Source organism: Pristis pectinata, chromosome 9 (assembly GCF_009764475.1).
Source record: "Pristis pectinata isolate sPriPec2 chromosome 9, sPriPec2.1.pri, whole genome shotgun sequence".
Classification (NCBI taxonomy): Eukaryota; Metazoa; Chordata; class Chondrichthyes; order Rhinopristiformes; family Pristidae; genus Pristis; species Pristis pectinata.
In genome coordinates this window covers 86,503,332-86,625,227 of record NC_067413.1, presented here as the reverse complement: position 1 = coordinate 86,625,227, position 121,896 = coordinate 86,503,332, and the positions used below count along the sequence as shown (strand labels likewise).

Sequence of the window (121,896 nt, the reverse complement as noted above, 5' to 3'; positions counted from 1 at the left end):
CCAGTTCTGTCTACAGAATTGGGAAGTGACACATAACTTCAGCAGACTCTTGGATCAACTCAGGTACAATAGACGAAGACATAGAAGATGAAGACATCCTGCAACTTATCAATTAACCAAATAGCGTGCTGTTTCTCCCAGGAGTAAGTCAAATATGTGGGAACAATGACAAAAGCTTATGATCCAAAACTGGTAAATTCATGATAAATAACAATGACTATGCATTACACTATCAATTCAAATGCAATAAAATAGCATAAATTTGAATATATTCTGTTGCTTGTGTAGTTGTTGTGTAGTAATGACAAAATCTAATTTATGCTTACATTGCTCCACTAAGAAATTCACTGAGCACATTATGAAGTTGCCCTCAGTCATGAGATGCTTTCCATATGTAAATTAGGACCCTAACATTTTGAAACAGACTCCTTTGACAGGTGGTGATGACTAATTAGATTTGACCTACTTCATCCAGGATTATTGAGCAACACCAGAAACCACAAACCAAGGATAAGTTATCATATTTTTTTTTGAAGCATCAACTTTCTGTGTGGGAAGGATAAGCAGGAATGTCCCCACAATTCTACCAGGGATTCCCCTCCCCTCCCCTTCCCCCCCTGGAATTGAGTTATACAGCACAGAAACAGGCCCTTTGGCCCAAATTGTCCATGTGGACTGTGTTGCCCAGCAAGCTAGGATTTGGCCCATAGCCCTCTAAACCACTCCTATCCATGTACTCATCTATGGCTTTTAAAGGTTGCTAATGTGCCCACCTCAACCACTGTTTCTGGCAGCTCATTCCAAATATGCAATGCCCTTTGCGTGAAGAAGCTGCCCCTGATGTCCCCTTTAAATCTCATGCCTCTGATCTTAAATCCATGCCCTCCTGTTTTTAGCACCCCCGCCCTGGGAAAAAGACTATGTGCTTTCACCTTGTCTCTGCCCCTCATGATCTTCTATACCGCTATCAGGTCACCCCTCAATCTCTTACGTTCCAGGGAATAAAGTCCTAGTCTATGCAACCTCTCTTAACTCAGGTGCCCAAGTTCAGGCAACATCCTGGTAAATCTTTTCTGCACACTTTCTAGTTTAATAATATCTTTCCTATGACAGGGTGACCAAAACTGTATATAATACTCCAAATGCAGCCTCACCAACGTCTTATATATCATAACTTCCCAACTCCTATACTCAAATGCCCTGACTAATGAAGGCCAGCGTGCCAAATGCCTTCTTCACTACCTTATCTACCTGTGATGTGATGCCGCTTTTAGCAAACTATGCACTTGCACTCCTAGGTCCTTTTGTTCCATAACACTCCCCAGGGACCTACCATTCACTGTATAAGTCCTGCCCTGGTTTGATCTCCCAAAATGCGATACCTCACATTTATCTGGATTGAAAGCCACTTGCCAATCCTCAATCCACATACCTAGCTGATCCCCCTGTAATTTTTCATAACCTCTACACTATCTACAGCATCACCTGTTTTAGTATCATCCGCAAACTTACTAACCATGCCTTGTACATTCACATCCAAACTGTTTATATAAATTACAAACAACAAAGGCCCCAGCACCGACCCCTGTGGCACACCACTAGATACTAGTGCAGCAGACACTAGCACCACTAGAATATGGCAACTTTATCTCATCCCACCAGTCCTCACCAGCAACATATTCTTTCTATACCTAGCTTCTGTTTAAATGCAATCAAGTTATCCAACCCAACCACTTCATATGATAGTGAGTTCCACATTATTATAATGCTTTGTTGGTATTTCTTACCAGTTCTACTATTAAAATTGACAGCTAAGCAATGACGTCCCCAATATTTACTGATGCCTACTGTGGCGTGACCAAGTATTTATGGTAGGAAAGCATCATGGAATAGAGTTAAAAAAGTGCTCTAATTTATCTCACATATGCTTGCATCAATTGATATTATCATTTGCTTTGTACTTGAAGATGATAACTGACTCTTTCTTTGCAGGCATTATGTAGTGGAAGATATATTGTCAAGCTATACAGTACAGGAAGGCCTGGTTTGTTCCCTGGTACTTTAAAAAATAGTTGGTGGTAATGCTGCAAATGGCCTACAATAGCTTACCCTATTATGCTAAGAAGGGTAAAAATTGACCATAGTTCCTACTTCTATTTGCTATCATTCAACTTTGCACATATATGTGTAAATGTTGGGTGAAAACAGAATTGGTCTTGGCTGTGGCTAACTAGTGCATTGTCAATCTTGTTCTGTACTCAAGCATTGTCATTTGACCCCCATAAATCACATCATGATGTTGGTCAACATCACCTATTGGGTAGGTGCCAATGAAGATTGAAAAAAATATTTAAAATGAAAATTTTGTTTGGGGACTTCATTGCTTTTAAAAGGTATGTTATTTTATTAGAAGTTGCATTAAATTGATTCCATTGTCCAAGGTTATAGATGAGCACTTATATTTGCTCATAGCTGCTCATAAAATGCAAGAGTACAGATGGTTGGAATTGACTTTTAAATAATGTCACATGACATGGCAAAACAAGTTGTTACTATGCTTAAATGCCAGATTCAAGCTCACTTTCTGCTATAATATGATCTTAATAATGTTACGAACCAGCAACAAAAGAAACACATTGAGTCATGATTCAGTGTTAAAAACTACTTTATTAAGATAGATAAGATCTCTTTATTAGTCACATGTACATCAAAACACACAGTGAAATTCATCTTTTTGCGTAGAGTGTTCTGGGGGCAGCCCGCAAGTGTCACCACATTTCCGGCGCCAACATAGCATGCCCACAACTTCCTAACCTGTACGTCTTTGGAATGTGGAAGGAAACCAGAGCACCCGGAGGAAACCCACGCGGACACGGGGAGAACGTACAAACTCCTTACAGACAGCGGCCGGATTTGAATGCGGGTCGCTGGCACTGTAAAGCGTTACGCTAACCGCTACACTATTGTGCCTGGTACTTAATAGCTACTTATGATAATAAGAAAAATAAAAGTAAAAATGTTAGGATGTTAGAAGTATAAATGTTAAACCTTAGACATTAACCCCAAAACTAAACTCGTAGTGTGTGTGTGTGTGTGTGTGTGTGTGTGTGTGGCAAATTCCCAAACTCCAAGTCCAGGAATGGTTCTTAAAGTTCCAGTCAGCAAGCCATAAGGTGAAACATGAGCAAAGACTTCTTCAACAACCACCATTGACTGAAGATAAGATGTAGATGTAGAGAGAAAATAGAGAGTAATTACGAAATCCAACTGTTCCACGATGGAACCTAAACGACACCTCAGTGTTTACTCGGCAGTGACTTCCTTACCCCGAAAAGCATCCGAATCATGGCCGTCCACACAAATACCTGTTTCCTTCTACAGGTTAACGACAAAGTGGACTCCACCCGATTACTTCAAGTAATCCATACGTGGATCGTAGTGACAGACACAGTTATTGTTTCTCATCCATCGATAGAGAAACTAGCAGGCTGGTGTCTGTTTCTCTCTCTTCTCCCTCTCTCTCCTCTAACTGATTCCGACTGACTTCTTCAACAACGTCCTTTATCTTCTGTTGACGTAAGCACGCCACACACACACACACACACACACACACACACACTATGCCCTATCTTAAAGGGACATTCACCAATAGTAACCTAGTCCGTAACAATAAAAGATTTTATTTAAATTACAGTAATGACAGATATTGAAATTAACTTCATCTAGATTCCAGCATCTGCAGTCCTTTGTTTCTCTTGAAACTAACAATTGTAGAGCCAGGAGGCCCCTTGTTATATCATCATTGCAGAATAATTATATACTGGGATTTTAATTTACCTTATTTATGTATGGAAATAGTTTTCTTATGGATACTTTGTACCCTGACCAATATCATTAAATTTAACTTTATAATTGCCTTTCACTATTTCTAATCAGTTCTATCTCGACATCTGACTTTATTAATCTATCCACTGGTTCTTATTTTATCCTCTACTTATAGCATATCTCTGAAATGAAATTTGAATGTAATTGTCACTAACATTTCCAATATTTTAGAAGACTAATGCTCAGAAATTCTCAATGCAATTAGTGCTACTGCCAGTTTGGGTCACAGAAAAAATTGTGAAATTAGCTGAAAGGATTTTGAAACAATGTTGGAAAGATATGTGAAAATGGCACCTCTGCATGTTCCAGGGGAGCTGTGAAGAATCATCGCAATTGCCACATCTTGTGTTGTGTGTCAGCCATCAAAGGATCTGCATCCATGGTAGCCGCAGGCCAGTTGCATAAAATGCTGTAGTGGAGGTGAAGGAAAACGTTAGGGAGGGTGTGCTGGGGGGATGGGATGTATGGAAAGGAACAATGTGATGATCAGCCTGTGCCCTATCCACTTCCCATGCAAGCCATGGCCCTGCTGGAGTTCTGTGCCATGAGTTGCTTGCTTCTCCTGCAGTGTGTGAGATAGTGAGGCAGAGGCTGCAGCATGCAATGCTGCACCTAGGTGCATGCAATAAAAATGGTGCAAAGTCAAAGTCAAGTTTATTGTCAAATGCACAAGAACATGTATGCACAGCTACAATGAAAAACTTGCAGCAGCGTCACAGGCACATAGCTTCATATAAGCAGCATTCACAAGAAAAACATAAATTAAAAAAACAATTTTTACAAGAAAAAACACAATTAGAACAAAACAGTCCATTTTAGTGCAAAGCAATCAAAGTGGTCATAGTGTTGCAAAACTGTAGTGATCTTATGCTGGTTGATATGCAAATGATAAGAGTAAGGAAAAATGATTGTAAAAATATTTTTGATAATTAGAATATAAGTCTATCAGATATTGCGATCAAAATATCAAACATAATGGAGACACTTTGTGTCTGACTGGGAATTTCAGCACATTGTGTTCCTTTGTTTTCTTTGTGATTGTCATGACCCCAGAATTTCAGTCAGAAGGGGCTCAAAGTTGACGTGCTAACAATATGACATCTTTTCGTACATATTTGATGCTGCGTCAGGCATTGGCATTGACCATATTTTGTAAGTTCACCAGAAAATTATCGTTAACATGATCTATACCAGGTAAAATTGATATTTACATGATTTGTGCCTAAAACATGGCTGCTGGTTGATCCAATTTCTAGGCTTATCTTTCTCGTTTGGATGTATTGCATAAATAGTCTGTGAATCAAATCATGACCTCATTGACTGAAACATACAGGCTTCACAGTAACTGGGGATGAAACCAATTTGTATTTTTTCAGAGAGATTATATCTTGTGCAGATTACATCAAGAATAATGAATGCCTAGTGAGTCACAAGGCAGTAACCGAATCAAAAGTTTTTCATGCAGTATGTAGATTATGAAAAGGCCTTTATGTTTTTTAATAGAACATGTCCAGGGAATATTTAGCTCTGAAAAACATAATCTTGGAAGTATATCCTGCATGAAGTACGTTATTATTGTACATATTCTTACAGTTGAAAAACTCTTACTACAGCAATTTACTTGTTTGATAGAATGAGATGTTTAACATTTTTGATGCATGATCTGTAACATTACAGAATTATTTTAGATGAAAATTCAGATCCTATATATGATCTTACAGCAACTTCGCATTTCTTTATATTCCGCAATTCAAAAGACAGAAACACATCCTCATTACAAACAATACAACTTGCATTTATATAATGACTATTGAATCTGGACATTTCAATGTGGTTCACAGCCAATTCACATAATGTAAGGAATCAGACCTACAAGAGTTTTTGACAATAATGAATATTTCCCTCAAAGCTGCAAGAGAAGCCAGCCACAAACAACAGCCTCCTTAAATGCTGTGTAGTTACCTCAAAGATGCAAGGCTTTCCTCTTCAAACTGTTAACGTCATGTTAAAAAAAAGATCAAGTGGACTGATTTCCTTCCATTGTAGTAAATCAGTTACAAATAAGTATGAGCTACTGCTATTTCATCAGGATGTAATAATAGGAGGCAGGCAAGGTAGTGTAGCGGTTAGCGTAACACTATTATAGCACCAGCGACCCGGGTTCAATTCCAGCCACTCTCTGTAAGGAGTTTGTACGTTCTCCCCGTGTCTGTGTGGGTTTCCTCCGGGTGCTCCGGTTTCCTCCCATATTCCAACGATGTACAGGTTAGGAAGTTGTGGGCATGCTATGTTGGCGCCAGAAGCGTGGCAACACTTGCAGGCTGCCCCCAGAAAAAGATGCGTTTCACTGTGTGTTTCGATATACATGTTGTTACAAACCAGCAACAAAAGAAACACTCCGAGTCATGTATGAGTGTTTAAAACTTTATTAATAACTACTTATGATATTAAGAAAAATAAAAGTAAAAATGTTAGAATGTTAGAAGTAAAAATGTTAAATCTTAAACATTAACCCCAAAAACTAAACTCGTAGTGTGTGTGTGGCAAACTCCCAAACTCCAAGTCCAGGAATGGTTCTTAAAGTTCAGTTCAGCAAGCCGTAAGGTGAAAAGTGATCAAAGGCTTCTTCAACAACCACCGTTGACTGAAGACAAAATGTAGATGTAGAGAGAAAATAGAGAGTAATTACAAAATCCAAATGTTCCACTCTGGAACCCACACGACACCTCAGTGTCTACTCAAATTGTGGCCGTCCACATAAATACCTGTTTCCTTCTACAGGTCAACAACAAAGTGAACTCCACCGCTTTGTTCCGAAGCATCTGCCACCCCGAAAGGCGTCCGAGATGTGACTGTCCACACAAATACCTGTTTCCCTCTACAGGTTAACGACAAAGTGGACTCCACCAGATTACTCCAAAAATCCATACGTGGATTGTAGTGACAGACACAGTTATTGTTTTTCATCCATCGATAGAGACTAGTAGGCTGGTCTCTCTCTCTTCGCATCTGACTGACTCCGACTGACTGCTTCAAAAACGTCATTACGTCCTTTATCTTCTGTTGTCGTAACCATGCCAACACACACACACACACACACACACACACCATGCTCTATCTTAAAGGGACATTCACCAATTGTAACACACCTCCCACCTAAAAAGAATTTTTTTCAAAAAAAAATTTAACCGCTCATACAGTTAGTAATATGTTAATAGTAGAGGTCATTCTACAAAATTACAGAATGTCAGATTAGTAAAGATACATGTTTCTCATTCAACATCGGGAAAGTCATGGCTGATTGCCTTCATGTGACTATGTGACATATCACATGTTCGTACTTCCATTTTATCCATTTTCAAACAAAATTAATTCTCTCACATGTTGACCTTGTTGCAACTGGAACTGGTTCAATTTTGTTTCAAGGTTTCTCAATTCAGTTTTGTTTACGAGTTTCACTAATACAATGTTTAGACTGCCATAAGCTTTAACCTTCGAATTTTCAGACAATTTAATGTCAACAGAATTGGCCATACCTGTTTTTTTCACAAAACAATATGTTCCAATTTGACAGGCTTTCTGCAGGTTTTTAAATTTCTGAACAGAGTCCAGCAAATTAACCCATTGTTCTCCGGGCAATTTTAAAGTTACATTTTCTCGATGTCCAGACACAAATTCAAAATCTAAGGTTTCCTGCACCAACTGTCTCACTGCAAACAAAAGCAAATGATCTTCATCCCAAACCTCTGGCAATGGGCGAACACAATCCACAACCACCTTTGGAAAGGGTTCACCAAAAACACGAATAGGTTTCAAAGGAACCACAAGGGAACTTTGATTCGGTTTCTCTACGATCTCATCACTTGAGAGAGCCTTTTCTCTCAATTCAATACTCTCAGGGTCTTTAGTCTGTTCCACCATAAATCCTTTTCCGGACAGAGACAAATCCTTAAATTCAGGCTCAATACAAGGATTTTGATCCTCCAGTGAAGACAGAAAAGTCTCAGACAAGTCATCATGATTTTCCTCCTGTTTAGGGCTGTCACAGGGAACAACATCAGGCTGCACAGGACTATCGGCCTTGACTAATTCTTTAGCTCTAGCTTGAACAAAACTCCTTCATTTCATTGCTAACTTATCCTCTATCTGCTTCATTTCTAACTCCATCCTTTTCATTTCCATCTGGGCATTTAACTTCATCCGAGTTTGTTCCCACTCAGCCTCTCACTCTAGTTTCCTTTGTTCTAATTTTATCTTTGCTAATTGGCACCTGGGCCTCTGAAAACTCTGGTATCCTCCCAGGAAACTGTTCTAACTCTTCCTCCTCCAACTCCACTGGTTGAGAAGTCACTGGTTTAATCTCAGGAAACTCGGCTACCTCACTCATCTCAAACACTTCCTTCTCCAAATAATAGTCAACTATCATTCTATGAATAACTGCTTTTTTCATAGACTGCTTTACTGCTTTAAGGTTTAGCTTTGTGGCAATCTTTACCAAATCATCCTTTCTCACCACCTTCAGTCCCTCTAGGGTTGGTGACTCCCAGAATGCATCAATATCCATTGCTGCTGGTTTGCACGCACACAAACCAATCAAAACAATTTTATCAGACCGACCACAATCAGTCGTCAACTAAGACCCCAATTTGTTCAAACTCAGACCTCTAGTACTAGTCTTGAGTTCGACTTCAGACACCCTCATCAATCTTGGGATCGATCTCAGACGACACTCGTCAATCTGGGGTTGGATCCCGGACGAGCCCCCAATTTTGTTACGAACCAGCAACAAAAGAAACACTCCGAGTCATGTATAAGTGTTTAAAACTACTTTATTAATAACTACTTATGATAATAAGAAAAATAAAAGTAAAAATGTTAGAATGTTAGATGTAAAAATGTTAAATCTTAAACATTAACCCCAAAAACTAAACTTGTAGTGTGTGTGTGGCAAACTCCCAAACTCCAAGTCCAGGAATGGTTCTTAAAGTTCAGTTCAGCAAGCCGTAAGGTGAAAAGTGATCAAAGGCTTCTTCAACAACCACCGTTGACTGAAGACAAAATGTAGATGTAGAGAGAAAATAGTGACTAATAAAGATATCAAAGAAACAGAAGTAGGCTATTTGAACCTCATCCCTGTTCCAGCGTTCAATAAAATTATGGCTTCATGCCACTTTTCTGCACTTACCCCATATCCCTTGACTCCTTTAATATCCAAAAATCTATTGATCACTGTTTTGAACATTCTCAATGACTGAGTTCTACAGCCATCTTAGGTAGAAAATTCCAAAGATTCACTACATTCTGGGTGAAGAAAATTCTTCTTAGTCCTGAATGGCTGATATCTTATTTTGAGATGATAACCCTGTCAAGTCCCATAAGATGTTTCAAAGAGATATTACCACTCACGTTTCACGAACCACTTATTTGCACAAAGACACACAGTCAGATGAAGATTTGGTAGGAGGGCAGGAGTACACTTGTGGTGGGAGAGAAACACAACTTATAAACAAATTTTAAAAGAAATTTGGACATGGAGACTATCACAAAATTGCAAAAATTCTTAATGAGAACCTTTGAAAAGAATATCTTAGCCCATTAGCTTCAGTGGTTAAAATTAAAAATGGGCGAGATAGATAGTGTATTTTTACTTAAAATTAAAAAAAAACATTGTAGTGCATTACAGAAAAAAAGTTACTCGCTGGCTCTAATTATGCTCAAAACAAAAAAAAAATTGGCAAAAGAAGAAACATAAAACAAATATAAATTGACATTTTTGAATATTCTTGAGGTTGTTGATCCAACTTCCATGAAATTGGAAGGTACAGCATTATTGGTACCTCCGCCGTGCTGCATAAAAATAGGATGCCTATCACCGGCTTCTCATTCAGAACTCCCATTGTGTCTTCAGAGGCCTCTTGTACAAAGGGATTGATCCATTAATAATGGTTTGTGAACACCTACCCAAAGAGTCAAGTCTTTTCCTTCTGTAGGAACACTCTCCACATTCATTCCCAGTTACACGGTGTGGATACTGAAACTCTTCACCTAACTTAATATTACTGGTCTCCATCTCAATATCATTTTTACCACACCGTAGTCTTGTATAAGGCAGAAAATTTCAGCAACAGGAAAGACCAAGTATCACAAATGATGCTATTGACTCACGATGCAATTTTGGGCTTGCATTTGGTGGCCTGCTTGTTTTATTTTATGGAATGCTTTACAAATTTACATCTTCCTTGTGCAAGGGTCATGCTAATCTTGTATCATTCCATTTAAAATATGCTCTGCTTGTGTGGCACTGTTTGTTGAATTGACTAATCTTTTGTCCCTAACAGGATGCTTCTCCCCATAGTCACAAAAATCATTTGGCCCACTGCTGGTCCCTATAACTGTTATTGCCCCCAAATGCCCAGTACCACACTCCCAAAATAGACACTGTATTCCAACCTCTGTCATGGGAGGAGATTATCAGGTAAAGAAAAAGGTATAAAGATGTGTTCAAAGCTTGCTTCAGTAAGTGCAACATCCCTACTTACTCCTGGAACCTCTGTCCCATGTGGAGGAGTATTTGTGATTCTACTGAGAACCTTGAGGCTACGCATAGGGAGCCCAAATGAGTGGCAGACAGAATATGCCACCTCACAACCCATCCACACACATATCCTGTCAGGTACCTCCTGCCCCATTTGTGGAAGAGTCTGCAGATTCCACATTCGCCTCATAGGCCGTCTTGGAACCGGAATGGAAGCAAGGGACTGCTGAAGAAGTAACATCCCCCAGCCCAACATGTCCTAACTGCTTAATTCTGCACAGGAGCCACATCATTTCCCACTATGCACGGTAGTGTAGTGGTTAGCGTAACGCTTTACAGCGCCAGCGACCAGGGTTGAATTCCAGCCACTGTCTGGAAGGAGTTTGTACGTTCTCCCTGTGTCTGCGTGGGTTTCCTTTGGGTGCTCCGGTTTCCTCCCACATTCCAAAGACGTACGGGTTAGGAGGTTGTGGGCATGCTATGTTGGCGCTGGAAGCGTGGTGACACTTGCAGGCTACCCCCAGAACACTCTACGCAAAAGATGTATTTCACTGTGTGTTTCCATGTACATGTGACTAATAAAGAAATCTTATCCTATTCCACATAACAAGTTCAGAAAAAGTGTGAGCGGCTTGACGGTTGATTGAATGCACCGGCCAACCACTGAAATGGTTAAATGTGTTGACCTGATCGCTACACTCATCACCTGGCCGTCATCACCAGTGAAAATTTGTATCCTCGTGTGAACAAACCGCAATGATTATCATCCTGCAATCTTTAACCAGACGTACAAGTGAATTTTTGCACCACAGAGACATCATATTTCGCCATCTCCCGTGGCAACGTCGCTGGGCGGTCTGGTTTGATGATCAGCTGAAGCTTAATGACTGCTTACAACAAGCAAATCCAAGTGAAGGCTCCCCGTGACCCACTGATGACAGATTTATCTTTTTTAAAAACAGTTCTCCGACTGCGCTTCTTTACCTCCAGCAGAGGGCCTGACTGGAGCCATTCGTGTAGAAGATCTCGACCAGCCACAGCGCAAGGAAAGGCGCCACTTTCCGGTGAGCGGGGCCCGTCTCCAGGAAGTCGGCGGTGGTTGCTGTGGTAACCCGGCGTGGTGTTGACAGTGCCAACCCTGCACGGTGCAGAGGGAGGGAGTTGAGGGAAATGTCTGGTGAGCATCATTCAGAAGAGTTGTTGGTAACCAGAAATACTTCGGGAAAAGTTGGACGAATTGTTAGAGGCAGTTTTAAAACCAGTGAAGTGTTTACAGGGCTTTGCTTCAGAAGAAGACGATTTTTATTTTATTGAGTGAATCTGACGAGGTGTGTTGTGTGACTGTCGGACGCCATTGCCTAAAACAGATTGTTGTAACGTTAATTTATGTTTCCTTTCTAGAAAAATTGAGAAATTCCCGTGGGAAATTGTCGAAGAAAAGTAATTTGCCGCTTAACTTAAGGTACAAGAATTAGTTCAAGTTTTGTGGTTATGTTAACAATATGTGAGACTATTTTTACCCTCCTCTGAATGCCATAAATCTTGTTTTCCTGGCCAGCCTCTCACTTCGAACCTTATACAGACTTGAACTAAAAGTGAAGTTATTGGCAGCATTTTTGTGTTAAGTATGTCACTTATTAATGATTTGAATATAGATCTTTCAATGGGAAGGAATTGGAAAGCAATCTGATTTTTTTTTTCCCTTCAGGTAACCCAAAGATTAAAAAGGAATTTTAGATTTTTTTCATGAGGCATGAACTATAAATACCCAGAGGTAATGATGGCCTGAGTAAGACCTTAAGAGACATAATTTGCAGTACTTTTTTGTAATATTGCACTCCACACTATAGGAAGAAAAATGAAGATTTACTGGGGGCAAAACTGATTTATGAGGCTGCTGATTGCTATAAGTAGATGCACGTAATTGTGTTGTGCAGAGTTGAATACTTGATGTTTACAATAGCTGAATGGTCTAGAATGAGGGGCTATAGGAACAAGGTTGAATATTTAAGGTTTAATATGGGAAGCAATAGAAAGCTGCAATTCAATTTCTATGTTAGTGACAGGAGTTAACTAAGGTGACATTCAAGAATAGATTAGGTAGATGGATGAACATAAAGATGATAAAAGGATATGGAAATAGAATGGTTAAGTATGTGAGGAAAATGTCAATATTTATAGCTGTGGTCAGAGAATTTCTGCATTGGAGCTTCCATGCGTTTCTATGGAAAGACCAACTAAAGTAACTCGCTTACCACATGGGGTCATCCAAATCAGCACACACTGAAAACTGAGCATAAGATTTCTTTATTAGTCACATGTACATCGAAACACACAGTGAAATACATCTTTTGCGTAGTGTTCTTGGGGCAGCCCGCAAGTGTTGCACACCTTTAGGTGTGGTGGGGTGCAACAATGGGGCAGTGCCGCTACTTGTAAGTTAAGTAGAGAAAATTGACTATTGCAGTTTATTAGCTTTATACGTACAAACAAAAGTCAATTCAAAATGATGGAATTATTTTTCATTAAATGTAACCTCTGCAAAATAATTTTGCAAATCTTGCTAAAACTGCATCAGTTCAGGAATACTAACTGCCAGATTTGTGCTTTTTAAATTGCAAAAGTGATCATTACAAAAGCATTTGTTTGCAATTATCTAATCAGTTAAGAAGGATGTTGTGTCAACAACCTCCTTTGCATTCTTGACAGTTAATGTATAAGGTACACTAGTAGCAGAATCTTGAATAAGGGGACATAGTTACAAGATAAGGGGACGATAATTTAAAATTGAGTTGTATTGGAATTTCTTCTTGCAGATGATGAATCTCTGGTATTCTGTGCCCCAGAGGGCTGTGGAGGCTAGATCACTATGAGTATTTAAAGTAATGGGTCTGTATTTTTGAAAGATTAGGAAATTCAGGGCTATGTGTAACTGCGGATCAGGCATGATCACATTGAATAGTGGGACAGACCTGAGGGGCCAGGTGGCCCACTCCTGGTTCTTTTTTTTTTCTTGCGTTCTTGTATATGGTACCCTCTACTCTTTGGGGGTGTTTATTCTGATGCTTCAAGTTGTGTGACACAGAGCATTCTCTTAATTAAACCCTTACTCCCACCTGTTATGATATTATGAGGGAATGAAACATTGTAATTTGGAACTGTGAATTTTCCCACTACTGCTCCCCCCCCACCCCCCCCCCCCCCAAAAAAAACAATAATGCAAGAAGGAAGATAGCCTACTTCTGCTCCTATCAGGTCCCTCAAACCTACCCTGCCATTTAATATGATCATGGCTGATCTATGCTGGCCTTAACCCCTCTTCTATGCTATTTCCCAATACCCCTCTATTCCTCGATCTATCAAATACTTATCCACGTCCACTTTAAATACTTATAACCAAGTTTCCACCACCTGCGGGGGCAGAGAATTCCAGATTCACCATGCTCTGAGAAGAAATTTCTACATACCCGACTTTTAAGTGATAGGCCCTCTATCTTGTAGTTGTCTCTCCCTGTTCAAGACTCTCCCACTTGTGAAAACATCCCAACATCCACCCTGTCGAAGCCCCCTTAGGATCTTATCTGTTTGAATGAGGACACCCCTCATTCTTTAATTTAAAAAGAAAACAAGGAATACATGTCCAAACTATTCATTCTCTCTTGGTAGGACAACCATGACAACAATAAGTTCACTAAATAAAACCAAGAAAGCTACAAAGCTTTGTGTGTGTGTGTGTGTATTACCATTTTTCAGAATTTGATAAAGTATGGAATAGTTCCTGTAGAATGGAGAGTGGCAAATGCAACTGCACTATTTGAAAAAAAAGATGGAGAGGGAAACTATAGGTTGTTTAACCTAATATCAGTAATGGGAAACTGCTTGAGATTATTATAACAGATAAGGCCACAGGATACTTCGAAAATAGTGAGGTGACTAGACAAAATCAACATGGATTTCTGAAAGGGAAATTGGGATTTAACAAACCATCTGGAGATTTTTAAGGACGTAATTGATAGAAAAGATAAGGGAGTACCAATGGATATGCTGTATTTAGATTTTCAAAGCTTTTGATAAAAGGTTAGTGTGTTAAAGCACATTGGAGTTAGGAGTAGTGTATTAGCATGGATTGAAAATCAGTTGACAAGCAGGAAATGGTAGGAATAAATGGGTCTCTTTTGGGTGGCAGGCAGTAACCCATGGAGCACTGCTAGGATAGCCTATTAGTGATTTGGATGAGGGAGCAAATGTATTATTTCAAAGTTTGGCAGTGACACTAAACTGGCTAGAACTTTGAATTGTGAGAATGAAGCAACTTGTACAGATTGAACGAGTGGGAAAAACTTGGCAGATGCAGTATGTTGTGGATAAATGTGGCTATCCATTTTGATCGAAAAAAAAATGTGAATTATTTAAATGATGTTGGATTGAGAAGTGTTGAAGAGACTTGGAGATCTTTGTACACCAGTCACTCAAAGTAATTGGTACCTTGGCCTCTAAAGCAGGAGGATTTGAGTATAGGACCAAGGACTCTATGCCTTGTGACATTTGTGCTTGGCGAGACCACACCTGGAGTAGTCTGTGCAAATTTGGTGATCTTACCCAAAATAGGATATACAGCTTCTCTAGTCTAGCATTCTGTGGTCCGGCAACTCCCATGGTCCAGCATGATTTGAATCTGTAGTGCATAACTATTTCTAACTAAAATCTGAAATTGACTAAGATCTGTACTAATCTGTAGCTAGTTAACCTACCAGTGCAAATTTTGTTATCTCAGCTGACAGCATTTCCAACTTAGAAACTTTGGGTTACGGATAGTTCTTGGAATCCTTGCATGACTCGGGGAGTGTCTATACTTAAAAAAGAACAGTTCTCAAAGGAAGATGATCGTGGGCAATTTCTGTGATCTGGATTTTCTGTGGTTCTGATACCAGTCGGGTCCCTTGGGTGCCAGACTAAAGTTTCAACCTGCACTTGCAGAGGAGGTTCACCAGACTAATTCGTGGGATGGTGGTTCTGCCTTACGAAGGGAGATTAAGTTGACAGGGTCTGTACTGAATAGAGATCAGAAGAATGGGAGGGTATCCAATTGAAACTTACAAAATTCTGACAGCATTAGACAGCCCTTTGTTACTTCCACCTTCACCTCCCAACTTCTCCTCCCCCACCCCACCCCAGCTTATCATTGCCCTCACCTGGATCCACCTGCCAGTTCTTGCTCCACCCCTTCCCTCCACACCGCCCCTGCCCCCACCCCGGCTACCTTTTTATACTAACTATCTCCCCTCTTTCCAGTCCTGATGAAGGGTCCAAAATGTCGATTCTCCATTTTCCTCCATAGATGCTGCCTGACCCACTGAGTTCCTCCAGCGCTTTGTTATATTGCTCCAGATTTCCAGCATCTGCAGTGTCTTGTGTCTCCAGATATGGGGAAGCTGTTTCAACAAGTTGGGGTATCTGCAAAGAGGGCCCTCAGTCTCAGAATACAGAGCAAGAGATTTAGGACTGAGATAAGGAAAAATTTCTTCACTCGGGTAATGAACCTGTGGAATACACTATCACGGAGGGCTGTATGGACCAAGTTGCTGAATATTTTTGAGGAGAGAGATAAATTTTTAGATGCAAAAGGCATCATGGGGGATTGGGAGTGAATGAGAACATGGTATTGGGATAGATGGTCAGCCATGATCACATTGAATTTCAGAGAATGCTTGAAAGGCTGAATGGCCTACTTCTGCTCCTATTTTCTGTGTTTCTACAAACGGTGACTATGAACAGCTGTACCTTGCCACTATCTCTCTTGATTCCTCCATGACATTGTCAGACTGCTTGTCAATTGTTAAAATTAGATAAGTAGAAACTTTTTCTCTTGCTAAATATTGGGAAGTCCATAGCAGTTGTCTTTAGGCTCCGTCTTCAATTATGTTCCTATCTTTAATTCTATCCCTTTTGCTGGCAATTGTCTGAAACTGAACAAGACTTTTTGCCACCTTGATGTTACACCTGACCCTAAGATTACCTTGGCACCACATATCCCCTCTGGCATTGAGACAAATTGTTTCTATTTCTGTACCATTTTGCTGACTTCCTTTCCACTTCACCTCTGCTGCTGACATTTTTGATCATGTCTTTACTTTCTTTGCACTACTCCCACACACTCATAGCTGGCCTTGTTTATCCTTTGTAATGTTTTCCAATATTTATTTCCTAATTCACATCAAGCTCATTCATTTCTTTTCCCTGTACTTATTAGACGATATTGACTTCCAGTTAAACACACATTACTTTTAATTTTTTACCCTTGCTTTCGTATGTCATCACTCTTCCTGTCTATGTAATCTCCTCTGGCCCAATAACCCTATAAGATATCTGCATTTGTCTAATTTTGCCTCTTCATCTGAGTTTAATTGCTTCTGTATCAACAGACATTAATTTCAGCTGGCATGACCGTAAGCTCTGTAATTCCCTTCCTAAACACCAGCGTCTGCTTTTTTTTGACTATTTAAGACACTTCTTAAAATGTAACTCATTGAGCAAGATTTTGCCTCCTGATCATGTGGTTCAATGTTGAATTTTGCCTATTGACATTCCTGTGAAGTGGCTTGGAATGGTTTTATTATGCTAAGGGCACCAAATAAGTGCAAATGGTTGTTGATTGTAGTAATTTACATAATGCAACTGTGTATTTTTAACAATATTTTACTTGTAAGAATGTAATAAAAGGGGTGAATGCCAAATATTTGGATGTCAAGAATACCATGTTTTCCAAGTGAAATTCTGAGTATACAAGACATGACTCGCTTTATCTACAGTTGTTCTTGTATCTTTAATGCAGTCTTTATTTTGAAGGTTCTATCTTTTCCCAAATCTTTGGTCTTGATACTTCAGACGCTCATTCAAATCAAAATTTTGCAAAATTCCGAAGTTGAGCCCAAATAACAGAATATGTTAACTTTACTAGTTAATTGTTATCAGTGCTAGAAATGGGTAGATATTGACTTGCTTTTTGTATTAGAAAGTATCTACAAAAGCAAGTCCTACAAAAACAAGTCCTAGGCTTGGTGTCCTATGTATGTGACTTGCCTCCTGACTCCCAAAGCCTTTCCACCATCCACAAGGTACATCAGGAATGTAATGGAATACACAACACCTGCCTAAATGAGCAATTTTCCAACAATGTTCAAGATGTTGACACCTTAGGACAGAGCAGCCTGATGAATTTGGCACCCTGTTGCCTACCCTAAATCTTCTCCCCACCACAGGCACATCATGGCTGCACAGTGTGCTGCAATAACCTGCTTCTTTGTTAGCACCTCCCAATGGGAACCCTTGACCACTTGGGTGCATGGGAACATCAGTAGCTGCAAGTTCCCTTCCAAGCTGTACACTATACAGACTTGGATATATACTGTTTCACTGTTCCTTCTTTGTTGCTGTTTCCAAATTCTGGAACTCTGTATTCACTGTGTAAGTACCTTCACACATGGCCTACAGCAGTTCAAGAAGGCGAGTCAATTATCTCAGTGACAATAAATGCCACGGATGCCTGCATCATGTAAATGATTACAAAATGACGAAGTAATACACATGCTTGGTTCCCTCTTGCTCTACTGCATTTCTATTTTAGAAAATGGACAGCAAAGCCACTGGCTTCAATTGAAACTGAGTACATAAAGAATCTTCAGCAGCAAATTTGTCTGTTGGAATTAGAAACCAGTTTCCTATATCCTTTAGGATTTCCAGAAAAATAAAAATTTAGTTCATTTCTTGTATGTAGTACAATAATAAAACCATACATAAATTATTTAGTTTTTTATCGTTTGGTAATAACCATCACAGATAGTAAACTCTAATGTTCTGTCAATAATGCTTATAAAATTTAAGAAATTTGCTCCTTGACTACAAGTATTAACACGAGAACAGGCTAAGAAAGCTGCAAGTATTCCACCACGAATTGCACAGGAGGCAGAGAAGATGCTGAAGGAAATGAAGGTATTTACAACTGCATCCTAGCAGATTTTTTTAAAAATTTGAATTGCATATTAATATGAAAACACTTTAATATGTTCAATGTCCTCCATGCCTAGTGATGTTGGTTTTTAATTTTCATGTCTGTATTGCTCCTTTATTCCATAAGACCATTTCAAATTGTCTTCCCTTTTTGCTTGAAGATGGTGAACTTGTATTGCTGTACAGGTTCTCAGGTTCTAGCAGCACTCAATGATTGTTTGTTCCAGATAGTTGTCTAATGAATTTGCCTTCAGATAGTTGGAATTTGCCTTCAGATAGTTGGAATTTGCATTCTGCTTTGTCCTACTCGCACAACTTCTGAGTTTACTATTCTGAGCTATTTACTACTTAATATTTTAGTTCTAAGTGACTCTGTGATCTCCTTTCACAGATAAATGGATCACGTTTTTCTAATCTTAAATAACCTATTCCTTTTAATACACCTATTACTCTTTCCTAAACTAATCTGAGGACTGAAATTTGTTTTAGTGACTAAATATTCCAGAATTTCTGAACAAATTATTCCAGATGTTAACATTACAGATTTTGCAATATTAGGGAAGTATGGAATCGGAAGGTTGGAGGAGCCTCACCCATGCACTTGACCAAGGTATGAGGCGACCTATGTAGATGAAGGCAAGAACTGCAAGGAGGAAGAGGAGACTGACCACTGTACTGTGGCCAGTTAACTATTTAACTATATGGAATAAGAAGCAAAGGAATAGAGATAGGGGCAGTATACTCAAATAGATGTTCTCACCAGCCAAGAGAGTGAGTACTGATTGTTCTGTTGCCTGTTTGGTTCTATGGTTAAGGACCTCTTGGTGCTGAAGTGGAAGGATCCAGTTGATGTGGTCCACATAGGAACCAATGACATAGACAGAATTAAGAAAGAGGTTTGACTGAGGAAATTGAAGATCTATAATCTGAGTTAGTTTTATTAAAAAAAACAATAAAGATAAAAATCTCTGGATCATTATCTGAGCCATGTGCAAATAGGCATTTGGTCAAACAGATCAAAGGTGAATATCTGCCTCTGTGGTATTGAAGAAAGAGCACTGGTACCAGGACATAAGAAAGAAGGAGCTGTTCTATTAGATTGAGCTTCACTTAAACTGTGTTGGTACCAGTATCATGGAGAAATGAATAAGCAGAGCTTTAAACTAAATAGTAGAAGGGAGGATTGTTCTGACATTCAATAGAAAAGACAAGGTGACAGTGAAGTGTGATGATATGGCAGGAAGAAAGTACAGAATGGTAACAGTACAACAGCAAATAGGGTCAAAGTTGGGAAAAAATGGAGAAAGGTCAAAATTTGTTTTCGTAACAAGATGTATTAGGCACAAATAGAAATAAATGGGCAACTTAATTACTGTTAGAGACACGTGGTTGCAAGGTGACCAAGGCTGGGAACTTGATAGTCTAGGGTCCTTAAAATTTTGGAAGGGCAAGACTGGTACAATTAGAAAGTAGGTGTGATAGCATCGAGAGCCATGAGATAAAGGATCAGTCATAGTCATATTGTAAGGCTGAGTAGGCTTGAAGGGTTGAATGCCATACTCCCTCCCCTAACTTTCAATGTTTCTTTGATAGAGAATAAAAGGATAAAAGTAAGAATGACCTTGGCTTAGAAAATCAGAAGTAGATTCAGATTTGTTGGAGGAAAGAACTCATTGGCGGGAGCAGGTTATTGGTCCTGTAACATGGCTCTGCTGTTGAACGATCAAAAAATAAGGGGGCCTTGTAACAAAGTAATGCAATAGTCTGACACATCTTAATTTTGATATTGATTGGTCAAATCAAATTGGCAAATGTATTCATGTTTGTGCAAAATATTTGAGGCTAGGATCTTAGGGCACAAAATTAAATTGGTTTACTATTGTCACATGTACTGAGGAACAGTGAAAAATTTGGCTGGCTTAGCATCCATACAGATCATTTCATTACAACAGTGCATTGAGGTAGTACAAGGTGAAACAATAACAGAATGCAGAATAAAGTGTAACAGTTACAGAGAAAGTGTAGTGCAGGTAGACAATGTACAAGGCCATAACGAGGTAGATTGTGAAGTCGAGTCCATTTTATCATACTAGGAGACCATTGAATAGTCTTATAACAGCAGGATAGAAGCTGTCCTTGAGCCTGGTGGTATGTGCTTTGAGGCTTTTGTATCTTCTGCCCAGTGGGAGGGGTGAGAAGAAAGAATGTCTGGGGTGGGTGGGGTCTTTGATTATGTTTACTGAGGCAGTGAGAAATGTAGACAAGAGACCATGGAGGGGAGGCTGGTTTTCATGATGTGCTGAGCTGTGTCCTCAACTCTCTGCAGTTTCTTGTGGTCATGGGCAAAGCAATTGCCATTCAACTAGGTGTTGTTGATAATGAAGAAGCCTATCATAGATTACAGGGGGATCTTGATTAGTTAGGGAAGTGGGCCAAGGAGTGGCCAATGGATTGCAATGCAGATAAGTGTGAGGTGATGCATTTTTGGAAAGTCAAATCAGCATAGGACTTCTACTATGAATGGTAGGGCACTAGGGAGTGAAATGGAACAGAGGGACCTCGGGGTATGAATGCATAGTTCATTGAAAGTAGACAGGGTAGTGAAAAAGGTGTTTAGCGTGCTGGCCTTCATCAGTCAGGGCATTGAGTATCAGAGTTAGGACATTATGTTGCAGGGGTATAAGTCATTAGTGAGGCCAAACTTGAAGTACTGTGTACAGTTTTGGTCACCCTGTTATAGGAGAGATGTAGTTAAACTGGAAAGAGTGCAGAAAAGATTTACAAGGATGTTGCCAGAACTAGAGGGACTGAGTTGTAGGGGGAGATTTTCTAGGTTTAGGTCTTTTATTCCTTGGAGCGTAAGAGAATGAGGGGCAACCTTGTAGAAATGTTTAACAATTATGAGAGGCATAGTTAAGGTGAATGGTAACAGTCTTTTCCCCGCGGTAGATTTGGAGTGAGGGGGAAAGATTTAAAAGGGGTCTGAGAGACAACTTTTTCATGCAGGAGGTGGTGAGTATATGGAACGAGCTGCCAAATGAAGTGGTTGAGGCAGTTACAATAGTACCTTTTAAGAAGCACTTGGATAGGTACATGGAGGGGTGGGGCTTAGAGGGATATGGGCTGAACACAGGAAATTGAGACTAGCTGGGTGAGCACCATGGTTGGCATGGACTCATTGGGCTGAAGGGCCTGTATCCATACTGTATTGCTCTATGATTCTATGATAGTCATGCTGGCTCAGCTGTCCCAGCCAAGTAAGTTGTGGACTTGCTGGAAGTCCAGGATGCCTTGAGTGATGGATGGGATCTATCACTGCACTCTATTATCTACACTCCATTTGGAGTCTATTGGCAGAGCTTGGATGTGCTGGGATATCTGCTTCCATGATTTTATGCTAGTCAGACCTGGTGTAGAATTGGATTCTTTATTCATTTGAGATTAGGAAGGAAAAGATAAATTATTAATGCTTATTGTATTTTAATGCTTAATAATTTTGTTTGGTGTTTAAATGTTTTAATTTGTGTTTTTAGTTTTAAATTTTACTTTTTAAATTTGTTTTTCCCAATCAATAGTTCTCAAATGTCTCTGATATTCAGCTACACTTGCAACTAAACTAAACTATAAAGAATGTTTTCCAGTTTTAACAAGAGGTTAGGCTCTACCCCAGTCTTGCCTCATGTCAAAGGCTGTTGCACTGTTCTGGGATCTCAGCAATGTGCCATACCATGCCTGCTCATTGCTGAGGTCTTGCTCTATCTCACCTCCAGAGTGTTCAGTCGGGTTGTCTGGCCCTTCACGTTCATTTAAATTCAGGAGGGAATGGACATGGGTAGCAGGCCAAATCTAGTTTGATTCAATTTATTCAAGGCTAAGGTAAATAAACAGAAGTGAATCAAGTATTCAGGGGATCAGGCAGGAAGGTAGAGTTGAAGCCTTGTACTCAGATCAGCCTTGATCTTATTGAATGTTGGAGCTGGCCTAAGAAGTTGAATTGCTTGCTCCTATTCTTATTCCTTATAGTTTGGTATTTTTAAACATCATTTCTTCATACATGCATTCTCTTGTTTTGGTGGTATGGTTTAGTTTTCTTGACTTGTTGGTTGCTACTCTGTGATGATTAGATGAGGCTGAGTATATTATTGCCACTTATCTTCCAACATTTCCCCTTGGCTATCTTGAAACCTTTTGAAGGATGTGTATAATGCCTTTTTTTCTTTCAATTGAAATATTTTGCATTTGTGCATTAAATTCAATCTGCCACTGTCATATCTGGTTATATTAATCTATCATGGAGTCATTACGTACAGAAACAGGCCCTTCGGCCCACTGACTCCGTGATGACTAACAAACGCCCATTTTTTACTGATCCTATGTTAAATCTATTTTTAAATTCTCCACTCATTCTCATCAACTCCCCTTACATTCTTCCACAACTAGAAGTAACCTACTGACCTGCACTTCTTTGGGATGTGGTGGGAAACCCGAGCAGCCAGAGGAAACCCACGCAGTCACAAGGAGAACATGCAGACTCCACACAGACAGCACCTGAGGTCAGGATTGAACCCGGGTCCCTGGTGCTGTGAGGTAGCTGTACTAGCTGCATCATTCTGCTTTTGCAAGCTGCTGCAACTCAACTGTGTAAGTAGGGACCCACCCCATGCTCCTCCAAAGTAAATACTTTTTTTATATAACCCTTTGATGGATATCTTTTACAACTTTTTTCTTAATTTGTGCCCAGTGAGCAACTTCTTACAAATTGCTCAAGATGGTTGGGAGAGTTGAAATGAACAAAGACAAAAGCAGACTGTAGATTAATTAAAAAGTGTGAAACTTAACATTTTATTTCTTTGATTTTGAAGATGTATTTAAGTTCTCAGGATCTTTGTAAATTATTTGTGACTTTTATAGGAGCTGCAAGCTGAAATTGAATTCATCCAGCTAGAAATTAGAAAGAGAGATGCTCGAATTGCGACATCAAAGTCTGAGAAGGAACTTTTCTACAGAAATCTTTGTTCAGCACAAGGTGGCAACTGGTTAATTATATTTTTTAAATATTTTAAATATGTGCTATAAACAGAATACATTATTCCTGGGCATATAGTATAGTAAATAATGAGGGAGGCCAACCAGATCACAATACGAGTTCAGATGAGAATGGCCAAATTTCCCATTTCAGTTTTATCCATCTAGGAAGGCCTCCATAGGCCTCTTTTTTTTTGTCTCTTAAATGAGTTGGTGATGGTGAAAATACCTGTCCAGAATTTAGTTCTGAATATTAATCATTTTGTGTAACAAAAAAAAGGACTTCCATTTACCAGTTGTAAATTTGCCTTTAATCATTTTGAGCCTATGTCACCTTGTTCTAATTCTGTAATTTAGCTTTTTTAAATCAGAGGGAATGGCATTTTGGATGTATTACCCTATAGTGCACATAAGCACTGTTGGCAGGTGACCCTCTGGTGAGTAAGTACCTTCCTGATCTGGCCCATTTCATTACAAGATTTAAAATGTATGGCTGGAGTAATAATAGTGACAGCATAGAAACTGGATAATTGGGCCAGTGAATATTTCTGCTCCATATGAGTATCCTCCCGCCATCCCTCTTCTTGCCATATGAAGATATCCTTTTTATTCCTTTCTTATTCGTGAGTTTCTCAAGCTTTCTCCGTAAAAAGCATGGTGCTAATCATCTCAACTGCTCCATGTGGTACTGAATTTGAGAATGGCTAAAGCTATTTGTTGTCAATAAGCTCTACAACTACTGTTGATCTAGTTCATAGAGAAACCTGTGGGTGGGGTAGCCAAAGTGAGGAGGGGACAGCAGCTTTCATCACATCCAGTAGGAGGTGCTGGGAGAGACTGTAGGATTCAGACATCTGCCGATCCCCAGCAATAGCCCACAATCACTGAGCCAGCCAGAATGCATTCCTACGCTATATCTCAGCACTGAGCAGCTGTATCACTCACCCCAGGTCTGCCCAACACCAGCCCTCACAGCAGCCATTCCACATTGTATCGGTGGCTCATTCCATGCTGAGTCATGTGTTGATGAGATCACTTTAACCATTTCATTGTTATGGGAGCACAGCAGATGGCTGAGACCTCGGGTTCTCAACACAGCAGCACTGTTGTATATAATGTTATAAATGAACTTCCTAAACCACTGATTCTTTCTGCTCTCGTTCCTGAGAATGCACTCTAAGGACTAAGCAAGATACCTGTGTATTTCCAGTTTCTAGCCTTGCCTGCAATTGGAAATGCCGCCTTTGTCTCCCTATTAAACTTTACATTTTCATCAAGGCCTCTCAATTCAGCTCTTGATCTTCTGTCTTCTATAGAGAAGAGTCCCAGTCTTGCTCAATCCTTCCCCATAGTTATAACCTCTCAATTATGGTCTACTTTTTAAAATTTATTCAGTACCTCAAAATCCCATTTATAATATGAGGACGATGGCTGTTCATTGTACAACATTTACATAATTTCTCTGCCCTTGTTTTAAAAATGAACCCCAGTATTTTATTTATTGCTTTAAGGCTTGCATCACTACTGTTAATGGTTTTATGTATCAGCAGTCCAGATCCCTCTGCTTTTTTTAAAAACTATTCAAGCTATTACATTCCATAGGATATGTAGCTGCCATATTTCTTCTTTGTATATTGGTGGCACATATTCAAAGGATTGAGTGGTTGTTTTGTTGAAAAGATAAACAGGTGCTAAGTGGCTGCTATGCTAATGATACATGCCTGTTGAAGGATTTGAGTTTGGAACTAGACGATTATCATGATTTAAACTTGCCTGGAGGTACTAAAACAGACACCTGCAAGTTTAGCACACTGTTGCTGATTAGAAACACATTCTTTGCCACAGAACATGCAGCATCTACACAGCTACTTCCACAAAATAGTGTTTCTGGGCCCCACAGTGACTAAGGGGAAAAGAGTGCCAAGTTTTTTTTGGACAAAGCACTGAAGGTCCAGAGGAAGAGAGTGTACCAGCAAGTTGAGAGTGTGGGAGGGGGTAGTGGGGAATGAGACCATTGCTGTCCTGTCCTTTCCTGCAGTAACTGCTGCTTTTATGGTCATTCCATTCATGTCCAAATGAGGGACATGGGTAAGAAAAAGATGCTCATGATTAAACACCCCTGTTCTCTAGGTGACTGCTGCAGAGTACTTTAGCATAGCACTCACTCTCTTTAAAACCTCCGTTTCAAGAAAAGATATTGGCATTCTAATGAGATCTTGACAAAGTTTCTCTGAAGGTCTGTTATCGTGTCTCAAATGTCCTTTTCAAACTTGCTTCAGTAAGCGAACAGCGAAAACTTGGCATGGCTTTGTGTAGTGTTTTAAAATCCTCTGCAAGAACTTGACTTCAGCTGATCAATGTTAGGTCATTGATTGAAGAGCTAACAGTCAAAATCCTTGTGGCCTCTTTATTGTGCATGAGCATTATTTAATTGCCAATCAAACTTTCAACAGTCTTTTCTCTTGTTCTTAATGCACAAATCAACTCCTTTTGGTAAGGTGGTGTTTTGACCTGCATTTGGGTTAAACAAACATCACACCTTAATTGTGAAGAAAAAAAATGCAAGGCGGTAGAGGAAATAAAACAGGGAATGAGACCTCCAAAATGCTAGAAAAAGTTCAATGAGTCTGATGATCTTTCTTTGCTGTAATGACTTAATGAATTTGGTACAAAGTGAGGAGTCTGCTGAGAGAAATTTTGTGATGGTATGTCATTAGTTTAGTGCATGGGTCTACCAATGATTTCTGGCATAAACACTGTTACCTTGATGAGAATCAACAAAAAAATAACACTCAAGTTGCCAGATTCTTAAACAAGAAACTGTTAGGCAAAGTCCCCAAAAGGTGAGTTCTTCTGGGTTGCTGTTATTCAGTAATATGTCAAATGCGGGACCATATGTGACGAAGGCAGCAATGTTAAGTGTGGTCAATCACAGATGTGTGTTTTTTAGCAGAGCAGTTTTTTTTTAAAAGAATGCCTTGGGTGACTCAGTAAAGCGACAGATGTTCTTTCAGAGCTATTTAATTCTGTATTTGATCTCTGAAAACCAGTAAATTTGGCTTGCAATTCTAAATGTTTATTGGGATATTGCAGTGAATAGAATGTTGCTGTGAACAGCGGTAAATTGTTTAATGACAATTAAACAATTAATGACACTGCAAGTGCTTGAACTTCAAGTTTATATCCAAAACACAATTTTTAAGTCTTGTTTTTTTTATTAGTGTTATTAGATTATCAGAAATGCTGGTGCTTCTATCTGAACCTTTTTTTAAAAAAAATTAGACTGTTTGAAGTAGTGCTGTGTCAAAACCTTTGCTTAAAAAAAAATTGCCTACAACATTGACTCAGATACTGAAATTTTACTGTTGCCATCAATATTAAAGCACTGTGATTTACTTTAACACTTTAAGATTAATGCAGCTGTTAATAATACAATCTTCATACCATAGTTTGTAACATTTCAGTTAACTTTTTCAAATCAACGAGGAGTCGTTAAGGATCTTATTTTCTCCAAAATTAACCTTGTCCCTTGTCAGCTAGTTTCATCCTCTCTCAATCCACAAATTTTGTTGCTTTAACTTTGCCTTTCCATCTATAGAAAAGAGAAGCAACGGGCTGTCTTTCTGCAATGTGTGTTTTAAGCTGTTTTTGTGTTCAAGGTAAAACTCCTTTTGCTTAGAAACAATCAAATTGAGGAAAAGATTGACAATATTTTCACACCTAATGTCTTTCACCCATCATCCCAATCAAAGATTTTTAGTAATCTCTATTGCTATTGAAACACATTAAGACTAAAAATATAACTGATACAGAGTCTAGTTCCAGAGAGAAGAGATTGTTGATGGAGGAAATGGTCCAAATGAAGAAAGTAAAGGAAATTGCTAACCAGGACATAGCTTATAAAGAGTCTGAACTGGTGAAAATCAAACAGGAACTGGAAAGGACAACTGCTGCAGCAAAAGATGGAATACGTCAAGTCTGGTTGCTAGAAACACAGGTATGTTTGAGAGTTGTGGTATTTTTCTTTTGGTCAAGATCTTACATCTTTTAAATGACTGTGTTCGTATACTTTCATTTGGAAATTTTCCATAAAAGACTGCATTACTCTAAGGATAAAAACATTGGATAATAGATTATGTTATGTCACACCTGACAAATCCAACATTAGTATCCTACTTTAGGTAATCAGTCATTGAAATATGATGGCTGTGTAGCATAAATCATTTAAATGTGCACATTTACCTAATATTTCTTTATTACTATCTGATTTATTACAATCACTGGGCTCTAACTGTACAGAATTTCTGTGGTATACAAAAGAAGGGGAAAAAGAAACAATGTCCAATTTCATCATATTTTTGTGATAATTTTGGTAACAATTTCAAAATATGAGAAGGGGAATGACTTCCATTTACTCCACCTTTATGTCAGGAACATCTCTCTTGAGCATGTACAGTACTAATCAAATATGAGAATCAAGCACTGGTCTCGCTTTGGAGTCTAAAGCTCCAGTTATGTAACAGTTAAAGTAATGGTTTTTAAAAGTAGACTAAGCTTCCCATTAAAGTCTTGGTTAAATAATCTAAGTCTAGGTCCATTCCAGAGAGGCAATATGTTTCCATCAATCACCTTCATTGAGACGAAGAGAAGATGTATCTTGCCAAGTAATTAGTAGGAGACAGTAAACTTCTTACTGGCCAGCTGAGACCATGCCAATACTCTTGAATAACACTGCTGTCTATTTATTGTGAATCTATTTTGCCATAGTCTCTAAATAGAGTCAGAGTTGTACAGTATGGAAAAAAGCCCTTCAGCCCGTACTTGTCCATGCTGACGAAGAAGTATATTCAAGCTAATCCCATTTCCTAGCACTTGGCCCCTATCCCTCCAAACTCTTCTCATACCTGTCCACATACTAATACCTCAACCACTTCCTCTGGCAGCTGGTTCCATATATCTACCACACAGAGTGTTTTTTTTATATAAAAAAAATAGTTGCCCCTCAGGTTCTTATTAAACCTTTCACCTCTAACCTTAAAACTGTCCTCTAGTTTTTGATTTCCCCAACCCTGGAACAAAGGCCGCTCACCCTAACATGATTTTCTATACCTCTGAGATCACCCCTCAGTCTCCTACGCTCCAAGGATTAAAGACCCAGCCTGTTTAACCTCTCTTTATAACTCAGTCCCTTGAGTCCTGGCAACATCCTTGTAAATCTTTTTTGCACTCTTTCTAGTTTAATCAGATCTTTCCTATAACAGGGTGACCAAAACTAAACACAATACTCCCATGTGTGGCTTCACTAACGTGTTTTACAATCACAACATAACCTCTCAACTTCTATATTCAGTGCCCTGACTGATGAAGGCCAGCGTGCCAAAAGCCTTATTCACTGCCCTATCTACCAGTGACTCTACTTTAAGGGAACTATGCACCTGTACTCCAAGGTCCCTCTGTTCTACAACAGTACCCAGGGCCCTTCCATTTAATGTAAAAGTTCTACCTTGATTTGTCCTTTCAAAATGCCTGAATTAAATTCCATTTGCTGTTCCTCAGCCCACCTACCCAGCCAATCAAAATCCTGCTGCAATTCTTGATACCCTTCTTCATTGTCTGCGATACCACCTATTTTAGTGTCATCTGCAAACTTACTAACTATTCCTCGTATATTCTCATCCAAGTCATTAATATAGATGACAAATAACAATGGGCCCAGCATCGTCCCCGGGGGCACAACACAAGTCGCAGACCTCCAGTCTGAGAAATATCCTCCACCATCACCCTCTGTTTTCCACCATCCAGCCAATTTTGTATCTAGTTTGCTAGCTCTCCTTGGATGCCATGCTATTTAATCTTCCAGAGCAGCCTACCATGCGGAACTTATCAAAAGGTTTACTGAAATCCATATATAGTATATCTACCACCCTTCCCTCATCAACCTTCCTCATCACTTCATCAAAAAACTCAAATTCATAAGACAAGATCTCCTTGCACAAAGCCATGCTGGCTACCGCTATTCAAACCCTGGCTTTCCAAATGTAAGAACGTACATCTTATCCCTTGGAATGCTTTCCAGCATCTTGCCTGCCGTGGATGTTTGGCTAATGGGTCTATAATTACCAGGTCTATCCTTGCAGCCCTTCTTAAAGGCACAACATTTGCTATCCTCCAGTCTTCCAGAACCTTGATGAGGACAATGATGTTGCAAATATCTCAGCGAGGGCTCCTGCAATTTCTTCTCTAGCTTCCCATGGTGTTCCTGGATATACCTTGTCCAGACCAGGAGATCTGTCTACCTTAATACATCTTAACACATGCAACACCCCTTCTACTGTAATATGGACTGCTCCCAAAACACCTCCATTAACTTTGCCAGGTTCCAAATCTTCACATCTTTCTCCATGGTAAAAACAGAAGAGAAATGATCATTGAGAACTCTGTCCATCTCCAGTGGCACCACACATAGATTTCAGTCTTGGTCTTTTGTGGGGCCCTATTTTCTACCTTAATATACTTTTTAAAAAAAAAAATCTCTCAGGATTCTCCTTGATTTTTCTCTGCAAAGCCCCCTCTTTGCCCTCCTAATTTCCTTCCTGAGTATACTCCAGCATCCTCTATATCTCCAATGATTCACTTGATCCCTGCTGCCTGTATCTGACCTAAGCCCTCCTTAATCAAAAATGACATGTTAATTTTGATAACAAATTTGAAAAGCCTTCAATGCAAAAAAAAAAGTTAAGGAAATTGTCTTCAGTTGAATTGGCTTGTGCAAAGCCACACTAAGTCAATTGGAAGGATTAATGTCAGAATAATAATTAGAGCAAAGTAAATGCAATCATTTGTTTTCTTCTGGTGCTTGTACATGCATATAATCCATGCACAAACAACAAAGAATAGTGTTCAAAATTTGTTTTGCTACTATTTTAGTCAGATGCAGAAAATTGCATAAGATTAAATTGGGTATCCAGCACAGAATCAGACTTTTTAAGCTAACCTGTTCATTTTGACCTTTCTCCATAATAGCCACCTCCTGTTTTCCTCATCTAAATCTGTCGGCGTATGTTCCCTTCTCTTTCATGTGCTAGTCCAGCGTTCCCTTAAATGCATCTGCTTGAACCACTCCCTGTGGTAATGAGTTCTACATTCTCACCATTCTTTCAAGAAGAGTTTTTTCTGAATTCCCTGTTGCATTTCTTGTTGTCTAGCTTTATATTAATGGCCTCTAGTTATGTTCTTCCCTACGTGACAACATTCTTCTGTTATCCATTCTATCAAAACCTTTCATTATTTTAAAGACCTGTCTTTTAAAGCTGCCTTGTCTCAAGGGAAGAGAGCCAGTCTTTGTTGGTATGTGTACTCTTGCACTTTTGACATCATCCTTGTAAATCATCTTCAGGGCATCTGCATCCTTTGGTTAGTTCACAGATGAGTCTGTTTATAAAAAATGTCTGATACCTTCCTTTTCAATCCAATCCCTCCAAAAATAAACCCTGATTCCTGGTTTGTTTCTATGGCCTTACGAACTTGTACCCCAACTTTTAGTGATTGATGTATTTGCACTCTGATCCTGTTATTACTTTACCTCACTGGACAGACACCTTAAAAGTAAAGGGTGCCCTATTCTTCTTACCAAAATGTACTACTTCACGTTTATCTGTATCAAATCTTATCTGCCAAATACTTGCCATTTTGCAAATTTATTAATGTCCTCCTGTAACTTGTAGCAGTCTTCCTTGGTATGACTATTCCTCTGTTTTTTAACATTTGCATATTTTAAAAATTGCATTTTTGATTTCAAAGTCTAAATTTTAAATGGAAATTTTGAGCAATGATTCCAGTACTGATCTTTGTTGAAGTTACTCCCCACTTTTTTTCCTCATTATGAATAGAAACCCTTAATTCTCTTTCCCTGATTTGTCTTGCAGCTAGATATTCTGCTAGTTGTCCCATAATCCTGCATCCACTGACTTTGTTCATTTAACAGGTTGTCTAATGGAAGACCATTTGAAAATCTAGATAAAACATTGCCAATGTTTATTCTTTTGTTACTTCAGAAAATTTGGTATAGTTAAGAAAGGCCTCCCCTTTAAATCCATGCTGACTTCACTCGTACTCTTATTTCTGTATGTTTTTTGTTCTCTTCATTACTAAGGATTCTGTTATTTTTCCTACCACTGGTGCTAAGATGCTTGTCTAAAATTCCCTGGAGTGTTCTGTCCTCCTTAAATATATGCATAATATCATGGATGCTACCTGGCCTGCTGAGTTCCTTCAGCATCTTATTTTTTTCATAATATTGGCTATCCTCCTGGCATTATACCTTTATTCTAACAAATTATTAAATGTGTTGTGATTCTGATTCCTCAGCTGTCTCTTTCCAAGATTCTTAAAATATTTGGATCAGAGCTCTTGTCTTCTTCTGAATTTTTACTTAATGTATCCCCTCTTTAAATTCCTATGCACTCATCTCACCACTCAACATCATGCCTGTTTGCTTTTTCTCCCTGAGGCAAAAATTTCTGCCAATCCCATCATAGCCCTATGTCTCTCTTGTGTCTGTAAAATAGTTTATTGGCTTAGAGTCATGGAGTGATACTGCACAGAAACAGGTCCTTTGGCCTACTGAGATCCTGGCAATCATCAGGCACCATTTACATTTATCCTACACTAATCCCAGTTAAATCTCCCGGCCTTCCTATCAACTCCCTCCAGATTCTACCACTCACCTGTACATAAGGGGCAATTTGCAATGCCCAGTTAAGCTATGAACCCATACGTCTTTGGAATGTGGAAACTGGAGCACCCAGAAGAAACCCAGGCGGTCACAGGGATAACATGCGAACTCCACACAGACAGCACCAGAGGTCAGGATTGAACCTGGGTTGCTGGAGCTGTGAGGCAGCAGTGCCAAACCAACCCATTTATTTTATGTTCCTGGATAATTTAATTTCTTTGTTTTGTTTTTAAAACTTCTCTTCTAATCTCTTTGTATTCTTTCGTATCCCGAACTCCTCCTCCTCCTTCATTGTCTATGTATACTGATTATATGCTTTCCGTGGAGCTGCATAATTGTTTAGTTCATTATTTCTTTTAGCAAAACATATTTTGCACTTTGTTGAATACCCTTTCAAATGTTTCCCATTGATGTTCTGCATAATTGTTTATCAATATTGTTGCCAATTTAATCTTGGCAAGCTCTTTTTGTCCCTTTTTTAAATTTGGCTTTTCTCCAATCTATTAACCAGGTTCTCATCATCCTTATATCCACCTCTCTTACCATTTTAAAGTATGTTATTATTGTCTCTATTGCCTATATATTTAATTACTTCTCTTATCTGCTCTCTTATGTTCTTCATTACTAGTTTTAATCCTCCATTGTTAGGTTTTATCTTGCATAGTTGGGTAAGAAAGGAGACATGCACATGTTGTAAGATCTCCATTCCTTTATTCCTTTTACCTACCTCTTTTATTCAGTTAGGAAAGGGCTTGTTGAAATCTTAGATTTCTATTCAATGTTTTTATTTACTCATTTCCCTAATTTGCCTGCATATTTCTTCCTGCTCTTTTCTTGGGAATGTCATCCTTGACTACAGACTACATTCCCTTGTATTAGAAAGCTCCCTATTACCAAATTTCTGTTCTGCTTTTAAACACCATAGAGAGTTCATGGTGCCTTGGTCTGTAGTGTGGCTGTCCACCTTGCAGGCTTTCACCTTCCTAAGAGGTACATGACACTCACTACCTGTGAGGAAGGACAGTGTCTGTAGGATCACCTGCTCAGTTGGAAATTGATTGTGTGTGAAATATTGGCTACTGTTCTACAAGAGATCGTTGGGGAGAGAGGGGATATATTTTCAAAGTTTAAATACGAAGGAGTCAGACTAATTGCATTCTCTAAAGTACTCAATTTTGGAAAGGTATGGAAGTTAAGCTTTGAAGATTAAAATACACCCTACCATTTTCATTCAGTTGATCCTTTACATTGTACCGCCTTTCTTTATTGTTTAGTAAGTTCAGTCACCCAAATATATATTTTTACAAGCGTATATTTATTTCATTGGGTCAAGTATGATAAATTAAGATTTATTTCTTTTGTTAATTATTTACTGTGATTAATCATTTCTACAGCATTAACAGGGACAAGCAGTTATTTCAGAATGATTTTGAAAATTTGTCTTGTGCAATTGGTGAGTGGGATTGCCTAAGACCTTTGGGCAACTACTGGCTTTCTGGTGGTAGAGAACAACAGTAACAATAAAGAAATTTGATGCTTTGCTTCAACTGCTGTATCAGTTGCATATTGTTCCTTAAAACATTTTTTAAGCTCAATCAGCATGTTGAGAAGCACCAAGCTGCAGAAGTTCAGCTTGGAGAAAAAAAGCTGGAATTGTTAAAGGCCCAAGTTGCCCTTCATCAGTGTGAGGAGAAGTACTACACCAGTACTGTGTCCATGCAAGACCACGTCGCTACAGAACTGCGGTGAGGAAATCATGGATTTGAATGAATTATTTTTAATGAAAGCCTGTTAAACTCATGCCAATCCTTTTTTTTAAAAACATTTCTCATTAAAATATTTGACAGTAATGAAGGGATTTAACCTTGACTTTCTCAGTGTTCTTATTTCAGCTGGTAGACATGTAGGAATTCATGGAAACACCATATTCAAATTCCTATCTGTATAGGAATAAAAGGCTGATTTCAGCATGAAGACTCTTTTTGTAGCATCCTGAACCTTGTACATCTAAGAATTTGCAAAACTAAGATATTTATCCTGTAGATTGTGCACAGCTCTGATTCAGTATTTTGGTCTAAAATGGTTGTTTAAGGAAACTGATTAATTGATTTTCATGTCTGAAAAAAAAATTTCCAAATTCCCCTTTTCCTGCTGATATTCTGTCAGTTTACAACCCCCTGGCCAAGGTATTGGGGGAAAAAATTGGGAAAAAATCTCAGTAGCTTGATCATAACCATATTGGGGATTAGCTTTATTGAATCAATATTTGCTGGAGGACAGTATCTTGCAAATACAAGTCAGATTTTTTTTGCTTGGCTATCAGACAAAAAAAAATTACACCACAAGTTGGAACAAAATGTGTGTCATCTTAACCTGTGTGCTTGAGCATAGAGGAAGGAAGTGGAATAATGGTGGAGTAAAAGAAAGTCAAATTAAATAGAGAGATCAGTAAAGAAAGCCAACAAATAGGATTGAAGGAGAAAACAAAAATGCCTCTAGGAACATTTGAAACAACAGGAAAATATTATATTGCATATTAAGTATAAAGGAACAGAATATGAGTAACAGTCCACAGTGTGGCTCCTCAAGCCTTCTGTCATTCATTAGGATCATTACTGAATTGTTATACTTGCTGCATCTTACCCCCTGATCCTCTGGTTCTCACAACCCTAAATTTCTGCTATGAGCTTAATATTTTGGCAGCACCAAAACAGCAGTTCCATGAAACTTAGTGGGAGAGTTGCAACAAACTCAACATTTTTGATCCTTGTGGTGAACAGTGCAAATCGTCCAGCAGTTTGTGGCAATGTGTAACTTGTGGCTTAATGCTCCTTGCCACAGATTGTTGTATTTTTCTTGGTAAAGGCTTGAATTTAATTTTCAATGATATTCCCAGCAAATTCTGGGCCAGTAGTGAAATGTTAACATTCTACACATATTTCAAAATCAGACAGGATGTAAACAGAAAATACAAAACTTTGCATCCCTTTGCATTTTTAAAAAATATCACCGCTTCTCAGTCTTAAATGGCTGACTTCCTTACCTTGAGAACATGCCCTTTAGATCTAGATGCACTGGCAAAGAAAATAGCCTTCTACAACATTCCCTGGCAACCCCTCTCTGAAGCTTGTGTTTTGGTAAAATAACTGCTCATTCTTCTAAAATCCAGTAAATAGAAATCTCTCCCTCCCTCTCTCTCTCATCCCAAGGTAAATATACTTAGATAAGGAGATCAAAATGGCATATATACCTCCTGTCTCTCACTAAAGCCTATAGAGTTTCAGCAAGATTTGCTTTGTTTTGTACTCCAATCCACTTAAAATATCATTTACTTGCCTAATTGCTGCTGAACCTGTTTTTAGCTTCTACCTTTCGTGAAGCAGCACACCAGGATTCCTTCACGTTCCAATAATTACTGGTTTCTCTCACTTTAAAAATTGTTTTTATTTGTTCTACAAAAGTGCATATCTTTTCCACATGGTGTACTTCATTGTCACCTTCTTGCCTCACTCACTTAACCTGTCAGACTTCTTGAATTATTGGTAAATGATTCCTGCACATAAGTAACTATCACTTCTTTACTGGCTCAAGTCACATCATGTATATTCAAAGAAAAAAATGAAATGTACATGCACTTTATTGCTTTGGGATTAACTGGCTTAATGTATTTCCAGAAATGAAATCAGCAGTCTGCAGCAGAAGCTGAGGGAACAAGAGGTGTTGGCAGAGGAAGATAAGTTTCTCAGAAGTAAAGAGGCTGATGACTGTAGCCGCTTGACAAAAGAAAATGCTGTTTTGCACTCTCAGGTGGTGGAACTAACACAAGATTTGGAGAGAGTAGGTACATTTCAAGAAAATTAATTGTTTAAATGGGGATTAGTTATCCTTTATATTGGGTATAAATAATTCTGGTGTTACATCTGTCTAGTTATTTTACAAATATATAGACATAGTTAATGGCCACAGGGAGGGTCTAAAATGGGAGAACAGTTCAAATTTTGTTTGATTTGTATCCTGTAGATCATTTAAAAAATGAAATTATCAATTGAGTAGCACGTCAAAGGAGATTGCTACAGATCAGTTAGGTTAAATTTAAAAACTAATTGTGCATAATTTAAAAACATCTAAAAGGTATTGACACTAACTAAGTTATAATTTTGATGATGTGAACATGTTGTGCTTACTCCTGCTGTCTCATTACAAGATTTAGAACCATGAAGAAAACAGATCTTTCTGACTTGCCAGTCCTAATAAATCCAGTGGCAAAAATAAAACTACTGCACAAAAAAAAGCAATTGTTGCTGTGGGCTTTGGCCCAACCTGCAGTGTGCCTAGAGCATTGAGACTCCAGCAAACCAAAGAACCAACTGGAAAAACTGATTTCCATCTGGGTATTGTGATATTTCTGTAGCTCTGAGCTAGGTGAATCAAAGTACTTGTTTTCTTTTGGAGTTGGATGGATGAATAGATATATCATTGACACCATTCAAATAGTCCAATATACAGGGAAATTAAAGTCAAGAACCTTTCTATGAACTTAGAACATAACAGCACAGTACAGGCCCTTCAGCCCACAATGTTGTACCCACATTTTGTCCTGCTCTAAGATCTATCTAACCCTTCCCTCCCACATAGCCCCCCCCATTTCTCTACAGTCTAATTTTTTTTAAATCCTTGGCAAAAGATATCAATCAATTTTGTATGAAAACTTTGAAAAATATAAATATGTTAAACAAAATTATTAAGCTGTATCATCTGTCGAACCCCCCATGACAGCCTGCCAAGAATACCACTGGTTCTCATTATGTTTCTTGCACTTTCAAGTAGACTATGTATCAATAATCAGCATGCTCCAGCTGCTATTTAATCTCCCACATAACATAAAAATTCATCCTTTACACTCTTTAGCATTTAGCCAGGACTGCAAAGAATGAAGGGGATTTGTGGAGGGGTATTTTGTATCATTATACCAGAGGTACAATCTTCTCTACTCCATTCTGGCCTGCAGACTTAAGGGAGGAAAGTAGTAGTTAATTTTGGCATACACGAGCAGGAGTTTTTCTAGTTCAGCTTCTTTGTGGATCTCTAAGCTGTGAAACTGAAAAAATTTGAATGATTTGCTAAGTTTAAGTAAGTTTTTTTAAAAAAAATACATTTTTACAATCTAATAAAGGCACAGACTTCCACATCTCTACCTTTTACCACACTGTTTAATGTAATTACTGCCTTTAACTACTTCATGTTGTTAAAAAGCCAGCTGTTGTTTAGGGTTATTTGTTACTCTGTGCTGTCATCTCTGAATATTGTTAATTCGCTACCTCCAGATCCTGTTGTCCTGAGTTATTGGAATTTGTGGAATGGATGGTAATAATGACAGGAGGGTGAGAATAAAGACTTAATATTGGCTGGTTGTTATGAGCACTTCAGAGTAGCTTTGCTTCAAGGATAAAAAAAAACATGATTACCCTAAAGGGCAACAAGTGATATTGTTACAAGTCCTCATTATTTATGAGGGCTAGGGGCAGGTACTTCCTGTAGATAAGAAAGACAAAAATACTACCAAGGCCATTGTCAATGACACTAAGGCTGCAATGACGTACAGCGATCAACCCTTCCATAGATATAACAACAAAGTATTAGCTTGTATATAAACCATGTTCCTTGCTGCTGGTATTCCAATCCCTGTCCACTTCCAGCTCTGGCCACACCCCTTGCCCACAGTCCAGGCTCTGGCTCCAGCTCTGCATCTATCAAAGTTCCTGACCCTGATTTTGCAAGTACACTGATTGTAAGTCATTGGATAACAAGGACTTGGTGTTTGATTCTTTGATTCAATCATCTAGGTCATCACCTGAAAACCTCTTCACTGAATTATTTTCACATAGGCTGAATTGCTCTACGTGGTTGTTATTCCCTACTTAATTTGGATCAGCAGCATTGTCACATCATCGTCACATCATCCTCAGAAGTCTTGACACTTTTTTTCCCCATTTTTGTGCTCGATATTGTCTTTTTCAAGAAGCTGCTTATCTGCGGGTTACCTTAACTGTCGGTATTCTTTTAAATAGTGTTGCACATGTTGCACCCCATTTGCAAAATTTCTGGACTCCTCAGGCATATTTGGTTCCTTCCTACTGAGACTAAAGGAGTGAGTAGAATCCTGTTAATGTCATTTAAACTTAGTGCTTGGCAGAATTTCTGACATTCCTTCCAGTGATGTCCCAGAACGACGTCATAGATCCAAGAACATCCTGTCCTGTCTTTACTCAGACTAAATTTGTAAATTCATGGCTTTACTTAATTATTAAGCCATTTTTTAACAATCTGTACTGTTTAAAATACAATAAGTCATTTATTATGTGACAACATAACTGTAGGAATAAATAATGACTTCCAATGTATTATGCTAAAATAATGAAAGATGCTAGGTGCCAAGGTTAAATGAATTTGTATATTATCCAGTTCTTCTTTCATTCAGAAGAATACTTCTTGATAAGCACCATAGGAAAACCTACTTTTTCCTACTGCTATTAGCAATGACAAAAGTTGTATCAATATTTAATTGACTGAAATTAAAATGTCCTGACAGCTGGAATTGCTCATTTACCTTTAAGGCATTTGCAGGTGGATGCTCTTATTCTAGTGTTTGAGGTCGACTAATGGGGATGTGATTGTTTAGATCTTAAGGCTTATAACTTTGGAAAAACTCAGTTATAAGATGATTAAAAATCTATTGCAGGCTCAAGCAGCTATAGATGAGAAGAATTCTCAGCATTCGAACAGCATCACACAATTAACTTCTCTAAAGGAGAATGAGAGATGGCTTGAATTGGAATTAGCCTTTTTAAAAAGAGTTATTGAGGAAGAGGAGAAGAAGGTTGTCAATGCCATGGAGCAGGTAGTAGTTATTTCATGGGCTTTGTGTAATGGTTTTTGGGTTCCTGTTTTCATTGAGACAAATCAATAATTATCAATTTTTAAATATCTGTGCAGTAAGTCTGCACTGTAAATCACAAGTAAAAGGTAAGTAATTCAACAGCAATTTCAGATGTAAATAACACTATACACTCTCATTTGGCATGGTGCTTTCCATCTGGTTAATATTGTATACAGGGAAGACTATAACCTTAATCTACTATGAAGGACAATTAAGAAAATGTTTAACTTCAATCTGCTCTTTTGTGCATATGAATTCTGCAGTGAAGAGGTTGAAAGGTATTTGCAGAAAAGTTTATCACTACACACTAAGGACAAATAAATTTGTTCCCTTGCATTACTATATTTCCAGAGATAAGGTGGTAAAATAAAAATATTTGGCTTGGAAATTGAATGTCACCTCTAAAGGCAGGTCAGCACCTTAAGGTAGGAAAATTTTGAGGAACACCAGAATTTTATGCTTAAAAGAGAATAAAGGTGGGAAGGGCAAGACCTAAAGGAATTTTAAAGCAGAGCTATTGTTTGTAGGAGTTGGTAGTATAGTTCAAATTAATGGCATGGTCTCAAATTACATGGGTTATAATGGAGGCTGGTCATGAGTATAATGAATAATCAAGACTTGATATGACATATACCAAATGAGGTTTTCAACAGAAGTTGAGCTGATAGAAGTACTCCTCTCCCCTCCTGATCTAGCTTGGCAGGTATGGTGGGGAATTTATTAAAACAAGTGGAATTTTACATCAAAGCTGCTATAAAACATCAATGCATAACACTATTAAGAGGAGACACAAGAGACAGCAGATGCTAGAGGAACTCAGAAGGTCAGGCAGCATCTGTGGAGGGAAATGGACAGTCAGTGTTTCAGGTTGAGACCCTTCATCTGGACTGAAGGATAGAGGGAAGATTGCTGTATATATAAAAAAAAAGGGGGGGGGGGGGGGGAAGTACCAGCTGAACTTTCATTAAAATACATTACAGAATGTTAAGACTTGCTTAGTCATTTAAGTGTGAACTGCAATATTGTACATTTTGAAAATGAGTCAAGAACTACACAATCAAACAGCACATGAGGTAGCCATTCAGTCCACCATACCTCTACTGGTATTTGATAGAGCCATCCAATTCATCACACCCACTCCTCCTGTACTGGTCTACTGCTCAAGTTTTACTGGCATCCTTAATGGATGTACCTGCTGTGGAGGTGCCATAGCATAGTACATCTTAAAAAAGGGTTAAAGAGATATAGAAATATGGTAAGGAAGTGGAGTTGTTGTTATCAGCCATGATCTTTCAGAAGTAAACCCTCTTACCAGTGGAATGTTCCTCATTATTTACACAAGCTTTGATTAAATTTCTACTTACCATCTCTGGCTTAATTTGAACAGTCCAAGCTTCCCCAGTCTAAGTCCCACATTCTACAGAATCAAAGACCTTCCTATTCATTCAATAATGTTGTGTCCAGATTTGGACACAGCAGTCTGTGGATGTGATATACAAAGAAAGGCATTCCTGATTTGAGATTACATTTCAAAGGCTACCTTTGAAATTCTACCTCTGACTATATTTCCTTCAACTTGCACTAATGTTGCTATGTTTATATCATTGTGTAAGTTATGAATAATGTGTTAATTTGTGTAATCTGTGTTGTCATGTTTGTAATCTACTGTACTGCTGCAAAAAGACATTTATACCCTGGGTATGTATCCCTATGAAAATAAACTTAAACTTGAAAGGCTTTGTGTAGGCAATTTTAATGGTCATAACTTTTTTAAAAAGCCATTTGAAACATAAAAGTATTACAGTTACTGAAGATTGGTATTTTCTATTTTAATTTTCTATTTGAAACACTATTCTGGATTTAAATAATAAATGTTCATAATTCAGATCTTAATTCCTAGGGGAAGGTCAAATGTACAAACCAGTTTGCACATCTTCTAATGTGCTTAGTCTATTCAACTTCCAAAATTTAAGTGAACTTTGGAGCAACAGAATACAGAACTATTCAGAGCAACAAGGGTGATGTTGGAGAAGCTCAGTGGGTCAGGCACCAGCTATGGGGGGAAATAGACAGTTGACGCTTCAGGTCAAGACCCTTCAGCTGGACTGGTCAGATGAAGGGTCTTGACCCGAAACATTGACTGTCCATTTTATTCCACAGATGCTGCCTGACCCGCTGAGTTCCTTCAGCATCTTGTTTGTTGTTCTAGAGTCCAGCATCTATAGTCTCCTCTTTCCACCACTGTACAAATTTTAAACTCCTAAGTTTTTCCAAAAGACTACTTCTTCCCATAATGAACATCATCTGCCCACCAAGTTTCCTTAGTAGATTTGGATACCAGTCTTCAGTTCCTATACCCTGGAAATGAATGTAGATCATTAGCATTAGAAATGGTATAGATGACCAAAGGTATTCACGTTTAAAGGTATTTGTAACAATGTACAATTACTCAATTTAATTGCAAAGCATTGTCCCTTACTTATCATTACACCCATATTAATAAATAGGCCCCCTTGTGTTCTTCCAGTTTACCATTAGTAACACCCAATAATATTTTGAAAAAAATTAACTCTTGCATCTCATTTTGTCCTTCACATCAGTTCAGATATAATCCCTAGCAAAATGGGAACAAACATCAGTAAATTAACTCGGTGATAAAAGTTTAGAGTGGATGTTAAGTGGACAACAGAATACAGAGTGCAGTATGGTGGAAAAAGAAAGAAATACTGATGATGATGATGCTGCTAAAATAACTTTAAAGGATAATATCCAAGCTGCAAGCTTACACTTGTCAAGAAAGGATGAACAGATGGGTGCATTTTGCTTTGGAGAGGCAGTCACCAAAAGCAGTCTTAAAAATTATGTGATGGTTTGATAACAAAGGCACACAAAGAATATTTCCACTTATGAGGAAGATTAATATCAAAAAGCATTTATAGAATTTACCTGGGAAATGCTTGTGAGGAGAATGAAAAATTCCCCAAAGCAATTAAGATTAATGTACAGAGGAGATAGTTATGCTGGTAGAATAGATGAACGATGAGAGACTGTTTGTTTCCATGCTGTACATTCTGTGCAGATCCACCAGTAAAAAGCAGCAATCGTTCCAGATAATTTTTATAAGTCGTTTCAAGCTGGCATTTTGGTTATAAATTTAAACAGAGGACTTACTTCTAGAAATGAGTTTTGTAGTATTAAAACAAATACTCAAAATATTTCTAATATTTTTCATGATGTCTGATTTTCTGAAAAACTGGTTTGAAGTGCTTAAAGGAAACCAAGAAAATAACCAAGAGTGTGAACACATTGTGATTGTACTTTTTCAGTTCATGGAGAAGACTTTTAGGATGCTTCTCCATCAGTGTTTAATAAAATCTCATTTTACTTGAGTTGTGAAACTATTAAAATGATTGATGCCAAGACTGGCATTTGTGAAACATGCTGTTACTTGTTCTTTTTGTCCTATCTCTGTTTTTAGAACAGACGTAAGGGATGAATTTGTCTCCTCTGTATTCCTCAGATTATAAGCATTGAAAGCTGGTGGAGGTTTTACTTGTATAATTGATCCTAGCCAAAATATGTTTCAAAATGTAAAGCACAAAAAAACATAAGAAAATTGGTGTGTGTTAAGGAGTTGTCCAATCCACAATGAGGCAAAATGCTGTAAAATATGGAAATAAAATCCCTAACAGGAGTTAGTGATTAGAATCTGCATTGTTCTGCAAAATTAGTGTTTGAGAGATCAGTTCAATTGGCTAGGCATGAGTGCCTGCTTAATCAATGTTAGAGCCATGAACCAAGGGTTTAAGAGAACTTGAAAATACAAGATTAAAAATGTATAAAACTGGTGGGTAGCAAGAAACTGGGAAAGAGGATATGTACTTGATTCAATTTTTAAATGCCTTTTATAGCTTCAACATCTGGAACAAGGAAAGAGCTCTGTAGAGCTGAACAGGCAATCACTTCAGAACCAACTAGCTACATTGGAGAAACAACATTCCAGTATCAAGCTGGAAAACTCCCATCTCAAGAGAGAGAAAAACAATTTGGTTGAACACATCTCTGAATTACACAAACAGGTAATTTGATATAGAATGTGTATCGATTTGCCCATCATTTATATCTGCCAGCATTGCATAAAATCCACCCTGCTATCTGCAGCATAAGATGTGTCAGAAATATGACATATGACACAAGAAACCTCAGATTTTAATTCTGCTATTGTTGGATATATATGTTTAGAAACTTGCAAAATATTTTCCAGAACTAAGTATCACATTAAGCACTTAAAATTACACCCTATTACTTTGGCTAGTCCTCTCGAGTCAAATTTCTTTACTGAATAACAGAGGACTTGAAAAATTACTTCAGGTAATTAGCAGCAGCAATTCTGGTAGTTATTTATTCTTAATTAATCAAGTGATCAATTTTGATTGATTTTGTACTGTAAAAATTATCAAATGACAATGGCTACTGCAATTAGACTAACATGTGATAATTTAATATAAGAGGACAGTTTGTAGCTGCACATAACTGGAGTGTGGAGATGCCACTGTAATTTATAAACATTTATCAAATAGGATTCATTATGCTAGGTATAAATATTCATAGCCTAATTATAATGTTCATATAACGTTTGTTCCCTGATATTTCTTCTTTGCTGTCTCTTGCATTGCCAATATAGATCTCTGAAAAAGATGTTGAAATTCTTCGAATGAAAGGATACATTCATACACTAGCTCAGGACCTGGGCAGCCTGAAATCTCAACTCAAGATGGAAAGTTCTCTTCGCTCAGAAAGTTGCAAGGAAATTTCTAGCATTGCTGACACCATGAAACAAGTTGCAAATACTATGAACAGAAGGAACAATGAAAACACTACAGTTCTTTCCTAATTTTTCAAAATGATACATGCTATTTTAAGGTTTGAGCATCTACTCCAAAATGTTTAGGTTTTTAAATTGGAGTTGGACATCAGCGTTTTCAACCTTGCAATTAAACTTAAATGAAAAAAAAAACAAACAGGACAATATGATCATTTTTAATGTTTTAAATATTACATGTACAACTATACTCTTTTCACTGGCATAATTTTTGGTACTGGTTTACAAAGCCCCAGATAGCAAAAAAAAACGAGAGCAAGTGCAAACATTACTCACTCTCTCAGAATTTTATCACATTGGTTAACTTGCACCCCATGGCTTCTCCATCTCAAATATTTTGCTATTTTCACCTCCATAATATCAATCATCTCCCTCCCTGCTTCAATCCATCTGGCACTGAAGTAATCATCCATGCATTTTGCATCTCCAAACTCAACCAAACATTACAGTGTGGTTTTGACTACCCCCCATTATCCTCATTGCTTAACACTCATATTAAAATGGGATTGAAAAATTAAGACCAAAAGCTTTTGCTATCATAATACTGACTTGATAGTTTATGCAATTGGTTTGCATAGCTTCAGCACTGATTACTGTTTTTAATACCTTATGCCTTGTTTATCAGATGAGATGGAGACTGTATGCAATACAGCACTGTCCCACTTGCCCATCACCACTATCCTCACTGACATGCAGATGGCCAATTCCACAATACATTAAATGTAAACACCTCCAATTTTCTCCAGTCCTACAGTGGCCTGGAAACAGATTTCCTTGGATCTTCTGCACACCCCTTTACTTTTTGCCCTACTGCATGCAGCTCTCTTTAGTCACAAATTCAAAACATACCCCCATCATCATTTGCAAGAACACAGGAAAATAGGAGCAGAGGTCCTTCAAACCAGTCCTGCCATCCAATATGATCATGGCTGATCCATGCCGACCTCAACTCCTCTTCTGTGCTAGTTCCCCTTAACCAGCAATTGCTCAATCTTTCAAATATTTCTGTCTCCACCTAAACTATATCTAATGATCTGATCTCCACCATCCTCAGGGGCAGAGAATTCCACAGATTCACTTCAATATGAGAGAAAAAATTTCTATGCACCTCAGTTCTAAATGACTAGCCCTTTATTTTATAGCTCTGTCCCTTTGTTCATGACTCTCCCACTAGTGAAAATGTCTCAGTTAAGATCTTGTATGTTTGAATAAAGTCACCCCTCATTCTTTCATACTCCAAGTACAGACCCAAACTGTTTAACCTCTCTTAATTGGACAACCCTCATCCCAGGAATTAGCCTGGTGAATTTACTTCAGACGGCCTCCAATGCTATGATATCCTTTTATTGGTAAGGGGACCAAAAGTGTGCAGAGTATTCCAGGTGTGGCTTCGCCAACATCCCATACAACTGTACTGAAACCTCCCCATTCTTAAACTCTAACCCTTTGCAATAAAGGCAAACAATGCCATTTGCCTTAACTACTTGATGGACCTGTCTGCTAACAGATTCATGCACAAGAACACTTAGATCCCTCTTTTGCAGTCACTATTTAGATAATAAACCACCTTTTAATTTCTCTGACTGAAGTGCATAACATCACACTTTCCCACATAAAGCTCCAGTTGCCAGGGTTTTGCCCAGTCACTCAATCTACCCATATCCTGTTGCAGAATCAAAATGTCCTGATCACAATATACCCTTCCATTTATTTTTGTATCATCGGCAAACTTGGGAACCTTGCTGTTTCATTGCCTCTTCCAGGCCACTAAATAGTGTAAATAGTGAACAATTGAGGGCTAAGAACTGATCTCTGAGGTTCCATCCAGAAAAGGACCTATTAATTCCAACTCTGTTTTCTATGTAACAATATTTTTTCAGTCCATGCTGACACACTTCCTCCAATACCTTGGGCTCCAAATTTATGCCCCAGCCTCTTGTGACTCCTTGTCAAATGTCTTGAAAATCTAAATAACTGTAGATATAGTGTTCTATCAGCTCTCCCTATTACATCCTCAAAGTATTCAAGCAAATTTCTCAAATGTGATTTACTTTTCATGAAACCACCTTGACTAAATTTGTGTTTTGATAAATTTGATTAATTATGTATTTATCAATTTTCCTCAATGATTAGTTATTTCCTCTGATTATTGACCCTAACATCTTGCCAGTAATAGATGTTAAACTAACTTGTCTATTGTTCCTCACCTTCTGTCTTCCTGTTTGAACAAGGAAGTCACATTAGCTGTTCATCAATCTTCTGGTACCCTCCTGGAATTTAGCGAGTCTTGAAAAATTTCAACCTGTGGGTCCATTATCTCTGCAGCGACTTCCTTTAAAACCCTTGGATGCAGGCCATCGGGTCCTGGCGATTTGCTAGCCTTTAGCCCCCACAAATTTCTCTAATACTTTTTCCCTTGTAACTGGGATTTTTAACAAGTTCCTTTCAACAATTTGAAATTAGCCAATCTGTTATCTCGGGGATATTTTCAGTGCATTCAAAGGTGGGCACTGCTGCAAAAAATTGATTTGACATACTTACCATTTCTTTGTTTCCTGTTAGTCATTTGTCAGCCTCATTTTCTAGAGGTCCCAAAACTGCCGTACCCATCTATTTATACATCCATAGAAACTTTTATATGCAAGTTTTCCCTCAAAACCAATCTTCTTCCTTATCATCACTTTTTAGTCTTTTGCTGCGGAATCCCAAAGACTTCCCAGTCCTGTGGCCTACCACCAGCCATTGAAACTTTGTATGTCCTACTTGTCAATTTAACATTATCCTTGACCTTCAGTTAACTACAGATTGTGCTCTCTCTCACAGACTCCCTCTTTCAAATTGGGATAAATTCTTGATGAGTATTATTCAAATTAGCTGTTTGAATATCATCTACTGACCTGTCTCTTAGCTTATTTTCCAATCCATCTTAAACAACTTCACCTTCAGGCCATTATAATTGCTCTTATTTAAGTTGAATTTAGTAGTTTTGGTTTTAATTGCTGCTAGTAATTAAACACCTAACTAATCCCTTCTGCCTACACAATATCCATATCCCTCCATATTCTGCACATTCATGTGCCTATCCAAGAGCCTCTTAAACACTTCTAACATATTTGCCTCCACCACTGCCCCTGGCAACACATTCTAGGCACCACGACTTGGCACCCACCAAGCTTGCCCTGCATATCTCCTTTGAACTTACCCTCTCTTACCTTAGAGGCATGCCCTCCATTAGACATTTTAATCATGGTAAAAAGATACCAACTGTCTATCTCTGCCTCTCAATCTTATAAACTTCTACCAAGTCTCCCCTCAGCCTCCGCCGCTCCAGAGAAAACAAACTAACCTCTCCATATAGCACATGCCCTCTAATCTAGACAGCATCCTGGTAAACCTCTTCTGCACCCTCTCCAAGGCCTCCACATCCTTCCTATAATGGGGCAACCAGAAATGAATGCAATACTCCAGATGCAGCCTAACCAGAGTTTTATAAAGCTCCTGATTCTTGAACTCACTGCCTCGACTAATAAAGGCAAGCATGCCATAAGCCTTCTTTACCACCCTATCAACCTGTGTAGCCACTTTCAGGGAGCTATGGACTTGGATCCCAAGATCTCTCTGTACATCAAAACTGTTCAGGGTCTTGGCATTAACAGTGTACTGTCCCTTTACATTTGATCTCTCAAAGTGCAACACCTAACACTTGGTTGGATTAAACTCTATCTGACATTTCTCCACTTGTATCTGCAACTGATCTATATCCCACTGTATCCTTTGGCAACCTTCTACACTATCCACAATGCCACCAATCTTTGCATCTTCTGTGAACTTACTAACCCACCCATCCACATTTTCATCCAAGTCATTTTATTTGTCACGAACAGCAGAGGTCCTAGTACAGATCCCTGCTAGTCACAGACCTCCAGCCAGAATAAGTCCCATCGACCACTACCCTCCATCTTCTATGGGCAAGCCAATTCTGAATCCAAACGGCTAAGTCATGATGGATCCCATGTATCTCAATCTTCTGGATGAGCCTACCACGAGGGACCTTATTACACACCTTACTAAAATCCATGTTGACAACATCCACAGCTCCACCTTCATCAATCACCTTCGTCACCTCCTCGAAAAACTATCAAGTTAGTCAGTCGTGACTTGCCCTGCACAAAGCCACGCTGACTGCATCTGGAACTCTATCATATTGTGGTCACTACGTCCTAGGGGATGTTTAACCACAAGCTCGTTCTGATTAATCCTTCATTACTCATAACCGTATCTAAATAGCCTGTTCCCAGTTAGGCTCCAAAACATCATTCCAAAAAGCAATCCCTGACACACACTACAAATTCTATAATACCCTTGCCAGTTTGGTTCGTCCAATAATATGTAGATTAAAAATCTCCCATGACAATTGCAGTTCACTTCAAACATGCCCAGGATATTTCTCTATTTATGTTCCATCCTTTCGAGAGGTCACATTTTGGCAGCTGTAGTCTACTCCCATCTGTGTCTGCTTTCCCGTTATTCATGATTTCAACCAAACCAAATCTACATTACTAAGCACTGCCTCTGTATCATGACTCAACATCACTCTGATACCTTCCTTTATTAACAATGCTACCCTGCCTCTTTTCCCTTTTAGCTATTTCTTTTGGAACACTGTATAGCCTGGAATGTTGAGCACCCAGTCCTGGTCACCCTGCAACCACATCTCCATAATAGCTATTAGATCAAACTCACATGTTGCTCTCTGTGCTGTCACCTCATTTTTTATTGCAAATGCTACGTGCATTCAAATAAAGATCCTTCTGGATTTGCTCTGTGCTGCATACTTTTGTTTACATTTTCGGCCCCAGTTAAGATCCATTTAAAAAGCTGTTAACTCCACCCCCTCCCAAAACTTCAAGATTTCAATATCCATTTTTTATTTACAAAACCATGAGATAACTTGACTTCAACTGCATATTAAAGTCGCTATCTCATCTGATTAAAAAAACACAATGTCTTAAAAACAGTAATCAATACTGATGCCTTGCAAACCAGTTGCATCCACTATCAAATCAATGCAATGGTGGCAAAGGCTTTTGGACATAATTTTTCCAATCTCTTTTTAATATGAAAATCCACAGCATCCTTTGTTCAAGAAGGGGGAAGGGAAAGGATAAACCGAGGGACTGTAAGATAGTTATTCCATTGCTAAGTGTTGGAATACTCCTTTAATTCATAAGTGATTAAATAAAAGCAGGCATTTCAGAACCTATGTTTTTAACCATGGACAGCCAGCAAAGCTTTGTTATAGCACGCCGTGTTTGACGAACTTAATATGTTGGAAAAGGTAACCAATAGATGTGTACAAGAGCAAGAATAGCCTCCTGCAACCATGAGGGCTTTGGTGCCCCATCTGGATGCAGTTATAATCTTCATATCTGAGGGAAGATGTTCTTAGGGGGAGACTATCAGAAGTTTAATAGATTGATTCCCAGATAGCAGAACTAATGTATGATAGATTGGGTCAATTAGGCCTATATTCCCTGGAGTTTAGAGAAATAAGAGATCTCAGAAATCTGTAAAATTCCAACAGGTATAGACAAACTAGAGGTAGGATGGATATCTAGGAGTCCAGGACCAGGGATCACAGCCTCAGTATAGGGAATATTCCACTGAGAACCAAGATCAGGTGAAATTTCTTCACCTAGAGGGTGGTGAACCTGTGGAATTCTCTGCACAGTAAGCAGTGGATGTTAAGTCATTAAATATATTCAGGTATTTCTGAATGCTATAGAGGATATGTGGATCAGCAAGTGCAAAGGGCCAAATGGATTACTACTGCTCTGATTATGTTTTCTAGGTTTCTAGTTCAAAAGAATGATCTTACGAATATAGTAGACAAACTCAACCCTTTAGGACTACTTTATTAGATCAAATGAAGGCCAAGAAGCAATTTGAAATTTCCTAAGATGTGGAGGCTTTTAAAAAAACATTCTTGCATATGGTGACACTGACAAGGCAGTTTTGCCAGCCGTTGCTGTTCTTGCACTGTGGAATTAGATTTAAGTGTATGCTGTGTAAAACTGATATCTCACAGAGTGAACTGTTACTGAATGAGTGCGAATAGGAAAGAATTTTTGCCTGGGTAGAAAATTTGTGATCATCAATTTTAACATGAAAGTGAAGAAAGGAGGCAGAATCCACCCCACCCCCCGCCTCCCCAGTTGGTTTTTGAAGCATGGAAAGTTTTTTGCTATGACATTTTGTGAATACCTGTGTCCTGAGGTAGCTACCAGGGTGTTTTTTTTAAATAAAGAAAACTGGTCACTACTTAAAGCAGAAGTAGATACAAAACTATAGAACATGGCATTGGAATCAGACTTCCATTGCTCTGTTAAAGAAGTGTCAGAAATAATAGCCTGTGCTTAATAGTCTGCTTATATGCTGTAGTTTTCTTTCTTCTTTAAGCAATCCACCCAACCCACTTCACTTCACACTCTTTCCCTTTCCATTGAATTACCAAAAGATACCTGTTATAAGCCAGATAATTCAAGATTCGTATATAATTATTCACTCCCACATCCGTCATTGTGATTGTGACTTCACTGTGCTTGTCACTTCCAAATCAAAACATCCCATTTTGTCTTCAATCCATCAGTTCTACAACTTGAACAATGCAAAAGCATCGCAAATGATTTTATTTTACCCCTGTTTTAGTCTGAACAAGTTCTTCTTGCCTGGGGTAATGTCAGCTATCTGGACAAAAGGTACACTGGTTTTCTGAAGTAACATTACAATTCAAGTTTGTATTTGCATAATCACAAGCTGAAATTCTTCCAGGAACCAACACAGTAGAGCATTTTGGAATGCGATTGTTTATTTCTCCCTTGCATTTAAAAAAAAAATTATCTAGAGTGATAACCTGGTGATTTATTAATACAGCTAAAGAACCTTGTTACAAAAGAAGTAATTTTATTGTCTGTTTCAAAACTTGCAAATAGCCTGAGTATAAATAACCGAAGATGACTTAAAACTAGGGAGAACCATTTTCTAGCTCCAGTGGTGCAGTTAGTTTCTTAGTAAACTAAACCATTTTTGATATTTGAAGCTTTGAAAAGATGCCCGCTAGCGTATTGTGAAGAAAAAAAACTCCATTTGAATAGCCTGCTCAGAAAATGGGCTCAATTCTTGGAAACTTGTCCTGCCATTTAATTGGATCTGGGGATGTGGCCAGGGCCAGATCCAGAACAATATTTTTAAATTGACATGGTAAAACCAACTCAATACGGTATCCTCCACTCCATTAACTTAATAGTTCAATTTCTCATCACCAACATCAAGAACCAATACTATCTCAACCTGCTGTCTTTTTTCATTGATGGTGAGGAATGAGCATTTGAAGTTTTGGATAGGGATCTTTATCAAAATACTTTTGTTGGGCAAGTTGAGAAATGGTATCCAAAAGAAGAATGCTGGCATATTTTTGCCTTTCTGAAATAGCAGATTCACTGTACATTTTATACATCTATTATTGTTACATCAGTCATATTTTTAAGGTGATTTCAAAACTAACCTTATATGTTCATTGTACTATTCCCCCCCCCCCCCCCACTAATTCATACCTTAAAATTGCACTTTTTACCCTTCAACACAAATATGGCTTCCACTGCTCTTTGCTCATAATGTACACTTGCAGGTATCAAGCGCAATTTCTATTAGTATGCAGTAAGTGAAACAAAACAAACTAAACAGCTGCATATTGCAGAATATGAACAACTTCCATTTATATAGCACCTTTAAAACAGCAAATTATCCCAAGGCACTTGGTAGAACTGTTATCAAACTAAAACTGATGGTAAGGCACACAAGGACAATACAGTAGATGATCAAAGATGTACTCAAATGGGTAGGTTTTAAGGAGCATCTTAAAAAGCTGGAAGTTGGGTAAAGACTTGGAAATATTTAAGCAGGGACTTCTGAAATTTAAGGCCATGGCAGCTGAAGGTACAGTGACAATAGCCGAGTAATCATGAAGGAGGAAATAATAATTTTTCTAAAATTCACCTGAACATTAGTAACCAGCCCTCTTTACTAATATTGCTAAAAATTTAAGTTTAAAGATCAACTCTGTTCCCAGAACATGATTTAATACATTCTCAGAACTAGCCACTTCAATACATGAGACACACTAATTGTCTGCATTGATAGTGGAAATCACAAATTCAACACAGCTGTCTGATTAAAATCACGTTCTTATTCAATGGTGAAACATATGAAAGTGTGATTAAAGATCCAAGATATCAAAACAAATCATTCAACATTTGTGTTGAGTTTAGTACAAGTATAGCACCAGCTTAGACAAGCAAAAATAGTCACCAATAATAGTTAAGTCTTTACAAAAAGAATTTACAGTTTACTGCATACAATCTACAAACTGATCATTTATCAAATTTACATATTAAATCACATCAAATCTAAAAGAAAATTAGTAATAAGAAAAAAATGAATGTGCAACACAGAACCATTTTTCATTATTTAAAGTGAATCCTTTATCTTATATCCATAATTCATGTATTTGTGGTTACCCTGAGGCCTTTGGAGAAACATGGGAAAGTTTGGAGAAAAGGAAATAACTTATTTACTCAAAATAATCTTTTTAAAGAAAGTCCAGGCTTTAGTACAACTTATTTAATACACAGAACACTCCTGGCCTTAATTTTAACATTCCATTTCAAAAGTAAAAGCAGGTTTCAAACTAAATGTTTAATCTTATCTGAGGTCAGCCATTAATTATTCAGACATATTCTTCCATCATCTGGTGGCATAAGGCTCTGTGCTTCTGGCTACAAGGAAGTATAACTTCTGGTGGCCATAAGTTTAGATTTTGCATAAAGAAAATCAGATTAAGAAAAATGCTTCCCCCCCCCCCCCCCACCTCCCACAACACCATAAATTTCAAATGTCACAGTGCCTTGCATATAATGAATTACCAATAATGCACTAACTGTTAGGCAGCATTTGTTCATAACTGAATTTCACCAACAGCACTGAGATGACCAGTCTTTTATGTTACCAGGTGCAAAAGGAATGATCACAGAAGCTGATAGAACCCCGTGCTTTTATTTGACTAGTATCATGGAATCCTTAACATGATCTTAAATGGACAGTTTCTCCATTTACCAGTTTCCCCCATCTTTTATCTGTTTTTTTTAAACAACACTACTTTGGTCTACTTCCTGAGGTTTAACTTATTTTCAACAAAATCAAGAGAAAATGACTTTGGTTTAATCACGAGCAAAATGCAAAGTTAAGATACTGAAGTTGCATTAGTCTGTAACTGAAATAATATAGTGCAAGAACAATATTCAGCAGACCTCAGTGTATTGAATATAAGTGATTTAGAGCTTGGAGTTTCTTTAACAAGTTCCAAAATTAGAAACACAAATTGTTAATTTTCTAAAGGAAAAGTTTTCCCATAATTTTACATACAAGCATAGAGAAGCATAAAGAATCTGCCTTGGTAACGTGTCACATTCATAATAACAATGTTTTTCTTCTGTTCAGTGCTTCAAAACTACAGAGAGTTAGGTACAAAAAGCAACTAAGGAAAGAATATGTGTATATGGTGCCACATTATATATTTTGACACCCACAAGAAAAAGAAATGTTACATTGTTGATCTGGGTTTTGAAAATTAACATGCATAGTTTCTCAGTCAGTGTTTACAGAATAACAATCCTCAGGTACGATAGCAATACAGCAAGATTAAAACCTCCATCAGGCAATTACGTAGATGTTAATGCATATAATTCTTTTGAATTCAGGCTCTCTATGGTTTTATTTCCTGTTGATCTCTATAGAGAGTTGAAAAATTCATCTTCTGGATCACTGCTCTTAACCAGTGTGCAATGAAACCTATAGTGTTTGTTGCAAAGGTAGTGGTACAATGCTATTTTTATTTTATCTGAAGCACAGCTGGGTCTCCCAGTCACTTAATATCACAATTTTCCTTCTTGCTGGCTAAACGTTTGAATGATTTTACCCCTTTTCTCCTTAAACTTTTCATGCCATTTACTGTTGCCAGGAAGTGAGAATATAGTTAAATCAGTGGATTATTTTAGCTTCAACCCAACAAAAATCTGAACATTGACTATTGGGCTTTTGATCCCAAATTCATTTGTAAATCACTTTTGCAAAGAAAATCCTCTGCCCTTAACTATTAAGCAACTTCAAAACAAAACACAAATGTTTGAGGACCATTAATCTCTCAAGAATGAATGTTTTTCTTAAACTGAGCTGCAATCACACTAATAGGAAAATATATAGTTGCTGCAGTGTATATATATTATTTGTATAAAGTATTAAAAAAAATTTGAACTTGTGTTATGCTGCATCAGCTGAATGCGATGCACTATCCAGAAGCTCATCCTAATTTAACCTTACTGAAATGGCTCCCAAGTCAATTCTTATGTGACTTAATATCATTTACTATAACTTAATATCAATATAATCGGTGCCCTTACACAATTTTTCCCCTCCTCTTTTGGTACAAAAAGCTCCATTATTGCAGAACAGCACGTTTGGTCTGCACACTGAGTGAATCATGTAATAATCCCATCATCAATGTTCTGCTGAACAGATCAACCCACTTGTCATCTGAAAGTCATGACTCCTAAATTTGAGGTAAATTCCATGGCCAATTATGATTATCATAACTAAATTCATATAGATTTATAACAAGGACAATTGACTTTCTACAACTTGGATTCTGTCAAGCTTGCATGTGAAGATTCAATCACCTCATTTTTCTAGTCCTGAAATCCTCCCTTTCTTCTCCCTCCCCCATATAAATAAATCAGCTGCTTTATGCTGCCACTATTAACTACAGATATTTATTACACACAGCAGTCTATACAGTGGAAATAAATCCATTATACTAAATAAATAACTGATAGGAAACAAGAATGGGACTAAAATGTACTATGTTTAAAGGTCTGCAAAAATTACTTTCCAAAAGCACAGCTTATTAATCTTGTCTCATGGATAATTAACATAACTGCAGTGTTACAAATTGTCAGACTTGCTGATCACATATACAATATAAACTTTGTTTATGGATTAGACACACAACTGCCTTAAACAATAGAATGCTATGTTTCATAATAATCAGTGGCGGGCAAATCCTCACAGGGCACAATTCTTGGCTTTCTGACATTCCTAAACCTTGCTCAGCCCTAAATCCTTCAAGTTTGTCAAAAAACTGAAAAAGGTTTAATCTAATTAATTGGTTTGCTATATCCAATTTAAACAATTGTCAACGTCAAATGGAAAATTACAGCTAAAGACAGAATCCTTGATATAAATGCAATTAATATCTTAACTGTTATATTTAAATATTTACTCCATGTGGAATACTTCAAAACAATTCTTATTGCCCTTTAAAAGAATAAAATTGTTTTAATAAACTGAAATGATAAAACTAGAAGAAACTACAAGAAACCACTCAGAATTTTACAATTTGCATTTCTGTATAATTATCTCACATTCTCTTAAATAACCATAATATTGTATTTTGTCATATATCTTTGGTAATTATGGTTACTGAGATCTAAAGCTGAGGAAAATGGATCATGGTCCATCTTTTGGAACAGAAAATTATTATCTTACTAGCTGTGGCCTGAATTACAGTGGCACTAGTCTTTACAACTGTAAAATAATTTGCTTTACAAAATTATCCGTTTTTAGCGTAGACCATTCCAATATACACCAACACCTTCAAAAACTAAGATACTCTTTCCAGTATTGTACAATGATGTCTCATAATGAAACTATTATTTCAACAGGGAAGGGTCGAATAAAGAAAAAACAGATTATAAAGACTACTAATTCCCTTCTGTACCAACATTAGTGCATTATTGATTTCACAAAGTGATGCTTGCAACTCTAAAACTTTCTGGCTGGGGTGCAGGGGCTTAAATAACATGGAAGCACACCAAACCATGGTCTACTTACAGCATTAGTAGAGAACAAAGAGGAAGATAAATGGCTGAATGCCAGTTAGCAGATAGTAGGTGGAAACCTAAATGGGGGGAACATTAAAAAGTCTCAGAAATAAATAAAAGCAATTATTATTGGACTGCAAATAAAAATAGGGCTAGAATGATCTGAGAGTCAGCACTATATTCTCAAGGGAAAAAGGGCTGTAAAAGAAACTGCATAAATTAGTAGAGAGTGCAGAAACAACATTAAGTGGCCTCAAACTCTTACAAGGCAATATCTATAGTTTTATCGGAGCCAAGGCAAAAGTTTACTCTAACATGCACAATTGTCAATGCAGTGACATCACTGTGTCCTGTTTCCAAACATGGTAAAGTGCATTAATACCAACCTGTAATAGTATAAATAGTAAAGACTGTATAAAGGATTAACTTTATACAATTCCTAAATTATTTTGATCTTAACTTTCCATAAGACTGCTTCTAGTATTAAAAAGGTAACACATTCTTCAAAATTCTAAAATATTAAAAAGACATAAATATGAACTTATAACTGTCAAGTTACTTCTTATTTGGCTTGAGAATTTCTAGTTAGATAGATATGGTTAAATCGTGACATCAGTGACAAAACCAATATGGATTACCAATCAGAAACTGGCATGGAAGCAGAAAAAAAGCTTTTTGAAAAAGATAAGTATCTGAAAATAGGGTATGAGCAGAATAGTATTGAGCTAAACCTCTTTCAGAGAGCCATTAGAGACATAACGATGTAAAAGGTGTAATGAGCCATTCTGCACTGTTAATCAAAAAGTTCAGCAAGCCCATTTTAAATCAACTTCTTCATGTCTATATGCAGAACTTACAGAATAAGTTCATACACAAAATCACCTCTCAGTTTTAAAGCACAGTACAGTCCAATAGCTAAGTGAAGAAATATTGCATTTCATATGGCAATGCATTGTAGGTACACAGATCAAGGGCCTCTGGCTTAATTTGTGCTGAATTGGATGATCTCATTCAGGACAGAATCAGCCAACATTCCCGTTACTAATCAATTCCAGCAACACTAGCTTGAGGAAAAAGTCTGTAGAGGTCTTTGAGTAATGGCAGGATCACCTTTGATGCTCTTCACATAAACAAATTACACATATACTCAAGATGCCAGTTTTACGCTACTGCAGGATCGTCAGATTAGGACAGTTAAAGCCTAGAAAATTAAGCTGAAATGCTGAGGACACTGCATTGCATAACACAAAACACAGTGAAGGGAATTTTATGGAACACAATTTCCCCTTAGACTACCAGTCCTTATTTCATTTCCTCCAGTGCTGCACAATTAAATTGTTGTTGCTTTATTTGATAAAAGTTACTCATCCAATGCAGTTTGGAAATTTGAGGTGTGAAAAGTGAAACTGAACTTGATACAGTCATGTGCTGAAAAAATACAATCGTCTTTTAAACACGTCATTCTTGTTTGATGTGCTCATTTACAATAACATTAAATGTCAACTAACAATACCGTCTCTAATTGCTTCTGTTTCTAACAGTTCTCTTTTCACTAATAATTCTACTTGTATTTCAGTTTCAGTGTTCCAGTCCAATAAGGGTACATGATTTCTCAGTACAGAAAACCCAGGCTTCTGAAATCAATTCCTACTCCAAAACACAGAAGCACCTTCCCAAATTATCAAGAAGAAATCAAGAATATTCTCAACTACAAAACTGGGGAAAAAGTTTACTGATATAACTTAGCTTAATAGTTTTAAAGACTTAATAAAAGTAAATGTCTGAGCTCAACTGAATCATTGTCATTAGCTATGGGAGTATTCAAAAGCATTGTTGTAGATTTGGCTAGATTACTTGCACTGGGCAAAAATAAAGCAACTTGGCCTTTACAAAGGATTTAATGTTTTTAATTTCTATTCTGCCCATCCTTCAAAATGTCTGGATTGAAGTAACAGCCTCAAATTCTCTTAACTACACACAAATTCAGCAGTTCTCATGAAAGCTCAACTTGAAACAGTAACTCATGCTGTTCTCTCAAAAGATGCTGCCTGACCTACTGAACACTTACAGAATTTTGTTTTTTACTTAAGCAGGTCATGTTTTTGAAGCAGCTTCACTGTAACACTACATTGAATAATTTAGGTTTAATTCAAGAAATTGTCAGTTATTTCATAATGATGCCTTAATATTAATTTACTTGGAAGTGGATCATTTGCAAATTGCCCAGTTAGATCAAACAATCCTCCTATTCTCCATCCTAGCAATTTCTCTTTCCACAATGGATCAGCTTTAAACAAAATGGCCAACTGAAGAACGCTGCTAACAAAAATATTGGCAGCCTTACTCAATAATGTAAAACAAAGGCCATACTCAATAGCAGGTAAACTGACAGACCAAAGTTGAAGTGTTTTCCTTTGCAAAACTACTGGTGTGTAGTGGCAATTCATAATGTAGTGCATAAAGAAATTCAGGATCAAGAATGCTGGGGGAGGAGCATGTAACTTGTATACTAAATAGTTCATCAAGTAGCACGCAAGCTTTTGTATACGTCATACCCAAACATTACTTTTTCTCCTGTAAAAGGGAGAAAATACTATTCATTGCTTTTCAGTTAATCAGAATTCAGTTACACTGGTGACTAATTTATTCTGTAAGACACAGACTTAGTCTGTTTCAGAACAAGTAAGTTATCAGCTTAAATGCACACATCCAACTGTTTCCTCTCAGTTCACAGAAATAAGATTGTATAAAGCATGGTCTTCGTTAATGATGCTGTACAGTGAATTTCTTTTGTTTAAATGCCACAATCAGCACTTACTGAAGATGCCATTTCGTAGATTACTTCTTCATGGAATGCAGTAAGATTGCGTGCTGACTTTGTTCATTTTAAGTGACACACAAATACTTTGAAAGTTAAAAGCTACTAGCACCTACATAATATAATCATTAAGTGGGCTTTCTTGCCTGCAAGGTTGAGCCTTGAAAATGCAAAGAATAAACAGATACTCCAGATGTCAAATTCCAGACCCAATCCTTCAGAAATGTCAAACCCTATCTATTCCACTATTACAGTTTCAGCTGGGGATGGTCAGACTCCAATTGCAATATTGTCTAGTCTTGCTTGCCTTTCATGGAAAGAAAAATACTGCTTCCAAGAAAATTGAAAGGTGAACAAAGATCCTGAGTGCAGGGAGTTGAGTTATAAAGAAAGGCTAAAGAAATACAAATAATTTTCTTTGGATAAAAAAGCGAGTTTAAGACGGCCCAAGATGGCATTGTCAAGACTAAACCCAATCAACTAATTCAGGCAAACACTGAGGCGAAGGAATACAAGGGACAATTTAAGAATGAGAGGAATTAACAAAATAGTTTGCAGAACTGCTTCACCTAAAATGTAATGCTAATTGTGGATTAATCATCAGGAAGCTAGTGAAGTAAACAACAGGAAGCTAGTGAAGTAAACAACACATATGGTTTCAAGGAACAAGTGGATGTTTTGTTTTGAAAGAAGCAATACACTAAAAAGATAGGTAAACCCAGGGGTTCACCATTGCAGAAATGATAGCTTTGTTTGAGTCTGACAACTTTCTCCTATTACAAGAGATTCTGTGTTATTTTCTTTTGTATACCAATCAGTGAGACAGTCTCTGCATGATCTTGACACTTCAGGTCACACACAACTACATTTTTGCCTAATACTTTTTTGTTTAGATAGATTTGTGGGAAAAGAACATGGTAATATCAGTTTCAGTTGTTATAAGGAATTGCCCATCACTGACTCCAAGACGCTTCCATCATTACTGTGGTGAAACCACCAACTACAATCATTAAAATATCAATTATCCAATAGTTACAGCTACCAGCAAAATATGAAAAATTTAGTGTTTTTTGCCAATCCATAATCATTGCAATTCAAATAAAATTCATAGGGTTTGCCAATACAGTGAACAAACATAATTACACTTCCCAGTTTTATAACATAAGGGCTTAAGTACCAGCTAGTCATTGTCTAAAATGACATATGTCTCACTAGCCCCAGCATCTTCCCATTGCTCTCTATCGATATCCCCTGCTCCTTCTTCATCTGGTATGTCTTCACCAACCATTCTCTCATTTTCTTCCTGCTCCAATCCACCTGGCTCATCCTGTTCTTCTTGCTGCTCCTTAAAAAATTCTGGATCAACCATCAGGTCCATACCATCATGGTCACCTTTTGGCTGTCTATCACCTCCAGAACAATCCAAACATACGCCATATCTTCGAGATCCGTGCCTAATTCCAACACTGGCTGCTAGAGTGAAGAACTTTTTGCAAACCATACATTTGTACTTTTTATCCTTCTTATGTACCTGTGGAGAAAAAACAAGAAAATCAGTTGATCAAATACAAACATGCAATTCTTGTTGTCAATGTTTTCTAATAAAGTTAGTGACTGGGGAAATGAAAGATGGTACATTATAACTAATGCACAATTCTGCTGAATGCACAAGAACTATTACAAAGAGGAAATTGCTGAATTTATTAGATTGTGTAGGAAGGGATGTTCATATACTGTTAATGCCTCAGCTAAGAATTGTCCATATATACAAGCTTTTCTTCATGTCAGCCTTTTTCAGTCCAAGAACTTCCAGCTGAGGTTATGAAATTATAGATACCTTAAGCACTAGAGATTAGAATTCTCTTCCCTTTTGTTTTGCATTCTTAAAATCTGTTTTGATTATCTCATCAACCTGTAAGAACTAAGTTGAAGAATTTCAGTCAGCATAGTGTAAGGAGGGCCAGAGGAAAACAATGGAACAGCAAGAAAGCTAGTACATCAAACTTCACACAGAAAGCAAAATACACAACAACAAAAAAGCAAGGTAACTCACAGAGATACAATCAAGATAAATTGACACTGAACCAAGAGACACAGGGAGGGAAGAACCAAAAGTTTAGTTAGAGATAGACTTTAGAGAGGGCCTTAAGCAAAGAAAGGAAGATGGAAAGATGTTTTCAAAAGGAAAATCCAGATTGGCTAAAGACAAGCTTCTTAAAATAGAAGGCCGCAAGACCTCAGATGGATATTTGTATGGTCCAGGCAGATTAAGGATGGGAAGGAGTACTCATGACCATGAAATATTTAAACATTAGGTTAGGAATTGTAAATTGAAGGCACAGGTGGATCATGTAGCTAACAAATGTTACCACAAGATAAATAAGTGAGGAGGTACGATTTTGCAGCAGACATTTAGATGACCTGAAGTTTGAGGACAGAAAACCAAAATGGAAAGCTCTGAAACAAATGGAATGTGGTGGCGAGAATAAGGGTTTCAGCAGATAAAGGTTTCAGCAAATGAGCTGATGCACAGGTGAAAGTTATATGGGAGAGATTTACTAAAGATTAAATTCATCCACTATCTGATTCCACATCTGATTATAAAAATTGTGACAAAGATTAAAGAATAATGCTTTGGTATTCCTAATCTCTAAATGGAAGGAACTGTGGTTCATCCGAAGAGCAGAGGTGACAAGAAAGGTACGGCTGTATTTGGTAAGCAAACATGTTTTAGGATGTTACCAAAATACAGCAAGATCACAAAAAAGAGGCAGGGGTCAAAGAGAGCCAAGTAAGTACTTAAAAACAAGTCAGGTTCCAAGATCTTCAATCACAGATTCATAGTTCTTATAAACAGCACTTGTACTTACCAAGGAATGTCTCTTAACATGTTCTCTTCGGGTGAACAACTTTCCACAGATGTCACAAGCAAAGGACCGCACACCAGTATGTATTAGCTGATGCCTCTTCAATGTGCGTCGATACTTGGCAATGTAATTACAATGTGGACATTTGAATTTATTCTGGCTACCAATTGAAGCATCACCTAGCAGACATAAAATTCAGGCAGTTTATTTACATTCCTGTTAAAATTAGGCATTATTCATAATTTTAAATTACTACTATTGCAAAACAGAGCAAAAATACTTTCTCTATGTGATGCAGATAATTGGCAAGGTAAACAAGCTTTTAGATGTACCCACCTGCTAATTCTTTGAATTTAGATCTCTTTATATAACTGGAGGTCATTAAGAAAGTAACATAAAATTACTTTACAGATAAATAGCTCATTTAATTGCAACAGATTACAGTTATCCTTTGTAAGTAAATTTTAAACATGTTTAGAAGAAATTTTGTGATCAGTACATTTCTGTCTCAACAAGGAAGGCAACATTACTGAACATAGTTTTAGGAAATTAGCAGGACATGTGGAACAAGCATTAAGGAACAAATGGGAATCAACAATCACATCAGATGGTTTGATATAGTTAAGGAGAAGGATATCAACCACTTCAATGTTAAAACGTTCAACTAAAGAACGGCCAATTCCAATGAGATGATAAGGCATCTGGTCTGGAAAATCAGAAACAAAGCTTGAGATTCAAAACTAATTAAACAACAGCTGGTCTTTATGGCAGAGGTGTTTCTGGTAGTCCAAGTACATTCTCATGAAGGAGGAAGAGAAGGAATTAAAGCCAGAAGCCTCTGGATGACCAAAAAGGTACAGAGTAAAACTGAGCAGAAAAAGAGAGCATATGACAGATTCCAAGTGAGAACCAGGCCAATTACAGGAAGTTTGGAGGGCAAGTGAAAAAGGAAGTGAGAGAATTTGAGAAAAGGCTATCAGCAAACATAAAAGGAAAATCGGAAAACCTTCCTTTCGCTAAGTGAACTAGGGTTGAAAGAGTGACCAGAGACAAAAAATGAGTCTACTCATGGAGGCAGAGAACATGCTTGAGCTATTAAATGAGTACTTTATCAATGAAGACACTGCTGCTGGAGCTTCAACAAAAGGCGATATACCTGAGATTTTTGACGTTCTAAGAATTGATAAAAAGGAATTATTATAAAGACTGATTAGCTGGTGGGGGTGGAGAAGGGAGGAGAGAGAAGTTGTAGAGGTCACAATCTTCTGACATCTATAAATTCAGGGTAGTGGCCGAGGACTGGAAATTGCAAATGCTACACTCTTGTTTGAAAAAGGGTTCTGAGATACAAACATCAACTTCAGTTAGTTTGACCCAGTGGGGAAAATTTTAGAAACAGTAAGCAGGGCAAAACTTGCACTTTGACAAGTACGAATTAGAGAAAATCAGCATGCATTTGCTGAAGGCAAATTGCATCTAAATTAGATAGCTTTTTTGACAGTAACAGAGAAGGCTGGTGAAGGAAATTGAGCTGTGGTTGTGTATTTAAAATTCAAAAAGTACAATAGACTCATCATTAAGACTCATCATTGAATCCGTGAGATAAATATTAGATGTAGCAGCACAAATAAAAAAAAATGGTTAAGTAATAAGAAATAGTAATAAAAGATTGTTTTTCAGGCTTGAGGGAAGTGCACAGTGGAGTTTAAGGGGACAGTACTAGGTACACTGCTTTTCTTCTTTATACATACTGATAAATTGGACATCGGTATACAAGACAATTTCCAAATCTGCACAATGAAACAAAACCTGGTAGTGTAGTGGTTAGTGTAACTCTATTACAGCGCCAGTGACCTGGGTTCAATTCTGGCCGCTGTCTATAAGGAGTTTGTACATTCTCTCCGTGTCTGCGTGGGTTTCCTCTGGGTGCTTGATTTCCTCCCACATTCCAGAGACGTATGGGTTAGGAAGTTGTGGGCCTGCTATGTTGGTGCTGAAAGCGTGGCGACACTTGCGGGATGCCCCCAGAACACTCTACACAACAAGATGCATTTCACTGTGTGTTTTGATGTACATGTGAGCAATAAAGTTATCTTATCTTACAGTGAACTGTAAAGAGGATAGTAACAGACTTCAGGGAGATACAAGCAAGCTGCTGAAGTGGAGAGATGGTAAAACTGTGGAAAGTTGCATTACATCTCGATTAGAGTAAGAGGCAGCATTGACTCAATGGGTCAATTAGTCTCCTTGCATATTTCTCATGCAAAATATTTGCTTCAATTATTACTGGCTGACATTCACTATTTTAAAAATATGCCTGTTGAAACAAGAGAACAAAGTGCACGGATGTATCAAATGATCTGGAGTTTATCAATGACTGACTGATTAAAAACTTGAAAACCACACTAATGTGGTAATTGTCCTACAGATCAGATTAATGAATGCATACCCTTTATATGAAATGGCTTTTGGTGCAGTAAAAGCCAACAAAATGAACACTGGCTAGAGTTTGTAGCTACCTATTGATTACATTTAGGAACCTTGCTTGTATCTATATTTCTCAACACCTCTCTGCCTCCTCCTCATTGGCCGAGCAACTTGTCAGCAATATCTGGAAGCTACCAATAGGTATGCAATTGTACATTAGGAAACTTTAATGCTTGAATTGACTCAGAAGCCTAATTTTTACATGCACTAAAATAGCATTGATTGGCATGTTCATACTGTTTTACAAACTGCTGTAAAGATTGTGATCCTGTAATTCAAGGCTCACAAAACAGCACTGTCAGGTTCCTTTCTATAAAGAGGTAGTTCATTCTATTGTATATACATTATACAATAGAATAATATTATTCTATTGATCAACTGCAAGATCACATCTACTGCCAGTGTGTGGCCTTGCAGCTACTACCTTGGATTTTAGCCCTCAAAGGGACAAATGCATAATTTAAGGAGCTATCTTCCAATTGTATTGCATTCTTTCAAGAGAACTGCTTCAAGAATGGCTATTGCAATAAAGGGAGAAGGGACAGAGTATACTCCCAGTATATCAGAGAAGGACTTAGACAGATTGAAGGAAAATATGAGCAAGAGGAAAGTTTTGTGTGTTAGGGAATCCACGGAGGTCTCTGTAAGGAGCATACCACAGAGTGGATGTTATGAATGCCGACACTTGGGAAAACATGCAAAGAAAGCAAGTCACTATGTCTGCTCTACTGGAATGAAGGAAATGTTGTTGATCTATTCCCTACTTGAGTATGGATTTGGTGCCCTCCTTATGCAGCAGTGAGCAGAAAACTAAGGTATAGCATAGATCAGCAGCAGCAGTCTAGAATGATCGAGACTAGGAAACCAAAAGTGACCATGACCTTGACTCCAACTGTGAGGGCACTCCAGGCATGTGAGAGCGCTTGTATTAGAATTCACAAGAGGTTGCAGATCCCAAAGAGGCTTGTAGTGTGAAGGATAGCCTGCATTGAGTGTCCCTCAGTGAAGTTTAAGTCCCTGTAAACTGCAAGGTGGATAAGGGAATCAGTACTTCCAATCCCTTGCTACGTGATCCCTCAAGCTGCTATGATCCCTCTGATACCATTATTTCATTAAACAAGGTTAGGTGTAGTCAAAGTACGCAAAAGGAATAAACTTTGAGTGTAGAAAGGTCAATGAAAATGTAGGAAGGCTCAGTCTTGCATCAACAGTGTATAAAATTAAGCAAAGGCTACTTGTGCTTTTTGCCTTGCTGTCCAGTTCTTTTTGCTACTCCCTTTGTCTGCCATCATTTCCTCTTTGTGCAGCTATAAAGAGATACTACACACTGCTTGCATTGGACTCCATTCTCTAGTTTTTCTTCTGGACAGAAGACAGTAGGCACAAAATGTAAATAGCAAGTCAGGGTGGGAGTGTGGAACAAATCACCCGAATACTCATCTCAAGAATGATGATAGCTGGGAACCCAAGTGAAGGACTGGCAGTATCAAAGACAAAATATAGAAAATAGCCTAGGTAAAAAGAGCAGATTTCTCCTTAAACATCTATTGTTTCTGCTCTAATCCACAACCTGTTTATTATTAGTCTTCAGTACAAAAATTCAACCAACTGTTTTAAAAAAAAGTTTCACATATGAGATAAAATAGATCATGTCACTCATGTTTTGTAAGTATAGCACTATTCTACAGATTAAGAAACCTGTGTAAACATGTCTTTTTGTTAAAACTGACATTATTAGAATTTATTGGCATGTGCTTAACACATTTTCATAACTTAATTTTTTAAAAAAATCCAGGGCAAAATTACAATGTGTCATAAACTACGATGGTTATTGGCTTCAGATTACATACACAAACTGGCAATCAGGGAATACTGAGGACACTGTATTTGCTCAATATTCAGCAGAGATGTGGAGTCAGAGATTAGATCAAGACCATGACAATATAACAGGTTATGACTTATAGACCTAAAAGCTACATCAGGTTTGTAATCAGAACTGCCTCTTACTTGTTTCACTCATCAATATGCAACATAGTACCAATCTTGTCTAACTGATGTTTCAGAAATTCACTAATTCTTTTGAAAAGAAATCTTAAGTTTTAAAATATTCCAGTTTAGCTGTTTAAATGGTAATGGCAGATCTTGGAAACTGATATACTACACTCTGGATGACCCAATTAAGCTTCAGCTCTGGCATACCTTTGAACAGAAAACAATTAAACCCAGTATTTTAGGATGGCTGTTCCCCTCTCCTCCCCCCCCCCCCCCCAACTTAAACTTTTATTACAGGTATAAAAATAATTCATCGACTGTATTTAAAAAAAAATTAATAACAATTCTAGTTTGTTTTAAACACCGGAATTCTATTTATTAAAGTTTGTATTACATCTTGCAAAGTGAAATGGGAAAAAAATAGTGCAGATTTATGGAGAGGAAATATATTCCTATCACGTCATTTTATTGTACATTTTATGTACATGCTGCTTCTTTGCTTTGTGCTATACAATATTTCTCCAAATTTTACTTGAAGAAATACTTACCATTTAGCCATGTTTCTCTATTTTGCGCTTCTTGTAACAGTCCAAATCTGAATTGATCCGAGGTTCCAGCTGGAAGGGAATAAGTATATCAGTAATATTTTGTTTTATGGCTCCTTGTCCTAATGAAAGTATTGATTAATCCAAGGCATATTACTCCACAGGAACCCATCAGGATTTTACCCAAATGGCCATGATTCACAAGAACCTAATGAATGCATAAAGGCCATTGACAAAGAAACACATCACCACAGAGCCCAAATCTATCGTCTATCCACATATCCAAAGTTAGCCTGTGTTCAGAAACAGCATTCGGAATGTTATTCCATTCTCTATTCCAATTAATACCCACAGGTTCGGGTAACTTTGCACAAATCATAGGTAAATTTAAGTTGCATAACTGATTTGATCTAACCTTCTACAAAATGAAGGTGGCTGCCAAATGCACTGACGCAAGATTGCATGCTTATTTTTACAGTTCAGTTCTTTTAATATGAGCATTTCAAAGATGGGTCTGGCACTAATTGTACAAATTTAAACTAGGCAAAAAATAATGCCTTGTGACATTGTAAAGATTGGGAAAATAATAACTTTCTTAATAAATCTTATAGTGTTCCCTGATATGGTTGAATTCTCTGACATAAACTTTAAATTCAATGAAAATATTACTCTCTTCTAACTTTTAAGTTACTGTGCGATGCAATTTTAACAAGTCACCAATTAGAATTATTTTCAGAGTCACACTTTCCTATGTGACATTTTGGTGGCTTGATTGTAGAAATAATGCTTTGTTTTTTTTAAATGTTTTCCCATGACAATCACCCTAACCACTTCCAGCTTCCCAACCCAACTGTCTCATTTTAGCTACAAATGTCCAAATCCATCCTCCTCCTCCATCCTCCAGGTTGAAGGCCTTTCACATGGCACAAACCATCTTTCTCCTGGCTAACCTCCTGCGAATCACCTTCAGCTTAACTCACTTCCTCCATCACATCCATTTGGACAATGCCATCTTCACACCACCGCTTCCACTATATGCCCTGTTCCTCAAATGTGCCCATTCCATTTCACGTACTTCTGTTCTCCACCTCCAGAACTAAAATGGGGTTTCCCTTGTCATTGCTTTCAGCCTCATCAACCATCACATTCAAGGGATCATCCCTCCCCCTTTCCCACACCACCATGATGTCACTACCAGGGGCATTTCCCTTCTCCTACCCTTTTAACAATCCTCCAAGACAGTCTATTCATTCTTCATCTGCACCAACACTTACTTTTCTAAGCAAGCAAATAACCTGGATGGTGGGAACACAGTAGCCGAAAACAGTAGATGTTGCATCTTCTGCAGTTGCCCAAAAGGGTTTTTGTGCAGAAGAAGAATGAATAGACTGACCTGGAGAGATGTTGAAAAGGGGAGGAGAGAGAAATTGTTCCTGGCTGTGCTATCACAGTAGTGTGGGACATTGGGAAGGATGATCCACTGAATGTGATGCCAGTGAGGTAGAATACTGCTGCAAAGCCAATCTCAGCAAGACCTTCTGTTTTAGAGATCTCCGATGCCTGAACAGTGGTGGGTAGCTCTAGCTTTGGCACTAGTGACTATGGTTGATAGGCACAAGGCTTTGTGCTCCACTTTAAAGGGCCCTGCACTTTCTGCCACTGAAGAAGTGCCACCTGGGACCAAGGCTGGACCTGGGTGTGTTGGGGAGAAGAATAGGCTGGCAACTGGGGGTCAGTGTTGGAGCCATGTTGATAAACAAGTGGCTAGGGGAATGCGATCGGTGTGCTGCAACAAAGCTCAGCGCTAGGTGAAAATGTTGGTGCGAGAGGGAGTGGTCTGCTGGTGAGCAAGGTCATGGCTGGGTAGGAGGAGTAGAGATTAGAAGGGTGTGTAGGAACTGAGGAGGGCTGGGCTTCATGGCTTCAATTGGTTGGGAGTGAGGATTCTAGGCCCTGGTTTCCAATTCAGTGGATGAGGTGGTTTGGACAGTTGGGGCAAAGGTCAAGCTTGAACCAAGCTTGGGGGTCAGGGTGTAGTCCAAACATATGTATGAAACTTATCTCAAAGGCACCCCATTCCAACAACACTGCGAAGACCCGCTTGTCCCAGGAGTGCCCAATATTGCAGCGATCGAGATGATGAGGTCTAAGTTACCCTGCAATGCTCTGTATGAAGTGAATCTGGGGAATGATATTGTGCGTGTGGATGATGCAGAAATGGCATCAAGCGGGGCAAGAGAGCTCATGGCTGGAAGAGACCCAAACTTTCAGAGTGATTTGATTCGAACCAAAACAATAGTTACAGGTTCTTTTGCTTCCATCACATCTGTTTGGCCAATGCCATCTTCACACCAGCACTTCCAATATCTGCCCTTTTCCTCAAATGTCATTTCTGAACAGATATATAGCTTCAGAATAAAATCAGTACTACTTCTCTACATTTCTAGGACACTTTCTCCTGTGCTCCAACCGACTTGGAATAAAGACCAACATATCAGATGGATTCCAATTTGCTTGTGTGTAAACTTTTGTGTATCTCCTGGATCAGCACAGCAAGATAGTTCTCTCCCTTGACATTTACAGGTTAAGAGTGTTTAAAAGTGCTCTGTTTTCCCGTGCTTTTAAGGAAGGCACAGCTAGCCTCATAGTGCTAGAGACTTTGGGTACCATCTGTGTGTGGAGTTTGTATATTCTCCCTTTGGTTTTCCTACAGGTGCTCTGGTTTCTTCCCATATACCAAAGTTGTGCAGGTTGGTAGGTTAATTGGCTATCGTAAATTGCCCCAAGTGTGTAGGTGAGTTGTAGAATATGGGGGGAGTGATGGGGAGAAGAAAAAAATGGGATTAACGTAGGATTAGTGTGAATTGATGGTTGGCTGAAGAGACTGTTTCTGTGCTGTATCTCCCTCTGACTCTAACAGCACCTCATCTTCCAAATGGGTACATTACAGCCTTCCATTTTCAACATTAGAATACAACAATTTCAGATGAGCAGTTTCAGCATTTTTATTCCAAATTTCCAGCATTCATTCCAAACCTTTTTGGTAACCAAAAAACACTGTCCATTTTCATCTCCTCTAGGCTTTAATACCTCAGTTCCTGCACACATTACGCTGTCAAATATCAAAATAATATTTCAAACTGTTGACTACAGAAGGCACTAGTAACCAATTTTATCTAAAGTAACAGAAGAAATATACAAGTACCACATAATTTATACTGGTTTCTTTTAACATTATCCATAGGGTGTCTGATTACCTGACACAATTTACAAAATTTGCTAGAAAATGCTACACTGATGCTACAGGTCAAGACAAGTTGATTAACATACAATATTTTGAGCTTGGATAATTTCTAGGTTTCCTTATTCTAAACAGTTTTTCTCAAGAACTCATTGAAAGAAAGGGGACAGCAATCACACTGTAATTATAACAATTTGAATGATGCATCTGTATTGTTTGCAAAGAGAATATTTAGTCACCTTAATGGAATAAGCTTTTTAAACTCCAAGGAAGCTTAATCATGTGTAATTGAATATGCAAATCAGAGATGAGGAAAGACCCAGAGATTGCTTTTTATATATAAACAATTTCATCGCAGTGCAATGATCTTAACCAGCTAACATTAACTATAAAAATTTTTGTTAGAGTTTATCAAGGACGAAACTACATTGTTGAGCTCAACTAAGCAACAGGATGGAAAGAATTTTTTTTATATATGTGTGGATGATCTTTTTTAAAAAAATGCCATCGATATAATTATGCTTAGAGTAACCAATTTAACACTAACATTTATCACATTGAATCAAATTATTTTGAAACCTGCTGGAAGACTAAAATTGAAGCAAAATATTTTGATGCTCCAAGCTATTAAAGGCTATGGACTATGGCAGTTAGGTAAAATAAAAATGAGGATAGCTAAAAGTTGATTAGGTCATGAATGAGGCATTGGTCTGAGAAGTCGATGGTCTTAAATTTAGGGGATAATCCTATGAATTGTCAGTCATTCTGAAGTACAAGCCTCTCAGAGAGGCAATACAGCTGGCCTTGGTAAACCGTTTTCTTGAGAAGTGGAGGCACATGTAATCAATCCTACAAAACTTTCTGCTGAATGTAATGCTTCATGCAACCTGTCAAATGCGAATCTGAAATAATTAACCTGTCTGGATAATATCCATATTACACAAGAACCAACACATCTGAGCCAGTGTTAGTATAGAAAAATATATGCGCAAGAATTTTGTAAGCAGATCTCAATGAATGATACTCAGTACAGAGCTATATCCTCCAAATGGAAAATGGCTAATCATTATCTTGATCTATTCTTTAATTTGGGTAGAGGGAAGGGAAAGGAGCAAACAGATTGAAAGTTTGCTTAAATCAAAAAAGATTATCTTTTAAATAATGGTTCTCTGAAGATGCACAGCACATGGTATAGAAAACAGCATTTGGATCAAGAGGACCCCAAATTCTCAGGCTTATAATAAAATTCAAACACTACAATTGATTATAAATAATATTCCTTGATTAAATGGCAGACCATTTCTCTTTCCAGTGGTCCCTGTGGACTGAGGATCAATTTACTTAGCATGCTCCTTCTGTAAAGGATACCAACTTGGACAAGGTAATGAACCACCAAGAAAAATTGGTGTTGAGGTGGAAGCAAAATTCCAGCAAAGGATTGTAGAGCAAAGGAGTGCTTTTAAAAAAAAAATCTAAGAATTAAGATAATTATATTTCATCTTAAAACAAAAGGAAACTTTGAGCATTAGGAAGTCATGAAGGACAGAGATCAATCAAAACTGAGGAGAACCAAAGGAAGCTGCAAGAATAATAAACCAAAGCAGAATAAAATGTTTAAAAAGAGGACAGAACACAATAGGAAAGTAAATTCAAAGGATGGCAAAATGAATTTAAATTCATTTAATCTGCAGGAAATACAGTAACGAAAATAAATTCTAAGGATGGTAAAAACAATTATTGAGAGAGACTGGAGCACAAAGAAGATAATCAAAGAGAGGAGGATGAAGTGACAAACATGATGAATAAAACTAAGATTTTAGATCAGAGAGAACCATGGTTTGAAACGATATATTCTACAATTACGAAGGAAATCAGGATGCAACTGCAAAATCCCCGGAAATATTATTCAGAGCTACAGTGAGTGATGAATGCCAGAGAACTGGACAATGGACTAGAAGGGAGTTGGTTGAATGTAGAACAAAATTATAGTTTTTTTTAAAGAATAAAAATGAAAACAAAAAAGGTAGTGTGGATCTCCACATGGTAATTCTGCAAAATTATCCTCAATTTGCTGAGTTTACAGATGTGCCATGGAGTCAGAGTACTACAGCACAGAAACAGGCCCTTCGGCCAACTTAGTCCATGCCGACCTGATCTCCTGCCTAGTCCCATCTACCTGCACCTGGATCATATTCTTCCAAACTCCTCCCATCTATGTACCTATCCAAACTTCTCTTAAATGTTACAATAGAAATAGAAACTGCAGGAAATGATCAACTTGTCAGGCAGCATGCAAGGAGAGTGAAATGGAGCTTATATTTTAGATAGATGACCTTTCATCAGAAGGAAGTTAGAAATCAAACTTGTTTTCTTGTTGGGAAAAAGAAGGGGTAGAGAGAATAAAGGGAACGCAAGTGATAGGATGTGAATCAAGATAGACTGAATGATGCAAGTGGCAGTGGTGCCAGAGGTTAACAGCAGCTACTCTATAGGAGTAAATAGGACATAAGGAAAAAAAACTGAGAAGCAAAACACTGCAACTTCTAAAAATCAGAAATGCAATGGAATGCAAGAAACACTTGCCAGGTCAGGCATCTATGGAGAGAGGAAGAAGTGGAGTTCATGTTACATCAGAACTGGCTCGTTCTGATGCAAGCAGGAAAGGCTGGTTATCTGAAATTGCTAAATTCAGTGTTGAGTCTTAAGGAATATCATGGGTCAATAGAGGAGATGCTGTTCCCTGGGCAGGACTTAACTGGAACACAAAGTATAGAATGGGAGTGGGATAGAGAATTAAAAGACAACTGGAAGCTTATTTTCACCCTTGCAGACTTGTTCTACACAGCAATTAGCTAATCTGCTTTTGGTTTCTCCATTATAGAGAACACATTGTCAGCCTGCATGCCGTACACTAAATTAGAGGAAGAAGTGAATTGTTGCTTCTTTGGATAGAATATTTGGGTCCCTGGGCGATGAGAAGGAAAGAGGTAAAAGGGAAGAAGGCATCTCCTACGACTACTATCTCCAGAAGATCCACCATCCCCTCAACTTTCAGCATTCTGAAGGGACTTTTCCTCTGATTTCCTGGTTCATGCTCATCTCCATCAACATCCACTTCTCCTCAATGCCCTTTCCATGCAACACAGGAAATGCAACACTGCCCTTTTACCTCTTCCCTTCTCAATAATCAGTGACCCAAACACTTCTTATAGGTTCACTTTTACTTCTTCCAATTCGGGGCTCACCATTGTAGTCTCCTCCAAGCTGGTGAAACCATGCACAGGTTAGGGATTAGTTTGCAAAACACCTTCATTCAGTTCATAGGTGTTACTGTGAGCTGCTAGTTGTCTGACATCTTCATTCCAAACATAATCTTACACTGTTCCAAATAAAGGTACAATGTAAACTTGAGAAAAACCATTTCATCTTCTGACTAGGCACATTACAGATCTCAGAACTGAATGAATTCAACAATCTTAGACAATGACCTTTTCCAGGTTATATCAGAAATGGCTAATTCTGATGAAAGGTCATCAACCTGTATCGTTGATTTCATATTTCTCTCCACAGATGCTGCCTGACCATCTGAGTATTTCCCATATTGTCTTTCATTTTGGGTTTAAAGCAACTGTAGTGTTTTGTATCTCATGTTCCTGAGTGCTCCCCACATCTCCTTCATTCATCTTCTATTTACATTTCCACCAGACAGATCGGCTACAATTAACAAGATTTCAGCACCTTCCTTCAGCTGGCATTACTGCTAATTGTTATTCAGTCTCCAACCTACCACAAACTTAACTTATGTTCCTCACATTCTTTGCCCTTTCCTGCAACTTAAAACAAGTTTGATTTCTAACTTCTCCAAGTTTTGATCAAAGGTCATTGACGTGAAATGTGGTTTCTTTCACCATATGTGCTGCCCAACCCATTATTTCTAGCAGTTTCTATTTTTATTTCAAATTTCCAGCATCAGTGGTTAATAATGGCATGTGGACAAATGCAGTAATGTTGTGTAAATTGACTTTGAAGAGATTTTGCAAAGCTATCATACTGCAAATAATAGAAGATTGAATGGGACATAACAGAGAAACAAAATTATGTACCTGTTAGTCTAATATAATCAATGTAATGATTGAATACATTGAAAATTTTCAGCTGACCAAAGAAAATTGGGATTGGTAGAGTGGATAATGTCTGATGTACTTTTTCCTTGAACATTAATAGATAAAAGATGCATTTTGGTATTTATATGGATTTCCAGGAAGTAATCAATAATGTCCCCAACTTTAGACTAGTTAACTAGAGTTAAAGCACAAGAAACTGAAGGCAAATAGCAGAATACTTCCTGAATAATGAGGAGCACTTGTGGGCCAATTACATGGATTGTATTTTATACCTGTCCAAGAGATTCAAATAAAAAAAATACTAATGGAATGCTGGTCATTTTTGTAGAGGTCTAGAATACAGGAATATAAGTTATGCTGCCCATATACATAACCTCCTCCCACTACTTGATTACAGCACACTCAATACTGTGCAATTCTCCTTATTACAATTTGGGAAGGATATATTGGCCTTGGAAGCTGCTGCAGTGCGAATTTACATGAATTATGCCAGGATTCCAAAGGTTCAGTTATGAAGGGAGCTCACTGAAGGTTGTATTGCCTGGAATTTTGAAAAGGGAGGTTTGGTCAGGGCTTTAAGATTACCAAGTTTATCTTATTCCAATGTTGGAAAATATAGGGCTAGGAATTTTGCCTAAAAATTACAGCCAGTGCTTTCAGAAGCAAAATACTTTTATCTGCAAAGCTTGGAACTAACAAACTGTTATTAATGCTGGGTCAATTGTTAATTTTTAAGTCTGACATTCACAGATTTCTGAAACCAAGGTATCAAGGAAATGAAATTAAACTGGGAATATTGATAAATCACAGACAAGCAAAGATCTTACTGAATGAAGGAGGTATGATGCTTGAATGGCCTACTCCTGTTCTTAAATATGGGACCTCTAGTTTGAATAGACAGAAAAAAAAGTGTAGGAGTTAAGGGTGAATTTTTCCAAAAGTGTTACCTCAAAGAATTCAGTTAAAGAGCTACTTTTAGTCACTGTACCAATATCAATGATTTAGATACAGATCCTTGGTGTAGTGCTAATATTTGCATGCAATCCCCCCAAGACACAATTTTTTTTAAACAACTATAAAGAGCGTTTTTTTTATATACAAGTGGATAATGGCTCAAAATGTCACAGGAATTCATAAGATGATAATACATAGGAGCAAAAATAAGTCATTTGGCCCATTGAGTCTGCTCTGCCACTCAATCATGGCCAAATTTTTTCCAACCCCATTCTCCCACCTTTTCCCTGTACCCCTTAACCCCATTACCAATCAAGAACCTATCAATTTCTGCCTTAAATACACCCAATGACTCCACACCCCTTTGTGTCAACAAAGTCCACAGATTGACCACCTTCTGGCTGAACAAATTCCTCCTCCTCTCAGTTTTAAAGGGACATCCCTTTATTCTGAGGCTGTGCCCTTGGATCCTAGACTCTCCTACTAATGGAAACATCCTCTCTGCATCCACTCTATCCTGGCCTTTCAGCATCCGGTAGGTGATCTCCCTTCATCCTTCTGAACTCCCATCGAGTACTGGCCCAGAGACATCAAACACTCTTTATATGTTAAACCTTTAATTCCTGGGGTGATTCTTGTGAACCTCCTCTGGACCTTCTCCAAGGCCAGCACATCTTTCCTTAGATACGGGACCCAACATTGCTCACAATATTCTAAATGCGGTCTAACCAATGCCTTATAAAGCCTCAGCAGTACATCCTTGCTTTTATAGGACATAGAACAGTACAGCACAGGAACCGGCCCTTTAGCCTACGATATTGTGCCAAACTAATTAAACTAATAATTGCCTCACTAAACTAATCCCTTCTGCTACACAATGTCCATATCCCTCCATTCTCTGCATATTCATGTGCCTATCTAAGAGCCTCTTAAATGCCTCTATTGTATTTGCCTCCACTACCACCCCTGGCAACACATTCTAGGCACCCATCACTTTCTGTGTAAAAAAAATTGCCCCACACACTCGTTTGTACTTACGCCCCCCCACCTTAAATGCATGCCCTCCAGTATTAGACAGTTCGGCCATGGGGAAAAAAATCTACCAGCTGTCTACTCTATGTCCTTCATAATCTTATAAACTTCTATCAGGTCTCTCCTCAGGTTCTGCCACTCCAGAGAAAACAACCCAAGTCTGTCCACCCTCTGCTGAAAGTACATATCCTCTAATCCAGGCAGCCTCTCTAAAGCCTCCACATCCTCTCTCTAATGGGGCAACTAGAATTGAATGCAGCTTGACAAGAGTTCTATAAAGCTGCAACATAACTTCCTGACTCTTGAACTCAGTTCTTCAACTAATAACGGTCTTTACCACCCTACCGACCTGTGCAGCCACTTTCAGATAGCTATGAACTTGGACCCCAAGATCCCTCTGTACATCAAAACTGTTCAGGGTCTTGCCACCAACAGTGTACTTTACATTTGATCTCCCAAAGTGCAACACCTCACATTTAGCCAGATTAAACTCTATCTGCCAGTTCTCCACCCATATCTGCAATTTATCTATATCCCGCTGTATCCTTTGGCAATCTTCTACACTATCCACAATGCCACAAATCTTTGTATTGTCTGTGAACTTACTAACCCACCCATCCACATCATTTATATACATCACAAACAGCAGAGGTCCCAGTACGGATCCCTGCGGAACACCACTAGTCATGGATCTCCAGCTATAGTATGTCCCATCAACCACTACCCTGTCTTCTATCGACAAGCCAACTGTGAATCAAAACGGCCAAGTCACCGTGGATCCATGCATCTTAATCTTCTGGATGAGCCTACCATGAAGGACCTTGTCAAACGCCTTACTAAAATCCATGTAGACAATATCCACAGCTCTACCTTCATCAATCACCTTCATCACCTCCTCAAAAAACTTTTATCAAGTCATTGAGACACGACTTGCCCCACACAAAGCCATGCTGACTGTCCCTAATTAGGCCATGATTTTCCAAATGCTCATAAATCCTATCCCTAAGAACCTGCTACGAAAGCTACCACTGACGTGAGACTCACTGGTTTATAGTTTCCAGGGTTATCCCTATTTCCCATCTTGAACAAAAAAACATTAGCTACTTGCCAGTCCTCTGGGACCTCAGCTGTGGCTAGAGAGGACACAAAGATCTTGGTCAATGCCGTAAGCAATATCATCCCTTGTCTCTCTCAATAACCAGGGGTACATCCCAACAGGCCCTGGGAACATCTCCACCTAATGTTCTTTAAGGTACCCAAAACTACCTCTTTCATTATCTCAAAATGCTCTAGCACATTCCACACTGATCTCACTATTCTCCACGTCCTTCCCCTTGGTAAATACCAATGCCAGGTACAATACAACGCCCACATCCTCCGCCTCCAAGCACATGTACCCTTTTTTATCCTTGAGTGGTCCTAACCCTCTCCCTAGTTATCCTCTTGATCTATGGAATCCCTTGGAATTCTCTTTAAACCTACATGCCAAGGACTTTTTATGGCCCCACTTGGCTCTCCTATGTTCTAGTCTTCTCAAAATGAATGTTAACATTGCATTTGCCTTCCTCACTACTAACTCAACCTGCATGTTAACCTTAAGGCGACCCTGAACTAGGATTCCCAAGTCCTCTATACCTCCAATTTCTGAATTCTCTCCCTATTTAGAAAATAGTCTATTCTTCCTCTATTCCTGCAAACTTGGCCACAATGGCATCAGTTCCTTCATCCAGATCATTAATGTACAAAGTGAAAAGTTGCAGTTCTAACACAGACCCCTGCGGAACTTCACTAGTCACTGGCAGCCATCCTGGAAAGGACCCCTTCAGCCCCACTCTCTGACTTCTGCCAGTCAATCTTCTATCCATGCAAGTACCTTGCCTCTAACACCATGGGCTCTTATTTTGTTTAGCAGCCTCGTGTCTAAGGCACCTTATCAAAGACCTTCTGAAAATCCAAGTAAATTACATCCACCGACTCAAATAACATTAACATCCACTGTAACAAAACAATCTGAGGCAAGATGTTAGGGAGGCAGAAGTTCAGATTGACTGGCCTCTTAGAAAATGCAACAAACTTCATCCAGATGATGTAAGAATTTTGCATTAATGTAACACCAACAATTTCAGGAGGTACCAAAGCATGTTATATTCAATTACAGTTTTTTTTAAAAAAAGTATAATCACCATTGTAATGTAGAAAATGCTGCAGCACAACACAGCAATGTTACAATGATCAAATAATCAGTTTACTTTGATGCTGATAAATAATAAGGACACTGGGGATAAACACGAATCTTAAGTTAACACAACCTAGATGACTTCTCTGAGCATTGCATTCACTCAGTGCTGCACTGAAGTGCAAACTAGATATGTGCTCAAGCCTTGAGGTACAATCTTCTAACTTATAGAAGGAGACACAAAAGACTACAGATGCTAGAACCTGGAGCAAAAAACTTATAAATGCTTTGTTAACATCACTGTTATGTGCACACAAATGTATGATATTCACAAAACTGACATATAACAATAGTACCTGAGAAGGGGTCAACAGGAATTTCCTGTAATCCATCCTCGGAGAATGCCATGGGAGGTTGCATCATTAAGTTTTCTCCAGCTCCATCTTCAACTTTTGGTGCAACATTGTATACGATTCTCCTGGTAATGTGGTTTTTCCTTCGTCCACTTCGTGGTACTGCTTGTTGCAACATTAATTTTCCCAAACTTCCCCAAGAAAAAGCAGGACTTTGATCTTGAGGTAGCCCCATCTGCAGATCTTTTCCACTATAATCTGCAAAATTTTCTTGACTCCAGGTTGCATCATTAAGCTGGTAGCTGTCATCCTGGTGCATTACTGAACCCACATCTAAACCATAGCCCTCCATTTCATACTTTGGTCTTTCTTCATGCAGGCCTCCTGTGGCACAATTATTCACTGTACTTGTAGATTTGACCACCCAAGGACTGCTAGGCTCGTGTTTTAACATAGCTACTGTATTGTCTCGATGGGAGGGGTTGGATGTTTTTACTTTCTCATACTGCACTATTATTTTATCTGCTGCATTAGATTTTGTACTGATGTTTAGGGCTTCCTTAATAAAACCACGGCAAGCCTGAACAATGTCAGTCATTTGCAGATAGCTTGCTACAGACATAACTTCAATGACATTTTGGCTGGTTAAAACCAAATGACCAGAGTACATGAAATCAAGAATGACTGTGAAACCTTGTACAGCAACAACATCGAGGTGAGTTACTGTAACTTGGTCACAACTCTCATTCGGAGTATAGCAATAGAGTGTCTTAAAGTAACGGCTACCTGCAACTAATATGTTCTTATGGGCTTTGAAAACCTGACCCTTCACCACAATGTTGACATCACACAGAATTCCTTGCTGCCGCTGTTCATTCAATTCTTGAAGCAGTTGATAGCAATAGGAAATTTCATTTCGATCACTTTTGTATTCACTGTACAACCCATCTGTTGATCTAGATGTAATTGCAGACTCCTGGAAAAAAAACAAATCATACTGGATTTTAAACAATTCAAAGCAAATTGCATGCCCTATAAATCTTCTGAAGAATTCTTTCTTCTGACTCTAATAAAGGGAGAAAGATTGATAGAGAATAACATATGCTTGCATTTTTAACTAGATTGTTCACACTATTGGATGGAATAAATTGAATCAAAAATGTGCTGGAAATCAAACTAATTCGTATCACAAATGTGCAAATCAGTCTATTTACCAAACACAATATTAGACTACTAATGTAAAAATGATTTAGACCCAAGTCATTATCTATGAAAATAATTAAGATATCAGACTAACGAGGACCCTTTTGTTATAAGCCAGTTATTCACTACATTAATTTTGCCTCCATTCAGACTCAGCCCCCAGAAATGATAGCCACTGGAATAATCACTTACAACAATTTTCTGCTACCTTGCTTTGGTGTTGCAACACAATGGATAAGGGAAATGACTTAGGATTATCACACTTTATGAAAAAGTATAATGGGATAAAATTTATTATGTAGCAAATCAAAGACATGGAATAGGAAGAAGAAAGCAATGTGAATAAAAAATGCCCATTTGGATAATAATGCACTCTGTTTTTGAATACCTTAAAGTGATTATTCCTTTTCATTCCATTTGCTTTTTCAAGGTAATTGCACATCCTTAGTCTCTACCTCTCCTTACACAACCATAATTCCCTCAAAAGCATACTTGCATGTAACAGAAATGGACAAATCCAGTATGTGCAATAAATCCAATATGTAGACAGGGTGGTGAAAAGGGCATTTAGCATACTGGCCTTCATTGAGTATAGGAGTTGGGACAGTATGTTGCAGTTGTACAAGTCATTGGTAAGGCCGCACTTGGAGTACCATGTACAGTTTTGGTCATCCTATTATAGGAAAGATGTGGTTAAACTGGTAAGAGTGCAGAGAAGATTTATGAGGATGTTGCCAGGACTAGAGGGCCTGAGTTATAGGGAGAGGTTGGCCAGGGTAGGTCTTTATTCCTTAGAACATGAGAAAGAGTGGTGACCTTATAGAATTGTTTAAAATTAGAGAAAAAGCATGAATTTGGAAACGTACAGAAAATGCTAGAAATATTTGTCAGGCTGTATCTGTAGTAGCAAAAAAGAGTTAAAATGTTTTTAGTCAATGGCTTTTCATCAGAACTGCTTTTCGGTAGACACAAAATGGAAGGAATATGGGGAGGGGAGGGATGTTAAAAAGAAAAAGTGAAGGTGGTAGGAGAGATTCAATAATAAAAAGTTGATAGAATAAGCTGAAGGGGATAGCAGCAGACAAATCAAGAAATAAAGGTCAAGACAGTTAGAGGTATGGGTGTGAAGTGCTGAATCATTTCAAACTTCCATTTGAATGTAAAACCACTGCTCCCATTTTTCCCCAGATGGCAGTGGTTGATAATGATTGGGACATGCTTGTCCCATATTTCAAGACCTTGTTTCTTTACTTATCCCATTAGCATCCTCAATTACTTTGCACCATCTGTACCATTTAAACTCTTCTATCTTCCACATATTCGCTTTTGCATTTTCCTCCTTTACCCCACCTGTATACCAACTTAAAACCTATTAAATAGAACAGAACAGGCCCTTCGCCCCACAACGTTGTGCCGACATAGCTAATTCCTCCTATCTACAGAATGCCCATATCCCTCCATTTTCCTCTCATTCATGTGCGCATCCAAGTCCCTCTTAAAAGCACCTAATGAATTTGCCTCCACCACCCTACCAGGCAACACATTCCAGGCATCCACCACTGAGTAAAAAACTTACCCCTTGCGCCTCTCCTGAACCTACCCCCCCTCACCTTAAATGCATGCCAGGTATTGGATCGCTCAATAATGGGAGAAAGATATTGCTTGTCATCTATCTATGCCCCTCATAATTTTTATACACTTCCAACAGATCACCCCTCAGCCTCCGCTGCTCCAGAGAAGAGTCCAAGTTTGTCCAGCCTCCCCGATAGCTCATGCCCTCTAATCCAGGCAGCATCCTAGTAAACCTCCTCTGAACCATAGAACCATACAGCACAAAACAGGCCCTTTGGCCCACCATGTTGTGCCATCCATCAAACCACCCTCACACTATCTAACCCTTTCCTCCCGCATATCCCTCTATCTCACATTCCTCCATATGCCTATCCAACAAACTCTTGAACCTGTCCAATGTATCTGCCTCCACCACCACCCCAGGCAGTGCATTCCATGCACCAATCACTCTCTGGGTGAAAAACCTCCCCCTGACATCTCCCCTGAACCTCCCACCCATAACCTTAAAGCCATGCCCACTTGTCTTGAGCATTGGTGCCCTGGGAAGGAGGCGCTGACCGTCTACTCTATCTATTCCTCTCAATATTTTATATACCTCTATCATGTCTCCTCTCCTCATCCTCCTTTCCAGTGAATAAAGCCCTAGCACCTTAAGCCTTTCCTCATATTCCATACGCTCTAATCCAGGCAGCATCCTGGTAAATCTCCTCTGCACCCTCTCCAACGCCTCCACATCCTTCCTATAATGCGGCGACCAGAACTGAACACAGTACTCTAAGTGTGGTCTAACTAGAGTTTTGTAAAGCTGCATCATCACTTCGCTGCTCTTAAACTCAATCCCACGACTTATGAAAGCTAACATCCCATAGGCCTTCTTAACTGCTCTATCCACCTGTGAGGCAACTTTCAGTGAACTGTGAATACGAATCCCCAGATCCCTCTGCTCCTCTACACTGCCAAGTACCTTGCCATTTACCTTGTACTCTGCCCTGGAGTTTGTCCTTCCAAAGTGTACCACCTCACACTTCTCCGGCTTGAACTCCATCTGCTGCTTGTCAGCCCAGCTCTGCATCCTATCAATATCCCTCTGTAAGCTCCGACAGCCCTCCGCACTATCCACGACACCGCTGATCTTAATGTCGTTCGCAAACTTACTAACCCAGCCTTCCACCCCCTCATCTAAGTCATCTATAAATATCACAAAAAGTAGAGGTCCCAGAATCGATCCCTGCGGGACACCACTAGTCACTGCCCTCCAATCCGAGGGCACTCCCTCCACCACAACCCTCTGCTTTCTACAGGCAAGCCAATTCCTAATCCACACAGCCAAGCTTCCCTGGATCCCTTGGCCTCTGACCTTCTGAAGAAGCCTACCATGAGGAACCTTATCAAACGCCTTACTAAAATCCATATAGACCACATCCACCGCACTACCCTCATCAATCTTCCTCGTCACCTCCTCAAAGAACTCTATCAGGCTTGTGAGGCAAGATCTTCCCTTCACAAAGTCATGCTGGCTGTCCCTAATCAGTAGGTGTTCACAGAACCTATCCCTTAGAATCCTTTCTAAGGGCTTACCCACCACAGACGTGAGACCCACCACAGACGTGAGACCCACCTGTCTGTAATTCCCTGGACTATCCCTACTACCTTTTTTGAACAAGGGGACAACATTCGCCACCCTCCAATCCTCCGGCACCATCCCCGTGGACAACGAGGACTCAAAGATCCTTACCAGCGGTTCAACAATCTCCTCCCTCGCCTCTCGAAGCAGCCTGGGGAATATCCCGTCAGGCCCCGGAGATTTATCTGTCTTGATATTATTTAACAACTTCAACACATCCTCTCTCTTGATATCTACAACCTCGAGAACATTACCCTTACCAGCACTCCCTTCCGCGTCATCAAGACCCCTCTCCTTGGTGAATACCGAAGAGAAGTATTCATTGAGAACTTCTCCCACTTCCGCCGCCTCCAGGCACATTCTCCCACCTTTGTCTTTAATCGGACCTACCTTTACCCTAGCCATCCTCCTACCCTTCACATACGCGAAAAAGGCCTTGGGATTTTCCTTAACCCTACTAGCCAACACCTTTTCATGTCCCCTTCTAGCTCTCCTCAGCCCTTTCTGAAGTTCCTTCCTCGCTACTCTATATTCCTCACGGGCCCTGTCTGAACCTTGCTGCTCATACCTTATGTATGCTACCTTCTTCTCCCTAACTAGTCGTTCCACCTCTCTCGTCACCCACGGTTCCTTCACCGCCTCACCGGGACATATTTATCCCTAACATCCTGCATAAGATCCCTGAACATCGACCACATCTCCATAGTACATTTCCCTTCAAAAAGGACATCCCAATTTACACTCCCAAGTTCTCTCCTTATAGCCTCATAGTTCGCCCTTCCCCAATTAAATATCTTCTTGCCCTCTCTGCACCTGTCCCTGTCCATGACAATTTTAAAGGTTATGGAGCAATGGTCACTGTCCCCCAAATGCTCACCCACCAATAGACCTTTCACCTGTCCCGGTTCATTTCCTAAAACTAGATCCAGCATGGCATTCCCTCTAGTCGGCCTGTCGACATACTGCGTCAGGAATCCCTCCTGGACACATTTAACAAATTCCGTCCCATCTAAACCTTTGGCACTAAGCAGGTTCCAGTCTATATTTGGGAAGTTGAAGTCTCCCATTATAACAACACTGTTATTTTTGCTTCTCTCCAAACACTGCCTGCCAATCTGCTCTTCTATATCTCTACTGCTACCGGGGGGGCCTATAGAATACTCCTACTAGAGTAACTGCTCCTTTCTTGTTCCTTACTTCCACCCATACGGACTCTGGAGATGATCCTTCTACAACATCCATCCTTTCCGCAGCCGTAACAGTGTCCCTGACTAGTATCGCCACACCTCCTCCTCTTTTCCCCCCTTCCCTATCCCTCTTAAAACACCAAAAACCAGGAATATTCAATATCCACTCCTGCCCTGACGTCAGCCACGTCTCAGTAATAGCCACAATATCATAGTCCCCCATACTTATCTAAGCCCTCAGTTCTTGCATTTAAGTAAACACACTTCAGTCCATCTACCTTACTACTTTTATAGCCTGTATTCTGCTTCTCCTTCCCCAAAGCCTCTCTACCTGTTTGATCTAACTTTTCCCCATCCCCTTCTTCCTCTGACCTACTCCTCCGGTTCCCTTCCCCCTCACAAACTAGTTTAAATCCTCCCGAACCACCCTAGCAAACCTAGCCGCAAGGATATTGGCCCCCTTCTGGTTCGGGTGTAACCAGTCCTCTCTGTACATGTCCCACCTTCCTGAGAAGAGATCCCAATGATCCAGAAATCTAAAACCCTCACTCCTGCACCAACTTCTCAGCCACGCATTTATCTGCCACCTCCTCCTGTTCCTGCCTCACTATCGCATGGCACTGGCAGCAATCCCGAGATTGCTACCCTGGAGGTCCTGTTCCTCAGTCTTCTGCCTAGCTCCCTGAACTTGCTCTTCAGGACCTCATCCCTCTCTAAAGCCTTGACATCCTTCCTGTAGTGAGGTGACCAGAATCGTATGCAATACTCTAAATGCGGCCCGGCCAGAGTTCTATAGAGATGCATCATAACTTCTTGACTCCTACACTCAATACCTCAATTAATGAAAGCAAGCATTCCATAAGCCTTCTTAACTGCCCTATCTACAAGCGTAGCTACTTTCAATAAGCCATGGACTTGCACCCCAATGTCTCTCTGCTCTTCAACACTGTTAAGGGTCTTGCCCTTAAGAGTGTACTGCCTCTTGACATTAGTCCTACTAAGGTGTAACACCTCACATTTATCCGGGTTAAACTCCATCTGCCATTTCTCTGCCCACATCTGCAACGGATCTATATCACGCTGTCCGCATCGCCAGTCTTCTACTCTATTCACAACTCCACCAATCTTGGTATCGTCTGCAAACTTGCTAACTTACCCATCAACATACTCATCCAGGTCATTCATGTACCTTGCACTTTTTCCCCATTTTCTCTCCATGGATACTGCCTGACCTGCTGAGTATCTCCAACAATTTCAATTTGCGTTATACTCTAGATCCTCATCATCCACAAGATATAGTGGTATAGATTTCCTACAGATAACAAAGAACTTGTTCTACTAACACTGTCTTCCTTGTACCCAATGGCACCAAATAAACATAAATATACTATATAATCTAAAATCATCAACACACATTAACAAACATTAAGTTGTTCAAATATCTACAAGGAAGTGACATTAGCTAATAAACTATTTTCTAATTTAATTTACAAACTGATTTTTTTTAAAAATCAAAGTCTGCTCTCTCAGAAGTGCACAGCAGGAAGTCACTTGACACAAATGGTCTAGATACAAATCACTATTTTTTTTATGGACAATGATTGGTTCCTCAATATGTATATAGATATTTTTGTTCAAAAAATTGAGAGCTGCTTGGGGCAGACAGTGTGAATGTGCAGATCCTCAAATAGTCAAGGGCAGAGTTTATTACCAGCATCCACAAATTTTCTGTTTAAAACAATTAAGTGGGGAAGTAATTTAATTCATTCTATACTTTTATACTAATTTTGCAAGGCTTCAATTTAACTGGAAAATAAAGGAAATGCTGTCTAGAAGAATTATAATAAAAATAAAACAAAACTTCTGAATGGATCAAGATTAATGACTTTGTTGGAAAATTACTAAATAACAATAATTTATTGGTTCTAATTACTGAGGACAAAATTAGTCTAAACACTGAACTTTTCACAATGATGCTCATACTCTGCTTATGATCATTTGATTGAATCAGGCTGGTTGTTCATCATGTCCAAAACAACCTGGAGATTAGCAGCAAGTGCAATCAACCTCATGCTGTGCCGTGGGATACACTATTGAGCACAATAGGTTGGAGAGTGCAACTTACAAATAGGGACCTTTAATTTGAATGGGGTCACCCATCCAACGGAAAAGGGTTAAGATTTTTACTCCCTCCACTCCCCTTCTCCACAACTTAAAACATGCTCGTTTCCTCACTTTTCCAGTTCTGATGAAGGGTCACTGATCTAAAATATTAACTTTGTTTCTCACTCCACAGATATTGCCTGACCTGTTAAGTATTTCCAGCACTTTATTTGTATTACAGTATTAACAAATCTCTTCTCCAGCAGAATACAAGAAGTCGCAGGGGTAGAAATATATTTTATAAACAATGTCAAGACCATGATTCAGACACATATGTTTGGAGATTTTTTTCATGCTAACAGAATTTTCCCTTTATGATACTATTTTAAAAACCTTTGATAAACATGGCATGCATTTACATTGCCATAATGATCAGTAATAGAAGAGATCAAAAACATTTTGGTCATCTCTCTTTGCCTCCCTGGACACATACACCATGACTCCAATCTGAAAATTTTAAATTATGATATTAAGATTTCAAGAAATGTGCAGCTCTCATCAGCAAACATACATTGACAAAGTTTGGTTGCATCAAGGATAACCTTTATAATTTTAAAATACTACCAACATTTTTAGCCACAGGCAACAAATCATAAACTACCATAATATAAAAAGAATCAATCTGTCCCATCATATCCGTGCCAGCTCTTGGAAAACTATTTGATAATACTACTCTTCCACCTATGCCAAATCATCCTACAAACTTTTCTCCTTCATGTACTTATAAAATTCCCTTCTTTAAAAAGTTACTGAACTTACTTCTGCCACTCTTACACAGATACTTTAAATTAGATACTTTATTATTGCATAAAAATTCATCTTGCCTAGTTTCTTTGCCATTTATCTTAAATATGCATGTGCTGCTATCCAAGAATTCTGTCCCAGAAATTTTCTTAATTACTCAAATAAGTTCAAAATTGCAAAAAAAAATTCTGAAATAAAATGCTGTGAGGATAATCAATGATCAACTATTATATAAATGAATTATGGATCTAGCTCAAGGGGACGTTCTAATGTAAAACAAATTGCGAGAGAGCGAGAGAGAGAACCACTGTAAGAGAGAGAATTGTCATCCAAAAGCAAAGAACACCATTAAATGCCATTGTTTTTTTACTATTTGACAGAAACATGATCATATCACGTGACAAAACCTGGGTTCCTACAAATGAAAGGATGAAGTTCAGTCTTTTCACCTCCTCTGCTGTTTTGAGTACACACAAGATGCAGAGAGTTGTGGACACAACTCAGCACATCACAGAAACCAGCCTCCCCTCCATGGACTCGGTATATACTTCTCACTGCCTCAGAAACACAGCCAACATAATCAAAGACCCTATCCACCCCAGACATTCTCTCTTCTCCCCCTTCCCAATGGGTAGAATATACAAAAGCCTGAAAGCACATACCACCAGGCTCAAGGACAGTTTCTATCCCACTGTTATAAGACTATTGAACGGTCCCCTAGTATGATAAAATGGACTCTTGACCTCACAATCTACCTCGTTATGACCTTGCACCTATTGTCTACTTGCACTGCACTCTCTGTAATTGTAATACTATATTCTGCATTCTGTTATTGCTTTTCCCTCGTACTACCTTGATGTACTGATGTGATGAAATGATCTGGTGGACGGCATGCAAAACAAGTTTTTCACAATTATTGGTGACAATAATAAACCAATTTGCTTACTCACAAGTTCCATTTCTATGTTTACAAGGACCAGGCTGACCTGGTTTCAAACGAATCACCATCCATTCAGGTATCTAATTTACTAAAAATTGATTTGAGGCTGCCTTTTTTGTAAAATTACCACATCATTTAAAATCTTAGCTCTCAAATCTGATGAAAGAGGAGTTTTAAATTTCACTTTCTAATGGTAAGAAATTATTCATTTGAGAAACAGATTAACTAGAAGGAAATTTTTAAAGCTTAAAATAATTGGATATTATAATTACCTTAAACTACACTTGTTTCATTTTTCTATTTCACACCCCATATTATTTTGATGTTCTTCTGTACTTAATTTATGAATCTCCTGTTAAAAATCTCCAAAAAAGAATATAGGGAAACAAAGCAGTGAGAGAGAGGCAGGGAGATGAGAACAGAATTGGTTTTACCATGGAAAACATGCATCGTTAAAATAACAGCTTTAATTTTGCATGAAAATTTTTTAAAACCTGCAGATGCTGGAAATCTAAAATAAAAGCAGAAAGTGCCAGAAGTACTCAAATCAGGCGACATCTGTGGGAAGAGAAACAGAGCTAACTTTTCAGGTTGAACACCCTGAGTCAAAAGTGGGAAGGAGACAAACAAAGCTTGTTAATCCGCTAGGGTGCGGGGAGGAAGATATCGTCCCTGATAGGGTAAAACCGGGATGATCATGCAGTTAAACTGTAAACAAGGTTATCTGGTCAATGAGTGAAAGGAAGCATTTAGAGTGAGAACATAGACAAAAGAAATGTACGAGTTATGAAATGCAGGAGTTACAAAATGCAGAGCAGGAAGACGTGCTCAAGCAGACCTCATTGTAACAGTGAAGGAGGCCTCCGACCAGTAAGTCAGAGTAGGAGTGCAACGGAGAAATAAAGTGGCAGGCAATGGGAAGCTCAGGGTCACCCCTGTGGACTGAATGCAGAGAAGTGGAAGAAAGGGGAAAGAGTAGTGCATTCCAATAGAATTGAACAACTCAGTGGGCCGAAGGCCCTGTTATCCTGTTCTATAACTATGACTGTAACTATCTGAAGTGTTTACTTGCACAGATTTACCATCATTGACAAACAACTAGTATAGATATGAAAATGGTATTAGTGAATTATTGTCTTCTGCTTCAAGTATTCAATCGTCAAAGTCCTGAAAATACAGGGGTTGAAAAGAATAAGAGCTGCGGGAAAAACATTACATAACATCACAGTTACAGCTGTCCTTTTAAACACAAAGCAAACTCACTGGCATTGAAGTCACAATACAGACCAGTAGGGTAGTTCACAAATCACTGATTTCAGCACAATCTATATGCAATATAGTACTCATTTCCACATTACTTGCACTCAAAATCCTGCTAAAATTCCTTTGCATATTGCCAACATAATGACTGCCACAAACCAATAAAATCAGAAAAGGCTTTAAAATCCAATTTAAAAATCGCTTTCAACAAATACCTTAATACATTTAAGAGTGGTGATTCAGTACAGCTTGCAATAAGAGCTGAAAAAGGGGTTAATTCACAAAACAATAAGCATTTTGAAACCACTATTTCAATCACCAATGAGTAATTAGATTTTCAACATTTGTAAAAATGACAAAAGTAACTTTTTTGTTCAATTATCCTACAGTAACAAGTTTCTATTATAGTACACCTTTAATAACCTTTCAAAAGATGAAAACTGGCATCTTTGCCCTCAAATGTTTTGATGTCTGCAACCTCCTTGAAGGTCTGCAAACAAGTGTATTAGAATCATAGTGATGTACAGCACAGAAACAGGCCCTTTTGGCCCTCCTCATACATTCCGACCATGATGCCTATCCATGCTAATCCCATTTGCTTGCATTAGGCCTGTAACTCTCTACACTTTTCCTATCCAATTACTTTTTAAACACTGTAATTGTAGCTGCCTCTACCAAAACCTCTGGCAGCTTGGTCCAGATATTCACCACCCTCTGTGTGAAAAACTTACCCCTCAGATCTCTTTCAAATTTCTCCCATCTCACTTTAAACCTGTGCCCTCTAGTTCTAGACTCCCCTGCTCTGGGAATTAGTTTGACTCCAATGTAGTTAATCAATTTGAATGCTCTGAGTCTGCTTTAAGCACAGTGCTTTTAAAACTCAAACTACATTTAAAAACTTCTTTAATGCCTCACTTTGCTGTGCTTACTGGAGGGAGTCTGCTGAAAATTCAGTGCGAATCTCTTAAAAAAAAACTTCTAGGTTTAAAAGGTGAATCTTCAAAATAATGCAAAATTGAAAAACACTGCTACTAAATTTAATTTTTCAAAGCTTAAAGTAAAACTTACTTCTAAATAAACAGCTTACAATTACAGAACTTCACATTTGGCATATATTGGAGAATAACTTTTTAGCCAGTGATTAACAAGTTTCTTTGAGTTCAGATACTCACGTCCATATATTTTGTCAAGTAGTTTGACTGAATTGCAGAACAAAATCAAGAAAAACAAAATTGCCAAACGAGCACTTCCAGCACAGAGCTACACATTGTTTGTAAGGAATGGAAGTACATTGATTACTTAAAACACTGGCTAATACACAAGGCGGATAACATGCAGTCACTAATGCATTACTTGCAGTAACAATTTTTGGCTAGGTTACCTGGACAAGAGCAATAACCACAATCATTTTTATAGGTTAAAATCAATAGCATTGAGCCTACACAAATTTTTGCAATTATAGACTGTTAAACTACAACATTTCAGAACCATCAAATTATATGAAGCTTGAAATATTGTTGTTAGACATCAAAAACAATGCCTGTACTTGTATGGTATCAGATTAAACACATATTATACTGGCAACATGATGGTAACCAGATACTAAATTTTACATATACAAAATGAAATGAAAAGCTGAACTACTTTTGTTCACTTCGATTCTAGGTCTTAGACAAAGCTGAGATCCATCCCATGACAAAACAAGTAATCTGAATGATAAACTCAAGTACAATGGCGTATGCCCAGACATAATTTGTAGCACATATTCTGCAATGTGGCACTCAATCACATGGATAACGAAACTCCTACTCTTCAGCTTTGACTGTGGTAAAAGGTGTGATTGATTTAATGATCTTCAAATATTCTGAATGGCAAAGTAACCTTCATTTTTTCCTCTCAGTATTCATAGCAAAAATCAACTCAGTCTAGCACAACCAAAACCAGATTTTTACTTTGAAATCAGATTACTACAGTAGTTTAAATTTGATCTTGCTTAAAATTGCTTGTTCTCAATGGAGAAGAAACGACAAGTATTACAAAAGTCATTGCTATAGATTTGCTTGTATTCAGATGCATGACAAATGTCTAAAATCACGAAAGGCATGAATCTTTTGGCTAGCTGCCAAAAGTCATTGAACTTTTTGACAGATGATAGGGACACCACAAAGGTCAGTCATGATATATAGTTCTGGTGTGAAGAGGCCAATCCGTGATTCCCATGGCAAGTACATATTCACTTCTGGCTTGTGTTCTCTGACTATACTCAATAGTGACCACACCAGCTTTGATTCTCAAGCACCTCCAGAAATGACACTTACAGATATTTATTTTAGCTAGCAAGCGGGATGTCGGACTCCTACAGGCCTGAGTTCATTCCATCAATGAGGCAAAGCTTTAATCTTCTACTGCATTGAGGCCAGTCCTTCAGTTCCCAGTAGAACATTGCCTCAGATACGTCCCAACAAGCAAAGCCTGCTAGCATCCAACTATCTGCGAGCATTTCAGACTAACAGCCAAGGAATTACTCATATATCACTCTTAAGTCACATCAAATACCCTACCAAGACAGCAAAGATGCAAGCTATTCACCTCTTGCTTTGCATACGTAACCAAACTTTCGCAACTGTAAAGTGCTAACAGCACAAAATCGATAGATTGAAACCTTGGTCCTCACAGAGGCTTGCTTGAAGGTAACTGAGACTTTGTCAATGCATGTACATGATTCTGTCAAGATTTACTGAAATGCTAATATTTCAGCCAATGTGGCAGAAGTGTTCAGCATTATGAAGTACTTCATTGTAAGGAAATCTCAGTAACTTTCAATGGGATAATTTATGTTAATTATCATGTTGAATTTGGTACAGGCAGCAGAGAACTGCTTATCATGAGCTGCAATACATCAGATAAATTGAAATAAGTCCAGCTTCACCTGCAGAGCACAGATGATAAAAGAGTTGGGTAACAACTTTTGCTTTGAAACCTTTTAATATCAAACAAGTCACCATTCATCCTTGTTTCAATAAGCTCTGCAAATTGACCCTTTCTGAAGATATTGGGAAAGAACTGAAGGTGATGTCTAAACCTGCAAATGCTAGGACACAATTTGCTTCAAGCTGGTGCCAAGTTTAAACATTCCTGTAGTCTAATTTTCACACTTTCATTCCAAATTGATATTGAAAAATGGAGACAACTTCATGGGGTGGGGAGAGGCAGCAACCAACGCTTAGTGACAAGAGTTGCAGAGAGGCTGTGCCCTGACCTCTGCACTTTCAAATAGCAGTCATAGGACATCTCAGATGTAAATTGTGTAAAAACACTGGCTCTCAGATTGGATTCTCTTATCAAGAATTGTTTTTTTTTAAGATCCACACATGCACTGCCTTAATGACACTACTGATATCCCAGGACGGATGTGGCACCCTGCTCTCCTTTTCTCTTATTTTGCCTCCCCTCATTATTTTGTGCAATTATTCTCCCAGCAGTTGCAGAGGAAGACAAGAATGACACCTACTAGTTTTTAACCACCCTGCTTAAGTGTTCTTGTGACAATTGGTCATTGCCCACTGCTTTACCAGGTGTAATTTCTTTAAGGCCTTTTCTACACGTTAAAATTTTGTGTTGGACTTTGTTTCTGCAATGTGTGGAGTAGCAGTAGGATTGCTAAATTGCATCTTTCACATACAGACCCTGCAATGTCCTGTCCTTCTATCAAGCTGTTATTGCCTGATTATATTCAAGACTGTAGTCTCTGGAAGTCGTTCCTGATGCCTCTTTCACTCTTCTGTCGATTCTGCAGAGGTCCCCTTTAAAAGCAGGTTATATTGTCCTGTAATGGTCTTGTACAACTTTAAGGCATATTTCTGGTAGACGTTTTGAACTGTAGCCATGCCATCTCTGAACTTTAGAGTCCTTAACTGGGCCCAGTTGTGGAAGGAAAGCTAACCAGCCTTGCTTTTCTTTTTCTATGAGCAGGAGCAGCATATGCTTAAATGTTGCCATTCCTTTTGCTGGCTCTATATGTCCCTTTGGTCATTGACAGTGTTCTATTTTTAAAAGCAAGAAAAAACAAACTGGAGGAACTGGAGGTCAAACAGCATCTGTGGAGGCTAAAGGATAGTCAACATGTTGGGTCAAAACCTTGCATCAGTCCTGAAGCAGAGCCTCGACTTGAAACGTTGACTATCCCTTTGCATCCAGATGTTGCTTGGCCCACTGAGTTCTTCCAGTTTGTTTTTTGCTCCAGATTCCAGCATCTGCAGTCGTGTTTCTCTGTTTTTAAGATTTTCTCATAAGGTGATCAATTCCAGAAACCCATTCAAGCACTTGTTGGAAATTTTGCACAAATGTTGACATTCTTCATATTGTTGATAAGGCAAGGCTTGCGCTTTGGCACAGCATGATGGTGAGGTTGAAACTCGACATATACAAGGACATGATCAGTATTGCGACCTGCATCTTGCAATGAGTGAGCACATCGTATATGTTAAGCATGATACCAAGGCAAGGGTGTCTTGCAGCCTCTCTTATTTATTGGATTTAATCATTTTTTCTCAAGCCAATATGCATCATACTCAAGTAGGACTACTTGGCCATCTGAGCAGCTGCTGAATGATTGGGTCCTTCCCCAACAGTCCCGAGTGACAATGAAGCTGAGATGTTTGAGAAATGGTACGGAACTGTAGCATAGCAGTTAGCGCGACGCTATTACAGCGCCAGCGATCGGGGTTCGATTCCCGCTATCTGTAAGGAGTTTGTACGTTCTCCCGTGTCTGCGTGGGTTTCCTCCAGGTGCTCCAGTTTCCTCCCACATTGCAAAGACATACAGGTAGGTTAATTGGGTTTAAAATGGGCCGGAAGGGCCTGTTACCATGCTGTAAATAAAATTTTAAAAATGCACCAGGGTTTAGAAGGGAGGTTTTAGCGTGAACCCTGCACCTTCAAATTAGAGATGGGAGAGCAATGGGGTGAATGCTCTAAGTAAAGAACCACGAAGGACTGTTCTACTTCTTTAGCCACATTCTGCAATCTTCAGGTTACGTTCTTCATCCAGATACCTTTGAATGGGGCAAGCATTTCTGCCTCTACCATCCTTACAGGCAGTGATCTCCAGATCATTACTATTCTTTTTTGAATTAAAAAAAAATCCTCAACTCTTTCCTAAGCTTGATAGAGGTGTACAAGATGGTAAGAGGCATAGATTGAGTGGACAGTCAGAGACTTTTTCCCCAGTGCAACAATGGCTAACACGAGGGGACATAATTTTAAGGTGATTAGAGGAAAGTATAAGGGGGATGTCAGGGGTAAGTGTTGTTTTTTTTTTACACAGAGTGGTGGGTGCGTGGAACGCACTGCCGGCAGAGGTTGTGGGGGCAGATACATTAGGGGCATTTAAGAGACTCTTAGATAGACACATGAATGATAGAAAAATAAAGGGCTATGTGGGAGGAAAGGGTTAGATAGATCTTAGAGCAGGATAAAAATGTCGGCACAACGTTGTGGGCCGAAGTGCCTGTACTGTGCTGTGCTGTAGTGTTCTATAAGCCTTCAAACAATTATTTTGAAACTATCTCCCTTACTAATTGACCTCTTTGCTGGAGGAAATAAGTCTTTTCTGTTCACCCAATCTCTTAATTTTGCATACATCAATTAAATCGTCCCTCCTTTGCTCCAAAGAAAATCATGCAAGCTTACTTATTCTCCTCATATTTGCAAAATTTTTCAGTCATGGCAACATCCTTGTAAATCTCTTGCATCTTCTCAAGCATTACGACATTATTCCTGTTGTGGTGATTTTCTATCTCGGAAAGGACTACAGCGTTCCAATAAGGCTGGCTGCAGTTAGCAATTAAAAGCAGCAATCTTGACAATCAATGTGCATATATGCCTTTAACAGATCTAAGAAAAGCTGACCCAGTTAAAAGATAACAACAGGATGTTAATTTTAAAAAGGTCTTAAAAGGCAAGGAAGGTAGAAGGATTTAAAGACAGAATTCTGACTAAGCCAGTCAGAGGGAGTATGGTGGGGAGATGGAAAAGTTGAGAAAGACAGGAACTTACATCACTGGAGAGGTCTGCAGAGAAATATGTGGTAAAGCCATGGAGAAAGTTAACTATGCAGGTGTGAATTTTAAATTTGAGCAACAAGTCTAAAAGCTAGTGAAAATGGCACATCCAGGGAAAATAGGAGAATATTGCAGGGCATAACCAGAGTTTGGAAGAACTCAATGTTAAGGACAGAGAAAATGAGGTTTACTTGATGATCATCTGAAGGCAACACATGGATGAGTTTGTTCCAAGACAAGAGCCAAGTTTAAGAGGAAAATCTATGGGATCCTTGGGCTCAGAACACAACTCTGAAATGCTGTGAACAGTCTGGTTCTGCCCAAACGGCAAGGGCTCAAAGTTTATAGCAGAGGATGAAGATATAATGAGTTGATTTTTCCAAAGGCTGCTGAAGGAAAACTGCCAGATAAACATTTCAACAACAGAGCAGAGGCAGAATTCTAAAGCTGGTGGAAGCAGAGCAGTGTGCCAAGGTGGATTGGGAAGTGTTTATAGGAAATAAGCCTAACACTTGAAATTCTATACACTAGAATTTGAACACATTGCAAATGACTTATGGCAGATTTGAACTGCATTTTCATATCCCAAAATGTGTTTTAAGCACATCCAATTACATACACAATTGTACAAAATAAAAGCCACTCTTGAAACAGATATGGGTAGTTCTGCTATAATGCAACAGTTACATTCAAGAAACTTTGTATTATAGAAAATCACATTTTCAAAATTTGATGGGGAAAAGGGGGGGGTTTGGGCAAGAGAGTTATTTTTCCTCCCTGCCTCCCTGCAGGATTTTCAAAAATAAGATGTTTTTAAATGGCTAAATTTATTTTGTTACTGGAGGCTAAAAATACTAAAGACTATATTATATTGTTTAATAAAGTACCCTTGCACAAGTGTCAACAGAAGCATCTGCTTGTCAATTTCCAATGGCCTCCCACAATGAAATTAGCAGCCTGTGTTCTTAAGAGATAATGGGGTCTGATACTATGGGGAGGTTACATGTCAACAGTTCCCCCCACCCGCCCTCCCCCCCCCCACCAAGACTGCTTTTTTTTCTGCTTCTCAATTTCCAAAATCACTCTCAAGTGGTTCTCTAGTTCCCAATCAAAAACACGTTATATCAAATAACCTTCCCTAATTCATCAATTGCATTATATCCAATTCATGTTATGGAAGCACACATTATAGCAGAACTACCTGTACTACCTATCCAACTGTAGGCAGGAACAATTTGGCTTGACCTAACAGAAGAAAGAATTAATCCACAACCCATTCCCATACCATGGAAATATTTTGGAGACTGAAATACTTTCCAAGATATTTCATTTTGTGATTACGTTATCCACCTCTAAACATTGGGTAATATAGACACACTTACCTCCAGGACATAATACTAAGATCTTTGCAGGAAGTGGTTTAGTTTGACCAAAACCTGAATGTTTATCCGCAAAACATGTAAGTAATTATTTCAACTATTACCAGATACTGTGTTATTCACAGAAACATCAATTTCAAGCCCATGCTTGATGGGAATGCTTAAGAAGTAATATTACATTTCAAATTTTAAAAAGCTGCTTAAATTTATCAAAAAGATATACTTGCTGCCTCACCTGATATCTCAAATAGTCAAAGCAGCAAATAACTGAAATACACTTTTCTCCCACCTGTGTTTCATTTGTTAATTATAGCCGAGACACCACAGATAGTATGCAAATAATATTCAGGTTCACCCTCCACTATGACTTTGTCATTTATTTACCTCACTTATAAAATTCAAAACATTAGCAGGCTATAAATGAGAACAATTATTGATCAGGTTTGGTCAGCTGCTGTTCAAACATCAGGATTTATTTGAACACCTTTTGAAATAAACACAGGCCATTGCACAATTTTATAAAACTTTGATTGACCATGTCTGGAGTGTTGTGTCCATTTCTGGTCATCACATTAACAGAGGGACATGGCTACACTCAAGAGTATGCAAAGATTTGCCAGAATGTTGCCTGGGATGGAATGTTTCATTTGTGAGAAGAAATTGAATGGACTGGATTTGTTTTCCTTGGAGTAGAGGGGATTGTGGGAGGACTTGATATAAGTACACATGTTTATGAGAAGTTTACATAGGATGCATAATGTAAACATTTTTCCCCTAATGGAAGCATCCATGACCGGACAGCATAGGTTTAGGCCGAGTTAATGAGTTACAGGGGATCTGAGGAAAACCTCTGTCGCCCAGAGCATGAACTGCAATCTGGGGGTCAATGGTGAAAGCAGGTACTCTCACAACACTTAAAAAGTATCTAGAAGAGCACTTGAATTACCAAGTTATGAGGCTATGGACCAAGTGCTGGTAAATGGGATTAGTATAGATGGATACTTGATGGTGGGCATGGACATGGTTGGATGAGGGGCCTGTTTCTGTGCTGTATGACTCTAAGACAAAGTGCTGAAAATTTCACATTGCAAACATAATTGTTTTTGAAACAATTTTGAAATAGACAATGAAATAAGAATGCTCACATCAAATCTGCGGGGAGTTGGGGCAAAGTTACATCGTAACTACTCCATAAAAATACAGGTCTTACTTATCTTTTCATCTAGGAGCAAGGAACTGCCAACAAGCACTGAAGCACATACAATTCATAACTAAAAAGAGCAAGTAAGCAGTTCCAAACAAACAAAAAAAGTTTCTTTAGAGAAAAAGATATCAGGCCGAGGAGAGAACAGTCACAGCAGCTCAGAGATAGCTTTTCTGAGTCGTCCTTTCCTTTAGTCCTTAAACTGAATGGTAATGGATTAAGTGATTAATTTACATTTGATTCACTAGTTACAATCAGTGAGTCTATAAATAAGGGAGCCAATGCATCAGCAGAGATTAAACACACCTAGAATAATATCAGCACAAGAGAAAGAACCAATTGGCAAATAGCTAGAGGTGTTACTTCCTTTTCCAGATTGCAGAAAGGAGCCATTTTCAGAGTATGATCCAGAATACTTAAGATTTCCATTGAAGTGGTGTAACCTCTACAGCCAAGGACCCAGCGATGAAAAGTGGGAACTTGACAAGATAGGGCTACTGTAGCCAGCATGAACACAGAAGGATGAATGGCTCCCTTCTGTGCTGCAAATGTTTATTTCCTTCCATGTAAGAAGGAAGGACAAAAAGATATGAGAGGAAATTTAACTATTTTATACATTTTGCTTGTTTTAATAAAACAAACATCTATAATATAAAGTTCTAACTTGAGTATTATGTGATATAAAGAAACAACATTGTAACAGAATGGTTCGAATTTGAAGGTGGGATTTTAGGAAATTGTTGGGTTGACTTGAAGCACAGTACACTAACAGTTGGTAGCATATTCACCCGAGTCAAATTCTAAGTTGCAGTTCCACTCTGGAAGGCTTAGCACAAAAATCTAGACCGCCATCCCAAGAAAAATACCAAAGCGTTATCTTTCAGAAGAGATATTAAACCAAGATCCCCATCAACTCTCTTAAGCAATTGTAAAAGAGATCAAGAAGAGCAGTGGAGTTATCATCAGCGTCCTGACAAACACTGATTTTGAAAACAAATGATGTGGTTACTTACCCATTGAAGGGAATTCACGGCCTACATTCCAACAATGGGTACAATTGAAAAGTACTTAATTGTGCATAAGGCATTTTGGAACATCTTGAAAAGGATATGAAAGGCATGAAAGGCAAGTATTTTCTTAAGTTGATATTGAGCTTTAGCAGGGCAAAGTTTCTTAAACAAAAATCCATATGATTCAGTTCTTTTCACTTGCAACCATTGAGAGACTGCTTAAAATTGATCAAGGTCCCTGAATCTGCTTATGCAAAAACTTTTTTTTGTTGATTCAATAGAAAACATAACATTACACAAGTCATGGAAAGCAGCATAGGATAATTTCTTGAGCAGATATAATAGCCCTGTTGTAATCAAAAGCTCATAAATCATAAAATGATACAACAATGAATGAGGCCAGATGACCCTTTATACCTGCCCTTTGAAAGTGATATCCAATTAGTCTCATTTTCCACAAATTTCCCCCTCAGGTATTCGTCCAATTCTTTTTCAGACTCCATGTAAATATACTCACTCATGGTTTGTTAATTAGCTTTGTTACATCAGAAACACTTATTTACGATAAACCCTTCAAATTTTTCAACATCTCAAAATCTGTGATTAAAATTCTTGCTTCTGAAAGCTATTTACCTTCTCTACACAAACCCTATGCCCATGGTATCATTGCATTAGATCTCTTCTACACCCTAGTCTAATACACTCATGAATTTCTTAATATGCAATAGAAAGAGGTCAACACAATACTCCAGCTGAGTCCTAACAAATATATGCTCAGCATACATTACCATAGTACTAGTTCCTTTAGTACTATACATCTCCAATAATAAAATCAATAATCCTGGACACTTCACTAACACTATGCTCAACTTGTTTTGCTACCTTCAAGGATTTATGTGCACCCATAAAGGTCTGTCCTGCATCTTTTAAAAACCTGTACAACTTAGTTTATTTTTCCTCAAATTCTTTCCATCAAAATATCTCTTCATACTTCTGTAGATTAAATTTATGTCTTACTTTTGACCTTTCCACCAGTCTACTTACATCCTCCTGAAGCAGATTATTATCCCCATCAATACACTCCTGTGTTGTGTCTTATGCCAAGTCTGAAATTATGGCCAAAATCCCAAGTCCAAGTCACTACAAAAAGAGCAATGGCCCAAGTACCAACCCTGGAGAATATCACTGCATACTTCCAACAACCCTGGGAAAAAAAACTTTACAACTTTATTTTGCTTCTCAACCACACCCAGGCTGCCAATGTCTCTCTAATCCCATGCGTTTTGGTTTTGCCAACAGAAGTCAGAATTTTGTAATTTTTTTTGAAAATCAAGACCTTCATCAACCACACATAACTCACCAACCTTGTACATTCCTTCACTAGAACAGCTCAACCAAGTTAGCCTAACAAGATTCACTTTTAACAAATCTAGATCTTCATTTATTAACCTAATTTTTTCCCAAATAACAATTAGTTTTTATCCTAGCTTACTGACTAAAATTTTGCTAACACAAATTCATGAAGCATGAAAAAAAATTCAGGTGACCAACTGCAGTTGCCATATTAATTTTGTTACATTTGACATTTGCAAATTTTCCCTATCTCTGGCTTTGGTTCAATAGCTGAGGAGGATTAGAAAACTGTAGCAAGACCCCTTGCAACTCCCACTCTAACAGCATCTGGGTCCATTCCAGCAATGTTAATTTCTGGCAAAAGCAGGCTAACTGATAGGCAAATTACGTGAAGAACTTTGGGGAAAAAATCCAACAAATATTAGTCTTTCCTTGCATCAAGGCTTGCCTTGTTTCAGTGTTGTCCAACAGAAATTGTTGGTTAGACACAGGAAGACTACAGTAGTGATTTCAACTTTAACTTGAGTGAATAAATGCATTACTTCTCATTTTACCACCCCACCATCCCCCCCACTCTTTCTTCCAGGTGAAATAGCAATATATTTTATTTCTTCTCTTCTATCCCAGAGGTCAACAAACCCATTCCCCAGCCAGACCACCATGATACCCACCCTCAACACATAATTTGCTTCTTCACTTTTTGCCTGCTTCATCACTACTTTAGTCATTTAATCTCTGTTACATTCCACTGTATCAAATAACTCCTCTTTAGTTCTTTCATCCCTTTCTCTTTCTTTGATTTGTACTTGGCTGTTAAATTATTAACATTTTCTTATTCTGATTAAAGATCAGCACGTTGAAACACTCGTTGTGTTTCTCTCTCTAAAGATGCTGTCTGGCCTTGAGCAGATCCAACATTTTGTTTTTCAGTGCAAACTAAGGTACTGTCCGTTGCCACTTTTAAAAATCTTCAATAAATGGCATTAATTACATATGACTTCCCAATTAGCCACAGTTATTGAATAACGCTGAATAAAACCTTTACTACAGATCCACTCAAAAATAGTGTGATTGTGGAAAGTCAAGGTATCTTCCAACATTGGCAATGTTATGTACACATACACACCCCATAATGGCACTGTATCCAAAAGAAAAAACAATTGAAAAAACAATATATCTGTCCAATTTATACATCTAATGTGTATTTTTGAGCTTCACAGAGCTATGATTATCACACTACTACAGAAAATATGAGAAAATGTATTAAAAGTATCCACTCACCTTGGTCACATAACAGTGTCCACATCAATATTATCAGAGTACATTTAACAACATATTACCAATATGAACAAAATCTATTCTTAAACAAATAAGCTTTAATCTCAAGTGTTTTCAAGTTTACATAATCCTCTTAATTTATCACCTCAAAATTACTTCCACCAACATGTTACTGTTAATACTTCATCCTGGCACTATGCAGCTTAAAACCCTCTTCATCTGCACATTAGCTGAAAACAGAAGTACAAAATGTAATACCATTGGATTATTTAATTATTCAAAAGAATACATTATGAAAATTCTACAGAAATCCCAGTGGTAGCATTTCCAGACCAGTAAAATGTTAAGATTAACACAATATGACTGGAGTCAGTGCTGGGGGAATGGGCATAAGTCCTTTCAATAGCTAAGAGCACTGAAGCAATATTTTGCTTAGTTTTTAACATGGTCTATATCTTCACAGAAACATTCACATCTGACAGTTATTTCCATGTTTTAAACTACTCAATTCAAGATGTTCGTCAACAAACTTTTCTGTTCCAGGAGAAAGGCAAAATACATGGATGATTAACTGCAACAGACAGTACTTATACTCTTAAGCATCTGGCCAACTTTACTCAGCAACAAGTCAATGGACAAATCCAAACACCATCTCAATTTATAACTAACTTTGTGGATTAATAATATTTGCCCTTGTGATTTCGCCACACATCTCAACCAGCACATTTCTTAGTGAACATCAAAGAGGGGGAGAAAACAAAAAAAAACAATCTTCGTATAATTCTCAACATTGTCTCAACATGTGTACCAAAGAAGACAATACGGGTGTTCCCAAACAGGAAACCATGGATGAACCGAGACATCCACTCCCTACTGAAGGAGAGGACTGCTGCACATAAATCTAGTGATCCTGATCTGTACAAGAAATCGAGGTATGACCTTCGGAAAGTTATCAGGGATGCCAAGAGGCAATACCGACTCAAAATAGAGTCCCTGACCAGCCGTCAGTTATGGCAGGGCTTACATGCCATAACAGGCTACAAGATGAAGAAGGGCTCCACAGTGAACAGCAGCGCATCCCTTCCTGATGAACTTAACGCATTCTATGCACGTTTTGAACAGAAGGGAAGTGGATTGTCACCATTCATCCCAACAGCCGCCAATGCAGCTGAACCTGTGATCACAATTGAGGACGTAAGATCAGTTTCTGGAGAGCAAACATGAGGAAAGCACCTAGCCCAGATGGCGTCCCTGGCCGTGCTGGCAGTAGTATTTGCGGACATATTTAACTTCTCCCTGCTTCAATCTCAGGTTCCCATCTGTTTTAAAAAGACCACTAACATCCCGGTACCGAAGAAAAGCAAGGTAACATGCCTCAATGACCACCAACCAGTGGCTCCGACATCCACCACCATGAAGTGCTTTGAGAGGTTGGTCATGGCACGCATCAACTCCAGCCTCCCAGAGGATCTTGACCCACCGCAATTCGCCTATCACCGAAACAGGTCTACAGCGGATGCCATCTCCCTGGCCCTACACTCAGCTCTGGAGCATCTGGACAGTAAAGACACCTACGTTAGACTATTGTTTATTGACTACAGCTCTGCCTTCAATACAATAATCCCAAGCAAGCTTGTCACCAAACTCCGAGACCTAGGACTCAACACTTCCCTCTGTAACTGGATCCTTGACTTTCTAACAAACAGACCGCAATCAGTGAGGATAGGCAGCAATGCCTCCGGCACAATTATTCTCAACACTGGTGCCACACAAGGCTGCGTCCTCAGCCCTCTATTCTACTCCCTATACACTCATGACCGTATGACCAGATTCTGCTCTAACTTCATCTACAGGTTTGCAGATGATACCACCGTTGTAGGCCATATCTCAAACAGCGATGAGTTGGAGTACAGGAAGGAGGTAGAGAATTTAGTGGAATGGTGTCATGTCAACAAAACAAAAGAGCTGGTCATTGACTTCAGGAAAGGGGGCAGTGTACATGCACCTGTCTATATCAATGGTGCTGAGGTCGAGAGGGTTGAGAGCTTCAAGTTCCTGGAAGTGAACATCACCAACAGCCTATCCTGGTCAAATCACATAGATGCCATGGCCAAGAAAGCTCACCAGTGCCTCTACTTCCTCAGGAGGCTAAAGAAATTTGGTTTGTCCCCTTTGACTCTCACCAACTTTTAACGATGCACCATAGAAAGCATCCTATCTGGATGTATCACGGCTTGGTATGGTAACTGCTCTGCCCAGGACCACGAGAAACTGCAGAGTGTTGTGGACACGGCCCAGCGCATCACAGACACCAGCCTCCCCTCCTTGGACTCTGTCTTTACCTCTCGTTGTCTTGCTGAAGCAGCCAGCATAATCAAAGACCCCTCCCACCTGGGACATTCTCTCTTCTCTCCTCCTCCATCGGGTAGAAGATACTGGAGCCATAAGGACAGCTTCTACCCCACTGTGATAAGACTATTGAATGGTTCCCTTATACAATGAGATGGACTATGACCTCACGATCTACCTTGTTGTGACCTTGCACCTTATTGCATTGCACTGCACTTTCTCTGTAGCTGTGACACTTTACTCTGTACTGTACTGTTATTGTTTTTACCTGTACTACATCAATGGACTCTGTACTAAATCAATATAACTGCACTGTGTAATGAATTGACCTGTACGATCGGTATGCAAGACAAGTTTTTCACCATACCTCTGTACAAGTAACAATAATAAACCAATACAAAAAGAAATTCCCTCCTAAAAAAATATTGTGAATATAATATCAAAAATCAGGAATACTGCATTTGAACTGAAGTAACAGGGGTTTCCCCCATAATATTGGCTTAGCTTCTTTTGCATCAAGAGAAGACAGTTTAAAGTTATTTCTTCAAAATATCAAGAAATTGCAAAAAAAAACCCTGCATACTGGCAACTATAAGAAAATGCACAAAATTTGTATAAATTTTAAATGGGCTGCATAGTGAATTTACCAAGATTTTACTTTAATCTCTTTAATTATTACTTTAATGTGTTTTTAAAGCATGAAAATTTTAATAAATTAAATTAACTCAATAGTTCTTAAAATAACAAATCATTGAAACAAAAACATTTCAAAACCCTTTGAGAACAGCAAGTGCTTGAAAGTATGGTAGGGCATTCCAGGGGCTGCCCAGAGCCCAATCCACCTTGCAGGATGTCTCTTGGGGTAGGTGGGTCAGCTCAATTATCTTTGCCAGCAAATGAAAGCCAAGTCCAACCAGTGGGTGCCAGGGCAAGGAGCAAAGGCCAAGCCAAGAACATCTGGCCAACAATCAATAAAGCAAGGATGAAATAAGAGGTTCATTTTTCCTTTTATAATCAAGGATTTGATGTAGCTTTTAATGCAGAGGTATCAATTGTTGCTCATATTCTTAGGCAAAGGCAAATTTTCATTCAAAAGTCAAAGCAAGATGTTGTTGATAGTGGTAAACAAGTAAAAACAGAAAATGTTGGAAGTGTTCGGCAAGGCAGGGAGCATCAGTGCAGAGGCAAATAAAGTTAACATTTCACACTGTCAACTGAAATATTTAATCATATTTATTTGATTTGTTTAAATTTTAAAAGATATGAAATGTACTATACTTATTATTTGAGAAGTCACTTACAGATACCTTTCCAGTCTGCAATAATTTGGATTTTGAATTATGATATACAGTGGCATGCAAAAGTTTGGGCACCCTTGGTCAAAATTTCTGTTACTGTGAATAGCTAAGGGAGTAAAAGATGACCCGATTTCCAAAAGGCATAATGTTAAAGATGACACATTTCTTTAATATTTTAAGCAAGATTACTTTTTTTTATTTCCATCTTTTACAGTTTCAAAATAACAAAAAAGGGCCCGAAGCAAAAGTTTGGGCACCCTGCATGGTCAGTACTTAGTAACACGGCCTTTGGTAAGTATCACAGCTTGTAAACGCTTTCCACAGCCAGCTAAGAGTCTTTCAATTCTTGTTTGGGGGATTTTCGCCCATTCTTCCTTGCAAAAAGCTTCTAGTTCTGAGAGATTCTTGGGCCATCTTGTATGCACTGCTCTTTTGAGGTCTATCCACAGATTTTCAATAACGTTTAGGTAAGGGGACTGTGAGGGCTATGGCAAAACCTTCAGCTTGTGCCTCTTGAGGTAGTCCATTGTGGATTTTGAGGTGTGTTTAGGATCGTTATCCTGCTGTAAAAGCTATCCTCTTTTCATCTTCAGCTTGTTTACAGACAGTGTGATGTTTGCTTCCAGAATTTGCTGGTATTTAATTTAATTTACCAGTGAAATGTTCCCTGTGCCACTGGCTGCAACACAAGCCCAAAGCATGATCAATCCACCACGATGCTTAACAGTTGGAGAGGTGTTCTTTTCATGAAATTCTGCACCCTTTTTTCTCCAAACATACCTTTGCTCATTGCAGCCAAAAAGTTCTATTTTAACTTCATCAGTCCACAAGACTTGTTTCTAAAATGCATTAGGCTTGTTTAGATGTTCCTTTGCAAACTTCTGACACTGGATTTTATGGTGAGGACACAGGAAAGTTTGGAGAAAAAAGGGTGCAAAATTTCATGAAAAGAACACCTCTCCAACTGTTAAGCACGGGGGTGAATCGATCATCCTTTGGGCTTGTGTTGCAGCCAGTGGCACGGGGAACATTTCACTGGTAGAGGGAAGAATGAATTCATTTAAATACCAGCAAATTCTGGAAGCAAACATCACACCGTCTGTAAAAAAAAAGCTGAAGATGAAAAGAGGATGGCTTCTACAACAGGATAACGATCCTAAACACACCTCAAAATCCACAGTGGACTATCTCAAGAGGCATAAGCTGAAGGTTTTGCCATGGCTCTCACAGTCCCCCGACCTAAACATCATCGAAAATCTGTAGGTAGACCTCAAAAGAGCAGTGCATGCAAGACGGCCCAAGAATCTCAGAACTAGAAGCCTTTTGCAAGGAAGAATGGGGGAAAATTCCCCCAAACAAGAATTGAACGACTCTTAGCTGGCTACAGAAAGTGTTTACAAGCTGTGATACTTGCCAAAGGGGGTGTTACTAAGTACTGACCATGCAGGGTGCCCAAAATTTTGCTTCGGGCCCTTTTTCTTTTTTGGTATTTTGAAACTGTAAAAGATGGAAATAAAAAAAGTAATCTTGCTTAAAATATTAAAGAAATGTGTCATCTTTAACTTTATGCCTTTTGGAAATTGGGTCATCTTTTACTCCCTTAGCTATTCACAGTAACAGAAATTTTGACCAGGGGTGCCCAAACTTTTGCATGCCACTGTATATGTTAGTGAAAATTATAGCTGTGGTTCTTGCCAGTTATTTCTATAAATGAATGGATAAATATTACCTTGCCCTAAATACTAAACAATTATTTTCTCCTCTTAATTCTACTGAACTCTATGATACATGGGCACATAAGAGCATGGCTGAACAATCACATAAATCCAAATATAATTTAGAAAGGCATGTTCTTTAGACAAATTTTATTTAGCAAAGCATCAAAATTCCAAAATATGTATTTTTGGATTTCAATAGCAGAGTGAATTATGAACAATGGATACTAATTCTTTAAGTATACTGGTTTCCCAAAATGGAAAAGATGCAGCTTCAAGCAGATAAATTTATCAAGTTAATCCATAATTTTTACATTTATGTTTCAAAGGTTAAATGCCGTAAATGAAATGGGGAATCCATATCCAAATGAAACAAAGAAAACACAGGTCCAAGTTTCAGTTACATTTTGATAAACTTGCTGGTATTTTAAGCTACACACACATATTTGTCAATTGCAGATCTCAAACCACCAAATACCATGATCTGAATTAAAGCAAAAATACATTAAAGTACTGGAGGGAGGAGACAAGCCTAGGTTTTCTTTAAATGTAGCTTTGCAGTTATTTTGAAAATAAGCTATAGGAATACTGTATTCTTGGATTAAAGCATTCTTCTACTTACTTGCTTTAGGACTATCCAACTCTTATTTATACAAATGAAAATCAGAAAGAGGCCTGTGTAGAAGTGCACCATTATACTGCTAACATAACAGCACCAAGCAGATGTTCAGCTCTAATTAAAGAGGCTTTCCTAGCATAAACCACCCGCTTTCTATTTCTTTTAAACTAAGGGCATAACACCAAATTGTAAGAGCATCATGTTTGTTTCATTGTTCAAAACCTGGAAGTCTGTGTCCAGAATATAGTAGTCCAATAGTACATGATGCCCCCTCTTGTTACAATCTGAAAAAATTAGTTAACAGGTAGCTTTCAAGCATCTATTTCCATATTCATACTGCATGTTGAAGAATGAGTTACTGAAACAAAGTTGTTCAGCTGTATAAAATGAAATAAAATTTATTATAGATTCCCAAACTTCAGGTACAAAAAAAACTTGCAACCAGTGCCTGGCTCATTAACCAAATGTAAACAGTGGAAAATGGGAGAGATCACAATCAAAGCCAAATGTGGAGCATTATAATTAACATATCACTGCACATAGTCCATACTTCTGATAATGTGCTCAAGGCTACAGAATCTGGTACTCTGATCTAAAATGAATTGCTTATATTCTGCTGTTTTGTCTAGAATATAATAAGTGACCCTTTATATTTTAAATGCTTCCAGGAACAGAATTATTAGTCAGAGAACCTTGAATTTGTAACATCAAGTCTCCAATGGAACCTTATACAAGGAAAATGTGATCAAAAGAAGTAATTTAAGATGGGACCAGCTGGTCTCTCCAATTCTTTAGCAAGAGAAATCACAATTGTAGCAATTTGAAAGTATAATTTTGGTGTAATTCGACAACCATAACAGTCCTGTTTATAAAGTTGATAAAAGCAGTTTTGGAGACTCTTGTCTCCCAGATTCTCGTAATTAACTTACTGAACTTTTAAACTGTGCCAAAACTGATAGGACATTAATCATGCTGAGACACCAGCGTTTTGAATCTGTTGAACCTGCATTATATTTTGCTATTTGAGAATAAAAGTTGGTAACAATTATATGTCAATATTTTTTCCAATCTATATAATTCATTTGGTGAACAACATGGTCTCCATAGTAATTTCAATAGTTTACAGATAGTTATTCATTGTCATTTTGAGTGCACAATTTGGCTGAAATGCTGCATTTACTTTTGATTTTTTCCTTGCTATTTCCTGCCCAGCCCTTATTTGATAAAGTAAGATTACAGTTCAAAATTAAATAGTTGCCCCCTGGTTACTTTATTTAAACTGAGGTAACTACAGCCAATATATTCTATTGCTGCCCAATATATGCATACTACCAGCATGGATCACATGTGGACAAAGGATAGGTCAATTTTGTTTGTATAGCCTAATCCTAGAAACAAATGATTGACTTCAAGGTTGCTCACAATAGAATCGGAAATACAACAAATATGGCTTTCTGTTCTTCCAAGATGTGCATCATAATGTGTAGGTTATATGGATTTCCATGAATACTATCAGTAACTAAGTTGAAAATTTGGCAGAATTTCGTTATTTTAGTTGCAAATGGTTAATTATTACATGGTTGAAAACGTTAAACTTCTGCAATTTAGTTCCATATCATTCAATTACCTACAATGTAGCAATTATCATTAACTGTTCCAATTCATACCCTAATATTGACCCGTTTCATAAAACCTGGCTTAAATATTCTACCATAAGGACAGCAGCTGCAATTCATGAAATACATGATGTAATTCAGATCTCCCACTACAGATCCTGATGCAAAAAAAAATCATAATTACATTGGAGAACCAATTGCAAAAGCCAATGCCCCATGAAATATACCTACATGCTATTAGATACAGCACTGCTTGTGTAAGTACGCGATTTTCATTGATGATCTCAGATCACTGCTACAAGTCTCAACTTTAAAACTACAACCCAAAGCATAAAGTATTCTAAGTTATGCACCAACAGAAACAGACTAAAAGCGGTCAACAATTTGAATTCAAACAAACAAGTATCTGACCCATATCCAAGCTGAAACTGAATTTTGCTCTTAGGAGTTCTAAGACCTGGTGGTTATGAGCTAATAACATTAAACCACCAGACAGCCTTTTTTTAAATGCTAATTTAACTTGAAAGCCATTAATACAAAAATCTTTAAACATTACATTTAATCTAATTCTCCCACAAAAACAATGCTTCCCGTCTTCAGAGACAAAGTATGAAAAACACAGAAAACCCATTTAAAATCTCGTTCTTCAGAGCTTGAACAAATCATTGACAGTGAACAAGTACCTCAAGTCTTCAATAAAAACCAATTTATATCCATTTCATATATCAGACTTTACAGCCCTGCTTGCTTTACCACTTGTTAAATATTACAATCTTCATCCGAGTTGGTTAATTTTTATATTAAAATAGAAATAATCAATTATGCAAAATAAGTAAAACAATGCATTGCAAACTTGATGCTAAAATTACATCATAGGACCTTGAGCCAAATTGACTACAGTACAATATTATGAGCAAATAAAAGTCCAGCCCATCCCAATGTTAGCCTGGTCTAGAATCACAGAAGACTTCCAACATGAAAGGCGACTATTTGGCCCACTGAGTCTATACTGGCTTCATGCAAGACCAATTCAGATTGCCCCATTCCCTTGTATTCTACCCAGAGCTCTGCAATTTCTTTCTTTTCAGATACCCAATGAGCTCCCTTTCGATCACTATAATTGAATCTGCCTCCATAAATACATCTTTCAGTGCATTACTAATCACTAGCTGTGTAAAATAAAATTCTCATATCACCTTTGGTTCATTGCCAGTCATCTTCATTCTATGATTCCTATTTCTTGACCACTGGGAACAGTTTCCATAAACTTTGTCCATTCCTTCAAGATTTTAAATACCCCAAGCAGATCTCCTTACAACCTCCTCTGTTCCACGCCAAACCAACTCCCGAGCTTTGGAATCATTTCATTACATCTCTTCTGCACCCTCTTCAAAGCTTTCACACATTTCCTCAACTGTGGCATCCAGAAGTGGATACAATTCTCCAGTTGTGCCCAAACTAGCATTTTTATAAAAATTCATTACGACTTCCTTCCTTTTACATTTTATGCTTCCTTTTATAAAGCCCAGCACTCCATATGCCTTATAATCATTTTCTCAACTTGCTCTGCCACTTTAAACAAGCATGCATATCCAGTTCTTTGTTCTAATACCCTTTTACAATTGTGTCCTCCAGTTTATGTTGCCTCCTCTCTCTCCCAACCAAATTGAAAAACGTCCCAATGTTAAATTTCATCTGTCACCCATTCCATCATTCTGCCTTTCACCTTGAAGCTATCACTCCTCTCCTAACAATTCACTGTAGCTCCATTTCTTTCATCTTAAAACTTGGAAATTGCACTATGTACACCCAAACACAAGTTCATTAATATAGAAAAAGCAGTGGTCCTACTTTTGACTCAAGGGAAACTCTACTGTATATTTTTCTCCAGAGCTTTTATTTCATGATCTTCAATCTTGTTGACATCTATTATGTGATACCATATCAAATGCTTTTTGAAGTCCATATATACACCAATCTCCATTATCTCATCAAAAAAATCTCAGGTTCCTTAAACCCAAATTGCCTTGAACAAATCTACGCTTGCTTTTTCTAACCAATCTACACTTTTCCAAGTGACTGATAATTCTGCCAACTGTCCCCAAACACTCAAATGCTGGTAAAAATAATTCATGCCCATCATTTCAGTTATTATGTAGTGGTATTAAATGAATTCAAAAATAGCTCAAGTATTTAGCTTATGACAAATTGAACTAGTTTGCACAGTAAAATTGTGACCATTTACTAGGAGCAAAAATATAAAATGAAACAATGGCACAAATCCATGAAGGGAATAGTAAAGTCAAAATAAAAAATACTTGGAAGACAAAAATGAAAACTAGAATAAAAGCTATCAAGTGAATTCATTAATTCTTGAAACTCATAGTAAAAGCATTCTAATCAACATTAAACTTTATAAATTGCAAATTTAAGCCAAGGTCATGTCTGCATACAGCATTAGTTTAATACTGAAATCATGCACTACCATGTTTCTGCTGAAAAAGATGCTCCTTCACTCATGTTTTCAAGAGGCGATATTTAATATGGATATTAATGTTCCCATTAAATAGTATGCCACAGTATAATGAAACTTTTTGAAAGGGTTAAATTTCAGCAACAGAAAACTGAAAGACTTTAGTCATGCCATGTTCATTTAGAATGAGTGCAGAACGCTATACATTTAGGAAATATATTTTTTAAATGATCTTGTAATGTTATACAAAATCTACTGGGAAATAAATAATTCTTCAAAACAAATGCTGGGGCTTTGTTTGAAAAATCCAGTTAAAGGCCTCTCACGGGAACACAGCTTCCTCAAGCAAAATATGCCAGGCAACCTAAAATAAACCATCAATGAGTAATCAAGATGGTACTTTTACAAGTATTTAATGCATACAGCTTTGAAGCTCAAAGGAAGTTTCAAATACATCTCATCAATGCACTCTTCCATTCTACATTGAAAAGCCCAAGCCATGAGGTACATTCAGCACCCTTGTTAAAATATTCCAAATCTCAGTTTAAGCTAAATTTTAAAATCCTATTATCAATATTTGGCCAAATGGGTCAAGTGACTAGTGAAAATTCTGGGAACAATTCCTTTCAATCAGCTCTAACATATTATATATCATCACAGCTCATTCGTGCATCTTCTGTGAAAAACATTCTAGAGGATTAAACTGGGAAAAAAAATGGCATTAAAATATAGTAACTTAATGTGATAGCACATAACCTTATGGATTAAACCATGTAAATAAAACTCTATAGCATCTCTAGAAGTCATAGATGCTCTTTAAATGCCTGGATTCTATTATAATTTTTTAAATAAATATATTCCCAACTATCTATATTTTATTCCAATTGGTGTCATCTTGAAAAAGCCTCAATCTTGATTGCAATGCATCTAACAGAAGAATTCTCCTACAAAACTTCCACCTGTGTTGTTACAAAAACTCACATGCATGAGAAAGAGGAAAGGTGTAGAACTGAAAAGGGAAAAAATAAACATGCGCACATAAGTGAGTGACAGTAGACTCATCTAGGACAGATGCGATTACAGTAATTTGAGACAGCCTGTTCTTTTGGATTGGTACAATACCTTTCACAAGGCAGCTGTGGCTTTTCAAATTACCCTCTCCATAAATGTGGCCTAGGGTAGTTGCAAAGAAGGCATTACAGCAAGAGGCATTGTAAAGAAAGTTTATATAACTGACAGCACAAATGATTCTAGCACACTTTTATGCTGACTTTTAAGCTTGTCAATTAGCAAGTGCTCTTGATTGGCACAATTTAGGTTAGTTACTAAAACAAGGAATTATTATTCCTACAGCCTTAACCCATGTTAACTGTGTATTTAAATCCAAATTTTTAGCAATTAAAATATTGGTTTGTTTGTTTTTAATCTGCTCTAATGTACAAAATATAACAAAAGGCAGCAAGAATTATATAGTGTTCTGTCAGATTTATTTGAAACTCTTGATTTAAAAAATATCCATCAGATATTAACTCCTATAATCTTGTTATTCTAATTCTATGACAGAATGAAACTAGTGCAGTCATTGAAATAGGTCTGTAAATAGTGTGCCAGATTTTTATAGCTGTCTTGACAATGCACTGAAAACACTACAATTCTTGATTTCTCTTTAAAATAAAGTGTTCTCAAACCAATACCACTGGTGGTTATAACTGATACATTTAATTCACAACATTTTGATTGCTTGCAGAACCAAATCTATAATTTACCTTGTAGATTAAAATGGATCTGTTTAGTAATGACGCAAACTATAATTCCCCAAAATTTGCAAAGCTTTTAAAATAGCATTTTTGTAAAATTCCAATGAAGGATTTATAGGTGACTATCCAGAGTCTGACTAAATTATATTCTGGGCTTCTTAGTTTAGATTTCTAGCTTTTAATAATTTTACTTTTTTAATGCTGAATCTTAATTCTTTTGATGTTGCATTAGTTTGACTTCACAAAAATGCCATGTTCTGGTTCAATAATTGAATGGATTTTAAAGCCCGAAGTTTAAAAACAAATCGACACTGACCAACTCAAATTAGCGTTTGCAATTCTGCATCAAATTAAGTTCTCAAACAAGGCTTTATTTATGGCTTTGCGAAACAATATAATGTAATGAATTTAAAGAAGTGTTGTAACCCAGGAACGCAAGAGATCATTTTGCCTTTTATTGGTGCCTCTTCTCTCTATTCCCTGAACAACGTATATTGGTTAGTAATGTGATCCCCAACTCCCCCTCGCTGCTATGTTCTGATCCAGTGACATAGTGCCATGTAAACAGGGTACAAGATCAAATTCCGTTCCGATCAATAGATCCAAACAGAATTCAATCTATTGTGCACATGCAGTCAGGAGTTTGGGGGGATGGGATTTAGCAAAATAGGCCGGAAAAAGATAACCCCATGCCATGAAAGCTAACGTAGCTTAAGGAGCTACTAATGTAATCCGAGCTCTTAAATCTAAAGTAAATGGAGTCACAGCAATGGCTACTTAACGCCCTCCCCCTTGCTGAAGAGGCCGAGGCTGTTTTTGGCAGGGTAATCGTTAAGTTGTCTCACCTCCATGCAGGCAACTGCAGCCACCGCCGCCGGGTCGTTTTCCCGGTGCTCGGCGTAGAGGTGGTGCCGCAGTAACGTGGTCCTCCTGTAATTGCGGCTGCCTTTCACGAACTTGTTGCGGTTATTACTGCTCCCCACGCCGCTGTTTGCCCGAAGGCACCAGGAGCAATACATGAGGCCTGTCTCCTGCTCGTACTGAAGCCACGGGAACTCCTGCAGCCACGACCTCTGGAAAGTGCGCTGCTGCGGTAGCAAGAAGGACTGGGGCCTCCCCAACAGGGTTAAGCCGGCTCCTCGCCGGCTGCAACCGCTTGTTTCTTCATCCTCCTCCTCCTCCTCCTCCTCTTCTCGTCCGACTCTGACTACGGCTCCATCCCCGGGGGTCACGGCCCGCTCTTCGCTCCTGGGTCCGTTCGTCTCCTCCTCGACCGTGGTCGACGCCGCCGCCGCCGCATCCTCCTCCGATTCGTTGCTGCTAATGGAGCCGCCGTCCACCACTCGCACCGATACTTCTTCTTGCTCCGGGTACACATCGTCCACCACCACCGTCTCCACCCAGTCCTCCTCCTGATCCTGAGCGGCCTCCACCTTGGCTCCGTCTCCGCCGTCCACCGCAAGGAGAGCAGCCGGCTTACTCGGACTACTCCGGGCCAAGGCCCCATTGGAGGCCTCTGTGTTGTTGTGGGTGTCGAGATCGGGTTCGATCTTCACTGCGTTGGCGGCGGCGACGGCCGCCGCTCCCGCTCCCCCGGTTCGGAAAGCCAGCGAGCGCCTGTTCCTTTCGCCGGACATTGTGTGTGTGTGTGTGTGTATATGTGGCGCCGATCCGATTCGGGGTGGGGGGGGGAGGCTTTTTTTCCGCTTCCCGCGATTCCCCTTTTCTTTCGCTTCTCCGAGCGTCAGATTAATTCGAAAAGTTGCGAGCGGGTCTCCCTCCCTCTTTTTTTCCTTCAACCCCCTTCCCGCTTGTGCTTGCGGGGCCCCGGGCGCCAAGTGGAGCCGACGGCCACACCGTTTGCCCAGCGTCCGTTCACTCGCCTGTTGTTGTCCCGCCGCCAGCGGCCGCGCGCCCACAGCTCCCTCGCTCCGCCCGCTCGGTCGGTCCGCGAGCGGCCGCGCGCGCCCTCAGCTCCCTCGGCCGGTCGGTCCGCGAGCGGCCGCGCGCGCCCTCAGCTCCCTCGCCCGGTGGGTCCGCGAGCGGCCGCGCGCGCCCTCAGCTCCCTCGCCCGGTGGGTCCGCGAGCGGCCGCGCGCCCTCAGCTCCCTCGCCCGCTGGCTTCGTGGGTCCGCGCGCGCCGGCGCCAGGTCGCAGCGGTCTGAGTCCGCGAGACACGCAGCGGACGCCCAACGGCCAACCCTCGCTCCCACACTGCACCGCGCCAACCACCGGCCAGCCGCGGCCACGACTCTTGCCTCTGACCAATCAACCGCCAGGTCACTCTTTTTGTTTAAATTTCTCTTTATATGTTTTATGTACAAATATTGGGCTTTTCTTCCCCCTTCCCCCTTGGAAGCGACTCTCCTCCTAACTATTTACGCAGCTTGTTCACCTGAGATCGTTGTGCCTGAAATCGCTGCACTCATTGTGTGCGGAGTCACTGCGACGCGCTGGAGTTGCTCTCATGGTTGAACTGGGCGCCGGGTTCATCCAGTACTCGATTTCCTCGTCTTTTCGGTGAAAAAGGGGTGCTGTTCGGAAAGCTGTTGCTTTTCTGGGTTGTCGTTGTGCGGGGATGCAGTCTCAGGCTGAGCAATTGCCCAGATGTGGAATGTGTCGCTGTAGAATGCATTCTGAGTTTACTTAATGGTAACGCTAGTAGTTATTAAAGGGGCAGTAGGAGAATATAAATTAAGACTAATATAAATAACTTTATTCGCACAGATTTTTTTTAATATTAGCGTCACTGCTGTTTTCTCCTTCGATCACAACTGATCGCCCACTCAGCTGTTGCTGGTCCATTGGCTGTGAAAGTTTTGAACCATAATGTGATGGGGGTGGTAAGGAGAGGGCGGGGTGCAAGTAGTAGAATTGGCCAAAGGCAGAAAGCTGGAGTAAAATAAGGAGGTATGGCCATAGAGTGACAATGTGAACAATTGGAGACAGAATGGAGATATCCAAAAATACATTTACCAAATCTGTGAGTTTTGGTTTCTGGAGCAAAAAACAAGCTGCTGGAGAAACTCAGCATCTGTGCAGAGAAATAGGCAGTTGACGTTTGTGGGTCAAGACCATCTGGACTGAAAGTGTAGATGGGAGATAGCCAGTTTAAAGGGCTGAGGGGAAAGGGGTGGGGCAAGAGCTGGCAAGTGATAGGAGGATCCAGATTAGGAAGGATTGATTCCCAGATGGAGTCAGGTGGGGAGGGAAGGGTGGAGCAAGCGACAAAGGCTGGAAGGTGATAAGGTGAGACAACAAAAGGCTGCAAATCATGGAATCTGATAAGAAAGGAAGACAAAGAGGAACCACATAAGGGACGGATGATGGGCAGATAGGCACAGTGGGGAGAGGCAATAGAGGACCCAGTGAGAGAAGTGTGTGGTTGATGGGCAGAAGGAGTAGGTGGAGGAGGATGACCGACCCTTATCACCTCCCAGCCTCTGTCGCCATCTCCATCCTTCCCTCCCCCACTTGACTCCATCTGCTAATAAACCCCTCCTCACCTAGATCCACCAATTGTTTGCCAGCTCTTACTCCACCCCGCCCCCTCACCTCTTTATACTGGCTATCTCCCCTCTACACTTTCAGTCCAGACGAAGGGTTTCAACCTGAAAGGTCGATAGTCCATTTCCCTCCACGGATGCTGCCTGACCCACTGAGTTCTTCCAGCAGCTCAGTTTTTGCTCCAGATTCCAGCATCTGCAGTCTCTTGTGTCTCTGTGTGTTTGATTTCTCCACTGAAGAAGAAGCCATGTCATCAACGGCGAATATAGTTTTCCTGATTGTAAGAAACACAGGTCATCCCCAGCTTATGAATGCCCGATTTACATTCACCCCATACATAGGTACGAGCATTTGGGAGACCCGAAGGATAGATTTGTCAGCTGCCACATGGCTGCAGGCATCTTCTGCCACCTGGGAACTTGGTTTGTGGCCACATTTCCTACTTGCAAACTGTTTGGGTTACAAACAGTTCTTGGGAATAGATCCCTGCCATAAACTGGGGACAGCCTACACATTTAAGATGTCCTTTGACTTGGCAGAAGTATTTAATAGTCTGAGCAATTTTATAGATAGAGCCAAGTGGACAGGTGCTGCACAGACAGTGTGAAAGATGCAATGGTCTGAAGTCCAGTCTGAAGTGTGACTACTCCCTCTGGGGAAAGAAGAGGAAGATGTGTACTTAATTGTGATATCTTTGTAGCTGGTGGAAATGATTAAAACGCATTTCACAGATGAAAAGGCTACTTGGATACAAGGGGAGAGCGAGGTTGTTTGATGGAAATTGGCTGAAATTCGAAGCACTTCTAATGTGATGGAGGTGGGCACTGAACACATCCACAGATAGGCATCAGCTGAGGCTAATGAATGTACTTAAAATATGGGCATCAGGGTATGTTAGATTGCAATCAAATTTATCACGTAAAATACAATGCTCCAGTGGCCCTAAATTCTACTTCCATAAGAAACAGGAGCAGAAAATAAGCCTGTTGGCCCTCTTGAGCATGCTGTACCCTTCATTTAGATCATAGCTTATCCAGTCTTGACCTCAGCACCACTTTCCTGCTTACTTTCCATTCTCCTTGACTCCCTTGTAGTTTAAATATCTGTCCATCTGTACCTTGAATGTATTCAATGACCAAGCCACATCACTTCTTGGAGTAGAGAATTCCTGCGAGGAGAAATTCTTCTTCATCTCTGACTGAAATGGGTGACCCACTTATCCTGAAACTATGCCTCCTAGTTCTGGATACCCACTTAAGGGAAACACTCACACCCACCCACTTTGTCAATCTCCCTCAGGATCTTGTATATTTCTTTAAGAACATCTCTAATTCTTCTATAGGTTCAACTTAACCTTCATACCTCAACCCATCATCCCAGGAATCAGCCTAGTGAAACTTGTCTGCATTGTTTCCAGTGCAACCACATCCTTCCTTAAATATGGAGACCAAAATTGTACCTGTACTACACACCCCTGCAATAAAGACCCACATTTCATTAGTCTTAATTACTTGCTATACCCACATGCTGACTTTTTCTGCTTCATGTATTAGGGCCCCCAGATTCCTTTCTGTTGCAACCTTTTGCAGTCTCAATCCATTTAAGTAATTGCTTTTTCATTCTTCCTTCCAAAGTGGATAACCTCACATATTACTCCACTTATCAACTTCTTGCACACTCACTTAAACTTATCTATATTCCTTTGTAGACTCTTTGTATCTTCCTCACAGCTTACTAACCTCCTATCTATATCATCAGCAAATCTAGCTACAGTACACTCGGTCCATTCACGTGTCATCAACTCACCTAAAGCATCAAATCATGTAACACTGAAGGAGGCTGCTTTTTCATTATACTGGTGCTGTATTTTGAGGAAACTGTTCACTTCAGGCTCATAACTTAAGCTTTTATCCCCAAAGTTTGCTAGTAGTTCTCATTGGGTATATGTCCAAATACTATTTAGAACTTCCATTGGAATTCGATTCCATATCAGGTAGTGGGTTCTACTGTGTATCTTAACATCTATTTGTGTGAATAAGTTCTTTCTCGCTTTCCAGCTACTTATTTTGCCATTTGTTTTAAATTTATGCCTTCAGGGTTTTGAACAGACAACAGAGGAAATAGTTTCTTCCTAGGTTATCAAAATAAATTGGAATGGAAATTCAATTGAATAATATTATCCTTTTCAGTGTTATGCAATCACAACTCACTGTTTTCTGGATTGAAGCATGATAATAACCATTTTCCATTCATTTCACATTACTTGGAAAATCCAGCCAACTACTTCCTGTCATCAATCACCCTTGTGGTCCCTTATGCAATTTGCATATCAGAACTGCATAGGATGACACTGTTCCCCATTGACTCACCTGTTGGAGGATTTCAGAGAATGGGGACCGTGCTGTCCTGGTGCTCTCATTATTGTGCTTTCCAGGATCAAATTGGAAGCCTTGGCAAGGTAATGAATTACTTATCTATATTCTTGGGATCCCACCAATCCTACAATTCACCAACCCCACAATACCTTTCCCATTCCACTTATTGTTGTCTTGATGTTTTTTTCCCTCTTCCCCCTGTGTTGCTAGTCCCAGTTCTCCAGGCAGTTAACTAACAATAGTTCGCTGCCACTCCGGGCAACCTGCTGGCCTCTGATTTCCCCAGTCGTTCTGCCAATTTGCGATACCTCTGCCTATCAGCTTCCAGCCTTCCAGATAATCTGCTCTCCTCTCTTCCCACGATCTTCAAGACTTGCTGATCATGAGAGATAATGTTTTTCAATTTTTATGATCATCAGAACCTGAAATATTAACTCTGTTTACCCCCCCCCCCCCCCCCCTTAGGGCAGGTACATCTGAGGTTCAGGATGCAGATAGAATGGTGACTGTCAGGGAAGAGAAGAGGAAGAAGTCAGGCAGGCAGGCAGACAGAGCAAGGAACCCTGGAGGCTGTTCCCCTCAGAAACAAGTTTTCCGCCTTGGAGGCTGTTGAGGGGGATGACCTGCAGGGGCCTAGCTGCAGTAACCAGGTCTCTGGCACTGGCACTGGCACTGGGACTGGTACTGCTGCTCAGAAGGGAAGGGTGGGAAAGAGACATGCGGCAGTGATAGGGGACTCAACAGTCAGGGAAACAGATAGGAGGTTCTGTGGCAGTGAGCATGAATCCCGGATGGTATGTTGCCTCCCAGGTGCCAGGGTCCAGGACATCACTGATCAGGTCCACAGGATTCTTGAGCGGGAGGGAGAACAGCCAGAAGTTGTGGTGCATGTTGGCACCTACAACATAGGTAGGAAGGGGGATGAGGTCCTGAAGAGTGAGTTCAGGGAGCTAGGCAGAAGACTGAGGAACAGGACCTCAAGGATAGCAATCTCGGGATTGCTGCCGGTGCCACACGATAGTGAAGGCAGGAACAGGAGGAGGTGGCAGATAAATGCGTGGCTGAGAAGTTGGTGCAGAAGTGAGTTAGATTTCTGGATCATTGGGATCTCTTCTCGGGAAGGTGGGACCTGTACAGAGAGGACTGGTTACACCCAAAACCAGAAGGGGGCCAATATCCTTGCGGCTAGGTTTGCTAGGGTGGTTCGGGAGGGTTTAAATTAGTTTGTGAGGGGGAAGGGAACCGGAGGAGTAGGTCAGAGGAAGAAGGGGATGGGGAAAAGTTAGATCAAACAGGTAGAGAGGCTTTGGGGAAGGAGAAGCAGAATACAGGCTATAAAAGTAGTAGGGTAAAATGGACTGAAGTGTGTTTACTTAAATGCAAGAACTGAGGGCTTAGATAAGTATGGGGGACTATGATATTGTGGCTATTACTGAGACGTGGCTGACGTCAGGGCAGGAGTGGATATTGAATATTCCTGGTTTTTGGTGTTTTAAGAGGGATAGGGAAGGGGGGAAAAGAGGAGGAGGTGTGGCGATACTAGTCAGGGACACTGTTACGGCTGCGGAAAGGATGGATGTTGTAGAAGGATCATCTCCAGAGTCCGTATGGGTGGAAGTAAGGAACAAGAAAGGAGCAGTTACTCTAGTAGGAGTATTCTATAGGCCCCCCCGGTAGCAGTAGAGATATAGAGGAGCAGATTGGCAGGCAGTGTTTGGAGAGAAGCAAAAATAACAGTGTTGTTATAATGGGAGACTTCAACTTCCCAAATATAGACTGGAACCTGCTTAGTGCCAAAGGTTTAGATGGGACGGAATTTGTTAAATGTGTCCAGGAGGGATTCCTGACGCAGTATGTCGACAGGCCGACTAGAGGGAATGCCATGCTAGATCTAGTTTTAGGAAATGAACCGGGACAGGTGAAAGGTCTATTGGTGGGTGAGCATTTGGGGGACAGTGACCATTGCTCCATAACCTTTAAAATTGTCATGGACAGGGACAGGTGCAGAGAGGGCAAGAAGATATTTAATTGGGGAAGGGCGAACTATGAGGCTATAAGGAGAGAACTTGGGAGTGTAAATTGGGATGTCCTTTTTGAGGGGAAATGTACTATGGAGATGTGGTCGATGTTCAGGGATCTTATGCAGGATGTTAGGGATAAATATGTCCCGGTGAGGCAGAGAAGGAATGGCAGGGTGAAGGAACTGTGGGTGACGAGAGAGGTGGAACGACTAGTTAGGGAGAAGAAGGTAGCATACATAAGGTATGAGCAGCAAGGTTCAGACAGGGCCTGTGAGGAATATAGAGTAGCGAGGAAGGAACTTCAGAAAGGGCTGAGGAGAGCTAGAAGGGGACATGAAAAGGTGTTGGCTAGTAGGGTTAAGGAAAATCCCAAGGCCTTTTTCGCGTATGTGAAGGGTAGGAGGATGGCTAGGGTAAAGGTAGGTCCGATTAAAGACAAAGGTGGGAGAACGTGCCTGGAGGCGGCAGAAGTGGGAGAAGTTCTCAATGAATACTTCTCTTCGGTATTCACCAAGGAGAGGGGTCTTGATGACGCGGAAGGGAGTGCTGGTAAGGGTAATGTTCTCGAGGTTGTAGATATCAAGAGAGGATGTGTTGAAGT

General features: G+C 38.9%; 2 protein-coding genes across 2 annotated transcripts; one reads left to right on the top strand and one right to left on the bottom strand.

Annotated features, from left to right (window-relative positions):
- Positions 1 to 10,380: 10,380 nt before the first annotated feature.
- LOC127574025 (polyamine-modulated factor 1-binding protein 1-like) lies at positions 10,381 to 44,059 on the top strand. Its single transcript, XM_052022618.1, has 10 exons — positions 10,381 to 10,401; positions 11,383 to 11,527; positions 18,324 to 18,409; positions 23,339 to 23,453; positions 27,265 to 27,449; positions 33,777 to 33,931; positions 35,861 to 36,023; positions 38,926 to 39,084; positions 43,035 to 43,202; positions 43,808 to 44,059. The coding sequence occupies exons 1-10, from the start codon at positions 10,381 to 10,383 to the stop codon at positions 44,015 to 44,017; spliced, it is 1,407 nt and encodes a 468-aa protein (XP_051878578.1). The 3' UTR covers positions 44,018 to 44,059.
- An 8,250-nt stretch (positions 44,060 to 52,309) lies between these two features.
- On the bottom strand, positions 52,310 to 115,584 carry zbtb10 (zinc finger and BTB domain containing 10). Its single transcript, XM_052022940.1, has 5 exons — positions 114,239 to 115,584; positions 78,591 to 79,563; positions 66,711 to 66,779; positions 61,687 to 61,862; positions 52,310 to 60,347 (listed from the first exon to the last, which is right to left on the bottom strand). The coding sequence occupies exons 1-5, from the start codon at positions 115,028 to 115,030 to the stop codon at positions 59,997 to 59,999; spliced, it is 2,361 nt and encodes a 786-aa protein (XP_051878900.1). The 5' UTR covers positions 115,031 to 115,584; the 3' UTR covers positions 52,310 to 59,996.
- Positions 115,585 to 121,896: the final 6,312 nt, after the last annotated feature.

Bases quoted from the DNA above. Each gene is read 5' to 3' on its own strand.
- zbtb10 (XM_052022940.1), bottom strand. From the start codon at position 115,030: ATGTCCGGCGAAAGGAACAGGCGCTCGCTGGCTTTCCGAACCGGGGGA. The intron at 66,780-78,590 runs GTACTATTGTTA...ATTCCCTTCCAG, and splicing joins TCCTGTTGACCCCTTCTCAG to CTGGAACCTCGGATCAATTC. The intron at 61,863-66,710 runs GTAAGTATTTCT...TATGTCTGCTAG, and splicing joins TAGAGAAACATGGCTAAATG to GTGATGCTTCAATTGGTAGC.
- LOC127574025 (XM_052022618.1), top strand. From the start codon at position 10,381: ATGTGTTCAAAGCTTGCTTCA. The intron at 18,410-23,338 runs GTATTTACAACT...TGACTTTTATAG, and splicing joins AGATGCTGAAGGAAATGAAG to GAGCTGCAAGCTGAAATTGA. The intron at 33,932-35,860 runs GTGAGGAAATCA...ATGTATTTCCAG, and splicing joins CACGTCGCTACAGAACTGCG to AAATGAAATCAGCAGTCTGC.